General features: G+C 26.1%; 8 protein-coding genes and 1 long non-coding RNA gene across 18 annotated transcripts; 3 read left to right on the plus strand and 6 right to left on the minus strand.

Annotated features, from left to right (window-relative positions):
* The first annotated feature begins 11446 nt into the window (after positions 1 to 11446).
* LOC113554557 (nicolin-1-like) lies at positions 11447 to 15470 on the plus strand. Of its 2 annotated transcripts, none has more exons than XM_026958448.1 (6): positions 11447 to 11579; positions 11852 to 12005; positions 13834 to 14022; positions 14945 to 15070; positions 15149 to 15262; positions 15337 to 15470. In XM_026958448.1, the coding sequence occupies exons 1-6, from the start codon at positions 11509 to 11511 to the stop codon at positions 15400 to 15402; spliced, it is 720 nt and encodes a 239-aa protein (XP_026814249.1). In that variant the 5' UTR covers positions 11447 to 11508; the 3' UTR covers positions 15403 to 15470. The 2 variants fall into 2 exon arrangements, with proteins under 2 accessions (XP_026814249.1, XP_026814251.1); XM_026958450.1 differs by lacking the exon at positions 11447 to 11579 and adding an exon at positions 11705 to 11783.
* Positions 15471 to 15633: 163 nt separating this feature from the next.
* LOC113551307 (restriction of telomere capping protein 5) lies at positions 15634 to 31811 on the minus strand. 2 transcript variants are annotated; one of them, XM_026953478.1, is made up of 11 exons: positions 30815 to 31811; positions 28107 to 28169; positions 27746 to 27919; positions 23011 to 23160; positions 22800 to 22955; positions 22682 to 22696; positions 22430 to 22615; positions 17372 to 17442; positions 17034 to 17206; positions 16788 to 16971; positions 15634 to 16659 (listed from the first exon to the last, which is right to left on the minus strand). In XM_026953478.1, the coding sequence occupies exons 1-11, from the start codon at positions 30929 to 30931 to the stop codon at positions 16515 to 16517; spliced, it is 1434 nt and encodes a 477-aa protein (XP_026809279.1). In that variant the 5' UTR covers positions 30932 to 31811; the 3' UTR covers positions 15634 to 16514. The 2 variants fall into 2 exon arrangements, with proteins under 2 accessions (XP_026809279.1, XP_026809280.1); XM_026953479.1 differs by lacking the exon at positions 22682 to 22696 and having other exon boundaries at positions 15638 to 16659; positions 30815 to 31808.
* Positions 31812 to 42972: 11161 nt separating this feature from the next.
* LOC113554177 lies at positions 42973 to 46563 on the minus strand. The gene is made up of 3 exons (XR_003405236.1): positions 46387 to 46563; positions 43404 to 43506; positions 42973 to 43304 (listed from the first exon to the last, which is right to left on the minus strand). It is a non-coding gene; the product is annotated as an uncharacterized LOC113554177 (long non-coding RNA).
* A 4-nt stretch (positions 46564 to 46567) lies between these two features.
* LOC113554175 lies at positions 46568 to 70258 on the plus strand. 6 transcript variants are annotated; one of them, XM_026957901.1, is made up of 9 exons: positions 46568 to 46764; positions 47753 to 47810; positions 57056 to 57176; positions 61935 to 62143; positions 64210 to 64313; positions 64778 to 64883; positions 64994 to 65320; positions 66921 to 67123; positions 68416 to 70258. In XM_026957901.1, the coding sequence occupies exons 3-9, from the start codon at positions 57067 to 57069 to the stop codon at positions 68686 to 68688; spliced, it is 1332 nt and encodes a 443-aa protein (XP_026813702.1). In that variant the 5' UTR covers positions 46568 to 46764; positions 47753 to 47810; positions 57056 to 57066; the 3' UTR covers positions 68689 to 70258. The 6 variants fall into 6 exon arrangements, with proteins under 6 accessions (XP_026813702.1, XP_026813703.1, XP_026813701.1 ...); XM_026957900.1 differs by having other exon boundaries at positions 46569 to 46764; positions 64207 to 64313; XM_026957902.1 differs by lacking the exon at positions 57056 to 57176 and having other exon boundaries at positions 61923 to 62143; positions 64207 to 64313.
* A 451-nt stretch (positions 70259 to 70709) lies between these two features.
* LOC113552112 (uncharacterized protein KIAA1841 homolog) lies at positions 70710 to 80678 on the minus strand. 3 transcript variants are annotated; one of them, XM_026954812.2, is made up of 14 exons: positions 79984 to 80678; positions 79778 to 79890; positions 79576 to 79689; positions 79344 to 79497; positions 79107 to 79262; positions 77719 to 77829; positions 76115 to 76335; positions 75309 to 75367; positions 73477 to 73624; positions 72595 to 72666; positions 72316 to 72453; positions 71353 to 71557; positions 71058 to 71251; positions 70710 to 70933 (listed from the first exon to the last, which is right to left on the minus strand). In XM_026954812.2, the coding sequence occupies exons 1-14, from the start codon at positions 80490 to 80492 to the stop codon at positions 70791 to 70793; spliced, it is 2337 nt and encodes a 778-aa protein (XP_026810613.1). In that variant the 5' UTR covers positions 80493 to 80678; the 3' UTR covers positions 70710 to 70790. The 3 variants fall into 3 exon arrangements, with proteins under 3 accessions (XP_026810613.1, XP_026810612.1, XP_026810614.1); XM_026954811.2 differs by having other exon boundaries at positions 73453 to 73624; XM_026954813.2 differs by lacking the exon at positions 72595 to 72666.
* Positions 80679 to 84342: 3664 nt separating this feature from the next.
* On the plus strand, positions 84343 to 91429 carry LOC113552113 (malate dehydrogenase, mitochondrial). Its single transcript, XM_026954815.1, has 7 exons — positions 84343 to 84613; positions 84997 to 85194; positions 86207 to 86374; positions 89731 to 89856; positions 89929 to 90066; positions 90148 to 90339; positions 91097 to 91429. The coding sequence occupies exons 1-7, from the start codon at positions 84554 to 84556 to the stop codon at positions 91226 to 91228; spliced, it is 1014 nt and encodes a 337-aa protein (XP_026810616.1). The 5' UTR covers positions 84343 to 84553; the 3' UTR covers positions 91229 to 91429.
* A 2178-nt stretch (positions 91430 to 93607) lies between these two features.
* On the minus strand, positions 93608 to 97391 carry LOC113551422 (short-chain specific acyl-CoA dehydrogenase, mitochondrial). The gene is made up of 9 exons (XM_026953660.1): positions 97059 to 97391; positions 96748 to 96914; positions 95976 to 96085; positions 95732 to 95883; positions 94703 to 94891; positions 94482 to 94625; positions 94292 to 94419; positions 94060 to 94155; positions 93608 to 93998 (listed from the first exon to the last, which is right to left on the minus strand). The coding sequence occupies exons 1-9, from the start codon at positions 97093 to 97095 to the stop codon at positions 93786 to 93788; spliced, it is 1236 nt and encodes a 411-aa protein (XP_026809461.1). The 5' UTR covers positions 97096 to 97391; the 3' UTR covers positions 93608 to 93785.
* Positions 97392 to 99853: 2462 nt separating this feature from the next.
* On the minus strand, positions 99854 to 102372 carry LOC113551423 (upstream stimulatory factor 2). Its single transcript, XM_026953661.1, has 6 exons — positions 102197 to 102372; positions 101855 to 102078; positions 101672 to 101793; positions 101346 to 101480; positions 100766 to 100944; positions 99854 to 100028 (listed from the first exon to the last, which is right to left on the minus strand). Exons 1-6 carry the CDS (start codon positions 102235 to 102237, stop codon positions 99998 to 100000), a joined length of 732 nt encoding a protein of 243 aa, XP_026809462.1. The 5' UTR covers positions 102238 to 102372; the 3' UTR covers positions 99854 to 99997.
* A 2102-nt stretch (positions 102373 to 104474) lies between these two features.
* On the minus strand, positions 104475 to 109499 carry LOC113551421 (signal recognition particle receptor subunit alpha homolog). Its single transcript, XM_026953659.1, has 12 exons — positions 109374 to 109499; positions 108585 to 108785; positions 108353 to 108527; positions 108115 to 108262; positions 107892 to 108042; positions 107413 to 107555; positions 107203 to 107347; positions 106935 to 107126; positions 106685 to 106856; positions 105149 to 105276; positions 104882 to 105058; positions 104475 to 104792 (listed from the first exon to the last, which is right to left on the minus strand). The coding sequence occupies exons 1-12, from the start codon at positions 109497 to 109499 to the stop codon at positions 104667 to 104669; spliced, it is 1884 nt and encodes a 627-aa protein (XP_026809460.1). The 3' UTR covers positions 104475 to 104666.
* Positions 109500 to 127244: the final 17745 nt, after the last annotated feature.

The raw sequence follows: 127244 nt of genomic DNA on the forward strand, positions 1-127244 counted from the left end.
TCCTCCAATAAAGAAAAATTAAAAATAATAATATCTCCATATGTTCTTAAATCATATTATATTAACTTTGTTTTTTAAATATATTACCTATCAATTATATTGTTGTATTTAATTTTTTTCATTTAATTGCAGATTCGCGACTAGAATCAAATTAGCAACAGATACAACGAATATTGAGTTCCTAGTGTTACTCTCCCTTTATAATACGGATATACTGTACACAACACTAAAAACCAAACTATTTTAATATTTGAAAAAAAAATAGGAATGATTTTAGTCCAAAAAAAGGTTTGGAAGATAATGGATAGGTACGTTAACTTTTTTATAGAGAAAAATCAACAAAATTGACCGTTTTATAAGTAATGATTTATTGTTCATTTTTTTGTTGTATTTTTAAAGAAGTACCTATATTATATTATTAATCAAGATATTTATAATATTTACATTATATGACTGTAAATACTGCTAACTACTTGTAATTTTGCAGTATTAAAAGGTATATACCTATTATCTATTTATTATTTATTTACACATTACTCAATTATTCTATATTGGCTTTCTAATTCTTATAAATATTTGACAAAATTGTTTGTATTTAATACTTCAAAATCCTGTGTCTGACATTCATATACTTGAAAATTTACCCCTCACCAACTATGGCACTATTCTATGTAAATTGCGTGGAAAACATTTTGAGTCGGCAAATCAGTTAGTAGTTGTCCTACTCAAACCAAAACTGAAATGACCGTACTGACTCGTATATATATATATACATATTATACTGCAGCTACGAGCCAGGTAAGGTGCATGAGAGATGTAATAGCGTGACTTTAATATTTTTATCTAGTAGGTGATATAACTATTTCTGGCACTTAAGAGTAAGGAAGATTCTTCCGACTGTAGTTGGAAACCAATGATAAAATAATTACTAATTTTGTGGAAGGGTATGAAATTTCATCTCTGATAATGATGCGCGACGCAGTGCGTTCGTATTTGAAATAGTATAATTTTTATTTTTATTTAATTTCTTGAAATTGAAAATAAGTAACTCCTTATATAGGTATTGCTTAGATCACGATAAATAATGATCATCAAGTTCTAACATTTTTAAGTAAATTTTATACTTTTTGTAAATCAGTGGCGGATTTATTGGGAGCGTGTCCCCTCCCACCCCCCTGAAATGAAAAACACAATTATAAATATATAGTCTCCTCTCTCCTTTCCCCGGAAAAATCCAAATATACGAGTATAATCGCCCCCCTCCGAAATAAAACCTATTTATGCCATTGTTGTAACTGTTAAGAGATCTTAACGATTAGCCTTTAGCCATAAAATTGTTGTATGCCACACGTACCTTTCTTATCCAAACAGTTTTCGTATATTTTTGGTATCGTGATGTAGGATTAATTTTTTTAATCATCTTGAAATTAGTATGTTCATGTGAATGAAAATACATTTTGTTCATCGAATTACAATTACAAACTGTAATTTTACAACTATAATTTGTTCTAATCGAAACAATTGGTAACAGCTATAATAGTTTTATGAAAATCTATTTACAATGAATTGTTTATCCTTAATTCAATAACAAAATAATTGATGATTTCTTTTCAGCCAACAAACATAATATATTATTATACTTAAATTATCTTATCAAAACAAATCCGAAATTAGTTTTAAGTATCTCTTTATGCCCCACCTCCAAATATGTTAACGACAAAAAAAATCGTTTATATCATAAATTTTATCATTATATCAATTTTATTATTACATTATAAATTTATATTATACGAACAGTCCTCCGATCAGAATCTTTCTTTGTATACTATGATATCATATAATTGAATTCAAATTTAAAACACTCATAGTAGTGACTCCCTCAGATATTCGACGTATGCTATATAATTTATCATTGAATTCAAATTTTATACATTTTTACAAATCATAATTAATAATTATCTATGATCCATGACAAATGACAATGTAGTTCCTATAGTATTTATACAAGTTATATGATATTGAAGTTACTGATATTCTACTTGAAAATATAATATAATGAAAGAATAACAACAAAATATTTAAAATAGAAGCAGTTTTTATAGTACAAAGATGGATTTAAAATTATTTATATTTAATAGTGTTTATTATAGAGTAGCACAAGGTAAAAACAATAATATAAAAGTGATTAAAGCAGTAATTAAATTTAACGTTTACTAAAAAATACGTGAAAAGGCCAGTACTTATCATTAAAATTCAAATTTACAAAAATTGTAAAAATCGGGTATTGCATCCACCGCAGTATATTTATTATACTCTTTGGAAAAATAATAAGTCCGTTACAAAACTCATATTGCATTTTGTCCGTTGCCCAGGAGATAATATTCGCCGTGATGTTCATAATACGTTGATCCGATTGAATTATTATACTACAGTATAGTTTTTAGTTTATATGTTATATCAATCAATTTTTCGTTCAAAAAGGTTTATTTTTATTTCACTTTATATAATAATAAGTAATAGCTTAATAATTTGTATATCTTATTTTATTTTCACAAACGCAATTTTATAATACGTGTATTGTTAAAAATGTTCAAACGACTTTATGGACGGAGTTAAGCGTAAAAACGGTAGTATATAGTATATATTATTATTTGATTTTTTTTTTTATATTTGACTCGACACTGTCGCGTAAATAGCTAATTCAGTGTTGTGTTGTGTACATGTGTGGATAAGTAAAATCAGTACTGTAGAGCGCGTGTACAGAGAAACAACTATCAAGTTCGGATGTTTAAATTTAACCACAGGAAACAAATTATTTTGTTTTATTATTGTTGTAGTTTTAAATAGTAGTGTTTATAATCAATGGTTTATACTTCTAAACACCCATTTGCTAAGTAAACCCCGTGAAATAAACTATAGAACACGTTTCTAATTTAGTAATGTGACAAATTAATTTTCTAATGTAATGAATCGTCGAGATCAACTGATGTAGATTATTCATTTATTTCCATAAATAAAAAATTATTATTGTTATTTGTATCGTCAATTTTTCCGAATTATTTGGAATCGGTATAGACTAGATTTTCTTCTTTTTCCACAGATGTAGTTTTGATAGGTACGTTTTTTTAAGCATCTACTGTGATAAACTCATTGTAATCGGGTTCACTACTAACATTTTTAACTCTACAATGCCAAATTATTATTATTATGCACTTATTGGTTAGCCACTTTTCTCCACTTGTAATCGTTCCTATACGGTATCAATATAATAATAGGTACTCAAACATTTAGTTTGGTCTCAGTAGAGACAAAATACTTAATAAATCAAATACAATATACAACTCAACATTTATCAATGCAAATTAATTATTTATAAAAAAAATTAACATACATTGTTTTAAATGTTATAACTGTAAACGGCGATTAGATATGGCGAATTTATTTAGTATTTCTTTATTTTTAAGAGTTAAGACTACAAAAAATTGCTCTAGTCTGTAGTCTAGAATTCTGGACCTGGACGCGCCCCTAAACATTCACGCTCATGATATTATAATATTGTATCACGTTCGCGCTCCACAAATCACAATAAATAGTTCAAACTGATCCCCACCACCGAATATCACTAGTGGTCCCGGAAAAATCCGCCACAGCTAACTTTTTATGCTGGGCATCCTGGTGGTATCCGCCAATTATCGTGGCACAACACTGAAAGACCTGTCAGTTAGCAATCCGTTGACCCCAAAAACCGCACAATTTTGATAAAATACAGGATAAAACCGCACACATGTAATAGGTTAAAACCACACAATTTTAAAAATTGTCGTATATAAAAACTATATTAGGTGTATACATATATTGTTAAAGTGACGTACTTACAAAGTCCAGAAAAAAGGTCTTAATATTTACATATTATAATAGTTATTCATTCGTTGTCAGTGACTCAGGGCCGCTGTATATTTATCGTGTTGTTTTCCGGGTTACCACAAAAAAAAAAATAATCCCATGATATAATGTACAATCTAACACAATAACACAGTAATAAGTTGTTGTTACTTGTTGTTGTTTATACCATTGATTATTTACATACCTATTCAGTGACTCATAGAATAGATTAAATCTTTTCCGCGTTTATACCTTATAGTCAATAATGTTTGTTTACAAAATTATAAATAGTGTATTGTTAATTATTATATTATATACCTAGTTACATTTTTCTATAGAAAGAAAATAATTCTATGAATGGGCATAAAAACAAACAATAATATAAAACACTGATAAAAAAGAGAATTATAATATGTATCATGATACGACATGTCATGTGAGTATTTTAGGAAGTAGTGTAATGTGTATAAAATATAAATCACCGTATCGCAAACTATTCCATATTATTTTTACTTTTTAGTCAACTATTTAATGTTTTTAAATAATTTTAAGCATTCCCGATAAAATCCCAGACTCAGTACTATTGGTTTTGTTACTCTTGTACTCTTGTATGATTATCACCATCGCTGCATTTGCCACGCCGTGCGAATGTACTGCTCGTAATTCGTAAATGCCTTCCGCCGGCCACGCTGCCTACACTAACGCGTTCATTCGGCAATCAGATTAAATGGCCAAATTAGATTGGTCAAGAGCCAAGACGAACTTCTCGTATTTACACAAATGAAATAGGAATAAAAATCATTAATAACTATTTGATTGCCTATATTAATATCGATCGGTTCGATGTTAAAACGGGTATTTATTTATTAAATAGTTGTAAATCTCTTAAATGTTAATTTTCTTCGTCGAGTCTGTTCACTTCTGTATAATACAACATTGAATAATTATCGTTATTGTTACATTTTCAATTCGAACGTAATATACAAAAATATGATCTAATCATTATCATATAATACAGAGTGGCGGAAAATGAAAGACCACATTTGAAATTGTCCCCACAATATTAGTTGTTGAGGTAGAGAGATAAAATAAATAACAAGTTGTTGCAAATTTAGGGAATTTTTATTGGATATAAGTGTGAAACAAAATGTCCGATTTCAAATGTCGTCTTTCATTCTCCGCCGCCTTGTATTATAAAACAACTGCCTTCTAGTGCCACCGATATTTTATCTAAAATACGATGTTTGATCTTCCCATTGAATTATAAAAATGAATCGGCGCAGTTGGCAGTGTTTGCACTGGCCAGTGGCATATTATGCTTGGTTTTCTTTTTTTAAGAGAGATTTACATTTTTTACTCTATTCTGAGATCACGTCTTAGCAAGAAAAATGTATTGTTATCAATCATCTTAACTTATATGAAAAATTAAAAACCAATTTTTCGTCGCCCCATCTTCATTTTCATTTTCTGTTCTCGCCACTCGATGTATATATTTTTATGTATAAAATACGCCGTGTTGCATTTATCCATTTTTCAATTGTTTATATTTATATACCAATATAATTATCTATTACATACATGTTATCCTGAGCCTTTGGCGGCCAATATTCGCTGCAAAATGCACGAGCTTTCCGGATCCGGACACAGCCGGACTCGGCATCCTGACCGTAACGAATAAAAACATTGCATACCTGGTATACCACTACTATTAATTATATTAATAATTAATGCTGGTACGTTTGACGTCAGAGTAAAATGGATCCCCTTACACAGCAGTTGAGCAGTGGTGCCGAACTCATCATTTTATGTGAAACGAAATCTAAAATGTTTGTATCATCCACACAATTTATATGACAAACCCATTTAAGAAGTGAAGCGGTCATCGTTTCGCATGACATATTAGTTCGACGCCACTGCGGTACAGCATGTGTAAACTTGCTCAATCGCTTTTTTCTTGATGACCAAATATTATATGCGTATTCATTCTGCAATAACGATAAATTATTACTATATTGTAATGTTGTCAAATGCTCGTATATTTATGAACGATTTAATGAATTTATAAATTCCAATGAAAAAACTGGAAAAAGTATTTCCTATCAGCAATTAATTTCTAGACTTTAAAGCTATACAATTCCAATATTAGGTTGTAGAGGACACGATGGCTACGATTCTACGGCAATAACGCCAATATGTCTTTTAAAATAATAGAAGTAAAATAATGTACGCGTTTATTCGAAAAATAACTTGGCTTTATACTCACAACTCACAGTAAACTTTGTTCACAACACACAGTGGAGTTGAATCAATAAAAAAAATATATCACTTCATTTAAAGGCTTGATTATATTTTGTATCTTAAAATATTATTGTGCATTGATCAAAGAAATTGTATTATACAAAAAAAAAGGAATATTATTAAATGTAGAAATGAACCTCCTCTCAGAATTAAAAAAAAAGACAGACAAAATATACGAAATAGTTGGCCTCAAAATGTGTATTTGAATCGTAGCTAGTAGTTAAAGAAATGCAAATAATACAAGACGAATAAAAAGAAAAAACTCATTAACAAATTTACTGAACCCAAAATTGTATTTAAAATTTAAATTATGTAATTTACTATATAATTGACTTTATTCCGTCAGATTTAGATTATCAATTTCAAACAATCAAAAATATACATTTTTGAGCCATTATTAAATGAATGGTAATGAATGATTAATAAAATAATTGATATCGTATAACAACTATTAATAGCTAAAATGTTCAAATAAATATAATAATAAATACATAATATAATAATAATAATCATTATGTATAATCGCATTATTCGGTTTGTCCGGCGCATTGTACAGACAATTTAACTACATTTATGCGTAGAGCAACAGATTAATGAAAATATAATATTAAACGTATATCATAATGTCCAATCGAAGTGTTTCAACATATATACTATCTGCAGCTGATTTAACTCGACACTCAGTGTTAGTATACAGTTAACCGAGAATATAATAATACATAGCCAACCGAATGAATATTTCTATAGTTTAAAGTCTTTTGATGAAGAATATCGTTTATAATATTTTTTTTTTTTTAAGATTTAAATCGTTTAAAAACTTTTTAGCATTTGTAAAAATAACTATTGAGTCATGAGTATATAGATAATACCATATTATAGGAAATTGCAACTTATTGCAACTCGCATGTATTATTATTGCAGGCAATAGTCAGGTAGGTATAAGGGTATAATAATATATATATCTATAAATATAAAGGTAATAACTTTTTGAATCATCTGAAAATCAGTATGGTCAATAAATTGTAGATAACGATGAGACATTGTGTTAATGAAATGGGAATTGTAGTCCGAGCATATGAATTTGACGAAAATTAGTTAAAATTTGAAGTAGTGTTTAACATTTTCGTTATATTTACAGTAACATTGATAACATAATTATTACTTCATGCTGTATGGCCTGTATGATAACATTTTGATCATAAGTTTGCGTAAATTTTGTTGTTTTGTTGGGCAAACAATAAACTACAAAAAAAGCATACAGAAATAAGTAAATAATAATAATAATAATAATAATGACCTATCTTTCATTCTTTTGTATCCCGGTCTTAAGCCTAATATCCTGTAATGGATTACATACACTATTGTTCATTTACTTCTCACACATTGACATAGACAAAATGTTCAATTAATATGAAATGCCTAAACACTAATCCTTAAAACATGGTATGCTTTTGAGCATAAGTTTGCGTAGATATTGATGTTTTGTTGGGCAAACCACTTACTACAAAGAAATAAAAATAAATAAAACATACAGAAATAAGTAAATAATAATAATAATAATGACATACCTCTCATTATTTTGTACCCCGGTCTTAGGCCACGCATTTTGTGAAAAGTCTCCTAATAACAACAAAAATATTTACATTCATCCCTATCATATACACGTATAGTATGTTTCGATATAAACTATAATAGAAAGTATAATATTATATACATTGCACACTATAACATGCATGCGTGTATTGCTTATATTTAAATCAAAGGCCCACGTGTTTGTATAGTATAAAAATTAATGTTTCAAAAATGAATTCATTATTATCTAATTTTACTTTGTGTTAATACAACTATGTTTTATAGTATTAAGTATGGTAAAAATAATGTAATTTCCTATACAAATTCACAGCATTAATATTATTATAATAATTGAATGTATTAATACTTACAAAATGTTCATTGCTGTTCTCTTCCATCTTTCTTTTATTATTTAGTGATATCAGGCTAAATTTCTCTACCGAAATGTCAACGAGATCCACCATATAATATAATTACGAATTTCAACGAATTGAATATATTAATACTTACAAAATGCTCTTTGGTATTCTCCTTAATTTTTCTTTTATTCTTCAGTGATATTTTCCTTTTATTACTTAATGACATCAGGCTAAACTTTTCCACTAAAAGGTCAACGGGACCACCTTCTTATAATATAATTACGAATTTCAATAATTTAAAGTGTGATAATAATAATAATAATTTAAAAGTTATAAGTTTATAATCAAAAAAGTAAATAAAAAGTAGAATAGGGTAAGCATAAACAAAAAAGGCATTTCTACTTAAGAGTAAATAACTAACATAAAAAAATGTAGATCTAAGAACGAGAAAACGTTGAATTAAAACATACGCGTATGGAGTACAGCATTATATGGTCGTGAAACATGGACGTTGTACAAAAAAGATGAAACCACTCTAGAAACTTTTGGAATGTGGTGTTGGTGTAAAATGGAGAAAATAAAATTATCGGAATTGAAGAAGAACGAAGAAGTATTAGATTTTGTCAAAGAGAAAAAAACATAACATATACGTTAAGACATAACGAAGAACTCCATAGCCTCATACTGGAAGGTATGATAGAAGAGAAACGCGGAAGAGGTAGGTCAAGAACGTGTTATGTAAGTCAAGTAATCAAATATGCAAGAGTCGATTCGTACAAAAAACTCAAAGACAAAGCACAAGACAGGGAACCAGGGAGAAAACATTTATTGTAGACCAATCTACGGATTGAATACTAAAAAAAAAAAGGTTTAAAATATTTATTTTTATTGCATATATTTTAATCATAGTAATATAATATGTACCCGAATTTTACAAGTACTCGTACGTTATATTAAGGTTACATTGAAAATCTCCAGTAACAGGAGCATTATTGGGAATTAAACTTATGAATTATACACAAGATAAATATTATTCTGGTATTTGGAGAATTTAATTTTTCGTATCACACTACAATATATTTATATTTTATACAATATTATTTGTATAATATTTATGTAAATAAAATATATGTAATACGTGTAAAACTATTAACACTCGGTATTGGTCACATCACTACACTAAAATAATACCTGGGATTATTAGGTATACATATAACATACAATAATGATATTATATTAAATCAATATATTTTTTTCTAATAACTATAGTATATTTTAATATATTGGCCTGCTTTGTTGTTAGCATACCTTACAAAAAGTTTAAATACATGTTTAAATACTCAGTGTCTTAGTGAACACAAAAATAATGACCGGTAAACTTCACTTAACTAATTTTAATTATAGGTAAAATACCTTACTTTAGTTCAATCCTTAAATATAATGTTATATGGCTTTATTAAAACAACTATTATTTTGATACATTATCGCAGCCCTTCGCCTGCTATATTACCGCCTAAGATATGGGTCGGCAACCTGCGGCTCTTTCGATCATAATAGTTGCGGCTCTCGAGGTCCATACGCAAAAACAATATTATTTTATTAGGTATCAAAAAAAAAAATATATATATATGTATATTATTTTACATTATATTTTTGTTGCTTTTAAGAATATGAAAAATAGCTGCATGGGCCATTGCAATCAATTGAAATTAAGTGTGTTCCAAACTTTCCAAATGCATGCAAAGCCAATGCTCCCATTGATGTCACTATATAAAACTATCTATTGTTGACTGTATTATTTATTATTATTCTTAAAATACTTGTTTGCGCCGCTCCGCTCCTACTTTGAATATCGCGGTTAGCAGCAACGACTCGTGTAATGATATGGACAGGAGGAGGGTGTAAAATATTAATATACAATAATACAATATAATTATAATAGAACAGAATATAAGGCCTTTTATAAACGGACGCCGTGCGCCAGTCATGATATATTATATAAGCGCCAAAATAGCGTACATATAACAATAATAATGATGACAATAATAATAAGCGGGCCCGTATTACTCGTAATAATAATAATAATAATAAATCAAAACATATTCGTTTATATACAATCGTTGATACAACATACATAATAATAACAATAATAAAAGAAAAAAAGTTATAACCTGTACTGATACTCGGCAAGACCACGCTGGAATCCGGGCTGGTAAGGCGACAGCCTTTTGACGTATGGCACTATGGCACGTATATATTTATACAACTATAATGTCACAATAACTTAAATGTTAAGCGACGGAGTGTGACGCACACGTCAGGCCCCGACTGTCTCGGAATTTACGACGATGGTCGCGTACACAACGGTAAGAAAAAAAATTGTATAAATTACCAAAATCAGGTCGGTCGACCACGCGGTCAACGAAAAAACACTGGGTAAACGGGCGAGCAAATTGGACACGCCAGGTTCGGCCGTTGGCAAAATACAACCTTGCGATGACCAGACGAAAGTTGCAGTGGACATCGGCCGGCCGAGAGTGCGCAGAGGGGAGATGACCTGTCGCGGACATTCCACACCGATCGCGTGAGACTTGTAAAGCCATTGGCGATGTAGACGATTCGGCGGGAAGTCAGCCGCGTTCGAACAACTTGAATATGCTTTGTGCTAAAAGCCTAAAAATATTTTTATGTTTTTACACGAATAAATATTGTTTCGTGTACGAATTCGTTTATTTATATCAAAAATCAATTATATATAAGCAAATACTAAAATATTGAAACAAGATTTTTTTGTGGCTCTTTAAAAACTGGAAAATTATGTAAATTGTAACTTTTGGCTATACCGTCTCAAAAGGTTGCCGACCGCGGTCCTAAGTGATGATCGCGCGCGATAGTGGTAGAAAATCTTTTATAATAAAATGTATTCAAAATTCATATATTTGAAGAAGGGGGCTTGAGATGGCCCAGAGAGGGCTAAGTCCTCCGCCTTTACCCCAATTGCCCTTTATTTCGCCCGTTCCCGTGGTCCGTACCTATTTCATTATAATAAATCGTTTACGAGTGAAGACAATATTATAATATTACACGAATACTAATACAGCGCATCAAATCATGATGGTTAGAGGTTACCAAGGTGATGCGTGCGCTATTTTATTATTATTATTGTAGCACCGTATGTAGTAACATCAAGCAGAGGAAGATGCGGGCAGGTGTGTACGACATTATTATATCGATAAGGCCGGATTCTAGTTTCTAGCAAAGGTCGATATATGTGTAATATAAAATAAACGTTCGTGGTGGTAATATAATTACCTATATCTGTATATTAAATATACGCACATAGCACATATACGTACATATAAATATATATAATACGACGTACCTACGCGATTTAACAATGGATACCACGAGTGGCGGTGTGGACGACAAAACGAAAGAAAAAGAAGACAACGAACGCCGTACAATGAGGTATTATACGAGGCTTTACATGGTAGATACAACAAATATAATAAATGATAAATATTGTAACTTGTATTCTTAATTTTTATCGTCATTTGAGATTTGACATTATAAGACTAGTACTGAATTTATCAATTTTCTTTTCACCGCAAACATTCCCACTCCTTTTGACTGGCCGTTTTACTACATATAATTACATATTTTGTACATTAGGTATACCCGTTTATTTACATGAACGTTTATTATATTATTTTCATTTTTCTGTCTTTGCTATATCGTAGACCAAAATTGAAATACTCGCTATCATACTGCCCGTCCATGTCTCGGCCGTTGGACTTCAGCGTCAAAGGTCCCGTGCCGATTTACATACACAAAAAACAAAAAGTGCTCACTGGTTGCTCATACATCGAACTAAAGTTGCAAAAACACTCCAAGGTGAGTATCGTTCATTTTTATCGTTTATCAATATTTGGCTATTTATAGCCGTTTTGTAATAATTTTTAAATATGCCTGCATCATTATATTATAATATATTAATATAACATTTAAATTTTAATATTTTGACGAGATTAACGGACCGCGCAGTCAGTGGAGTAGCCCGAGTAGGTTTAAAGGTTAGGATTAAATACTTGCCACTTCGTTTTTATTAATTTATAAATATTTTTAAAACAATAATGTATTCAGCTGTGTAGTGACTAATGAATAATAAAAAGACTCGATATTTCAGTTTAGAAATCAAAAATTATTAGTTTGCGGAAGGTAGCATACTTACAAGGCTACAAGTAAAATAAAGAAGAAGAATATTTTATACCTATGAGTGTATTTGTAGCTCTATAATATAGGTATTAGGTATATTTATTATTTTATTATATTCTGCATAATCTTTGCATAGGTAACGAATAAGCGCCTTAAGCCCTAAACAACAGTTTGAAATGTCTGAAGTTTAAATTAACTTTAATTTATATGAGTACAAGGTACCAACCGTGGATAATAGGTATGACACCAAGGGATGGAAATTATAGAGTTGTGAAAAAATTCCTAAAATTATATTAAAAGACAATTAAATTATTACAAAATGTAAAATGTATTTTTTATTTAAATCAAGTACAGGTTTTGCAATATAAAAATATTTCGTTTTTAATAATACCTATCCATAACAATAATATTATGCGATATCCAAGTTTTTATTCAATATATTTTGAATTTTAATTAAAAAATGTATTATTCAATATTCTTCAAGATTAAAATATAAGGGAGCGGTCATCTGTTTGTGGTACTAAAGTGGGAGAGAGGTAGAGTGTATATAAGGGTGAAAACCACTGGTAGTCTGCAGTAGGTTATAAATAAACCTTTGTTTGTTATAAATAAATAAACTGTTATAAAATATATAAGAAAATATTTCTTTACGCTACATTTCTGAGATATCTTGACGCCATATGGTTTATAACTTTATAAGCATCTACCACCTGTGATCTACATAAACCAATAAACCTAGCTATAGTATATATATATAAATTATATATGTTACCGGCAAAGTGTTAAATATAGGCATTCTATAAATGTCCTAGGCATTCTATAGAATTCCTTGAACTATTTGGCAATGTATTAAATTTGAATGTTATGTTATATTATGGCTAGGAAATCTATACATTTCCTAGGATTTCTATAGAACGCTGATACTATGTATGTTAGGTAATATATTAAATCAAAATATTTTTATTATTATTTATTTTTAATTATTTATTGCAGCATATAATTGATGCATGACATTTCGAACTACATAAAATATTATTTTTTAGATTGATATTTTGTTTTGCATGTGCATTTTATAAAACCTTTTCCAGTTGCTGTAGATTGTTGAGTTGCAATTGTGCGTAAAGCAAATATATTTTCTCTTGGAACTTCTTCAATCCTTATTACATTTTGTGATTAATGATTTTTGATTTCTTTTTTAACTACAATAAGAACAACTTATGAGAAACCTTTTGTTAAATTTTCAAGTTTTTTTGAGAGCCAAAAATAATTTTATCAACATTTCAAAAAAAAGAACACTTAGAAAAATCGAAAATTTAAATTGTCTATAAATAGTTTAAAAAAGCCAAAATATTTTAAAAATGTAATTGTGTATAGACAACGCTAATAATATATACTTTTTCTGTTTAAGGTTAGGTAGTACATAGATTACCTAGGATTTCTGTATAATACTGGATTCAACACATTATTGGTAACATATATACTATATGTATTATCTTTTTGACCTTAGGTGGGTGAAATAACGTTTAGAAACTATTACACGGCTAGCGTGAGCGTGCTACTGTTGAGATCGAATACTCTGCAAGGTCCGCCGATGGGATCGAGGAACTGGGAGGTGGGTATCAAGAACCGAACTCTGATGAACCAGCCACACTGCGAAAACGGCGCACAAGACTATTTCTCGCTGTGTTTCACCGAGGTACGGTAAAAAAAGATATAGAGTTGTATGATCGAGTGATGAAAGTCAAGAAACTTGACAAATCGAATTTTTTTATTGAAACTCATAAGACCCAACGTATTATTAAAGTCTCATTAACAGGGGTGGTTGTAAGATAAACACTATTAGGAGGTGCGGGGTGTGGTTTGTCGACAAACATTAACCACGATAAAAAAACCTTGAAAATGTAATGCAAGGTTTTTCATAAATTATTTATTTATAAATTATAAAATAGTGATAGTATATAGTCGCAATATTTTTTAATTTAATTAAAAGTATTAAATATTTGATTTTTAAAGCTAATAAAGATAGAAAATATACAGTGAAGTTCCTCATTAGTAGTTCAAATTTGGTAGAAAAATTTGATATTCAAACAAAAAATGATTTAAGTTACTTTATTATAATTCAAAAATATTGTTCGCGGAGATTTGAAAGTTTTAGTAACTAGTAAGTATATACATATTATATTTTTATTTACACAATGAAATTTTCAATTTACTATATAGATTACATTAATTTTATAATACCTATTACTTATATTAAAAATGCAAAATAAAAGTTACATTTTTTAATTCCTCGATGTATGAAATTAACTTTGTGCTTGGAGATCAATGTTTTCGGATATTCGGAAAAAAAATGCAATTTGCATTTAAATCCATTCTAATACTAGAATAAATTACAGATAATTAGTTGTAATGTGTTTCCATAATAGGCTAACTGATAGTTTCCATTCAGAATTGTTTTTCGTATGCAATTATTTAACATTGAATTCAAATTTGCACATCCGCGATTCATAACAGTTACTTACCGACGGATTAAAGTCGACTCCTATTGTACAGCAAAGATAGGTTACTTACTTTCATCTTTTTTTTAAATTCATGTATAATGCACATATCATATATAGGCGTGGAATAACGTTTCAAAGCTTAAAATCATACTTAGACAACCGTCGCCTATGTGCAAGACATTCCATTTAGAAGAAATCAAGTTGTATGCCGATGTGCCTCGATTCGGCAGACCCTTTTTTGAAGTGAGCTATTATCACCAGAGTATAAGAATCTAATTTACACTTTGAGAAATTGAATATTTATTTAATTTGTTTACCAAGCAAAAACTACCACCTTATCTGATTCATAACACTACAACGGCCATTTCATGGAGACCTAGTACAAGGACCAGCAATGAAATGCAATTTGTACATAGGTCAGACACGAATAACAAGGTATGTACCAAATATATGACATTAAATAAATCGATTTTTAAATAATATTTACTTTGATTTATGTTATGTTCAAGACTCAAAGTCTTGGTTATGTAGTTGAACAAGTGCCAAACAATTATGACAGTTCAAAAATAACGTAAGTTAAGAACCTTAAAAAAGGTTCATGTCATCTAACAAAATAACCATGAATACATTATTTTAACACAAGAACAACAATCATAAAAACTTACTCTTTTTATTTTATTGCAAAAGTATTATTATAACATAATAATAATGATGATTGTACATTTTAATTATTACAGAAAAATATATATATATATATTTAAACTTATATATTATAATAAGAATTGCTATGATAAATGACTAAATTATTATAAGTAAAAAGAATTGTAAAATAATAAATTACGATCTTATATCATCTTTAAAATATAGCTCTATTTTAGATACAAGACATAAGAATTTTTATTTAACACCTCAAATAAATTGAAGAGTACTTTCTTATTATTTTACTTTTTTTGTAATAATTAAATACACAAAAAAAAATAATACACAAGAATAGATTAAAAAAATCATTGATTTTTATGGCTCTTCAAATACATTTTTGAGATTGAAAATCCCTCAGACTTGCTATTAAATTCGTCAATAATTTAATAAAAATTGCTTACACGATCATCAAATGAGCTTTAAGATGTATCACAGGTTTATCACTTAACAAAAAAAAAGTTCTGTTGTATTTTGTTATAATTTAAAAAATTTAAATTTTAACATTGTAACAGTTAATAAGAAAAAGATTGCATTTTAAATAACAGATATGTATAAATCTTGAATTTTATTAGATTAACTAATTTAATTAATAATGATGGATTGAAGTGTGGAACTCAAGATTACTGTATTTAATTCAACTGTAGAACCAATGTAGAAAACAATTTTTTTCATTAATCTATTATGGACACAATAAACTGTTAGAATAAAAAAATATATATAGACAATACATGGGTCTTTTAAAACTTTCAATAATTCAATATATTTATATTTGTTTAAGTATTTCTATTTTGAAAACTATGGTCAATTTCTATAATTCATAGTAAACTTTATCTGGTATTCGGTTAATACTGATAAAATAATACTCTTGTAACCGTAAGTACGTCGAGAAATTAAAGCACGAGTTGAAATATAGTTAAAAAAATATCTTATATACACATACAAAAACAACATTATGAGGACTGAAAAAAATATATGATTAAAAACTGGTTTATGATGTTGAATATGTCTGACGTCCAGCCAACTCTAATAAGTATCTATCAGGGTGATCTAACCATTCTTTAGATGTCATTTTTAATTTTCGGTTCTTCTCAGCTTCTTTTATTTGCCAGTTCTTTATATCCAATTGTACTTCTCTAAAATATAAAATAAACATTATAACTAGTATTAGTGAATGTGTATTTAATTTTATATTTAAGAAATTTATAAGTCCCTAAGTAGAAAATTATAAAATACAACAAGTATAAAAATTTGTAACAAATACCTATTTTTTGGTGAACCACAACCCCATACTTCAACACTTTCTAATTTGTATGGTATGCCACAGTGAGTAACATGTTGAAACGAGTCATCAACTTCAATTGATGGTTTTCTAGGGTCGTTACCAGCTCTAATGCCCTTTGGATATCCACGTATTGATGTGTTCAAATACATAGATTTTGGGCCACCTTTAATGAAATTGGTTGGTATTAAAAAGAATTTTTACTCTTAAGTTATCATGATAACTTACGGTTGATTACTTTATAATGGGGTAATAATTGCAAAATAATGGTGTCATCTCCACCCCAGTACTGGTGTGACTCCCGCCATTCAGATGTACCTCCCATGCAAAATAAGACCCCTTCATCACCTCGCAAGAATGTTAACGTTGGCCCTCGATAACTTAGTACATGATGTAAAAACCTATAGAAAAAAAGAAGAAAAACACAAGATTATATTCCTAAATTATTAATTAAGAGCCGCACACTAACGTTTTCTTTTAACGTTGTATGTAAAGCACAATGTAAAGACATATACATTTCAAAACAGGAATAAAGTATTCATAATAGTTTACTTGGAAATAATTACCTATTACTTCCGATACCGTGTTGATTGCTGTTGTACAATAGGGTCCAATGTGATGGACAAGAAAAGTCCAACTGTAATAGAAATATAAAACATAAAAGCTCGGATGCTTTCAGCTTGTTTTCTATTACCAATTTAATAACAATTACCCATTATTGCCTAAGCCCTAGCTACTAATTACACATACTTGATTCAATTTGTTATTCCTATTTTACATTAGTTATATCGTTAATGAAGATTGATAATAAGTACTTTAGGCGGTGATCATATATATAGTTTATTCACTCTCATTAAATGTCTATTTTATAGTACCTATTGACTACAGTCTACAACTCGCATTTCATATTTCTACAATGTCAATTTAAAAAAAACACACATTAAACAATTATTCATTGGCCGTTTTAAATTTTTGTTATTTTTTTCCACGCTCAATTAGCACCATTTGATCTTGAATTATACTGTACAAATGCATTCATAAGACGTGTTATAATTCAATATTGAATGATATCATTCATTATCAAAAAGTTATTTTTAACCACTACATGATATAATATTATTTAGTGTATGACGAAATCGGAATGAAATGTAAACAACTACTGTCTACAGGTATCTTCCAAATTGTAATCTACTCACGGAACATTTTTCAATTAATACATGCGTATCAGATAAAAATTACTTAAGTCGCCTTGAAATAATTAAATATGCTGATTCACGTGTACGGTGTACAGTGTATATATTTACTTCGTAGTAACTCCTAACACAATAGAATATAATATGAATGACCTACATTGGGCAAAATACGTTTTTATTATTTGTTTCTTTTGTTTGTTTATAAAACTACGATGTTCCTCCACTTCTCACTTCCCATCATCGGTAGTCGGCACCACCGTAATAAATCGATCAAAAAAGTACCAAACATTATTATTTATTTTATAATAATATATACGAATATTTAATTGGCAAACCAACACAATTTTTTAACCATATTACCATACTCTCTTTGTCTAATTTATTACATTTTTACTTTTAATATTATTTCCAATCATAAAATAGTGAAAATACGTAGCGTCTATTGAGGTTCAACAATAAAAATAAAATAAACAAAACAAAATAGTACGACAATAATAATTGCGAAAAACATAATGAAAAATACCTATTAATTTACAAGCTTTACATTAGGTAGGTATGTACATTTAAAAATAGTCGTAACCAAATTATGTTGTTTTGTACGCACGTGCGTGTTTTGTTAAAATTAATCTATTTATAAATTAAAAGATCGGTGCAAAGTATTTAAGTACAACTCTTCGAACGAAATTACAGTTATTGTACCATTGATACAAGTGCCAAAATAAATTCAAATTGAAAATTGGAAATAATCAAATACAAATTCTTTTAAAAACTCGCATATTTCAAGACATATATTATGAAGTTTTTTAAATATAGTGAGAATAACGTATGGTTTAACATTTCTGCGTAACTATTGTTTCAATTTTTGTAATTATATTAAAATATATGTAAAAAAAAAATCAGGCAGATAAAGACTATGTAGTACAGGTAGTTTTGGGTATGAACATTGGTGTAGGATAGCGATATTATGAATTTTATTGTAACAATGTAATATTTAAGTATGTACTATGTAGGTAATACAATTTAATGTATTATATTAATAAAATAAAATAAATTTCGCAATCGTCGAGCCTGTACAGGTATTCATAGATATTCACAAATATAAGCAACAGGCAACAGCCATGTTTTGTTTAAGATTAAAATTATTGACGATAATGAAACATACTACAGTTTTTCTACTAAAAACTGGCTCGTACCTATTATTTTAACACGGTGATTTGAAACTTTAAATAACAAAAAATAATCAATATTTAAACGTTATTTAATAAATGTATCCAATTTGCTAAAACAGTTTTTATACTAAAAAGTATGTTTTATCGCTGACTGGAGTATTAACTATAATAATCATTAAGTTACTATAATAATTTAATTTAGTTGTGATTTATGTTTATTTATATTGGCTACTTTTTAACTGTGAAAATGTCTCTATTCTACATTTTTACTTATATATTATTCAACTATGAATCTACATAATTTAATAAATAAATTGAAAATAATGATTGGAAAATCATTTATGTATGGTATATACATTTTACTTATCAAGGACAATCGACATTGACCTTAACGGCTCAATAGTATCATGGTCACATTTATAACTGGCTTATATTATGTTTCTTTATTTGAAAGATATATAAAATGTTAAAATAATTATTTACGGTTGGTTTTTTTGTACACATATAATTTTAAAAAAAATGATTGTCTACAAGTATAACTAAGTCCTAGAATTAAGACAAAAATAATTGCGTATTATTACGAAATAGGATTAATAAATAATTCACGGGACACACTAATATCTTAGAATCATAGTATTTAGGGGTAAATTGAAAAATTTGAAAGTTTTGGAAACAATAAGTAGATACCATATTAATATATAATAATATACAGACAACATTAAATGTATGCCAAACCCGAATATTGCGTCGATTTTTTTCAACATACATAAAACATACTATACATACTTAGCAATTCTGCACTCAGTAGAACTAATTTTGAATTGTTAGCTTATAAGAATAAATTTACCTACCTATTATAAATCCTAAAGGTAAGAATACTATTTATACTTGTACGTTAGTTTTTTTACGATATTTGATTTCTTAAGCGAGTAATGAGTATGTACAATTTTACAATACAAAGAAGATTACAATTTGTTTGAAAATTAAAAAAAACAAGTGAATAAAATAAATACAGATATTCCTTACCTATAAGCTTCGTAAGAAGTCCATGCAAATTCACTCTAATGATCTAGTATTTAAAACTATCAACACAAAATTGGTGTTGCTGAATGCAAATTTGATATTGTACATTTGAGAATATATCACAAAATGTTAAGTATATAGTTTTTACTGTCTATGAATTATTTTCAAAATCCATAGGTATCAGACAAATATTTTACAATTATTAAGAAAATATTAAAATTGTGCATGATAAATTAAGATTGAAATAAATAGTATATTATGTTAAAATAGAGAAGTCAATTGACATGTTGTTTATTACAAACGAAATATTTTTAATGTATCAAGATAATTATTGTTTTTTTTTTAACATTGTTACACACATATTATTTTGTTGTTTTAGTATATTTTTTTACACATTCAAATTTAAGTTATTTATCAATTAATTCCTATTTATGATTGATGATTTTATAAACAAATGTAAATTAAGCTATATAATAATAATAATAATAATAATAATAAATTGTGGCATCAATAAAATTGTGTATATTTTTAAAATCTTGTTGAAAAGCTTGAGGGATCTCTGTATTAAATTTAATCCTTAATAATTAAAATTAAAAAAATTATGAATTAATGTGATTTTGACCTCGTCAACATTAGTAACTAAAACACAACTTATGAAGAACCTTTGATCAAGCTTCATTTTTTTTTAAATAAAACAACATAAATTGAAATATAAAAAAAGAAGACAATTTTAATATTTGAATTATATTAACCCGATTAATTTGAAAAGTACCAGGAATTTTTACTACTTTCAATTTACTTCCCTTGAAGTACTACTTGAAGTATGAAGCATTTATAATGCTCTAAAAAATTATGACTAACAAAAATAATTAAAAATTAAAAAAAAAAACCAGATCATTGTAAAATCATTTCATTTATCACTCATTTGCTCAGAATCTAAAATAGATGGATACAAATTTTTACCACTAAATAAAATTAATTATCATGTCAAAGTTTCTTTTTGAAATTCAATTTTATTTTAAATAATATATATATAAATATTAAAACAAATGACAAAGATGTTAGATTTTTACGTAAGAAATAAGAATAATGTTTATAGATTAAAAAATTATAAAATCTGTAAAAGTGATAATGTAATTAATTTGACTAAGAAATTTTATTGATATAATTTAAAATCGAACAAAAAATTATGTGATATCTACCCTAAAATATATGAAAAATTAATTTACCATTCAACAAAATAGTTATGGTCATAAACACATAGTACACAAATTGTCTTTTCACTCTAAATATTGTTAAATAAAGATTAAGTAAATCAATTTACACTTGTATAATATTATTTCTTTGCGATTTGTATTAACAGTGTAAGCCGAACAGTCAAATTAGTAATGAAGGCAAAATAATTAAATTAGTTTCTTCAAACTTAAACAGTTATTAAAACTGGTTTTAAAAGTAGAGTTGCCAACTATTAGTAACTTTGTTTGAGTATTAAATTGTATATATCATTTCAGATTAAATATTCAACTAGTAAATACTACTTTCACACAATTCACAAAATATTTATACTTCCAAAAGAAAAAGTTTATTTAAATGAGAACTTGAGAGATTAAAAAACTCCTTAAACAAACAAAAAGATAAACAGCTTGAGAAATGGGTTTTTAATAACATAATATTAATGAATTTATATTTGTATATAAAATAACTCCTTTACAATGTTTAATTGTCTAATGTGGTTGAATACACAATTTTACAAAGGAAATTTTACTATTTGAAGATTATATTAGAAATGTACTGTAACCTATAATATATTATACCTATTTTAATAAAATTGTTGTGTTCCAGTAAAATTATTTAAAACAGATCAATAATAAATGATTAATTTAATTTGAACTAATATTTAAATTTATTTGAGTTGTATAATATTTATTGAATGACAATGAAACTCACATTTTATAGTAAATAAAAAGAAATCTAAAATCTAAAATATTAAATATGAATGTAGAGTATGTGTGGAATTATGGCAAGGCAAAGTAATGGTTAAATTTAATATTATGAATAAAATAATTTAGTACTATTAATATTTATTTATGTTTTATTATAACTTAATGTTTAAAAAATGAATACTTTAATAAAGATGAAAAATCTCAGAGAATGTACTTTTTATATGTATCATTAACTTTGAATCAAGAAAATAGTCCCCTCTAGAAAAAGGTTTATAATATGTTAATCAAAAACTTACAAATTTTGATAAGAAGTTTTGAGTGTTGAAACAATTTGGTGTTGGTTTGGAATGCAAAATTGGTTGAGTATATAATGCTGGTAATGTTGTAGATAATATCCACACTTGAGACAATGGCAATAATGGATTCTTTTCGGCTTTGAACAAGTTTTCTTGTTCCAAAACTGGAGTTGTCAATTCGAGATCCTGTAATAAAAAAAGAGTCAATTAATATTTAATTAAATCACAAACAATTCAGTAAATTTTACTCACATTAGGTTCGTTTTCCTAATGAGGTAATAACAAAATAGAATCATATTCAAAATTATTAAATTGTTTTCCCTTTATAAAAATAAATCATAGTTATTTAAAGATGAATATATATACTTACATTAGGTTTGGAATATGGGCACTTTTCAATAACGGATCTGTAACCGGTGGACAAGATGTGAACAATATATCGATGGAGTAAGACAATTAACCGTGGGCAATGTTGAAGTATCCAATTGGTCAAGTAACCCACTTTTAGTGTTAATTTTTTATGAAACTAAAAATTAACTTTAATTAACATGCATAAAATTAAATAAAGCAATTAAACTCACTGCAGAATCAACAACAGCTTGAACAGTCTTAAATATATAACGACACGACTGAGGGCCTTCAGGATAATGATCCATCGCTAGTTTATAAACAGCTATGAGTAGATCTCGAAATTGGTCTTGATCAATTTCTTCTTTTCCATCAGCATACATCTAACAATTAGTAATAGTAAATAAAAGAATATTCTTTGTACATCAAGAAAAGTGTATAAGAATTTAAACCATAAAAAATTTGAAACCAATATTATTTTACTTTCAACATTATTCTAAGCAATAATTATAATTTTCAGTTTGAAAAAAAAAAATGAAAGAGAACTGCAATAATAATAAATATGACCTTTTTTGCTAAATAGTTTAATTTTAAATCAAATTATATATATATGTGTGTGTGTGTGTCATATATCATACTGACACGAAAATATTATGCTTTTAACTCCTTTCCCAGGCCCCCTCAAAAACTTAACTGCTTTATCAAATAAAATATTTTTTATGAGTTATTATAAAACAAATTAAAATAAAAGTTTATAATTATTTTATTATGCTATAAATAAAGAAGTATTCATCAAATTACAAATATAGTAAATATTTATAAATTATATTTTTGTATGTAAACTTATACATGTTCATAATTGTATGAATTAAAATTTGTTACTAATTTAGTATTATGGTACTGAGCCTAATCACTGAGATAGTTGGACACATAACACAGCTGTTATAACTTCATCATTACTATCATTTCATATATGTTTAAAATTCAAGGACAATAGTGTATGCCTAGTTATTCTATTATTCACACTAACAACTATTTAATTATCAATTAAAACTACTGCATACCATACTATATAGGTTATTATTTCCATACTTCTTATGAAAAGTATTACAATTTGTTACCATTGACTATAGAAAATAAATTATATTAAAACAAAACAACTGAAATGCCCATGTATAACCTCATTTAGAAGGCAAAATTTGTATTACTAAATGTTCTTTTTACAGTAGATTACAAGATTTAAATTTATATTATGTTCTACAGAATTTATAATGAAAAAAAGCGGCACTCAAATTAATTAGAATCCATAAAACCTCTTAAATCTTAACATCCAAAACCTATCATATATTTTTGCTATAAAAGTGTTATGTGATAAATTTTTTATGCAGTTAATTCTATTCTGTATTTGATATTTAAATTATTATAGAATTTGCTATCATTTTAAGTGAAATAAACTGTTTTTGGTCTAGACAACTATCTATTTAAATTCTAAATGGACATTTCGCAATATTTATAATGATAACTGATCATAACAACATGTAATAAACATATAATTATATTTATACTTATAGCTATGAAAGATTTTATAAGATAATATATTCAATTGTTATTTGTCACTATTATGTACTCATGTACACTATCATTAAAGAGTTTGCACATTTATGTATAGATAAATAAATAAAAATTAAATATTGTCATTAAATTGCCTAACTATTATTAAGAGAAATAATATTATCCTAGGCATTTACATTCAATAATTTAATAGTTTGATTAATTGATATATAATTATATATTATATCGTATTTACATATTAATATAATCTATAATTTGTTAAATTTAAATTGAGTTAAAAGTATATAATTAGAATGAAAAAAAAATAATAGAATGCTACATTTAGGTATATACTTTAAATAAAATAAAGGAATATTCTTAAGTAAATATTTCTATGAATTATGTTGTTTTTTTTAATTTAGAAGTACCTATGATTAAATTTGAAAAGAAAAATAATTATGCAAGAATTGTTTTAATGATATGATGAAGTTATATTATTGAATTACTTTTTTAAAACCACGGATATCATTTACACATAATATTATGTATCAATTTACAAAAAAATATTAATCATTAAGTTATATTGTATAATTTTAAATTTATAAACAAAACCGTCACTGTTGACAGAATATCTAGTATTAGAAATTACATAGATATTATTCATCTTTGAATATCAATAGCATCTAGATAAATTCATATAGTTTCCTACAATTATTAAAACAAACACATTTTCAACTAATTATTAGATAATATAGATAAAAAATGTTATTATCAAAATATTTATTGAATGAATAAATTTAAATACATTGGACTATGTAAGCTATAAAGTAATTGGCCAACTTAACAATTATATAATGACTGATTAATAGTTTTTTAATCAGAACATAGGACCTCTATAAACTATTAAACAATAAACATTCCATATTTTAATCTTATATAATTTAAGACCAAAGTCCAAATATATCTTTATAAATAATTTAAGATGTATAAAGTATATAGATTTATCTGTTAATAAAAATTGATAACACACTACAATTTATTATATAGGTATATTTTATATAGCTGTTGCATTAAATACTACAATCAATGAAAAAAAAATGTGCACTGTAAACTATGAATATATAATTATTATATATATATATTACAATACTTTAAAACATACCAAATAAATTTAATTTTAAATAACAAAATCTCCCTGTTATTAAACTAACTGTATTAAGGGAATGTCAGCAGCGCACGCACTATTTGTTTTCTCTTCTTAGCATTAAATAATTAATTTTTTTTAAACCAATTTAGATGCAATATTCTTTTATTAATAGTTATATTTTAATGCCATAACAAATTGCACATATATGTTTAGCTATTGAGGATCAAATTACTAATATTTTATGAAGTACCTACCAATAAATATTATGATATTTTAAAGCATAAAAAATATATCTTTAATCAACATATTCTTGTATAAATTAAATCACTAAATTATATGAGATATTTATAAATATATTGGCGTGTTTCGTAACCATAAGACACAATATTTTCTATGAATACTTTATAAAATTAAAATTTAAGACTATGAGTTTATGCATTATACATTAAGAGGATGTAGTACCTGCATGTGTTCTCTCCGTCTTACACACATGCGACACATAGCAAATTATCATTCAACATTTTCAATATAGTGCTGTTAGTTTTAATATTAGAGTAAACTGACCTATTATAAAATCTAAAGGTAAGATAATTATCCAGTAGCCTTTTATTGACATTATTATTTTTAAGTAAGTTATGATAATTTTTATATGTACAGTTTCAAAAAGATCATAACACATGCAGGTTGTACTTCCCCTTAAGACGATGCCATACCCACATGTGTTGTCTATGTCTCACTAACGTACATCATAACAAATTTTCGTTCAGCAGAATACATTTAGTGACATTAGCTTTGATATTAGACTAAATTTACTTATTATGAAATTTAAAGCTAAGAATATTACCTAGACAATGACATATAGCTTTAATGATACTATTATTTTAAAGTGAGTTGCAGCTATGTAAAATATAACGACTTTAAAATATTCATAACTCAATTTAAAATAATATCAATAAAATCATGTCATTGTCTAGATAATACTCTTACCTTTAAATTTGATAATAGATAAATTAACTCTAATATTAAAGCTAACATTACAAAATGTATTCTACTGAACGAAAATTTGTTATGATGTACGTTAGTAAGACAGAGACAATACATAGGGGTATGGCGTCCTCTTTAAGGTATTACATATATAATTATTTTAGCATATTAACTTGTCAGCAAAAATACTATAGAAGTAAATCATTCAATTATAACGTGATAATAACAAAAAATAAATCCAATATACTATGATAGTTGGAATTATCAGTTTTCTAGAGTTCAATTAGAAAAATTCTGTGGTATTGGTAATAATGAATCATTCATTATCATTTATCATCGACAAACTGAACAAAGTATATAGAGGTTAAAACTGATAGATTATAAATTGGCAAGGGCAATTATCTATTAACAGTACCTACCTATTTGCGAGTAACTTCAAATATATAAGTAAAAAATCAAAACATTTACAATGAATATAATTAATATTTATTTTAAATTAAATTTTAGTTTAGAAATTATATCAATGACTAATAGTTTTATGAGATCCTGATGTTCACAATTGGGTCGATAATTTAAATGACAGCAGATAGTTTGGCTGATAATTTAAAATAAATAAAAACTAAAGGCTAAACACAGTTTTATCTTATATTGGCACAAACACAAATGCAAATTAGAATATCTGTTTCGTAAACTATATTCACCAAGTATTCTAGTTGTTAAGATGACATTAGGGACTAAAATTAAAGTAACTTTTAATAGACTCATAAACTATAAACGGATCAAAAATATAATGTTATAAATACTTCATCCTAAAAAAAAACATTAATTTTTTTTTTCTAAATTACAAAAATTTACAGAAAATTAGTGTAAATATCCATTAAATGAATTATCATATTTATAACAATTCAATTAAAACCTATCATTGTTTTATTTACTTATAACAATGTATGAAGTAATTAAAATATACCAAGTGTTCATAAACAAAATCTAAAATACTAATATTATTAATAGTTTAACAAAATATGATTATAAATTACTTATTCAATTTAATAAATCATTAATTGAACTGATTTTTTTTTTAATATTAATTTTATTAATTATTAACTTATGTTCAAATTTAAGTTAATATTGCAATAAAAACATATTCTTTATTGTTATATTTTAACAATTAAATATATTGTTTTGTTTAATACCTATCATGCGCTATAATTATATTACTTCAATGAGATTATTAATTTAGTTATTATCTACCAATTGCAAATATAAAATTATTAAGACTCGCTCACCGTGACGTACATCAATACTTGGCGGTCATCAGCCAAAACACTCAGCAAACGTTCAGTTTGGGTTTTAAAGTTTGAATAACTAATTACATGGGAAGAAGCAGGACCACCAGATGAAGTTACCAGAAATGCAAAAAGTTTACGAGCCATTTCAGGATATTGTGGAAACAAGTATCGCTTGAAAAAATATTTAAACACACATCATTAAAATTAAAATTAAATATATCTATGAGTAATAATTATATTTATAGTCATAAAAAATAGTTATGACATGAATTATATTAATAATTATCTAATTTTTTATTTTATTATTGCATATGACAAAAAAAAAAATCTAATAAATTTAACTAAACTAGATAAGTACCTTAAATACACCACAGCCAATGCCATTAATTGAATCTTCTTCTAAACTCTTTTGAATCAATAACTGAAACATTAAAAGTAAATCAGGAATATTATTTAACAATCATATAAATTAAAATTGTTTACATAGGATAACAAGTATGAAATAATCAGATAAATTGTCTAATAGTTTATAAGGTAGGTACAAGAATACAGCATATAGCTTAAATTCATATTAAAAAAAAAATCACAATATTCTTGTGTTCTTGTTACAATTAAATAAGTCTTGTAATATAAAATACATAAGTGAGTTTTAATTAGAAATATTGATTTACAAATTATAAATATTTTATTACACTTTTCATATTTAATTGTTGATTTATTTTTATGTTATTATTTTAGATTGTAGTTCATAAATTGTATTTAGCTGAAATTGTAGGACACAGTAAAAACATATAATACTTAATTAAACTGGACTAGTAATAACTCTAAAATCAGTGTAGTTAAAAATTATTATTATCCATCTACATATAAAGGTACTAGCTTGTCCAATAGTACATTATATCTAATACTAATACTAATTACATGTACCTTCCCTTGATAACTTAAAATATTATTTAACATTTTTCTTAGGAATTTAAAACCAAAATGTATAATATTAAAAAAAAAGGTAGGAAATAAAAGGGTTAAACATAAAGACATAATTCAAAAAGAAATTCAGAAAAAAACCAACAAAATTTAATAAAATTATAACTATAAATTTGGTAAATGGTAATACCCAAGTACCTTTATTTCACAACAGGTGTCCTAGTAGATAGGTATTATTTTGAATGACAAAACAATTTCATGAAATAAGCAATTATTACATTACATTTTTTCAGGTTTTGGATAGTTGAATTATTTATCATAACTGTTATTAATAGGGTTAATACGGGTTTGAAGTAGTTCTAGAGAATTTTATTTTAAAACTATGTACCTGCTTATTTAATTTATAGGATATTTCTTGGATTATTTTTTCAACTTAAAATATTTTTTAAGATATACCTATTACATAATTATGATCTTTACAAAATTCCTATTTAGATGGTGGTCTTTTCAAACTAAAATTTAAGACATATTTCATGCTTATCAATAACAATCTACCATTAAAAACTAGTTAAAAAATACAGTTACAAAATTTAGGAATTTGAAATTTTAGGTCATTATTTAAGTACATCTATGTTTCATTTTGGTTTTGTTTATTTTGAATATTTAAATTTAAAATAAAATCATTTGGATTATACTTAGGTATGAGTATTTTGACTTTTAAGGGCTTTTCATGATATAACTATAATTTTATTTAATTTGGATGCACTAAAAGAATAAAATAGAAATACAATTTTGTAGGAATGCTTTTGAAGTAATTTTAGAGATAATGCTAATATAGATACCTAATTAATAAATTTGAAGAAGTACTTTTGTATTTACTGCTAAACTAGAGTAGCTAAAGTTAAAACAAATTATTTATTATACATATGGTTTGTATTTTGTAAATGTAATATTTATAGAGATCCACACTCATCGCATGTACATTTACTTAATTGTTATTTGGACCCTCTAGAAATATATCTTAATAAATTAGATTTAATATTTTTGTTTAAACTACTTAATACCTTTATAGATTTTGAATAACTATCAATGGTCAATTTTAAAATAAATAATTGTAATTTAAGAAATACTTATTTGTTTTACAAATTTATTACTTCTATTTCTACCAACTTAATGTTAAACTCGTTAATAAATTGTATGTTGAAATTAGCTAATAAGTATCCTAATATAGATCCATTTGTAATAAATTCATTTATACAAATTTCAAAGTAATGTTAAGTTAGCAGTTAAATGATATATTGTATATTTAAAATATTATGTGAATGTAATAGGATTTAACAGTCTGCATGAAGTATATAAAATAAAATAAGCCTATTTTATAATTTATAGATAATCTTTGTTCCTTAGGCTTTATATCTAGAAAGCCAATAAACACATCTAACAATATGGATGATAGGTACCTATGCTTTTTAACTGCTCTGAGTACATCTAACCACAAATAAATAAAATATTTACATTGTGTTTATACAACAAGATGTATAAAATCATATTGGGTAACTCAGAATTAAAAAAAAAATGTAGACATAAAAGGGTTGACCTAACAAATAACTAAATCCAATTAATAAATCTTAAAAATAAAAATAGAGATTAATTTCAAATTTTAATTACCTAAAATCAAAATAATAGGTAAAAGTATAGTTTTCCAACACAAAAATATTGAATTAAAGAAAATAATAACCATTTCTACAGTATAGGTCCCTATTAAAAATAACCAATGAGATTGATAAGACAAAATCACAATTATATCATTTCAATTAACTAGGTAGCTTCTTGCCTATAATTATAATTAATTTTTTAAAAAATAATACTTAATGGCCTTAAATATCTAAATTTTAGTTGGTAACTGAAATTAGAAAAAGTACTCAGCTTACTTACTGAATCAATGGCTATTTATTATAGGATAATACGAGCAGAAGTTGATCAGGGTTGTAATTGTAGTAGGTTTATCAAATAAAATATAAATAATTAATGCAATTTAAATTTTTGATCAATATTACAAAATTGAATGAGTTACATCTTACTAAACAAACTACATATTATATTTAAACAATGGGTAGGTATGAGAAGAAAAAAAAGGAATACCTTTCCAAGTTTCTCCATTGGTAACATGCCGAGTGTTGGGTCCTTGTTAAGTGAATTAATCCTGGCAGAGTGTAACTGTTCCTTGTGATTTAAATTGAAACTGTTGTGGTTGCCCATTTTTTATGATTTTTAAATATTGAAACTCGTGTTGTTAATATTTTACTTGAATTTGCAACGAGCAAAAAAGAAAAACTTAGGGGTATGAGTAATATTCGCACATTCACTAATAATTAAACTTGTTAAAATTCAAAAAACGAAATAAATTAAAATTTTTAAAATAACAAAAAGAAGGACTTGCGGCCGTCCGAGTTGCAAGCGAGCACTGCGGAGACCAGATATCAAAAATGTTTATTGCTGAACATTATTGTTGTTGTTGTGCGGGGTGGATGTATAACGAGTGTATATCGTGTCCGTCTCACGTTCCGGGGAGGAATATTGTGTGAAGATCGCGGATCGCGGCCGGGCGTTGTCGTCGCGAACCAATATTGGACAATTGGCGTCGAGTAGCACCACCACGCCGTGAACAAATTAATTGTCGTCGTCGTCGCCAAATACGGTGTAGACCTGCGCCATCGGAACTCGGAATGAACACGACTTACGAGCACGCAAGGACACGCCGTTTGAACGTAAACGTGACGGGGTGAAAAGAGAAAAAAAATTATCCAAATAGACGACGGTGATGATGATGATAATAATAATAATAATAATAATAATTGTTATACGAGTACCTACGACTAAACTGTGCCAATAGTGGTAATAAAAACTAATAAAGAAGAAACATAACGAATACAGGTAGAACGACGAGCGAGAGCGGACTCGACGGGCGGCGAGCAACAGCAGCGCTGCGGTTGGCCTCAGCGCTGACGTTTCAACGGAGAGGAAATATTTTTTCGAAATGGGACGCGGCGGCGGCACAGGAGAGAGCGACGAGGAGACACCGTCGCACAGCCGTTGAGAGTTGGCGTACGAGCGCGATGAAAGAGGAACACGCACTGTGTGTCTCCTACCATGGTATCACCGCTGTCCTTTTTTTCGTCCATTTAATTTAAACTATTCCCCCTCCCCCGCCCCTCCATTATGTGCGGGTCGGGCTCGCGCGTTTCATATCGCCAGCCGCGCTATAGCGAGCCTGCTGGCCCACGACCACCGACAACTTGACGTGATTGGTGAATGGTGATTAGTCGCGCGGGCCGTAGGACCACTACTTATTTTTAAGAACTGTTTTGGTATTGTGGTGATTACCGAATGGCGATTGGCAAATAATAGAGGAATAGATAATACTACGGTTACCTATTTTTATTATTAATGTTATCAATACCACGGTTGTAGATATCCAAAAGATATATTTATGTGTGTTCGTGATTAATACGGGTATCACCAGGTTGGACAACCCAAACAAAAATTAATCAAATTCATTATGATTTATTGTCGTTGCACAATAAAATATTTTTTCGTTGTAACCATAGACCTTATACCGTGTATGCCATTATAGTTTAAGGTCTATGGTGGTAACAATAAAGGAATAATAATATGTGAATTGGTCAACGTTCGTATTAGTTTTGAATTAAAAAATTTTTCATGAGCTTAACACGAATCGTTCTGTTTTTCTTGCGCTCTTTTTTTTTTTTATCCACTATCCACTAAAATCTATAAATTAGAACCACGGACCAAGATATATCCACGGATATATATGTTTCATGATTAAATTTTTATGATACTATCTTAAAATATCGTGGTATGTTTATACTATAGCCGCACAGCTGCTGCCGCTCAGTGGTTACCTTCTGATAATCTGATTTAAAAATTGCGAACAGATGGCGTTGTATGATTAAAATTGAAATGTTGATGTATTTTTTGATAATAAAATATACCATTTATACCTATTATATTGATATATTATAATTTATGGACATAATTTTCATTTATTCTAATAATAAAAAATAATTTTTTATAATTATATAATTACATTAAAATATTATATTTCGGATAATGAGTATGAGAAGAAAACTAGTGTACTTACTACAAATTGTATTTTCATCATCCTAAAAGTAATGTATTTTTTTGTGTACACACTTTATAATATAAAATATTGTTATACACATTTTTATGGTCTTAACCTGAGCGTAAATGCGCTAATCGTTAACTAGGTACCTATTAAAGAACATTCGTAACGTATCTACCGCTAGGCGCTAGTAGATACACACCTACCTATCTGTGTATTAAATTATAAAAACTTGACAAAAAAAAATTTTGTCAAAGATATCAATTGGATATAGTGTATTATTTGGCAATTCTACTCGATGATAATATAGTGTTAATAAGTTCAAAAAAAATTATAATATCAAAAAAGTCAACAAAATCTCTGTATGAGCTTTTATTTTTTCCAAAAAAAATATACTGATTGTAAAAAAAACACCAGGATAATGAGAAAAATATTTTAAAAAATATTCAAGTGAACCTACCCCTAAAAGACGATTAAGGGTTAGTTTGGGCACAAAATTATTTTACAATATATTTCAATAAGTATTACTATTTAAACTTAAAAATCTATACTTATTTTTATAATATTCCGGACAAAAAGTACTACAAGCCACAAAGTAGTATTTTTTTTTAGCTAAGATTAGTAGTATCAAATTGTTATTCTTGTAGTATTGTAATAACATAAAGTGGGTAGTTTTTCACTTTGCACAATAATAATATTTTCAGTCGTTTATATTTAATCTGAAGTTCACAATTTTACCGCTAGGTAGATGTACTTTACATCAAAATTGTTCACATTTTTGTGAAAGGGCGTACATGCAATAACGTTGTAACGTTATTTTCAACAATTGAAATTATAAAAAATTAATTTGTGCCATTTTTGGTATAATATTCAGAACGGGGTGGTAATTATTTGTATTACTTTCGATAAACACGATCTCATAGATACAACGAAACCCGATTAAATTAGTCGTTTTTAAATACATATGTGTATATTCTAACGCTATTATAAAATAAACTTTTCCCACATAAACCGAATCGAGGTCCCATACAGGAACAGTCTCCCCCATACTTTTCAACATACAGCTAAATATTATTCACACAATCCCCTTAAAAAGTCAACTAATTTGCTATGCAGATGATACAGTTATGCTATGTACAGGTGACTCGTGGGATGAAATATTTAATATAATAAAAACCGACTTACAATTGATAAAAAAAATGGTTAACTGAAAATAATCTATTTTTAAATTTAGAAAAACATGTGTTGTCCGTCATGCCTTAATAGAAAATGTATTACCTACTAAAACAAAAATAAAAATTCATTATGACCCCTGCACACAACTAGACAATAATTGCTGTTGTGAATCAATAAATATTGAATATAACGTTAATTATTTAGGTATCGAAATAAATAGCAATATAAAATGGAAAAACCAAATTGAATAATTAAGAAAAAAAACTTCGAAAAATGATGTATATAATAAGAAATTTAAATAAAGTTCTAGAATTACTAAAAATACGTAAGATTTATTTAGTGTTGGTTGAATTGATTATCTCATATGGTATAGACTGAGGTGACGCTTTCGAAAATACTTTAAGTCATCTACTTCATCTATTTCTGTCAAAATCGAATTATTAGATTATTGCTCAATAAAGACCGTATGTACCCAACAAAAAGCTTATATACTGAACTAAGCGTACTTCCTATTAAAAAAATATATTTAAAAATAACAACTATATTCATAAAAAATCATAATTTATTGCAACCAATAACGCACGGAGCCAACACTAAATACGCAAAAAACCATTTTTACATAAAAAAAAAAAAGTAAAAAAACCACAACAAGCAAACATTTTGAAACAATTAGTACCAAACTATACATTAAAATATCATCTTATATTCTTATATAACAAACCTCCCAATAAACTTATTTAAAAGGAGCATTCTACAGTGGCTATTGGATTCTCCTTACGAATTTAATTTATAATAATATTTCTCTACTTATTTTCAATTGTTTAACTATTATAAGTTACCTAACTCAAGTTGTATACACCTCAAATCTTCATACGCTTATTTCTTTTTATAAATTTTCATTTTAACTATATACTTGTAATTTATATGTAATTATTATATTTTTTAACTCCTAGACCCCCACACGAGTCATCTCAATGGGGCCCAGTATTCATATGTATATGAAATTAAATTAAATAAATATATAAATATTACGCAGTTTTTTTAACCTTGTTAATAAACATTTGTATTGGGACCAGACTATTTTACCCATATTAACCGGTGCCTACTATTAGGTGGAATCCACAATATATTATTTAGCTATAATAAGGCCTAACTACCACCTATCCATTTTTATTGTAAACATTTTTTTCCCTTTTATGAATAAGACTATATTTTAAATGACGTATAATATACTATTTATGATGCACTTTAATGAAAACTCATATTTATAAAACTTTATTTTTATTTTTCGCTATATAATATATATATATATATATATATATATATATATACCCATTTTATTAATTATATGTTATTTTGTGAACCAATGTGTGTTTAGGCGCAATTGAGATACCTGTACATAGGGGACAAAATTAGACTACCTGTGAGCTGCAATTGGGCATCTCCGTTGTAAACCCTTCCTATTTTAGTGACCTATAAACTCCTCTGGATCTACTTCAGTACTATTTGAACACCTGAAGGGTGTATGTGAACTGTCACAGGTCTACTTCAATACTACTTGAAGAGTATGTGGCTCTTAAATCTATTATAATAACTTTGTACATTATATTATAATATTGTATATCATAATAATTTAATGTTTATAATAATATAAACGTACACATTAAAAAATAATGAAATGTATAAATTGCTAAATAACTTTGAACTTTTAATTAACTTGTGACAAATTTTGATTTTATAGTGCAATATATGTTTCAGTTTAATATAATAATGTTGATCTGAGAGATTTAACTAGTTTAAAAATTGGGAGAATTTACCACCGTCTTATACAATAAACATTTCACTTTTGTCCAAAGTAAAATATAATTTACACTATTGTCGATAGGTAGTTAATAGACACAACCATTATAGGAACAAATTATAAAAATTTAATGGATACCTTGTTAATAATATAAGCCAGTATTAGGATATTAGCTTTGATATGACTCCCCCCTCCACGAGTGGTAATTTATTATAATTAGTGGTAAATTTATATGATTTATTTTTTGTATTTAATATAAATAATATAATGTGATTTTATTTTTATTTTTTTTAATATGTAGGTTTAGTAGGTACTGTTGATTTGACAAATGACAAATGGAAATTTAAAAAACGAAGTATAATATTTCTCATTGTTATTGTAGTGGTGTGGTACTGTGATAGTAAACAATAAATGTAACTATGTAAGTAACATTTCAAGGAGGGTGTTGAACAGGGTTGGGCACTTTTCAATAACAGTGATTCAATTACTCTAGTCATTTGTAATAATTGGTAATCCATTATTAAATGTTGATGTAATTTGTAATTGGTAATTAATTATTGTGATTTTTAGAAATTTTTAATTTGTAATTAATTACTTTCTTTCAAGTAATTTTCCCATCCCCGGTACTATAACACCCCAGCACAGTCAGCACACACTCTCTTTTGGATCCACGCTTGTTTGCTTTTATTTATAAGATCTTGAACAATTATTATTTATATTGTATTTTATAATTTTCATCAATAAAGAAAAAAAATATGCAAAACTATGTATAAATATCTGTCCTAATTATTAAATATAGGTACGGTTTATACAAAATACAAGGATTTATACTTTTATAATTTGTATTTGTTTGTTCTGATGTTTAAATAAAATTTAATATGATAACAAAAAGGTGGTATCATAAGTGCTCCGAGGTGTCATAATTTAAAATACAGCCCGACATATAGTTTAGTTCTATTAATTGAATAATCTTAAGGCTAATCTATTAAGTATTGTTAGCGTTGACACATAGGTATAATAGATATTTTTATATAATAGTAAACGTATAAGTATAGGTTTTTTTGACCTAAAATGTAAAATTTAATATATTACATTTTTATTTTTCACTTGTGGTTATTTTATGTCTTATGTTTTTTATGAAGTCCACATTAATTGGTTTATTAAATTAAAAGAATACTACCTACAACCTACATAATCAATAATTATTAATTATTTTAGTCACATTTACCTAATAGCATAATGTTAAACACTAAAACATAGATATATTCAAGTATATGATACACTTAGTCTGCAGTTAGTCCTTATGGATCAGGGACGACCGCAGAAATGTACTCATATTTAGTAATACTATAATTAATTTTTTTTTTAAATCAAAACTAATTTAAGTTAATATAAACTTACACTATTAATTCTAATATTTATTAGAAAAAACATTATAAAGTTTAAACACTTTATACAAAAAACAATTTTATTTGATTGAACTTACTTCATATTTTATTATTTTATTAAAAAAGGAATGGCAATCTCCTTTTGTTTGAAGCAAATAAATTAATTAAATTAATTACTTTGGCTCGTCCGCGCTAACAGACAATCTTCCGGAACCAACCAAAAGTGACTCAGCGATTGAAAATAATCATAATGTCTATTTTTACGATTAAATATCTTCTATATGACTTGTTAAATACAAGGATTATCGAATAATCGCTGAATACCCAAGATCAGCTTTATGTAAAAAACTTCCAATTTTATAAGTGACACGAAAAATCTCAGGGGGGCAATGGCTCCCACTGGCCCCTCCTTCTGGGCGACCCTGTCATGGATGTAATTATGTAAAACTCTTTATTCAATCTAATTTTTCATTATTTTTTTAAAATTAAATTTTTTATTTTTATAATTAAATTAATTCTAAAATAGCTTTTGGGAGTTATAGTCTTTATTATAATTTTTATTTTTTTAATTCATGGAAAAATGATAGAATGCACAATTTCCCGATTTTAGAACATATGCTATACAAATTCTTAAATTTTTAAGAAAATAATAAAAATCTATACCTACATCAGTATTGTAAAAATTTATCTTCAATAAAAGTAACAAATTATGTAATTATTGAATAATTTATGTATATTGTATAATGTATATCGACTAGTGTAAAAAAAAGAGTTTGAGGTTTTAAAATTATCTATTATCATATTTTCTTCAACTAAGTTATCTTATTAAATTAAGAATATTTATATAATTCGTAAATTAAAGTGTCTACAGTCTGTAGAAATAGAAAAAGTACATCATTATAATCATTATTTCGATGTTTATTAGTTCAATATATTATCGATTGTCAGTATTATATAACACCATAAGTAACGCGTCGTAACTAATAATTCCTAATATTCCCAGAGAAAATTTTTTTTGCTTCACTACCCTCATCATTAAAAATGTCAATACTCTTATTGTATAATTAAGGAAAATGTTTCTACAACTTGTACAACCCTCAAAGTTAAGTGATTTTCAGCTAAAAAGCATTATAGGTATTTAAAATATTATAACAATTTAACATTTATTATTATTTTCATAAACATTATTGACGTAACGCAGAACGGCAGAACAGTGTAAATAGGTTCGTGGTATAAATGTAAACTAGTCTAAATATTTTGAAAATATCCTCCTCATAGGTCATAGTTTTTTAATTACAACTTAATATTTATCTCAAATCTTTGAGTTTCATTAAATTATCCGACTTCATTAAGATTATAATTAAAAATGTCTATAAATATAGACACAATCAAAAATATCTACCTAAAAAAGAAAAAAATGATGAAGATAAAATAAATCATAATTATAGTTGCCAAAAAGTTAGATCGTCTTCACGCAGAATCGTCTTACAATGTATACATTGATGATTGATTTATTATTGAATTTAAATTTGACGCACTTGCATTCCAAATTACAGAGTACTTAATAATGAGGTACACTCAACTTTACGTACAGCGAAGCTGCACTTTCTTGACGGCTTTTTTTTGATAATAAATCATTTTACTTTTTATTTTTGAAAAGAACTATACAACTATACAAATATGTACAAGTAAGGGTTATTATAGTGATAAAAAAACAAACAATAGTATGAAAAACATGTAAAAAGATGTTTACGTGGAGTTACAAATCATATAACAAATCGTTAGAATTAAATATATACGTACATCGTGAGACAGAATAAATTGACAATTCTATTAGCTATGTATAATATTATTGTTAAAACTCTTAATAAATAATAATGCTACTATATGTATATATTATAATACATTAGTTTTACAATTTGGAATACAGATCAAATCTATAGCACACAGGAATTCGGAAACTAATTAATCATTATAATTCTGTGTAAATAACAAAACTACTTGAAATATCTGTTTACTGTTATAACTGTTGTAAGAACTACCTTATATATTTATATAACTACGCAAGCAAATGTACCCAACAAAGAAATTATAGGGTCATCTTGAAAATCCAAAAACCCAGTCAAGATACTAACCTTTTGTATAGTAATGTAGTATGGAAGCACTAGATGAACATCATTATTTTTGTTCACTCACCTGCAAATAAAAATCTAAAAAATATGTTGTTTTCTTGGTATTTTCAGTTAAGGTTCTTTAGTATCTGTCCAGATGTAGTATATATATTATACATTATACCTTGCAGTGACACTGCAGACACCCTTTCGCATTTTCTTGAATTTTTGAATTGTTTTCAGAAAACAAATAAAATAATTTCTTTTTGTAAATTTGTGTATCTTTGTATATCCCGTGAATATAAAAATTAGATTTAGAAAAAGGTAATGAATAACTATGAAAAACGAGATTATACACTGATATAGAATAAAAGTAGTGTAACACTCATGTACATATATTTTTTTGTCTATTGATTTTTTTTTTTAAGTCGATTGCGACAACCTCCGACAACTCGGTCGATTGCAAGTCTATTAAAGTTTGTCACCCCTGAATTATACAGTACTTATAGATTATAGTCTATAGAGTGCGCCAAGACAATATTTATTCTATATTATACCAATATTTTTAGCAAACAAAATACCAAGCAATATGTATTGTTATATGTATGTTGTTTGTATTTAGTAAAATTATTCTATTTGTGAAATAGATATTAGTACCCTGAAATTTTAATAATGTGAATAGGTACATGTATTACTCGATGTATGATGTGTAATGATCATTTATTTCGTGAAATGTATATTAATTGTGTACATTATATGAAATAGCGTCTATTCTAAATTATGTGAAAAACTCTTCATGCTTTATATTATAAAAAATAAAAAAAAAATATTAATTATTATTATTATTATTTTGGGAGTTTGTAAGTATTTTAATACCAAAAAAGTCAATATAGAATACATACGTCAGTTACTAAGTAGGAAAAGCAATATAATATCGTTTGAGGTAAAATTAGCAATACCTATTACTTATTAGAAGATTTGTATGATTAATGAGGCTTTTATTAATTTTAGTAATCTTTCACTTTAATTTATACTATTTAGTATAAGATATTATTTATTTAGCATACACATTTTGAATTAAAAAACATTTAGTATAAGTTATTTTAATTAATCTTATCACTTAATGACATTTATCATTAGGTATGATTTTTAGTATTGTGATGAGAAATAAATAAATACGACTTGATGTATGAAACTTTTGTACTTACATCGCGTATTTTAATAATATTGTTAAAATATAACGCTGTAAAAACCGGACGCAATATAAATATATTTTAAAATTCAATAATGTGATACTCCTACATTAGCCTATTATACTAGACTATACAATCTCTATAAAGATATAAAGATATTATATTTAGTTTTTTTACTTACCTATTATAGTCATTGTTACGGAACCTAATACATTATAATTATAATTTATAAGACGTAAGTATATTTAGCATACTTGACTCATAGGCGCAATTAGAGGGGGCTTGGGGGCTTAGCTTCCCCAGTTTTATCCATAGCTCCTCTCCCAGTTTTTAAACGATTTTACTTGAAGCTTATTAAAATTATTGAAACCATTTAATTACAACTAAAAAAATAATTTAATATTTATTGACGTTTATATTATATAACAAATTTATTACAGCTTATCAGTTATAATTTCCAATAGGAAATCGACAGTTTAAGGTCCGAAATGGTAGTTGCACATAATTGTTTAAAAGTCTAAAAAAATTATTTTGATTTTAATGATTTAAAAAAAGTTGTTGAAAACCATATCTATCCAAATTTATATAAGCTGTTACAAATTACAGTAACAATACCTATAAGTTCAGCTACATGCGAACGCTCATTTTCAATACTTTTTATTAATAAATAGGTGTATTATTTTTTTAAGCTCTCTATTTTTATTGATTAGACAGTAGCATGTAAAAAGGAAGTGTTAGGAGGTTATGAGTGTTATGACATCCTCATTTTATTATATATTTATTATGAGTAAGTATGCATAGCTTATTTTTACTAAATTAATAACCAGGTTACTTAAAACTGTATTGTCAAAACATGCCTACCTATCTTATTTACAAACAATTAAATATGTTGGGCTTTTGCCACATTTCTCTTAAAAAATCTCCAATATAAAGCATTGCTAGGTGATTATGAAGGGTAGAACATTTTTAGATTAAACATGAGACTTGTAAATATTTTTAACCCCCTCAGATTTTTGACCCTAATTGCGCCTATGATACTTGTATACTATAGTTTATAAGTAATGTATATATGAAATCAATAGTCATGAAACATTGCAACATGTTTAAAATCATAGAGATTAATATATTATATTATTGTAGTTTCAAAATTAAAAATGCGTATAATTGGAATAAACATTTTTGTATTTTTTTATTAAGCGAACAAAATAATAAGGTTTGGTTAAGTTAGGACTGTAGGTTAGTCAATCAGTATAGACGTATCACGTATAGGCAATTATAATAATGATAAAGTAATGTTTAAAATAAGACGTTAAATTGAAAATAAATAATTATAACCTTGGTAGAATTTGATTAAGGATATTGATGCCAAAATGTTAGTAGGTCACTTTAAAATCATTGCAAGGCCACAAAAAGTATACTCGTCAATCAATAGTCATTGTATCATAATAATCATAATATTGGTATTGTTTATATAAAATTATATCAAACACCTATGAATGATAAATAATAAATATCACGAAATTAATGAGCTATTCCGAGTTCAAGTTAAAATTCAAAGATAAAAAACATACAAAAATAATGGTTTTATAACTACTTTTATTTATAAAAACTAAAAATCAATTGTTTTTACAACACCTGGAAAGAAAATATCGAAATATCATTAATAAGTATTAATACATAAAAAGCATATAGTTATATTAAAATAAAGTTATATAGTTGCAAAATGTATTGTTATCATCAGTCATCATATAATACATTTTACAAATAGGTCTTATTTTAATATGTAGAGAAAATATAGTTTAGGCCATGTTCGTAATAAAATATACATATTATACACAACAATATAAATATAAAATATAATTGAAACTATAGTGAATTTAACGGTAATATAATAATAATATGTATAATCGATTACCATATTGTATTAGATGTAAAATAATTAAAAAGAAGCTTTATTTATTGGTAAAAGGTATATATATATAGTATTAAATCAAAAGAAATAAAATATTATATATATATAAAAAAAGACCATCTAAAAGTATTAAAAAGGGTAGGTACAGTACAGAAATCGAAATTCTTGTTTAAATATTATAAATAAAATAAATATACTTAATATTATACATTTATACCTAAGTATTATTTTTACCTAATTCTTCATTTTTAATTTTCCAAATAGATTTTGAATCCCTACCTACTAATATCCTTTTCTTTTTTTTTTTTGGTAATGAAATATGTTTGCCTATTTTATTAAAATCTTTAATAAAGTTCTATAACGATTATATTTTTATTTTAATTCTCTATCAAATAGTCTTAGAGGTAGTATATTCGTTAATACATTTCTTTTCATAATAAAGAAAATATTAAACCTTGCGTTAGGTATTCATTTTTTAAGTTGTCTTTTTATTCATCTTAGAATATTTGATAATATTAGGTATTAGTTGATAAATTAATAAGTTATTTTATTTTTTTAGAGAAAATTTCGTAAGCTTTATTAATATTAATATTTTATAATATTATATCCCAGATTTCTATACTAAGAAGCATAATATTTAAGTGGTCAATATTAATTATATTTCTGATCTCGACTGTATCAAATTCTATATTTATAATGGAGTTATTATTTTCTTCAATAAGATGCATTGTAGGAAAATGATCGGTCATATCCGTTAGGGTAAAAGTCAAAGTAGTCAAGTAAAAGTTCGGCTTTTGTATAGTATGACCACTATTTGACGGGCTCTTTGAGATGTTGGGTACAACGAAACGCAGCGCAATCTCTAATCAATCATCATGTCGTGGTGGAGCGGGTTGAATGCGGGCAACTTCAAATAAATAAATAAGTAAATAAATATTGAATTAAAGTAGAGCCTAGTATAGCATTATACATAGGTATTTAAAAAATATAAAATCAGTTAATTTACCATCAAAATGGTTTGCTGGTATGCAGATTATGATTTCTTATTTGTTAATATAAATAAATTAATCATTGGATTTCATCAATTGAGTTCATTTGGAGATGGATTTCTAAAAAGTAAAAAAAAAACAAATTATTATGACAAAAGGTTTACTAACATGTATGTAATATAATAGCTTCTTTAGTAGTTATTAATAAAATAATTAATTTAATTGATTCAATCAGACCCTGCTCAAGGAGTAAGTTGTAAGTAACATAGGCACACGCATTTAAAATTTGAATATTATAAATAATTACACTAAAAAAATTCTCTTAATATTATTTTTAACATTGAAAAGATTTATTTAATTATATACATTTTTATTCTTGAGTATTAATTATTCGTATCATTTTCATCATCTTTTTGTTCTCCTATCTTCTTTTTACTCTGAATATTATTTCCAAAAAATAAATGATACATTTAGATAAATACATATTTTGTTATACTTTTAATATATTGAGTTTAAAAATAGCATTGTACAATCAGGTTGCTTAATTTTGATCAAATTTTATCAATTCTTATATAAAAATGACTTAAAAACATAAAAAATGTACTATAAATACAAAACAAAAGTTACATTTTTTAATTCCTTGATGTATGAAAATATGAAATGAACTTTGTGCTTGGAAAGCAATGTTTTGGACATTCAGAAAAAAATACAATTTGTATTTAAATCCGTTCCCTAGTTATAACTGTAGAAGGTATCTAATAATAATATAATAAATGAATATATTTCCATGGTTTTTTGTACATTTATGTAGATACTCCTATACATAGTATAAAATACTATAAACTAGAATATTATACAATGCATAAATCACGACCGTGGTTACTTATATTTAAATAGATTAATTAACGTAGAAACCATGAGTTCTAAGAAGCATGGCATGTATGCTTATTGTGATTCCATTGAAATGTTGGCTTCTGTACATTTTTCAACTTGGTGAACTTTGGACTTTTATGAATTATATCATTAGTCATGAAATCGTATGAGAGACAACCGGTCGTTAATATGTATAATCAATAATATATTAATGCAGGTATTCAATGACAATAAGACTACACAGCGTAAGTTTTAAACAATATTTATTTAAACTAATTGAATCTAAATGTTTAACCATCAAATAGTTGTTAATCGTTCGAAAGATTTTTAATAAATAGGATCATTTAATAAATAGCTTAAATTCATACTAAATAATTTGAAAATATCATTGCCTATTATTAAAAACAATATTCAGAATGGCTTAAAGTTTCAATAAAAGTAAAATTTCAAGCACTCATAAATTAATATGACTGTACATATCTACTCATTAACCTTTTTACTTTTTTTCGATTGCTGCAAGAAAAGGAATCTTGTATTGAATCAATTTAAAAACCTCAAACATTTTATGAATAACAATAAGATTTTTGAATTTTTATAATTTTTGTTATTAAAAATGTGCATTATTATTATAGTGCATTTATTATAAAAAAAATTGAAAATAAACATTTTGTAAAGTTCATTTTTTGAAAATATTGACGTTTCAACATTTTTATTTCATTAATATCCTGATTTTTAATATTTTTCTAGTATCGAGAAAAAGCGTTCGCCGACCGAACTAGCACGCGGGCCACAATTTGATACAATGATAGAACCACTGTATCGTATTAAATAATTCACAGTTTTTTTTCAAAACTAGAAAAAATATTAAAAATCAGGAAATTAATAAAATTAAAATGTTGAAACGGCTATATTTTCATAAAAATGAACTTTACAAAATGGTTATTTTCAATTTATTTTAAAATAATTAAATAGGTAAATTTATTTTTATTTTTTACCAAAAGATTAAAATAAATTAAAACACAAAATATTTGTAGTTATTGTTCCTGTGAATCTTATTACACCACTCTTATAAAATCTTATAAAACACCAAAATTATGATATATCCATTTTTTCATGAGATATTGCAATGAGTAAATCTTCACGGGACACCTGTATACACTAAAACAAATAAATATCTATGTATATATATATATATTATACATAATATGCAGAGTGATTTAACGTAAGACTTTAATTATTTCATAAACATTTATAAAAATATTTATTTTTACATAATTTTAAGTTCTTAAAAAACAAAATTTTTACCATTTTTTTTAAATGTTTACTCTTTTGAATTATAGGATATATTTTAAATTTCATATTCTGAAGCAGAATGTTTAAAAATTTAATTTCGAAGATTATAATAATTGTATTATAAATTTATTAGTATTTAAAGTTTAGATGATTGGAGTGAGTACTAAATCATCATTTTTCGGCCTATCTCTGTACTATTCTTCTCCACTCATCAAAACTTCAAATATCTATAATTTATTAACTATTCGTTAGAAGACCAAAATTCAATTTTTATACATAGAAGTACTCATACAAGTATACATAGACGATTTGGAATAAGGTATTAACAATATATGTATTTGTCATTAAAAAGTAAATAATTTAAGAAAATTATCACGATGAAAAATAGTAAAAATATTATAGGTATTTGTTTTAGAAAAATATTATTTTTAACGATTTTAAAATTAATAAAAAAAAAATATTTTCATAAACGTTTTTGAAATGATGAGGGTCTTACATTATTAAATCATCCAGTATATTACATATAACATGCATTAATTATATAAACATATAATTTATATATAAATATATATTTATAATAATGTGTTATATTTTTATAGTGTATAAAAATAATAATTAAATATTAAGCAAAAATCAATCTATCTTACCATAATCAGATCAAACTATACACCTATACTCTTATTACATTAAATATGTATTAAAACCTAGTCAGTAGTCTACAAAAGTTTCCAATTATTCACATTACATACTATTTATCCTGTAGATTTAATAATATTATATAATTTGTATTTACTATATATTATTATTTCTATGGTCTATACAAGTATTTATTACGGTAATATAATGTAACGGTTCTGCTGCAGATCCTCCTTTGCGCGGGCTCACACCTGACGTGGTCATACTGTCTACTGCCGCACCGCGCGCCATAGTGTAGGCACACTTGCGCCGGCGAATCTGCGAAATCCAATCGAGCCGATGACCGCGCGCGCGAACTCAACTGATCGCAGTGCATCGTAGCCCGCTGTTCGACTGTGTTGTCCCGGATGTCAATAAACCATTTATTGTGATAACGTTTTATGTGAAGTGTTTTTGGTTTGCTTACACTTGTACCACATTTTCAATTCGTTATTTTTTTTCTCCAATTATATTTTGATTTAGGTGTAATCGAAATTAAGGACTTAAGTGCACGCAAATGGTATCGTCTTTTCTCCGGTGAGTACATAATAATTACCAATTGTACTTGAACTATAATCTCATAAAGTTACAGGGCGATTGCAGCACATCATATTACAATAATATAACATAATATTTGGAATAATTAATAGCTACTTTAGAATACTAATGTAATAATAACAATCATTACATTAAAATTGAAATTAAAATTTATTTTATTTTTTGCACACAGTTGACATTTTTGCTTAAAATTAAGATTGCCCAACAAAATTAATTTTGCTTTATATTTTTATTAAAAATAAATTTGTAAAAATTTTAAAAATATAAAAATTTTTTTTTTTTTTATAAAGGTACTTTTTTCATTAGCTAAAATACTAAATTTATAATAATTAACAATACTATTTATTAAAATATATATTATAATATTAGATAAACCTACTACTATGGTAAGGATTTTAGTTATTAAAGTATTTACTTACTTCAGTAATAAATTAAAATATAATATTTATTAATAAATGTCGATTATTTTAAATTTTGATGTACTTAAGTTTAATAAAATTATATCAACACATTTTTTTAAATAATAAAATTTAAATTTTCAATAAAATATCTTTAATTGTGTGTAGTTAATCAAACTTTGTATTTCTATTTATTAGTTAAAAATGGTATTTAGGCTATTAATAAAAGAAAAACTAGGCGAGCGCATAGAGCTTCTATTCATTTTACTATAAGTTCATTCAACCCAATTTTTTCGGTCGTTACTCTATTACCTAATAATAAAGATAAAAATGTGTATACCTAACGTTAGATACTTAACTATTGATACAATTGGTATGTACTTACAAAATACAAATGTTCGTAATGCTTAATTTTTTTTTTTTTTAATTTGACAATTTGACAATATTTAGTATCTATATTCAAGTATTAATAAAAATGAAATGTATAAAAATTATTAATGAGTTATGAGTTTATGACTATAAAATGTATATACATAATATATCTAACTTTGAATTGTTTGTTATTTTAGTTATGAAGGAACATCGAACCAAAGGACTTAGGGTCACAACTACTGAAAGCATAATTAGGTAAGTTAATTAATATTAATACAGTTTTCCTCATTTTGACGAAAATTAAATTCGATAATTGATTATTATATAATACTTGTGAAATCCTACGAGTTTCTGTGTTTGAAACTTTTCCACAAATCAATTACATATTATACTGGTATAATATGGAAATATGGAATACAGAGTAGTATAATATTATTTTGAATAATGAATAATTTACTGTTTTCTGACTTTAGTATTACGTATAATTTACACTTGTCACACAAAAAAAAAAAAAATTGAGATATTTTAACAATTGTATAATATTGTTTAGATTTTTAATTAGTTTCATTCTGAATTATAGAAATATTTGACAAATTTAACGAACGATCTTGGTACATATATATTATATTAACTAATATTTAAGAAACTGTTATAAATATTTAAATATACGTATTATGTTTAAAATTTTTCGTTATCTGTGATTGTTGACTTGAGTAGCTCGCTAACGGCTTATTCGTTTTGATAATTCGATGGAATAGAAGTTGAATGACATTTTACGCCTTATGCGTTCAACACAAATTATGATAATATAATATAGGCATATGTATATTATTATATTGTGTGGTGGACCACATTATATGTATACACTTACTGCGAAGGGTTATCGGTGTTTTAGCGTTAGTGTGGCATACAGTACAGTGCTTAGCCTAACTGTAGTCGTATGTATGTACTAGGTAGGTATCTATCCATCTACATATATACAAAACTAAATAACGATAGTGACTTAGCGTACCTAACTAATAACTGCGCAGATAGGCATATATATTATTTGTTCAGCAGCCGCGCGGCGGAAGCATTATTGTAGGAGAACGCCGTTACCGGAACAGGTAGTACTTATATATGACGGTAACAGGTTAATCATCGACATCACACAATTGACTCATAAACCTTAAATTTTGATAGCGCAGTTTAACCTTCCCCTCTCTTGCTAGTTCGTACAACCCCGCCGCCCGAGAAACTGGTGCTGGTGCGTCTGCGAGACATTGATCGTATATTCCTGTGCGTTGTCATGCTCTCACTCCCTCTATACCGTACGCGCTTCTTTGACTCTGTCTTGCTCACTCTATCTCACTATATATTTATTTATACCTACCACTCTGCTTCCCCCTGACGCTCTATTCGATCTTTCTGCCGTTATGCGCCATTCGCCCGATGAAGTATGTAACGGATCATCCGGCACTATGTATATATATATATATATATATATATATGTATACGCGCGATAGTACAGTTATAAGTACTATACAGCTAATAAATATGTCTACAGGTTCATCAATCTACATACTATGATATTTTTTTACATCACATAAATAATAATTTAATTTAGAGACAATTTTTCTATCATTTTTTTACATCTATGCAACAGTTCAGTGGTCAGTGGTCACTAGACTTCGACTAAAAAAACATATAACTCATTAATTCATATTATATATTCTTATTATTTTTTATATATATTTATATATTATTATAATGTAGGAGTTAGAAGTATACGATAATATTATTTAAGTTGTATTATTATATTTATTTTTAACTAGGCCAACAGTAAATATAACTGTTTGTTTTTATTGAATTCTGAAATTTTTGTTCTATGAAACTGCTTACTTTAGGTTGTGTTATAATAGAGATCCATTTAACACTTTTAGTCAGAAATCCCACACGATTTTACATTCTTTATAGCCAAACCTTATTATAATGAATTGCTCCTAAGTATTCATACTTAACATGTTATTGTTATGTATACAATAGATATTTTGTCTACAACGATAAAATAGGAACTGTCCGTTTTAACTTATGTGATATATATTGTATGGTGTTGATTTCAAAATATTTATCCCAACAGTAGTAAATATAGTATATATTTAATTAAAAAGTTACACGAAAAAAAGTTAACAGTTAAATTTAAATTTGTATATCGTATATTTGTTTTAATACCGTAATACAATTTTTCCTATTTTATTTTATTGGTGAATATAACTGTATAAAACATAGGATAATAAACATCTTACTTGAACAATTTTTGACAACTTTTAATGAAACAGTCATTTTAAAATTTCATTTTCTACAAATTAAACCGATTACTCGTATATTATTGTTTTAATATAATATGCAAAATTAATAATAAATATTATTTTTGATAATTCTTAGTAATAATTTTAGTAGAACGTATAGTAGTGATTATATAATATAGTTATTATATAGTTGGTAGATTGCTTCCTCACAACTTGTTCAGCTTCATGAGTTTGGCTATATAGAAATTGTATCTACATGAATAAAATACAACTATGTTCGTACTATAGCAAACTTAAAATATTATATCATATACTCGTAAATGTACGGTAATCATTCTTGTATTATTCGCCATCATTAATTGCAGTAGATAGTGATTAGAAGACGTCTTAAGTTGGCTAAAATATTTAATTATTTTGTGATATCTATGTAATCTGGATTAAATTTGAATAATTGACTTATATATAAAATTAAACGTACACTTGGATTTCTTAAATTTGTATTATAATTTTTTACTTACGTTCAAAAATATTTGCGGCTTCCTTAAAATTAACAGTTGGTAGGTAATTTATGAAAATGTGACTATTGTTTTAAACTTTAAAATTGTTTTTATTATGTTAAATATTTTTTGTTTCACATAGAGGATATGTATACACTATACCCAACTGTAATTTTGAGTATTATTACACACAATGCAATTCTAGGGTAAAAAGTTTGTTACAGTTTTATTATTTTCCTATATCTACTATATACCTACCTCTATTTAAAAATTGATTTAATTAATAGATAAAATTATCTATGCAAATTATAGTTATTGAATTAAATGCACTATATTGAATACATATACCTTATACCTATTAAGCATCTACAGCACTTACAAGGTGTCTCGCGAGTAATCACTATACTTTAAACTTTTAACTAGTAGTGTAATGTACATTATATTATAACCCTTTGTTTAAATTAGTTTATGTTTGAATATTTCATGGACACTGTAATTTATATAAAATAAGTAAAGGAATATATTTATAAAATGTTAAACTATTTGTTATAATTTTGTGTAATCAGTATAATATTATAATCTAACGAATAATTTATATTATTTTTGAAATATTTAAAATATAAATAAATATCACAAATTGTGCCTAATTATCGAATAGTAATAATAAGTAATTATTGTACCTATCTACAGTTATAGAATATTGATAATAATTTTAATTTAAATAGTCTTGTTATTTAATCCGTTTATAAAGTTCTATTTTTAAAAGTTTCTACATATAATATTAAGTAGTTATTATTTTTTTATGATATAATTATTAAGTTTATTTTATTAATGTATTGATTATCTTAATTATCTCCGCCCTACGATATATTTAATTTTGAACTTTTTATTATTCTAACAATTTTTATAAAATATCTTTAATTATACTTAAATTAAACAAGAGCAAATTTAGACGTTAAATTAATTTTTAATATTCATTATGTTAATAACATGTTGGGAAATATTATACAATTTGAACGATAAGGGTTAAATTACTTAAATTAACTTCTTGTTTTTAGTTTTGATTTATTAGATCAGGTTAGTGACAACCATTGCATTTTAAAAGGAAACATACAATCCCATAAATAGCGACGATTCTGTAGCATGTTTTAGGTTTTAGAATTGTGCGTTCCAATACAAATCAACCGAGATTTTCACTATACGACGATTTCTTTACTTAACTCTTTTCATTGCCGATGTCAAGAAGTTGTCAACCCGGATATGGTTTTTATTAATCAATTCTTTATTATTATTTTTTTTTCATAGACTTGTATATAAAAAAAAAAATATAAAGAATGAAAAAACCTCTTCCGACTAAACGTATAGCAAAAAAAAAAAAAACAAAGCGACCGTTGTCGCGATGATATAGCAACACGGCAATAATAATATTATAGTAACGGAACACGGAGGCAGATCATTGACCCACGATGTAGGTACTTGGCGCGGTCGGTCACTGTCCTCCACTCCTAAAAATATAATTTTTCACCGATTAACCGAATAACTTTCATCTTATCTGATAGTGACTTAACTTAATTTGAAAGTTTAATAAATTTTAATAATTTTTTAGATAAATTGTAAATTAAAAGTTATTTAATACATTACCTATTTAAAAATTGAAATATCCAAAAATTAAATTAATTTATATTCAAGCTTCTAACATAAAATACGATGTTCATATTTTATAGGTACTTATTGTAAATGTTAATAATATATTATTGCATTTAATTCCAAATTATTAATTAATAAGGTATAACTAGTATAAGGTCAAGACTTCATATTATAGAATGCTTTTTTTTAATGTACATTTTAATATACATTTATAAATTTAAAATATGTTTTATATAGAAAATAAGTTAAAAAACATAATAATTACTAACACACTATAGTTGAATTAGGTTTAAAAAAAGTTACTTTTTGTAAATAAAACGATTAAAATAATTACATTGTACTTAATAGTATAAAAGTATGTAGATAATAAACACACACACACACACACGCACATAGGAAGTAAAAGAGCTACCAAAAAGTATTTTATATAAAATGATACAGATACAATAAAGTATAGGTAAACTGCACTATTTATATTATAGTAATATCGTAAAATATATGTTAATTATAAAACTGTTAAAAACGTATTCATCTATTGCACCTTTGATAACAAATTGAACGAACTTCCATTGTTGTTTTCACAAAAGTTCATTATAGACTAATTCATCTTTATATTTTGAATTTTTAAAACATTTTATTATTATTATTTATCATTATATTAGTTAAACCTTACAATATATTATAAAAACAAATGACATACTAATAAACGACTAACCTGCTATAAATCAATTGTAAATAATAATGTTTTATGGTTTTTAAGTTTGTCAAATCTCTTTTTTATCAATAGATGATAGACATATAAATAAAAAATATTATACAATTTTAAAATACTAATATATTATAAATTGTGATATTAAAAAAAAAAATGATACATTTTATATTTTACAATTATAAATGTTATGATCCAAAAACTAAATTAGGTATGTTATTCTTTAAAACAAAAAAATCTATGAACACAAAGATACTAAAATAACAAAAAATTATCTAAATATCAATATATTTTTTTAAGTTATTCAAAGAGTTTGAAGTTTTTAAATTGTTTAATTACTTATTGCTGCAAAATATTAATTGAATAAATTAAGGGTAAAGAGATAAAACTTTATATGATACGAGTATGAACCAATCAAGCAAAAGCTTTTGGTAAAAATAACTTATGGCTTTCAATATATAATAAACGTTTAGCCTTGGCTCATTTTGTCACTATAATAGGACGGGGTAAATTGGTGAAATTTAATCATTATACAATTTAATTAAGCTTGGAATTGTGTGGGTTAACGTCCTAACCAAATATAATTGCTATTCTAAACCGTCCCTCTACTATATATGTGTATGTGATGTTGTTTTTTCTCTCCTTCCGTGGCAATCATGTAATCACGATTTGGTTTATAATTATCGGCTACATTTAATGGATTTTAGGACTGCTGGTGGTTTTTTTTTATTTTAGTTTTCTGTGATAATATGGGTGTGCCTAAAAAGATTAACGGCCGATCGCGGTGTGCGTTGACCCCGTCGACGTCTAAATCCAATACGCTATAAACTCCGCGACCCGTGAAGGAAAACCTGTTGAAATGTGTGAACAACTATAAGTATTAAATTGATGGAACCCAAACGACGATACCACACACCTCTATGTGTATTTTTATTGTGTCTGCATGTCATTCAATGTGATTTATGTCGCAAAATGAGTCGTGCCATATAAGTACAGAATAAATTGATGTTTAGGAATTTAAAAATTCATTATATGTAGTTATATGCTACCATAACACTTATCAACTTTCGTAATAATTAAAATTACAATTATATATTATTAACTACTAACAAATCAATATTTATATTTTTATTTTTATCGTCACGTTTTGATTTTGAAAGAGAAAATTTGCTTCAATTTTTTATATAGATGGTTTTCAGTAGTAAGTTGGGCTTAAGAGGACGTCATACCCGCATGTATTGTCTCTGTCTTACGAACGTAAGACATGGCAAATTTCCGTTCAGCAGATTCAATTTTATGCTGTTAGCGTTAATATTAGTGTCAATTTACCTATTATCATACTTAAAGGTAATAATATTATCTAGGGCATCTCATGGGCTTATGTTTATATTTTAATTTTAAATAAATTATAATGTCCTATGTCTTATGTTCGTAAAACAGAAACAATACATGCGGGTATGACGTCCTCTTAATTTTTTCTTGAAGTACAAGTAAAATTTTATTAGTATTTTTTTTAATAATTTGGAAAAACTATAGGGGGGGTACTATTTATGTTTATAATATGAATTGTATTAATTCAAAAAGTTAGACAATTAATACAAAGTTAATCATAAACTGTTTAACATTAATTCAATTTTAAACATGGTACTATTATAATTAAAAAAATTCAAATCAAAGATCTTGAAAATTTCCAACAGAAACACAATATTATCATTGTCTATACATTGCAGATTTATAGTCAAAAAATTATACACACACACACATATATATCAATAATTTCACTCAAAACATGCGAATTTGGAAAAATTGTCATTTGTTAACTCGTGTATCACTTAATGTGTTGTATTACAAAAATTATTCTCCATGTAGTTAATACTGTATTACTAATTACTATACAATAAATATATTATATTTTTGCATTTTCTAATAATATATTAAGCTTAACGTAATCTATGCAATGTACCTATAATATTAAGTTTATTTATTTGTATTACTCCTAGATAAATTTTTTATAGAGTAGTGCAACAGTTTCATAATATAAATAAAACTCTACTTATGTTTAATAATAAAATAGATATATTCATAATTTTTTTTAAAACCTTGTGGCATAGTGCTTAGGATTCCATCGGTAAAAGTAATTTATATTAAATTTGTATTTATATTAGAAAAATCAAAAAACCCTTTTGTATAAAATAAATAACCACTTCCATAAGTATGCCGATTAGTGTTTGAACTGATGACGCAAATAATAATAATTGAGATTCGGGAACGGCATGCCTAAGGGATAATTTTGCAATTTGCTGTCGACGAACAAATTAATACGTTTACGAGCAGTAGGCGACGCGAGCATTGCTATCGTACGGTAATATAATTTGGCAAGGACTGGCGTGACCGCCGATGGTTCACCGACCTCGGTGTGCTAACGGCGCGGCGGCAATAATAATAATAATAATAATAATAATAATTTGATGGTCGTTCTCTCCCGCGCTCTGAAACTGGCAATACGGAAGAGCGCACATAATATTATAACATATTCAATATAATATGCATAAATATAAATATAACTCAATGCGATCCACTTGAAATTTGTAATCGAAAAAATAATCATTCTGTGGCCATTCTGCGTGATAGTGTCGTCCTTATTCCGCGGCGAGCGCTGTAAAAGCGCAATCGACAGAGGCGCGCGCCATTTGTAGAACCTATATTGCGTTTTCGATGGCACGTGCATACACACACACACACACACACACACACAAATACATATGAACATACACAAAGTTCGGGTAGTTCAGCGGGATGTATCTGGCCCTTTTCTGACCACCTATTCCTCTCCCTCTTACTCACATTTTCGCAATACTAGTGACCGCCTCCAACCAACTGCTATATATACAGAGTGATTTATTTTACCAAATATGATCAGCTCTAATTTATCCATTAATTATGTATTTAAACTCAAATTCTGGACTACAGGTTTTTTATAATTACACCCTTAAAGGCCATTTTTTAAAATACTTAGAATATATATGCCATTTAAAAAATGTCTTTTGACAAATGTAATGATAGAGCTTCTTTTTTTTCAAAGGACATTTGAAACCTATTTATTTTTACTGTAAATTGCTCGAAATTTAATTTGTATTTAAATTAGAATAAATAAATAAAATTGAATCAAAATTCAAATAAGTAGTTACTGAGTTATTATACTTTATTATGTACTAAGTTCATGATAAAAAAATTTAACAGATTGGAAAATATTATGATTTTAGAATTATAACAATTATTAATAATTAATAAACATTGATCTATTAGAATTTTATAACTTGTAAGTGGTTTTTGGGTATAATAATTAATTAATAAAAATTGATTAAGTAAAAGTATATATTTATTTAATTATGTAACTATATTTTATAACCTCGATCCTCGATAAATTTTATAAGTTATGTGCTCTGTTCTATCATCACGAAGTTTGTAGGTTTGCCTATTACTGTTAAATAAGATATATATAGATATATATATATTTATATATTTGAAAATATAAGTTTATACCACCACAGAATACTGTTTAAATAATACATATTATGTAAAAATTTTAAAATAATATGGTTTTACTTAAAATTTTTAAAAATCAAAATTTAAATTAATTTATTTTTAAAAGAAAATTCACCCAGTTGAATGAATCGCCCTGTATACGAATATAGGTACAAAGAAATAACATGATATAGGTACATCAAGCAAAGTAACTCTACCCTCTGCTGTATTAAACATATATATAGCTAGTAAACTGTACAGATGTTCTTTATTTTAACGTTCAACCGGTTATGTCGTCAATATTTTTCATACTCGCCTTTTTTCTTTCTTTCTTTCTTTTCTTTTCAAGTATCTTCTTTGTTATATTAAATATATATTTTATTTTTGGCGAACGGGTTTATCGGTTTTTATTTGGACCACATAGATGTTGAATATGAGGAGGAGGTGATGGTAGAGGAGCGGGAGGGGAGGAGCAGAAGGCGGCTGCAGGTCTCGAATCACAAAAGAATCGTTGAACCATGCTGAGGTGACAGCGTGGACTGACTGAGATTGAGAAATCCACGTAGAGGCCCTAGTTTTGTTTTTTGTTTTTTTCGTCATTCTCACCATGTAATTTTTTTCTCCGCTCCGCATTTCGGACTGATACAGTCGATACAGATTATTAGTGCGTATCCATGGTGATCCTATATATTATGTGCTAGCGCGCGGAAATCGCTCGACGGAATTTCAAATTAAACAATTTGTATCTATATTATATAGGTATATAATAAATTACATATTTAATATATATATTGTTACTTCATTTATTTTTTATTCCGTTATTTTTTTACGTAGGCATCACATATATGATATATCACGTTCAATCCACTCAAAATAATAACGAGTTCGCATTTATTCTTCACTTCTTCAGTCTGTTTATTTTAGTACCCAACGGACATCTGGAATCCTCGAACGAGTGAGTGTGTTTGATTACTATACGTGTATTTGGTTTTTAACATGAAGTTGGCATACTCGTTATGAGTTACCATATACTAGTAATATAAAATATATATAACATACCAACATTATAATATATTATATTGACGATTTCATTTTTTTTTTCATTCATTTTTTTCGCTCGAGTAAATAGCTTTCAAATATTTTAAACATTATTTATTTTTACCAAAACATTAACAAAAAATATTCAATTTTAGGAATCTGCAAATACATTTTTATTTAAATTATATTTTTTTAAATGGCTATCATAATGTCTTTTTTTTTTTAAATTGAGAAAATTAAATTACTTATAAATTGTAATATTTGTTAATGTAACCTCCACGTTATACAATATCTTTAAAGGTAAATATTTTAGAATTCATATGTTTATCGAGTTTTCAAAAATGTGATACTCGGGTGTCATAAACATTTTAAGCTTACAGTTCATGAACTCCATGGAAAATAGCAGTAATACTATATGATGTCATTTTTCATATTTCTTTACCACTCAGGTATATGAGTAATTGAATTGAAGTATTCATTATATACCATGTATATAGACTATACTTCTACCTACCTATATAGATATAGTATCATTTACAATTCATATGTAATTTAATATTTTATTATTATATACGCGTACAAATTAATCAAAATACCTAACCTATGTATTATTGTGTCAAGATTTTATTCCATTATTACCAAGTCGTATTTATAAGTTATAACTATATAACACAAATTTAAATATTAAATGTAGGAGTCATTTCTTCTATAAATTATTATTTTGTAATAACTTATAATAATATTTTTATTAATTTAGCATAGAATTAAACAAACATAAAATATATACGAGTATAACACCCAAATTATGTGAAATATGGGTTATTACTTTTTTTTTTATATAAATTAAAATCCAAAATAACTAAAACTATCAAATTGTATAGTTTAATTTGATAATGATAATTGAAAAATGTTATCTTTATCATTATCGTGAATTGTTAGATATAAGTAAACTAAAGAAAAATGTCGCCGAATATTCAGTGTCATGTGTATTCTTTTAAATTTAAAAGATATTGACTGAATATAACAGCTGTAGGTATGTATACGTGAGGTCATCGACGGGCAAAGAGGATCGACCTTTCATCACTTTATTTTTTATATTTTTTTATTTATTCATTTTTTTCCTATTCTGCACACCTCTGTCTTTATAAAGTGTTTTCTAGGTTTATTCTCTAGGTTTTTGTACATATTGTATATATATATATATATATATATATATACCTATTATTTATTTATTTCCCAAGACGACTTGAAGTGGTGTGTAATGTAGCCGAAAAACACGCGCTCATTCAATCGTTACAACGATGAAGAACATAACGGACACACAACCGTTAGAGCAGACCTATGCGTACTGTTCTGCATTGTGCCTGCACAATATTCATCTTTATAATATTCTTTCGTTTCTAATTTAGGTATGAATGTATACCTACTCCCCAATGACTCAACATTACTTTATATGATGCATTTTTTACTTATATATAAATATTAAGTATAAAGGTATATAAGTATAATATTTATGATTTTCATATTTTTTTACACTGGGATAGTATTGTTCTGATCTTTAATTTTATATTAATAAAACAATTAAATTATTAATACAGTTGTTATGCTTGTTGTTTAAGCTGTCTTATTATGTATTGTACTATTATGGAAACATTGGAAACGTAATACAACGATAGAAGATTTTGTAATGAATTATAATAATGTATTCTTAAATCTTAATAACTACATACAATTTTAATAAATTACCTATTAATATGATAGACCAAATTAAAATAAAATATTAAAATACTAGAATGAGATAAGATCAAATACCTATAAATTATAATAAAATCACGCAGGACAGTTTATTGAAACCCATAGTAGGTAATACATAAAAATTAATTACCACTAATACAACAATAGTAAAAGTTTTTTCTATAAAATTAAAACACAGATATTAATCTTTTATTTTATTATTGTGTACGGTTACCGTATATATTATATTTTGAAATGTTGAAAACAAAAGGTTATTAAAAAAAAGAAATATAATTAAGAAATAGCAAATCAGGATTGAAAGGCATATCTAATGTATAATATATGGTTAGATATTCACATCTTATAAATACAGCGTTAAAAATTATTAAAAAATATAATAAAATATATTAATATTAAACATAAACATTAAAATTTATAATAAGCATTGGTTAAACATACATGTATTGTATATGTATAATAAATGCCATACGGTATAATAATTATCATTATATATGTACATATATATATGTATATACTCGCATAATATATACTTAATATGTATTGATAACACTATAATAGCCATAAAATATAAATATTTGTGAATAACGTGGCATAATGTCATTAAATACTATACTCGCACACTACCTGGTATGATACTATAATGTAATATAATATTAAATACCGACATACCGTTACCCCGCACTGATGTTTTAACAAACGCGATCGAGGCTTATACTTAGTGAAAAATAATATTTATGTATATGGTTATGGTATTTTAATCATAACGTATCATTATTGATATAAAATATAAATTTAAACACTGCAATCAATGCAAATCACCAGCTATATCGTGCGTTCATGAATTCATGCTTATAAAATACAAAAACGTAACCAATTTATGTGTACTAATTAGTAAAAATAATTTTTTCTTATTATTAAATAAATTCCGTGATATCGCATTAATAATTACCTACCTAACATATTTGTTCTGGTGTCATAATATTTTATAGATATAATATAATTTTATATTTATTGTACATATTATAGTAGTTTATATTTATAGTCATTAATCATTATTAATAATGCTTGTATTTTATGACTTGCAACGTGAATTAATATAGAATATCGAATATTATTATGTACTGAAAAATAATGGATATCGACAAAACAATAATACTATCGATGACACTGAATTTGACTTATAACAACTTGTAAGTTATGTTTAATGATGAACTTTATTTATTATATTGTTTAATACAATATAAACGGATGTCACACGAATGGTGAATAAAAAAAAAACTTAAAACTGCAGTTACACGAAGTAGTGCAGCGCATATTATAATAAAGATATTGTGCATATAATATATAAGTAACAATAATCATTATTAATTATAATATATCGTTTGTTACCAGCGTCGTTATAGTACATGGTAACTACGACGATGCGTCGCACTCCGATATACATCTACTTCCACTTTCTATAAATGTGCATTATTGCGGCGATTTGAACAATTCCGCGTTGCATGGAGTGTTTATGCGCGCGGTGTAGAAGAGGCAATAACCTTCAGCATTCCATGTTCCCCTGTTTCCCGTTCACCTCACACGTCGCTAACATATAGAATAACGGTAAAGATAAAAAAACACGGTTTTTTCCATATCAATTTAGTTTGACTACCGCCACGCGTTTGTCTATCGCACTATCGCTGAAGTCAATTATAAAGACATCAAAAACTATGACCGTGTGAACTTGGGTATACACTACTTGACGTAATAGTCAAATTTTCAGAGAACAATAAATTAAAAAACCATTTAACTTTCTGTTATGTATGTTATGTATATATATATATATATATATATATGTGTGTGTGTGTGTGTAATATTATCTATTACAGCTTAACATGATTTGTTCGAAAAGTTGAATATACGTAATAAATACAATTAATAATAGGTATTAAAGTTTTTTTAAATTGCAATATTTATATAAACATATTATTATTTTCTTATTAATCGAAATATCAATAAGAAAACAACTGATGGCTGATATTATATTTTTTACTATTTTAATTTAACAATTGTACTGTGTTTGAATATATAATTATTCTAAAGTTCAGTGACACAATAATTGGCATAATCTTAAATTTCGTAAGTGCCGTTTATTGTACTTCAATATAATGGTTTAATTATTTTTATTTTTTAAATGGTTATAATTTATTTTATCAAGCCAATAAAATATCAATAATTTATTAACAATTCTACTTAATACTTACGTTAAGTACCCAACAGTTTATTATCAATAATTCTGATAGAGTATTATGTAGTATATAACTACCTTCCTATTTAAGTATATAAGATATACAACTTGATGTATGTTATATCTTACATATCATACTATAGGATTTAAAAACCTATCTTAAGTTTTCAATTACTTAATATAAAATATTAACTTTAAGTAAAAATTAGCTAGATGTTAGTATACAATATGTATTAGTTACACATGGTAAGACATATCAATTAATAAGAATGACGAATGAGTAATACAAATTTAATTAATATATCGTATAGTGCGTATATCTACTATTATTAATTAGAATAAATTGTTTATTTTTAACTTTATTTAATATAATTACGTAGCGAACTAATTAATGATTCTTGGTCTATTGAAACTCTTAAAGAATCTGTGAAAACTTTTCAGGGCAACATTTATGGACTTTAGCGCTCTGAAGATGTTTTTGCAGTATATGTATAGCTATAGCTAAAAGACTTAAAATCAAAATTATAATATTAATACATAATATAATATAATATGACTTGACATAAATTATAAACTTGGTTTATATTTTAAAAAAATCATCGTAAAAATTTAATTATTATATAACTACTTTATGTATTTTTTTAGAATACTTATAAATATTAGGTATAATATTTTTAGTTTTGATTACAGTGACAAAAATGACACTATGACCGAGGGTGCAGAAGGTTGCAGCGACGACCCGCTGGCTTCATTGCAGTTAGACGTCGCTTCCGGTGGTCCATCGTCAGAAAGCCAACAACCAGAGAGCCAGGCGGAAGTGTCCACGCTGTGTATATCATCGGCAGACAATGATATCGACAAAATAATCGCCGGTGAATGGCACGGAGGAGAATGCAAAAGTATGTTAGCGGATTGAGCAATATTTTATATACGATATATATACCAGGTTATCCATTTCACGTAAAACACTCGTTATTTCAAAAACTATTAACATTTTTGAAATCGTATCTTTTAGATAATTTTAAGACATTAAATAACAACATTTAAAAATAATTATACTTTTATTATTTTCTTATTGTTATTCTTTTTTTAATGTTTTAGAACATTGATTTTTTTTTATTTAAAATCAGAATATTTTTTTAGTAGTTTGATACATAAAATTTTAATTTTTGACAGGTGGGTTATAATTTATAAGTAAGGTATAAATTTAAATGTCCCAAAAAACAAAAAAAAATGCCTTTAAAAAATATGGCTTAATGCACTAATAATATTATATAACTTATAATATTGTCCTTAAAAATTGTTTTTAATATAATAATAAATAAAATAATTAAACAAAAATCTATTTGTATTATTTAATTTTTCGAAATTTGGGGTATTTGTGATTAATATAAGTCGTAAATAAAACTTTATATCTATACTCGTAGCTACCTGTTTGTGACAAACATTTCATATGTCAGAAAATTATGCAGCTACCATCGCATTCGTCTAGCACATAAGTAAAAACATACGTAATAAAAATAATATGACAAAGCAAAATATAAATTATATACTTATTTAAATTTTTTTCTTTTAGTGTTGTTATTGTATAGTTTATAGTAAATTTTCATAAAATGTATCCATTATGATAAAAAAAATGAACCATGTTTTAAAAAAAATTCCAAGAATAAAATATTTTTAAACGAATTTGTGAATGACAATCAATATTTTGGGATAAATGAAAAAAAAAATCCAATTTGTATTTAAATTCACGCCTTAGTTAGAAGTGGTTATTGAGAGTTTATATGATGAGCGGAGTGGAGTGATTCAGGTGTACCCTGCAAAATGTTGGTTCAGTACTTCGTTCATCTAAACTTTAATTGATTTTTGTTGATCGAAATACTTTTAATAATATTTCGCTTTGTTTAGAAATTTAATGAAATTAAAAATGTAAGTTGTCATTCAAAGGGCAAAAACTTAAAAATGATAATAAAAAAACAGTATATATATATAATTTTTTCCCCAAAAATAATGTTTTTTAATAATTTAAAATATTGTAAAAAAAATATTTTTAAAACGTGTTTTCTTAAATAATGAGTATCTTATATGTTTGACGGATAACTCCGTATAAATCAATATTATACATTTCACATGGCCACAACTAAATTGTATAAAGTTTTCTGCAAAATAAACCCTTTTTTGCAAAGACTAAAATAGTATGTATTTTTTTGTACTGAAAACTCCATATAAGGGATTATTGATTAAACCAACTAAAAACATTATAGTGCCTCCACATAAGGGGAGAGAAGTTGCCAATGTGTACCTAAATCATATACAATAACTTACTATGCAACCACCAATTAAATATTCAAACATCTTATCCTTGACTGTTGACAGAAGATATATTATTAATTTGCTAGGTAAAATAAAGTACTTTAAATATTCAATATTTAGAGTTCATTGAATTTTATTATGATAAAAAATTTGAACTTATAAGATTTTTTTATAAGGTATCGTGAAAGTTAATTTTTTTTAATTTAATTCCTATGTTTAAGTGTACAATGTTTTAACTAAAAATTATTTAACTTAAATTTGCATTGATATTGACAATTGATAAGTGTATATTTAAAATTTTTCTATAACAATTAATAATTATATATAAATGTGTGAATCAAAAATAATAATAAAACAAATTTAACTATAGATACCATCATTTCAATGCGCACTCAACATTTTGTATTGCCATTAATTCATATATTGCTTCACTTTATATTTAAATAGGTATACTGTCTATAATTTTGCGAATTACTAGGTATGGACTATAATAACGAACACCAAAGTACTAAATATCATTCACATACGATTATATCTTCTTGCCTTTAGAACATATCCTGCCAGATGCTATGGAAATTTATTATATTATATATTATATACATAAACTAGAATGTTTAATGATATAGTTTTTTTATATTTTTGTTAAAAGCAGGTTGCTGTAGCAGGTGTGCGTTCAGAGAATGGAGGCTCGTTGGTGATAAGTTGCAGTTATTTTGTTTCAAAGACTATGATGCATTGATAGCAACTCGACCAGCGGTAAATTGTTATTTATTCTTACTATTTTATAATACTTTAAAATAATAATTCAAATTCTGTTAAAAGTACATTTTTTTTACACTATAACATTTAACTATTTGAGAATAAAAGCATATATTATTAATTATATTTTTACTGAAGATACTTTCAACAATTACTTTATAATTTTTGCTAATTTAAGTAGTTTATTAGGACTTAGAATTAGGAGTATTTTATATCACTATACACTGGTATATGTCTGCAGATAGATTATTTTTTGTATTGAAGTACTTACTTAAACACATAATTGTTTTTACGGAGAATTTTATCCAAAATAATATGTGAAAATAAAAAAAAAACTTTTCTACAATTTCAAATGATATGTGTATAAAATTTTAAAACCATACAGAAAATATTACACGTTTTAGGGGGAAAAAACCAACATTAACTACGTAGTTTGTTATACATTTTCTATCGTATTACAGATAGCGAATATACAGTTTTGCTTTCGGTTCAAGTCCAGCCCAAAATGTCTGAAGCATCCAAACGTGCCAAACGCCAATTGTTTCATATTTTTTGACATCGTTTCGGGTAAGCAATATATACATTACACAATTACAAACAATTTACGTGGTAAATGACCACCTCCTTACAGACAACTTTACATTTTGATATACGGTATCCACTTATATTGGTTGCAGGTGATATCCATAAAAATTGGATGCAAGTGGTACGCCGGTTGAAAGAGACATCAGCCAATGCAACCGTCGCACAGCTACGCCGGTGGTCGCAAGCGGTGGACGAGAACGGCAACACTGCGTTAATATTGGGCGCCAAGCGGCTAATGAACTGCGGATTGTTTAAACGCGCGTACCAGTTCGCAGTCATGATGCTGAAATTTGGTAGTGACGTAAACTGGCTGAATAACGGTGGTCGGTCATTGATCACGTACACTGTTCATTACATGGATCAGGCGATAGACATCACAAGACTCTTATTGAACTGTGGAGCGACCGTTTGGCTAGAAGGTGAGACGATCTACAGCGGAAAAGTCCCTCCCCAACCCATATTCCCATAACTGCCAACTAGATATCAAATTGACAAGGATTCAAGACCTATATTTTTTTAGTGGAAAATTACTTCCTTTATTCCACACACAGTAGTGTACATAAGGGAAAATTGGTGTAATGCCTAATGTAACAAAATTTAAAAAAAAAATGATAAAAATAATAAATTTATATGTTTACGATTTAGCTAGGTTTCATAATCATATTCGTTTATTTGATACGCAATAAACAACTAATAACTTTATACTTTATACTACTTATATTTCAACCGAAAGCATGTAGTTTCATCTTATCTTATCTTATACAAATATATACGATTTATCTACTACTTTTGTACTAACAAATACTATTTGCACACTTATTGTTGTAAAAAAACAAAATCCTAAATCTTCCACTGCACGCACTCGCGCAATATTCAATCCAGAAACATAATACGATTATACGAAAACTTTTCTAGAAAATTTACAATACATATATTTTAGATAAATTTAAAATAAATTACAATACTACGTACATTGATTCTCCTGTTAAACGTAGCAAAAAAAAAATTAAGAATTTACATTTCATAATTTATATTTTATTTTTTAATATTAAATTATTAAATATCCTTAAACAGTAAACATGCACTAAATCAATCTTACAACATTATTAACATAATATTTGTTTTAAATCTTTATATTTATCATTCACACATATAATAGAGTTAAATTTTAATTATAAAACGTGATTTTATTTTTGTTTTTTTTAATAGAGCGTACACTGCAGTCGCAATATATTCAAAATAAATTATATTATAATATATGTATAAAAGTAAATTGTAAATTAAATCCTAGTAAATAAGTCCAACCATATTTGAACCGTATATAAAACACTTCTTCAAATAGGTCGCTGTATACAGGGTTATTTTTCAATCACTTAAAAGATCGGTCCGACTTAAGTACGTCAGTGTGACTAAGACTGACGGTATTTTAGGTTCTGAGTGGGGTAAACAATGTTTGGCACCTACTACAATGATGTAAGTTTTTTATTTGTGTCTGTCCCTACATTTTTAATATATGGTTCAATCTTCATCGTTGGGAGTTATTTCTGATAGCTAATGTGATCTGGGTGATATTCTGTGGGGTCAAACGTGGGAAATTCTTTATAATTTTCTCATAACTGCGAAAAACTAACACAGAACGACGAAAAATGAAAATATTTACGCAATAGTTGTTTAAACACAATAGTTTTCTCTGTCCTTATTTATTACACTTATTTTATACCAAACACAATTTTAATAACTAGACCTTTAAAATTATAACTGGATAATTAGTTGGTTTATTATAATTTATTATTGAAACCAGTGTTACTTTAATAGTAATATATTAATATAGTATAAAATATCCTTAGAAATAGAGGCTGACATACGTCAAATTTTTGTCACTATTAAAAATCTTATTTAAATTAAATACATCCATTACTGTGACCCACTCAGTTTCGACTGCCGAGGCACATTCTAAACCTACTATACACCAGATTGAGCGTTGATCGCATTATTTTAACTTTTATAAATTACTGATAGATTGCAATTCGGAAGCTAGACTTCATTACGTGCAACTACTGAAGGAATATCGCACGAAAACGGAGACGGATCTTCAAAGATGTCTAACCGATGACCCGATTGAAAGCCCGTTAGACAGTATATTCACTTGGTTTCTACGATCCGTCATGATCAGAAGGCGCATGGACGACAGTTGCCTGCGCACATTGTCACTACTCTCACAGGTTGGTATAATAAATGATAAAATATACAAAGTAATATAAATAAATTATCACACTAAATTTTCAAGATCTATATTTGGGCTTATGGGTTAAAAAAAAATAATGTTTTAAAGATTAATTCTACTGTTATAACGCTATACTTCTTTACAAAACAATTAATTCGAATATTGATAGTAAATATTTTTATTAATAGGGTCCGGATATTAAAGTGCATTTTATTTTTATATTTACATGGCACTTTTCTAATTAAAATTGTATATACTTCATAATTAGTGGTTACTATTAAATTCATAGCTAATGCTGAAATTTATTTTTGATCAATTACTTTGGCATATTTGAATTAAAAAACATTTTAGTACTTATTGTATATTTATGCATTTAGGCATTTAAAAAAATAGTAACATTATAATTTTTTTAAATATATTCAAATGCTGTGATAACTATTAAAATTATTAATTTTCAAATCTAATATAATCTTTTTCGTATCTTCATATTGGTACTTGTTTCAAAATTACAATAGGTAATGATTTGTATTGCGTAAATGCGCATGTACAATTAATTGATAGATTCTTAATTACATATTAAAGTATGCATTTATATAATGTAAAAATTAAATTAAAAATATTCAATAATTAATTTTATAATAAATTATAATAAACTATAAAAAATGTATCAATTTTTCTTCACTCAAAGATAGGTGCATGCTATAACTATCAAAGACATTACGTATAATCTACTTTGGGTGGCATTGAATGTTCTGAATTTTGTTTTCCTCATTTTTTTTAAATAAATTACTTCAACAAATAACAATATATTCTATTCCATCCCTTGTAATAAAATTATGACGTGTCCACATTCTGTTATGAAACCCAGTTGCAATTGTTGCAAGTCATTTCTACATTTTTAATTTCGTTGCGTATTTCTTGTTTTTCTTTTACCAATATAATTCATATGACATATCCTATTATTAAAAATATTTTTTTATATACAAATTTGGGTCGTATGCATCAATAATAGGATTTAAGCTATTTCAAAATTTAGATAAGGAGAATTTAAATGGATTTAAACATCTGTAAGTCCTAAACTTCGCAATTTTACTCTACTTATATAAACTTTATATTGTTGTGTTGTAAATGTATTATACTTAACGTCTAATGTCTAAATATTAATTATTTAAATACGTCAATACCTAACCTAACGTATGTTGGCATGTGGTTCTTCTTCTATTTTCTTTTTAAAAAACATTAATTAGGTACCTAATTTTTTTTTTCGTTTTTTTTTTACGATACGCCCAGTCAATGGGCGAGGACCCGACCAGGATGCACTCACACGTCATGCGCACTATGTTCAGTCACGCTCAGTGTTACAATATATTTGGACCAGTGTTCTTCCAGATCAAAAAGGCCCTGGCACCTCAGTGGGTGCAACCGCACTCGCTGCAGCAGCTGTGCCGCAAGTCCATACGGCGGTCGTTGTTCCGCGGCCGCCACGGTAATGCGCACCCCGACACGGTTGCCGAGCTAAACCTGCCCAAGCCCTTGGAGTCTTACGTCTCCTACCACGACTGAATCACTGCCTATAATCATCTCTTCAGCGACCCACACCCCAAATCGACAGGGGTTATCCACAGGTGTACGTCTTCCACGTTTCATAATATAAAAACAATCATATCCCTCACTCAAAATATCATTAAAAATTAAATTAAATATAAGCTGAGTTTATGAAATATTATTATAATGGAATTGTAGTTTGGTTACAAGGATTTAAAACTTATTGCAAATTGTTTTTTAAAAAGCCGCAAAATATATGTACGAAAATTCCAACTAGGAACAAATTTTTATACAGCACCCCGTGCGAAAGAGTCCACCGTGGAGAACCAATTTTGATTGGAACCTATTCGGAACTATATCGTAATTTACAACAGTGTATAAAAATTTACGTACAAAATATAAATAATGACATTTTTTTAAAACCTCCTATTTCCCAATCGCCCTCCGATAGCCAATTATAAGCGAGTCCTTATGTACAACCTATATAACATATGTGTATATCACATACTAAATTAATTGCCGAAGCTTTCAAATCGAAACGTATATTAGAGTTAATAGTATGATGTCACCGGTGTGACTATCTGCCAGCTAATTTCGTTTTGCCAATAATATTTAGCTAAGTCAATAAGTCCACGCGTAGCTCCTGTTATTTATATTATCATATTATATAACCAGCTTTTCGACAAAGTTATACCATTTTCGATTTACTCCATTTTTAATTATATATATATATGTGTTTTATTGCGTAATTCCTTAGTAATAATCATTTAACCGTTGCCTTGTTCTTATATAATAGTATTGAGTGTCTGCAAAATATTTTTTGTATCACATAATCATGTCTTTTAAAATTAAAAAACTAAATAGGTAGGTAGTAAATTATTATACCCACCTAATGAAAATCGATGAAACATTGATCGATCACTATACGAGTATATTATGATATAGACTCTATATTATAGAGCAAGCAGTATAGTTTGATATTACACGCGATCGGGTCGCATAAAAACGTTGTTCTTGCCACGTAATAATAATTATATATATATAGGTAAGTATAATTTCGTGTACTAATATCACAAAAGTGGTTATTGTATTTACACGATTATATTAATATACCCTATTATAGATACCTAAATTGTAATTTTTTATATATATATATAGTCATTAGAATCTATATTATGATATTATAATGTATGGTCCACGGACGATTTAGTTTAGTTAGTTATTAGAAATATATAATTTAGATAAACCATTTAAAATTTATTAAGTTACGTGTTTTACTAAATATATATCGCTTAATTGTACCCAAGTGTCATGACTGCATTATATTTGGTAATACAATATTATTATTTAGAATTATAATATAATAGTCATAATCATGAACCTACCTGAATATCAGAAAATGTCAAATAAACTGCGATTATTGTTAATCTTTCGTTTATAGGCCATGATTATAAATATACATTAACAGTTATTAGATTGTAACTCTCTATTGTAGTCCTCTGTGATTCCGCCTAGGTAGGTATATATTTGTTACATTATCTATGTATAGGTACCTTTATATATTATATTATAATATAAAATATGTTAAGATTTGTGATTACTGCCCTTGGCATTTATATAATGTATAATATTATAACACATCTATAATGATTCATTTCCTAATTGATTCCTAATGTTAATTATCAGATCGCGTAAGTCTTTATTTATTTTAATGTATAACATTAATGTACCTATATAATTATATCAATAAGTGTGATTTCACATATGCGTGCTTGTGTGTGTATATATATTTATGTGTGTGTGTGTGTTATCTAGTCGCAAAATAGGCGACCAAACCAAAGGGTAACCTTTTAAGTTATATTTATTATAATATGTTATTTCAAATTTTAGACCATCTATACCAAAATTATATAAAATAGTTCTTATAAATATAATATTTGTATCTATTCCAAAATGTTTCTTTGTGTGTGTGTAATTGCAATTTAATAAAACTACTAATTTAAGTTTTTTTTTTTTTTTTCATAAATTAAACTCCTTCAGTTAAAACGATAACAAACATATTATATATTACTTTTAAATAAAAACTGTAACAAATAATGATTTTTAATATTTTTTTAAGGTTAAGAACTAGGTGGTTTGGTTGTTTTTTTTAGCTTGGTTTTCAATTGTACAGCTTTCGGCTCCACGATACTCGTCGGTCTTTGAGCATTTTTTGGGTCAATTTTTGATAGAAGTTCAGTTTCGAGTTTTACGTAATAACCACCTAAATATATATACATATATGAATAATCATCAATATTCGTTAACAAATCATTATGATAATAAAAAATGTAATATTATAATATGAAGGGCCCCTATACTTAATGTATGTATTTCATTATAATTACCAGATCGTTGACTAATATCAACAACAGGATTGGTGGTAGTAGTCAACACTTGACTACAATCTGCATTCGAATTACCATTTTGATGTAACAGATGATGTATAATTTGTCTAAAACAACGTTCTTCGTATTCTCTCTGATTGTCCTGATTGCAACGCATTGGTGCCGTCAATGACCATTGATATGTGCCAGAGTATCTTTGGAATGAAAATATTATTAATTATTTACAATATATTGTATATACTGTGTATATATTACCTACATATTTACCGAACTTATAAGAATACAGCGGAGTTACCTGTATCTTTGTTTCAGTGTTCTGATTGCTTTCGAAGACCGTTTAATCTTTTGTTGTCTATTATTATAAGTTATCTTTTCCGAATGAGTCGAATCACTGTCACTGAAACTCGACAACGAATCTTCGACTTCTTCAAATGACGATCCAAACGATGAATTGATTTCATTCAATGGAACTTCAGTCGCTTCGTATACATTATTGTCACCTTTTATTTTAGGACAGAAAAAGAATGGCATTTTTCACAGTTATATTTGCGTGTCACCAATATACCTATGCTTAATTAATTATCTGTATCCAAATTGATCGCAGTATTGGGTAAGTTACTTTTAAAAAGAAATTAAGTTAATTTATATTTCAATAAGAAAAATAACTTTCACGTTACAAAAAAAAAACAATTGGTATACGGTATATATAAATATATATTATGATATATTATTTCTCTTATTTTTAATACAAATATTAAAATAATTTTAGCAAGAAAAAACAAGAAATTTATTCAGAGAAGGATTTACTATAAATAAGATGCAATGCAAGCAAACATTTTTTCAAAACAAGGAAAATTAAATTGTAACGAGTTGAAGCTTATAAAATAGATATTTATAGTAGCAATAAGACACCTACTTATTATATTATTAATTTTTCAATTAGTTAACATTCTTTTTGTTGGAAACACGTTATATTTTAGGAATTGATTATCAAAAATAATTTCCAATACTATTTAAAAAAAAAACGAAATTACGCTACAAATTGGCAAGGGTAATAGAATTCAACCATCGCCTCTACTATATTCTTAAATGACTTAAATGAACAGATATTACAACTTTATAAACCATGCACGCAATAAACGAATTATTTTTGTAATAATTAATTAATTAATATGAATTAATATACTTTTGCATAAAATACAGTCATAATTATGAATTATAATAATACGTGTTTATGCATTGTAATATTATGTTTTACTTGTACTAGGCGATACGGGTCGTTTAGCGAAAGGCTTATCCCACAATTCCGTCAACAGTTGTCTCTTGTTTGATGACGTGCCCATCACAATATTATCCCACCAAAACTGCGATTTCCTTGACGTACCTTCGTTTGAAACTATAAATAAAGCACAAAAACACGATTATGAAGTCTGAAAAACTGCGTATGCGCTCCTACTTGATTTCTATATTATAATTATATTATTATTGTGGTATAATGTATAAATCTGAGCTATTTAAGTATAGTATAATAGTATACCAATAAACGGAGCGAACCGATGAGATTCAGTGGCCCAAGCCTTATTGTTTTGATCGTTGCTCTTTACATCGCCTGTTAATAAAATGAGTGAAAGAAAAATAATTATTAATAATTAATCATTTCGATAAACATGAGTTACGTGCTACTTCTGACAATCAACCATATTTTTAAAACAGGTTTTAAAAATCGGTAATTTATGTGCTGTAATATTGTCAACAAATACCTCGACAAATACAACTTTACCTTTAAATTAATGTATTATAAATACAGTAAATTTATTTTGAATTGTTAATAATATTTTTTTTTAGTTATCATAATTTTATAATATTTTTATAATTGACAATAAATTTACAAATTGTAGATCTAAGTACATTGTACATCAAAATCTTATTTTGTATATTTATAAAAAAATTCTCTATACTACGTCTATTTTACAAGAAACAATATTAAAAATGTATTTATTCACTATAAAGCCTATTAAGACCCAAAACGATTTAATCTGTAGTACGTTCTGTAATAACATTAGTTCACGAGTTCTCTTATAAAATTTGGTTATTTTATATAATAGTTTTTCTTATTACCATTTAAAGCAATAAAAATAAGGGTAGTTTCTGGTAAAATAGTGAATCTTGTTAGTACTTTGAAGGGGTTAAAAGTAAAAAATTCCCAATAATTTTAAATAAATGGGAAAAACAAAAAAATAATGAAAAACGAGAATTATTATGCAAATAAGTATATAATTTTGTTATAAACTTAAATTTATCTTTGAAGTTAAGCATTTTTTCAAAATTTTGTTGTTTGTATAGCATCTTTTTTTAAAAATAAGTCAAAGGTAAAATTAAAATAGTCGGTAAACACCTTCGTATGAGCACAACAGCCTACCATGCGTATCCATAAGTTTTGTAATCCCATTTGAGAAAAACATAGGTGGATCGGTGATGGTTAAAGATGGAAACATTTGCATAACTTTATATGTTTCTATTTCGGCTGTATGTTCAAGTAACGGAATGTGCTCTCGATAGTGACAACCCTGTTTAAACATAATACATAATAATTGTTTATATTCCTTATCACATTCGGCAATGACAATTGTGTTAATAGTATTATTAATTATTATAAACTCGTTACTTTACGATTTGTTTGTATAATAATATTATCATTAAACAAATTAATATACGTACACGATGGGACTTAACTCAATCCGTTAACTAAATAAAACGTCATCAAGACTGATTTTTATTTACACAAGCCATAATATAGATAATAAATTATTTTGTTTAATGCGATAAACACTTGACAATATTACATTTTATAATGTAATTATTGGATTAATACAATTACAAGAGATTATTAAATACATAGATAAGCCATTTAATATTGTATATTTGTGTACATATCGCAGGGGACATAGTTACCGAAATTAATATAATAATATTATGTTGTAATATAAATTATGGTGTTTATTCGTGTTATAAAATTAACGTTACACAAATAATACGTTTAATTAATACAATTATTGCTAAAACAGGAATAATTTGACATGCAAAGATGAAACAAAAATATAAATATATAATCGTATTATATTAATGTTTGTCATCTACAATAACACATGAAAATATAGTTCAATATGTTTTAATTTCCTACAAATATATGTTATATTATCAGGGACAGATCCAGAATACCAAATGGTTAGCGTCGACCCAGAAACTATAAAGTTACATTTAAGCATTTCACACGACATGCATACATAATTCTCCATTTATTAAAAAAATCAAAACTGAGCCGTCGCGGGATGCCTGGCAGATGTGAAACATCATCAATTTTCTTTTTGTAATAATGTTGAAAATTATTATTATTATTTAATTATTATATATTTTTTTTTAATTATTATTATTATTATTAATTTTTTGCCGAGCTTCGGCGAATTGAGCCGACAAGCCATGATTGGGGCGTCGCCACGCCACAGTCGGTCTCACTACCGTACCGCGCCATTAAATGTTTCACATAAAAAAAATTATAGTTTAATAATTTAATTGTAAATAACTAGGAAGCTCTGTCCCCTTTTCGCTTCGTTTACCAGCCCCCAAAGCTCAGCCTAACCCTTCTGAAAAATGTCACTCTTGACCCAACGATTAATTGTAATAAATGATAAATTATAATTTAAAATAAAATTTACCGAATGTTTTTGAATAAAAGAGAGCTTAAAGTATTTAATAATAATTATTATTATTTATTTATTTTTTGGTTGACACAGCAATTTTACCTATCAGGTATGTATGAAAAATAAAATGTACACATAACTTAAAAATAATTTCAAGTGGAGGATTTGATACTTAGATAGTATTTAAAAATATACAAGATGAATATTTTTGGCATATATTCAAATCAATGTTCCCCTCCTCTACAGACGAAATGGTATATCTAATAAATTTTAAGAAAAACTTAATACTTCTTAATAAAAAAAAATAATACTTATAATCTCTTATTATTGTCTGTAAAATGTCAAGTTATTAATATTATTAATTGGATGTTTGAATTGGGATTTATCAAACTAATTATCCGTGCCATCATATACAAAACTCATTTCTGCAATGGCATAATAAAAAAACAGGATTATTATTAAGCAGCATAATAAATCAATACACGCTAATGAATAATTCTTCTGCGGCAAATACACACATTTATAACATTTTTAATCTTTTGTAGAAACTTACAAATGGATTTTTGATTGGCTCATATTTAAAAGTTTTTTCGTTGCAACATGGATAACGACCTAAAAACATACAAATAAGTTTTATATAAAGATACATTTCACTGGTGACAGTTATTTTTAATAACAAAGTACGAATTTTAACATAAAATTTCTTTAATTTACATTAATATAAATTATTAAATAGGTACCTAAACAAGAAAAGCAATGGAAGAAAAGCTCAACCAACGATTCCCCTCCCCTCGAGTTATTTCAATTTTTCAACACGACTCTAAATTAAGAAGACTCCCGAGGTACATGAAGTCCGTCCATCTCATGATATTTGTACAAAACTTGTATCAATATTTTGCAAGTAATTTGAAATATAACGCTAGTGTAAATTGGAAAAAGCCAAATTCATTAAAAGCTTCCCACATTATTGTATTAAGCTCAAGCTTTTTAATAACTAATTAACAACTTCCATCTCTATAAAAAAATATACAACCTCATATATTTATTCGGGGATTGGTCATTCAAGGAAATGGTATTTTTTCACATAAGCTGTAATTTTAGTTGCTAAAATATGAACATATTTAAGGTTAATACAACGATGTGGTGTATTCTCCATTAATTTTCCTACACTACCATTTCGGAAATATAAGATTTCAGTGTTAATACCTATGAGGTTTTAAATTTTTACCGTAGGTTGTAATTTAATTTTTTTTAATATTAATAATATTAATATTATACTGTTTCGACAGTATGTCATTGCTGTATACCTAACTATAGTAGCCTTTATACAACAATTATAGTACAAGTCATGATTTTTACCAATAGGGTAATAAAGATATCGATTGTTTTCCACCGGATAATACTGTGGCTGTTGCGTATGGAATTGACACCACCTTTGATTCTTGACCGGGTACATGTATTGGCAACGCGAACACCGCATGAAATGGCACTCTGACCATAGAGACCAGTAAACAATTCGCCAACACTTGTATTTAGAAAACAACGACTTCACGTGATCGTTTAATGTCCATTTTGAATCTCTGTAGTAGTAATATAGAGTAAGTATAACCAATCGAAATTAAAAATAAGTGATACTCTTTATTTATTTTTAATTTTAATTCAACTCGTATATTTTACTCTCAAGTATACTGTATACATAATATACTCTCAATCAGTAACTTAGCAGACATAAACAATAAGAAAAATAATATTAATTATAAATAGGAAAAATAATAAGATATAGTTATTAACTAATGTTTAAAATGATAAAACACATTTTTGAGTAAATATCAAACATGTATTTTTGAATAAATAATAATAAAAATTGGTTTATAAGTAAAAATCAAATAAATGCCTTAGCACCAAAAATTAGAATTAAATTTAATAAGTCGTAATAAGGATAATAAACAAATTAAATATTAATATCTAAACGCCTTTTATTTTTAGAAGCATAATAAATCAATAATTGTTTTAATACTTAATATTTATTTCAATATCCCTTTTGATTCATTAACATTAACATTCATTCATTAAGTACTTATAAGTATCAGATCATTTAATTTATATTATTATACATATCAGGCTATAGAAGCCTCTTTCAGTTGAAACTGTTTACAACTATTGTCACTGGTAAAATTGAGTAACATTTTAATATTACTGCGACATAGCAAATATATCTTTAGGGCATAATTAAATGGATCCATTGGGTTAGTTAGCACCGTTTTTCTGTGTTCCATTTCATTTTCCATAGTTTTACTTTTAATATCGATTTATTGATAAGCAGTTTAATTTAAATTGTCTTTATATAAATTATAAGGTGGTTTAACAACATAAAATGAACAATTACATACTTTTGAACGCTACAAGCGTCTTGTTGAAATGTCTGAAATTTATTTAACATTTTCAATAGAAAAAAAGTCATTTATAATTGATGGAAACCCTTCAGTATTAAATGCATTACAAATATTATTAAAAATTATTAAAATAAGTTCTATGTTTATGAGGTCACTTTATATTCTTGGAACTGTAGGAGACATACCATTTCAACAATATTACAATATTATAATAAAAAGATTAATTAAACTAAATTTAATTTATTATACTTTTTAAGATCTTTGCGGGATAATAATTTAACATAGTACTATATGATAATGTAATATTAGTTAATAATTAATATAATCTAAATTTCTCTCAGCATGACTAAGCAATGCCATTAATTCTGTGAATATCTCAATTATAAAATAATTAAATTTATTATAACTTATCTTAAGATTGAAAAATATGATAAAATATCTTTGGCATAAAATATTATTGAATGATAATGCTAGAATATTTAAAGCAAATAATTTAATATTTTACTAATTTATACATACTTACAAGATAAATAGAAATAAAATATCAATTTAGAGGAAAATATATATTACCTTAAATGACAAGCAATGACACTTCCATTTTGAGCAATCTTAAAAGTTGGTGGTTTACAAGGTATCCTGCCAGCAACGCTTGGAACCAAAATCATATTACATCGACAGCAACTAAAAATAGATCAGTTAAATTATTTTAAGATCTTAATAGACGCTATGATATTTATATAGACATTTTAATAAGAGTAATTGAAAACATTTAAATTAATTTATTTAAAACAAAACTGTGGTATTATTGTATTACAGCTATACGAAACCTTACCAACTTATTGTAAACGTATGATTAATAAAAAAAACCTTGTTTTATTTGATTGACTTAAATTATATCTAGTTCTGATATAAAATTTTAGATAAATTACCTTATTAAAATTATAATATAATTATTGTATAATAATGACCAATACCAAATATTTAAATTTTAATTAAATCATAGAAATAAGACACATAATATTCAAACTGAATTTTACATAAGACTACTAATATATATATATATATTTAAAATAATTATTAAACATAAAAAATGTAAAATAAAGGTACACACTATGTATATTCACTCGGTCTATTTCATTAAATAAAATTAATTATAATTATTTTTGATTTTCATATTTATTCCTTGTAAATAGGCAATTCAATTAACATTAATGTATGTTTAAGTCACAAAAGTATTTTAAATATTATAAATAAAATTAATAACGAATGTTTCAATGTCTAAAAAAAATATGTTTCTACTTGTGATAATAAATTATTAATAACGAATAATAAATCTAAAATTAATCTATAATATATAGAAATAATATCGTAATGTATTCCATTTGGCGGGTAATTGTAATAAGAATAATTGGTAATTAATCAATTAAGTTATAAAATTTGTTTTAATAATAGATTTAAAACCTTTTAGTATAAATAATTTAGTAATTAATATTTAATCATATTTAATAATATAATGTAATGTTTATATTTGTATTGTTGTATAGATGTACATATCTACTCAGATATCAAAAATTCATATTAATTACATAAAACAAGAGAATATTAGATTTAATATGACCATAATAATGAATGAATTATTATTTAATGGGATAGCTTATTAAAGAAACATTAATTGTGTTTTTTATATATTTTTAAGTAACACGAAACTGATAATATAATATAAAATGTTATACGATATGTAATATTTATATTTAAGCTTGAACTTTTAAATTAAAATATAATTTAACGATTTAATGTTTTAAAAAAGTTTTTTAAAAAGAAAATTATGAAAATTAATTAATTACTCTTTTTAATTTTATGTTTAACATAATGGTCATAAAAATTTCAATAATTTTAAATTATTAAAATAACTACATTTATTAGGAGAAAATTATTAAAATTATATTCGTTTAACTTACTAGTAAGCATAAGCTAGTGTACTATAATGACCTAATTCACGTTTTGAATCCCGTTTGCATAAATCCCATATCAATTTTGTAAACAAACGTGATTTTAATTTATCCTTTACGTCCACCATATTTTCTACATCACAATTATTAAACTGATTTGATAATCTAAATGGATAAACGCAACCAAGTTTGACAGTTATAAAACCAAAAATGATAAACAATAATTATGTAAATTTACTTACAAACCTTGTAATAACTCCATCATTAACACACCCAAAACTTGCCGAAGACGATAATACATCATTGATATTATTTTTGCAAAATAGTAAACATTCTTGAAATAATGGCTCCATTTGAAGAAATGATGCAGAAACCAAAATCGGCACTACATTTCCATTATCTGTACAAAAAAATGAGTATTTTTTTTTTTTTTAAATAAGATAATCATTATATTTAATTTAAAATTATAAATTAGTACCTAATGATGGCCACTCGTTTTTTGGTTTTAAATCCTTCTTAACCCACTTTATTAACCAGTCAAATATAGGTATTTCACAATGTACTGATATATCAATATCTTCCAACCGTTGTCCTAAGACATAAATAATTTTTAAATTCATAAAACGATGACAATAAATCACTATTGCTTAACTTATTTATTAAATCTCTTAATTGTATACCTTTGGTCACCTCAGAAAAATATCCCATTTTCGAGATAAGTAGTCGCTTAGGACATCGAAATACTTTTTTTAATTTTTGAACAGCATCACATACGTTAATCTCAATTTCCGTACTTTTTTGGTTTAAAAAATATATTAATAATGTACGAATGTATGATTAATGGAAAAAAAAATGTTAACATAGTATTTTAACTGCGGGTACTTACTCCTTATTAGATCTGGACGAATTGTCAATTGTATTACATTTTGGTTTTGAATACGTTTTGTCTTTATTCGAAGGATTATTACTAATTTTGGAGCCAAACGATTCAAATGTTTTCATAACATTTGTTGTCAACGTTTTTTTTACTATAAATGGAAGTACAGAGTCCAAAATACCTTCATTCATAATGTCTTTGAGCTTGTGTTTGAGAATACATTGCACTCGTTCGGTGCTTGTATTTAGCATTGTTCCTTGTCCCGTCTCGTTGTCGGTCGTGGTATTGGATTTTTTATCCGATAACCGTAAAAACAAATTATTACGAGATAGCTCAGTCCAATTGATGCTGCAGGTATCGAGTACTTGTTTTCCCTTGCCTGAAGTTAACACGTCGTTTATCCGATAGGCTAATATTAAAAAATCTAAAAATTCTTGTAAATCTATTCGATCACATTCGGAAGTCGCGCCTAATGCAGCAGTATCGAGTTTGTTAGATTCATAGGCTGATGAATTCATAACTCATGTAATAACGATTTGCATTTTTGTTGGGTTTTATACGAAATCACGGTACACACGCCCAACCCCGTCTTGTTATTTTTATTATTATTTTGATCATGACGTATTTCATTTTATCCTAACTACTCATATAACTAAACACACTATAAACAATTACGTACAATATAACGTCATCATTTTTATAACTAAACAAACAATAACTGTACCGTATACGCGTATTAACGCTTATAATATTGAACTATTGAACTTGATTGGTGAAAGATACCAAAAAAATATACATTATTTGACTAGAAAAAAAATAATGATTATAGAGACGTATTTGTTTGTTTCTATAGAAACAATGATATACATATAACGCAATAAGGTTTCACAAAATAAGTCAAATTACGGTGTTTATATTTGGTTACCAAGATACAAAAGATGTTTAGAGATGTCATTATTTGTTATTATATTGATACATATATATACACCTATAGGTGGAAACAATGATGCTTGGTGGAGAGGGGAATCATGTGAATAAACTACAAATAATAAATGCTACTTATTTACTTTATTGGTAATATATTATAAGCTTATTTTTAGAAAATTCATATTAGTTGTAGAAACGATTTTTCTATTGAAATATATTGTCATAACTCTGTAATACTGTTGTTGTTTCTTTTTGATAAGAATAAAAATTAAACGCCATCGTGAAACACGCAGCGTAGTAGGTAGATATGAAACTATGTAGTTATTATAATGACAAAAATGTACACTGTACAGTAACGTGACGTATGCCGCTAAATTGCCTATACAAAGCGCCGTCGAAAAAAAGTCGTTGAATATTTTATCGACACGTGATTGTTGTCTTTTGACCAATCATTGTTTTTATATTTTATTAATGGATTTATATTATAATATATTAGTAGACAATTATTCATTTTATAGATTACATATTGGACGGCTTTACTTACGTCACTTTTTATCTATATACATGAGACATAAAAAGGAATACATTATTCTAAAATTAACCGTTGATTATTCCCTCGTGCTTTATAGTTTTATCTCTATAGGTGTACACAAGCAACAAGTGCTGAATTTGATTATAATTAACACGAAAAAATATTCGCCTATTTTAGCAGTAGTAGCTTATTTGATATTTTCACGATTTACTATTCTCCTGATAAGCAGTTGTATAAAATACAATTTGTTTATTTATTTTATATTTATATATTGTCTGCCACAGAGATAAAATAAACAAAAAATATAACTATTAATGTGAAGTATCTACTACTTATGATTTTTATGAATATATTATGACTCCATCGGATGGCACCTCGCAGACAGTCTTTTAAATTTCCTTAAATATTTTCTTACCAAAAACATTAACAATTTATTTTCCATAGTAGATTTCAATAATCCAGTTTCGTAATTTTTCTTTATCATATCACCGAAACTAGTTCAACCGACTGACGTTGAGTAACCTTTGGACATTATTCTATGAAATTTAAAGACAGTTGTCAGATAATAGATTTTAAAAATACTAAGCGTTATTAGGTTATATAAAATATTATATGGAAATGTGATTATAATGTTCTATATCTATATTATAATATTCCAACTCCCAACCGTTATATAATATAAAGAAAAAAATCTTGTTTAACCACGCCTCTCGTCAATTTTCATATTTTTATTCACGACTTACGTATTTCAATGAGCTATTAAGAACAATAGTACAAACAAAATTTGTCAGTCGAAATTGAATTCTAAGTTATAAGATTTTGAAGTTCAACAAATAGGCATACATTACGTGTTATAATGTAATATTTTTTGGCCCGATCCATTACACTGATAACACTTTACGATTAAATTTAATGTCGTAAATACAATTGATTACACGTGATGCTTATTGTATTATAGTGCTATTGTCAATTTTAAATTATTATCATAAAAAACTACTAATTAATAGCTCACTTTTTACTACTTTTTCGTCGACAATTTCTGGACTTTGCACAACTATATAATTATATTGTCTGTTTTTTATTTTATTTTATTTTAACACACATAATGCTACACCCGGTGAAATACATTGCAGATATTTAAATATTTCACCATATATAATATATATTTAAAATAATGATATATTGATATCTTGTTGATTTTTTGAAAGTTTTTCAACAAACCACAAACTGTGAAGTATTTTCCGCCAAGTACCTAAATGTTCAATTTATTCTATATTCATAAGTACTTTGGAGATATTTATAAAGACTTAAACCACGATAAAAAAATCATTACATTTTGATTGGTCTGTGGTCATATATTTAATACCTAGTTATAACAAAAATAGAAAAATTTTGCAACATTTCAACAGACTTCATAAAAAATTATAACTTCTAAGTCAAGCACCGACGACAATTTTTGATTGTTCCATCATTCTTCACTTATTGAAATACGGAAAAAATAAATTAAATATAAAGCCCTATGAGTTTTAAAATTTATTTAAATAGTGAAGTGTATAACGAGTTTAATTAAAGTGAAATATTATTTAACAAAAAAGCAACATCTGTAATAAAGAAATATATATCATTTGAAACTAATGACTAATGAATAATGAGAAAGGAAAATAGATTTTTTTTAATGATTATTATAATATACTATTCATTCTAAATACATTTAAATGTAGCTAATGTAGGTACTAGACATGAGCTTAAACTGGATATAATAGTTACAAAGGCTAATCCTGTATAATCAAATTTGAAAATAAATCATTAAGTATAAATGCGTCTTCCCCTCGTCATTATTATTTTTTTATTATTATTATAAGATAAACATTATACAGCAATTATCCTATAGTTACTCACAACGATATTTTAAGCTATTTTCCATATTTTTGTAAGCACTTCAATTAATGTTAAATAAATACTTTCACAAGTTATCATAATAGGGAATTGAACATATTTTACTATTTTTATTACCACTAAAACCAAAAAGGTTGACGTTTTTAGGTTAATCCTGTAGGGATTGTAAGGGGTAAGGCCGTAAGGGTGATATATGGCTGCTCGAAAAGCAAAAATATAATATATAAATTTTGTCCCTAAAGTCCCAAACTACGGTATCACACTAGTACAATTTATAATTATTTCAGTGATAAATAAATATACATAAATGTGGTTCTTACAACAGTAATTCTATAAGAAATGCGAATATCATTAAATTGAATTTTTCTTATAGACGAATGCGTTTTAAAAAAACAATATTTAATTACATTGATTCATCGTGGTCTCGCTGAGATACAATACCTGTAAACGAACACTTCTAATGTGATATGGTATTTTGCGCCATCGATAATAGGTATATTTAAGTACGTGTGTATATGCGCCAAAATTTAATACTTATAACATTTAAACATAATATTTATATATATTCATATTTATTGAAATGTAAACAACATACATTTTTAATTTCATATTCCGAAACAGAATATTTCTTGGACGATACATAAAAAAATATTATAAACGTACATAAATCCACGCTGGTTTATACTTATTAGTTATTTAATCGATAATAAGTACTACAGTTGTAGTCATCAACTAATGTAGTATGTTCAGTAACAGTATCTAATATCTATATTTTGTCCACGTCCACACGACATCGTCGAACTCAAGGTGGAAATATCCATTATCCACCTTGATCGAACTATAATAAACAGTACTGTTCCGTGATAGTACTATTACCTGTCTATACAATAAAATTGTGACGATAATAGTTTGTAAATTTGTTACTAGAGAGCGGTTGTACATATGTTATGTCGCCACACGTCAATCGACATTTTTGATAAGGAAAATATCGAAACCGACCATCTTTCTATATCTTTCCTTCTTTTTCGTTTTCGTGCCGAGTTTGTACTGACGTAGGTGTACATCTCTGCCGTCTCTACCTCAAAAGTCTTATAACCGTACGACTAACGTGTTATTACTTATTATTACTACAACTACCTACAACACTAGTGCTCCTCGCAGTTACCTTTTATTATTAATTATATTTTTTTGTTATTACTTTTGAATTCCGTGTTACGACTAAATATGTTTTCCAAAGTATTCAAGAACATCGTTAACCAAGGAGTTAGACAGTATTCTTCAAAGGTAATAAAATACATGTTTTATAACTATACCTACCACACATTTGAAATATGCTATATATAATTATCCTGTTAACTATTGATTAGTAATGAAAAATGTTCAACTCTTCGTGTTTGTTAAAATTTGTAATGTAAATGTGTTTTTTTTAAAATCTTGACCATCATATCGATTAATTACACACTATTACCTATTTAAAAAAATAGCTTGGGTAGAATAATACTTTAGTGGTAAATATTTTTTTATTTTAAAATTCTTTATTTTTCTAAACATGATAAATATTATATTTCATACATGTGATTTGTATTTATTATGTATTTTTCCATGTACCTGTCCTCATATTTAAATAAATTTAATTATTTACACTTGTATGTTGTATATATTTATAGAAAGGTTTAAAAGTAACAGTATGTGGAGGTTCAGGCGGCATCGGTCAACCCTTGTCCTTATTGTTGAAACAAAGTCCACTCATCACGGATTTAGCTATTTATGATATTGCTCCAGTAACTCCTGGTGTGGTTGCTGATCTAAGTCATATGGATACCAACTCAAATGTAACCAGTCATGTTGGATTGGACAACTTAAAAGTATGTATTTGTATGAATTATTTAGTTTTTAATAGACAGTTAGTAATTAGTATTCATAGGATACAATCAAAAAACTGAAATTGTTTAAAAAAAAAATGTTTGCAGTTACAAATTGATAAAATATGCACCATTATATTAAATAACAGCCATAATAATATGATATCCATAAATACTTACAAATTAAATTGTTCAATGTTTTTACATTGATTTTTAATTAGTTCTAAACTAATTTGTGTTTAACAGTTTTTAATTTTTTAAATGATACAACTTTATAAAACCATCCCTAATCAAATATAACCTTTATGAACTGTGGATAGCCCTACTGATAATATTACATAATTTTACATTATGTAAAGATTGTTAAATCAATATTAACCAACAAAACAATATAAATGTTAATCTTCAGGTATATGCCAATATAAAATAAAATATCTAAATGATTTAACTAAAATATTAAGATTTAAAGTGAAATATTTAAAAATAAAATACTTATCAGTGAGTTTTCTGAATAACTATTTATTTTTAGTGAACCAAATTAAATTTTAAATAATAAGTGTAAGTGGTTAGTGTTTAAAATCGTATAAATTATATTTTATAACCCATTACTTTTATATGTATATTCACAAACGTTTTATTGTACCAACATAATTTTTTTAATTCTAATTTATTGTATAATACTTAAATTATTAAAAAAAATTGTGTGTATGAGATAATAAGAGATTATTTATATGTTTAGTATATAAATAACACATTGTCCTTAGTTTTTACTTATATTATTGCCAATATGTTTATTTTCTTGGCAGTCATAAATTTAATAAATTCTAAAAATAAATCATTATATGTTTCAAGGAAAAGTTTTGATTGCCAATTTTTTTACTTCCTAAATTGTATTAGATAATAAGATGTCAATCTTTGAAATTGGTATAATTTATTTTTAACTTGTTATATTAATATCCCTTCTTAATTTAATATTTTATTTTGATGTAATTTTTTGTATTTACTTTTTTTTTAGGATGCAGTTGCTAATACCGATGTAGTTATTATCCCAGCAGGAATTCCTCGTAAACCTGGTATGACCCGAGATGATTTGTTCAATACAAATATTTCAATTGTATGCGATATTATTAAGGTTATTGGACAAGTCAGTCCTCATGCTCTTGTTGGAATTATATCAAATCCAGTAAGTACATAGCTTTATATATTTGACTATATAAAATATTTCATTCAATGCTTAAACTTATTGGAAAGTAATGAACTATTACCTAAAATATTCTTTTTATTAGGCAAAATTAATTAAACATTTGTTTTATAGTAATATATTTTTTTAATGTGTAATCTGTTGATTTAAAATACATCTAGTGTGGATTATCTTTTACAACTTTGAAAGCAGTATTATTTAAACATTTTTACTTACTGTGAGGTATATAATATATCTCAAATCTACCTATATATACTATCAAAGACATTATTTTATCATTTAAATCTTAGACCCATGCTTAGAATACATTGTTGTATTGATTAACTAATACTCCAGAACTGAATTACTATTATTTTACTAATGTTGATCGTAAAACCTAAAGAACAAAACCCTATATTTACACTTTTAACACCTTTTTTCTTGATAAATGCATAAATTAACATTTAAATCTGTTTGTGAATGCAAGTACATGCAACATGCTACATGTTGTGGATGTTAGGTGTTTACACATATAACAAGAAAGTGATTTTGTGTTCAATTTGTATGATAGTTAAGTTTTGAATTAAATAATAATTGTAAATATAGATTAAGTTTATTTGAACAATCAATAAAATAAAAATTAGTTATTACAAAATAAATTAAAAAAACTTTTAAATAATTTAAATATGTGTTAATTTAAAAATAAAAATAATTCTTTATTTTTTCATAATAGTATTAGGACTGTAGATTTACAATAACTAATTATTATTACTATATTTTATTTTATTAATACATGTAATGTATTGTTTTTAATTTAAGTATACTCGACATAATAGTTAATAAAATAAAAAACTTGTTTTAAATTATCTCAATTTTTTTATAGTGTAATTATTTAATTTACAATAACATACATTTTCTTCTAGTTGATAAAACATTTTGAAAAGTTTTCAAAATAACTATTTTGTTAAGTATTTAAAAATATTAATATTCTTTTTCTTTTTAATCTTGATTTTTCAATAAATTAAAAAAAAAATTATTACATTTTATTCATAGTAACTACTAACGATAATAAACAATAAATTCTGGGTGAAAAGTATTGTCATCATGTTTAACATATACTTTACCTGTATTACTTAAAGAAGTATCATTTTCACATTTTGTTGGTACATCTCAGTCATAGTTAACATCTACCACTTCTATTTTCTTTGTTAGCACTTCACAAATTATAAATGCTGTAAATATATTTGAGAATTAAAATTTAAAATCTATCTGATGTGATGTAAATTTGATATACCCCCATCTGAACTTGAATGTCTGTGTGCATATTTAGGACATGTTGAAAAGCAAGCACCAATTCCAAATCTCGACCTGTATGTCTTATGTCAGTCTATATTAACCTGTATGTCTTATGTCAGTCAATATTATTTTGAGAAATACTTAAAGTATTTTTTGGTGAAGTTGCATGATATAATTGTCTTTCCTTTAATTGGTTACTGTTACTTTTAATTCCTCTTTCCATAATAAATACATACCATAAAGTTGAGGATTGTTTACTTTTTTCACATCGACAATCTATAGTCACCATATGATGTTAATATGTTATATAATGTACATATACCTATTATGTTGAATAAAATATAATCCAACTAAATTATTAAATTACTTTCCAGATAAAAACTAGTTTAAACAATGTTGACTATTTTATTTTTATATTAATTAATGTTTACTTGAAATACTTACTTTAAAATATGTTCTTATTCCAAGAACAACGATTTATTTGTATAGTCATAATCTTCCAGTACATTTTGTCAATAAACACTGATTAAAGGTGATGCTTTAGAAAAATCACTAAATATGATTATACAATATTAATTTTATTATACTAATAATATTTAACGTTTATAATATTAATTGATATGTGCAAATTCTAAAGTGCTTTTGCTTAGGTCAACAGCTAGTTAATTGCTTAAGATGAAGGCATTTAGCGTGATCTTTGTAATGTAAAAAATGTTGTAAACAACATATATTACCTAACATATTAAATATGAATTCAGCAAAAACAAATTTTGCGTAATTTTCTTTTATTGATAGTTTAGTTTAAAACTAAATTGTGTTATAACTATGTAAATTATGATATTTTTGAATTATCATAACTTATTTTAAAATTTTTAATATCAATAAAAGCCAATAAGGTAATCTAGATAATATTTTTATTTTAATTGTATTACCTTTGATTATAGATCAGTTCATTAATATTACTAAGTACACAAAATTGGCTCTGCTGAACTGTATTTTGCTATATGTAAACAGAAACAAAACACGTGGGTTAGGTGTTTTCTTAACAAACTTTATAACTCAATAAATAAAAATCTTCTCGTGGTTTAGAACTGAAAAACACTATTCTCAAAATGTAAATTATAATTGTAATTTATAAATAATAGATACTCACCAATCTAAAGTCATTGCTATTAGTTTGATTTTTAAAAATTGTATTAATTTGTAATTATAATCAACCAACACCCTTATAGTATTGTTAGCTACTGATCCAGCTTATTTTCTATATTACATATACTGAAGTTCATTGTATGATATCTAAGTACAATTTTAGGTATAATTCTTTGTTCTAGATTTCATTATTGTGAATATATTATTTTGTTTACTCTGTAGTTAGTAGATATTATTCTGTATTATTAATATTTAAGTACTAATGTCTTGTCTTAACTATTGAAATAGTATACACTGTGTAAACAAATAATTTAATTTATCATTTCAGTCGAGTTCGAAGTATAAATAATAATAAGTTCAGTTAAATGTTAAATAAGAAAAACTGTTAATTCGTTTATAATAATATCAAATTTATTAATATCATTTACATAATATGTTTTGTATATTTGTTACCCCAAATAATATGTCTGTAATATTTAAAATTCTTCTCATACATACAGTAAATTTAAAAGTATTTTATAGCATAAAATATAATGGCATATTGTCAATTCTGGACTTAATGGCTTTTAAATATTTTTTCATATAATTTATTTGTCATGTCTCGTGGTCCAACTTCAGTAGCAATATCCAATATCTTTACTATGTCCAGCAAGAGAACATACCAATTATATGTATTTTGACCTGACACTGCCCTCAAGACCACTGTCGATATGATAGGGTATTTCTGGAGAATGTATAGAACAAATTTTCGTCAAGACACAGCATATTCTCTTGCTGGACAGAGTATATTTACATTAATGTTTTTCTGATTTATGATCAGTTTGTTATTAGTTTATATTTAATTATATTGATCATTAGTTAACATTATTTACTGTGAGATTTTAATATATTATATAATTGTATATTTTATTTAGGTCAACAGTGCTGTACCAGCTGCTGCGGAAATATTGAAGAAACTTAATGTTTATGATCCAAAAAGATTATTTGGTGTGACCACTTTAGATATTGTCCGATCTAACAGATTCATTGCTGAACTTAAAGTAAGTATTGTCTGTTTATATAATTTATGGTATATATTTTATGTATTTTATTAATAAATATCTATTTTGTAGTGTCTTAATGCTACCGATGTCAACGTTCCAGTAATCGGTGGACATTCCGGACCAACAATAATTCCCTTAATATCTCAATGTACACCTCAAGTGAAGTTTGACCATGATGTGCTCGTAAAACTTACAAAACGTATTCAAGTAATAGATTTTTTTATTAATTAGACTTTTGTGTTTAATTTTTGTACACAATTTAATAGTAAAAATCATTTATTTTTTCAGGAAGCTGGTACTGAAGTTGTACAAGCTAAAGCCGGAGCCGGCTCTGCAACCCTGTCTATGGCGTATGCAGGTGCCAAATTTACAACTTCTATGTGTAGAGCAATTCTTGGCGAACCAAATGTCGTAGAATGCTCATTTGTAGAGTCGACAGTAACTGATTCACCATACTTCAGTACACCAGTTCTCATTGGGGTAATTTTGTGCTTATGTTGTTATTTTTTATGTATCATAAAAGTTTATCTTCCAAGGCTATGTATATATTATAAACAGCTTATATTAAATTTAATTAAATGCCATTCAAATCAATATCCAACATAATTATTTTGTTATTGTGTAAAAATTATGATAACAGTTTCATAATAATTGCAATATTGCATATTTATATATGCATACATTTTATACAATTATATTTTTTCTGTGCTTATCAAAATAAAATCATAGAATAATTAAAGTGATTCAATTTACTTATTTATCGGTTATTCATGTAAAATGATTTTAAAGTTGAGTGAATACTTGATTTGAATTTTTTTATTACTCTTTACTTAACTTTTTTATTGAAAAAAATAGATGTAAAAACTATAAATGTATTGAAGTTTTTAAATTTTATGATGTTACAAAATTAAGGCACTTCTAATTTCAAGTTTTTATCTATTTAATTATTTAACTTTTTTCCAGACCTATTAATTATTATATAATAAACTAATTTAAGTAAAAATAGAACCTTACAATATCAGCATACACAGGAAATATTCTGTTCTCTTATAATTTAAAATACTTATACTAGCGATTTTAAATACTCAACCCTTTTCTAGTTTGAGTTGTCAATTCGACATGACATACAAAAAGAACAATATTTGTTTAATTATAATTAATTCACATTGAAGTTGCAACTAAGACTACTGACACCATAACTTGTATATAATCTTTAATTTTAAAATTTTCTTTCTAGAAAAATGGAATTGAAAAGAACTTCGGCATGGGTAATCTGTCTGATTTTGAAAAAGAATTACTAAAGGCTGCCTTACCCGAATTGGCTTCCAACATTAAGAAAGGAGCAGATTTTGGCAAGAACTACAAATAAATGTCATTATAAATAGATTACTTTAATTCCGATCCATTGTATTATTTACAACCACGTACTACTACTTAAAAGTATTTAAATTGAAAATATGTCCTCTCTTCGTTATACTTCTACATGACAACATTTTATGTTTACCGAATATTATTATATACAAGATTTAAGATTTTACCCTAAATTAAATTATAAACATTAGACATATGATTTGTTATTTAATTATTTATTATAAACTAAGTGTCACAATAAATGCTAGTTTACGTAATAAAACTATAAAAAAGATATTACAAATTACTGTTTTTGTTTTCATTCTCGTCGCTGCAACTTTAGAAGAACGTTGTTAAGATGTTCTAATCCAAAAGTTCTTGAACTCTGTCAAGTATACAAATCTCTGATGAATAACTTTCAAAATGTAGTCTACATTTCCCAGTTTTATTTTATTTTGAAAAATTACTTTTTTTATTTTATTTAATAAGGCTTCAACTTTTGAGGTCATTAGCCTGTAATAATTACATGATAATAACAGTTAAGTAAAGGTCTTACAACTATGGAAATACATTATGTTTAACACTAGAGGGAGTTTGTGAAATATATATACATTTTTTTTTATTTTTTATTTTAAATTTATTTAGCTAAACCTATGTTTGTGAAAAACTCGTATATATTTTTTAAGTTCTCTTCACCAAATGCTTGTTGCATCGTTAATGAGTTTCCAAGAATTTGTCTAGAGCTGTTAACTTTGGGCATTCTAGTGTGATATATTTGTTTGTCAGAACTTTGTCACAGAGTTCACAAGTCGAGCGGTCTTTCTTAGTCATAAGGTGCAAGTGTGTAAGATGGAGTGTCCTATCTGAGTTCTTGTGATGACTACTGCTTCGTGCCGGGAAGAGGTTAGGGGAGTTTTCCAAGGGTCGATTGATGATTTAAGTTCTTTGAGTTAATTTGTATTTGATGTCTTCTCCCACGAGTCTTGCCAGTGACTTTTAATTACGTTATTTATTTTTATGAGTGTGTCGTGAAATTACTTTTTCATATACAACTTTTTTTACAATAAATCTTAGAAAATAATTAAGGTAACTCGATCAAAAGATAAAAATAATATACTTTCTAATCCTCTCTGTTATTGTACTCGTATGTTATACGTCCACAGCCTAAACCATCAATAGCGCGCAATGATTCCATGTAATTTGTATTGCAGACCACTATTAAAAACCACTGTTCTGTACTGTTATTACATCAATGAAAAAAGAAGAAAATTGGTTAGCATAACGTTTGGTGTTTATGATTAATATATGCTATGTGGTGATGAATTCTTAATCGACATGCACACACTAAAACGATAATTGTTGCAGCCGTATACTCGCATAGGTATAATTAGGCTTTTCAAACTAGGTGGAGAAAGGCTTAAGTTAAATTAGTTGAAATTAAATATATATTTTTTTTCAAAAGTTAGTAATGCTTACTCTCCACTTTATATACATTACTAAAATAATATAATGTAAGTAATTATTATATTTTATAATATATTTTACCAATTATTTTCTATAATTTTCCAACGCAACAGGCAATACCAACATGTTCTTGTAAATAGTATCTAGATTACAGATCTAGGATCTGTGATCTTGGTCACAGAAATATGGAAAATATCTTGCCTTAAATTCTTGATGGCTTACTTGAGCTCCCAAAGCCCTCTCATCAGTTTCACCAAGTTAGTTATTTTAAACAAAAAATTAACATTTGCCCCATGAATAAAAGACGGCTATAGATGCAACCAATGCAAGTAATTTATGAAAAAAAGAAGCAATGCTCATTAATTAATTATTCCAATCTTAAATTTTTTATCATAATTTTCTTTTAAAACAAAATATTTATTTTATTTTAGTTGTGTTATAATGATTTAAACAAATTCAAAACAAAAATTATACTGCCTTCATTTTAGTTACTATACGTTATTTATAATTGATTTTTTTTTTTTAAATTTTAACCATTGTTTAATTTTCATTAATGAAATTATCTAAAATACTAATCCATATATTGGCACTTTTTACAAGAGTCATAATTACTAGAAATTTACCCAGGTCCTAAATTAGTAAATTATAGAAACGAGGAATTATAAACGACAAATTATATTATATAACATTTGAATACATTTATTTATCTAAAAAAATATATGTAAATCAAACAAAATACTCAATTATAAAATCAAGAAATTAAAGTTATATTTCATTAAAAAATATAATTATGATTATTTAATTTATTGAATCTGATAATATTTTATACCTATAACTTATTTTGTTTTAATTATATACAATATGATGTTAATTTAAAAATTTATCATGAATTTATAATAGTATATAAAATATACTATACAGTTTTAACAATAAGTGAGTTGAAAAAATTATAATATATTATGTTTGGATGTTTTCAGTAGGTATAATTTACACTTACATGGGTATACTTTTAAATATGAAAAATTCAGTCTAAACATCAGTAAATTGTGTAGTACACACTTGAATTATTTGGTAACGGTATATCAGTATTAATACTTATGGCTAATAACTCATTAAGAGCTGTTATACTCTTTGAATACATTTCCAGCTATCACAAGCTTCTGAATTTCAGATGTCCCTTCATATATCTCTGTTATCCGAGCGTCGCGGTAGTGTCGTTCAGCAGGCATATCGGAAACATAACCCATACCACCCAACACTTGAATACACTGATGTGCATTAAATGTTGCTGCTTCAGACGCAGCTAATTTGGCCATTGCTGCTTCCTTTAAAAGAAAAATCATTGTTAAATTAATAAGTCTAATAAATAAAATAAAATATACGAACCTTTGTAAATGGCTTGTGTTCATCTTTTAAGACAGCAGCTCTCCATGTCAACAATCTTGCACTTTCTACTCGTAAAGACATGTCAGCAATTTTATTCTAAAAAAAAAATTTTTTTTCTTATTAATATACAGTTTAAATATAAAACATAATATGGTAAGGTCCAAATTGTAGAACACAGTACTTTAATCTAAATACTAATTCAATTTAATTAAATAAAAATAAATATTAATACCTGAATACTTTGCAGTTTAGATATAGGAGCACCAAATGCTATTCTTTTAGTTGCATATTCAACAGCAACGTCGAGAGATGCTTGTGCTATTCCAAGTGCTTGAGAAGCAATTCCGATGCGGCCAGCATCTACAATAATACACTTATTTTAGAAAAGTATTGAAAAAAAAAAAAACGAAATATAAAATTACCTAAAGTCATCATTGCAATTTTGAAACCCATACCAGGTTCACCTAAGATATTTTCTTCTGGAATTGAACAGTCTTCAAAAATTAAATTACTTGTAGACGAACCTCGTATTCCAAGTTTATCTTCTTTTTTACCCAATGAAAACCCTAACAATAAAATTCAGTTTATCATATCATCATTTTTAAATCGTTTAATCTATGTTATACTTAAATTTTATTTTTACCTGGATATTCTCTTTTAACTAAAAATGCGCTAATTCCTTTGTGTTTTTTAGCTTTATCGGTAGTTGCAAATACGACTGATGCTTTAGCTTCATGAGCATTAGTAATCCATGATTTAGTGCCATTTAAAACCCAATTTGGACCACTTTTAACCGCCATAGTAGAAGCTGCACCAGCATCACTTCCATTACCTTAAAAAAGTGGATAAAATCATACTAATAATACAAATTATTGGACTTGAATAACTCTTAAATAAAGATAATATAATTACAACTAATTGTTATTAATATTTCAATCAATAAGTTATAAATATTTGTAGTGATTAAAAAAAACCACAAAGTACAATATCAATATATTTTTGTTTATATTATATTATTTTATTATTCATAAATAGATTATTTTCAACATGGATTAATGCCTAGATTCTTTCCCAACATTATATAGACATAAAGGTAAAATTTTACTTAATAACTGCAGTAAAAATATATGTATATATAGAATAAACATACATTATTGAATTTTATTCAAACTTTGCAATCAAAAAGAAAAATTCTTTTGTATTGTATACTTGTTATACATTATTCACATCTATGATTAAGATCCTGTAACATTATTATACATTTTGTTGATGCTTGATAAAAGAGTAAAATTGTAATCTAGTTTAATTATAGATATAAATAATGTAATAAATCAAGAATGATAAACAAGTTATTAAAGGTCAATGTTTAATCAAATTAGTAATAGTAATTAATAATTATGATTTTTTTTGTATTAGGTTGAACTATTAACCTGAAATATGATCCAAATAATAATTATTCTTATTTTATACATATTGTTTATTTTTATCAAAACATTAAATATCAATAAGCATAACTAACAATTGATTAAATCATTTAACAATAAAATTAAATAAATCGTGAAATTTTATCATTTTTACATAATGATTAATTTGTTTATACAGAAACTAGACTTATCTGGAATTTCTTGAGTATACGGTCTATTAATTATTGAACAATAAATGTTTTAATTACCTGGTTCGCTAAGACCAAAACAACCAATTTTTTCACCACTTGTAAAAGGTCTGATATACTCCTCTTTTTGTTTATCATTTCCAAATTTATTAATTGGTCCGAGGTACAAAGAATTATTTACGCTCATAATAACGCCAGCTGATGCACAACCTCTAAAAAAATATTTATATTTAAATAATATATAAAAAAGTAGAAATACTAAGAAGTAAATTTATTTTTATATATTTTTAAATTTTTAATATACCTAGAAATTTCTTCTATTGCAATAGCATATGCCAAATAATCAAGACCAGTTCCTCCTAATGACTCTGGGATATCAATTGCCATTAAACCCAATTCTCCCATTTCTTTAATCTGAAGTACATAAAAAAATTTCCAATAATCACACATTTTAAACAGCAAGTAAAAAACAAATATTTGATTATAACAAGTCAATACCATACAAAACTTTAATTAAGGACAATAATCTTGTAAAGATATTTATAATATCTATTAATTTACCTATCATGTCTATATATTAAAAATAATCTAAGCAAATAACTTTGCAGCAATATTGTACTTGTAATGTAATATCTAATACTTTTTGAATTTAACTATATAATGTATTTTTAACATCAGCATAAAATATTAGAGTATAATCATAAATGTAAATATAACTCATCAATTACATAATCATTTAGTAGGAGGAATAGTATAATACACTTATTTATCATAACATAGATATTAAACATGCAAATATTAAAATTACTAAATGTTTATTATTATATAATTGATCAACATGTATGCAATTTCAGAATAAAGGTATTTATTAAATAGTCCACTGTCCACACGGACTTTGTATTTTGAATATAAATTGCAAGATTATTTCCATATAAATTTCAATGCATTAAATTAAATTACTAACAGATTATAAGTATTAATTAACCACATTTATCAATGATGCAGATTTATTATACTTATATTACCTACAATTATTATACTTTAAAGTTAAATATTTAACACAAGTCATCACAGACCTGTTTCTCGGGAAATAAATGTTCCTTGTCCACTTTGGCTGCAACAGGTTTTAACTCTCCTTCTGCAAAATCTCTACAGGTTTTATACAGCAATCGATGAGTCTCTGACAAGGACGACAAAGAGGCTATCGACCTTTTCGTGACACCATTTAGAGCAAACCTCATCCCTACACAATGCAACATTATACATTTATATATTAGAATACAACACAGTTTTTAATGATTTTAAACTATATTATTTATTTTATATTACTCTATTCGATATTAGCTCGGTTAAATACTGCTAGAAAAAAAATTATAACATTAATTACCTGAGTTTGTCAAAAGAGAAGATAATTTTAGGCTCATGATTTTTTTTTTCGATTTAAAAAAAAAAACTAAAAATGAGATGCGAAAATTACAGATTAACAAAATAACTATAAGGAATCGTTTCTATAAAAAAATATTGTAATTAAAATAATATGTACGATAATTATTATTGTAGTAATACACGACGAGTGAGGACATATATATAGATCTAGTATAAAAAAAAACACTCGTACAAGACACTACAAGTCGACTGGCTGGTCTGACTGAATGCAGTACCTAATTGAGTAATGCAAGAGCGGCGTAGTGCAGTACCAACTACCAATTATTCAAATAACATTTACGGTGAACATCGTGAACATAACACTATTCCATTTCCATCTGTGCATTTGTTTATAGAAAAAAAAAAAATAATGAAAATCACGACTGCACTCTAGTAGTAATAAAAAGCGTTAAATGTTCATGATTTTCATTTTTCGTTCGATTTTATCACAGCCCGCAGGCCGCAATGAGGATTATCTGGATCAGGGTTGGCTCCTTGGCTCGATTGGACGATTATAATTTGTCAAACAAAACGAATTTGATGGACAAAAAGTACTTAATACATTATACATTCAAACAATATTTGATTTCTCGACACGGTCATAGGTCGTGTAAGATGTTTTACCTACTTATAAATCCATCCCCCTCGCCACGTAGTTGTTTTCTGTTCACATATCAACGTCACAATGCTATTATATAATAATGGTACCAAATACTAGTACCTTCGTGATTAAGACTGGGGTCAAGAAATGCCTCGAGATAAATATCAAAAATGTCCCAACTTCCCTAGTAAAAATTCGTTAAACTCGAAAAACAGTACGACGGAAACGTGTAATTGTGAAATTGTGAATATTTTTCAGAATACAATTTAAAATAAGTACTTAAAAATTATAAAATAATATTTAGACTATTTGGGATAGTATCTTAGATCACATACGCATAACGCATATTATTATGATCTAGTATCTTGTATCTACAAGTTCTACAACTACGTCATGTTCGAATGACCGATATTTACTACTAATTGGACACTCGGACAACTTGACAGCAATCGATATGCCATCTTTTATTACAACAATAAATAATAAACGTTATAGGTACCTATGTTTTGTACTACAATATTTACGTTCGCTTCAAAAATAAATCGTAAATAATATTCTTATACCATTGAAAATCATCGATAACGTAGAATTGGTCAAAAATGTAAAATAAAAATTTCATTGAAATAATCCCAAGAAAACATCAGGGGGACAGAGCCAGATACTTAGTAGAACACTAAAAAAATTATATTACATTAAATTCAAATCCCAGTTCTAACTAATTAAATCTATACCTTAAACCGTTCACAATAAATATGCAGGATATAGCAACAGTTTGACATTTGACGTCAAGAGGTTATTAATAATACATAATATAATAATTTACTTCATCATAATTTTAAATTTAAATAAATGAATTTAAATTGTGTACATTCCACTAGACTACCAACAAAAAAGTGAAATACATAGTTTAAAATTTAATATTATGGTGATCAAATTGGACATTATTTAATAAAAATAAAATTTAAAAGGTTAAAAACTTGAAAAATGAAAACAAATTTTTATTTTTTTAAATTCTGATTTATATTCAAGGAAATAAAATAGAAATAACCACGCATAAATTAATATTTACAAAAAAAAAACCACATGTAATTCCATTCAACATTTTTCTTATAAATAATTAGAAACTACATAACAAAAACACAAAACAATAAACTTACCAAGATTAGTACTAAAAACAAAAAATAAAAACAATAACCCTTATACATACATTTTATACTTGACAATATGAAGACTATTTTAAAATAATATAAATCTTCTTTTATTATACAGTAAAAATACATAATTAATAAAAATAGTTCCTGAAAACTGTTTATATATTATCAATATATTTAGAAATTGTTTAATGATATAAAGAGAAGATTTTATAACAAAATTATTTCAATAACCTAAACTATAAAATATAATTACAGGTTTATGAACAGTCAACAAATAAATACAAGGTATGTTCTATTTTTAAATTGAGGTACTCAATAAAATTGTTTTTATGATATATAAAAAAATGTTTTAAGTTCTTATAATCACTAAAATTCTACAAAATAAAAATGTTATAGCTTGCAAATAAAAAATATTAAACCAGATAATGAATATTTAAAAAAAAGCATTATTTTGCATAGTTTTGTTGACTGTTAATAGACTTTAATTATATTCTGAGCTTTTATTTAAGTAAAATAAAAATTATATTTCATTTAACAGTTAAATTCACATACAATATTTATCTTTAGATGACTATTTTAGTTTCATAGAATTTTTCAAGATCAAAGAAATTTTTAAGATATTAATTTAATTTAATTTTAACTCTAAATCTCAAGTTAGGTTCAGTTCAGTAGTCACCAAACAAGCTGAATTTTCGAACTAACAGAAATCTAAAATTTAGGTCAATACAAACACACCTTTTATAAATTCTAAACTTAGTATAATAATTTACAGTTAAATATTGTATTACATATATTATAGAAGTTAAGTACAATTTATGGTAGTCACTAAAATTTAATAATAATGAATAATAAATTACTTTTTATTTAAAAAATGTTTTTGTTTTTAGTATTTGATCTAAAATAATAGTTAAATTTAACTAATTTTTTATGAACTGAATAAAATAAATCATAAGTCAACTATTAATAATACAATATTATATTTAGTATTATAAATAGCCATTATTTATATTAATATTATTGAAAACATTTAAAATTTTAAACATAAATAGTAAAACATTGGTCTTTTCGGTATTATGAAAGTTTTAAATATAGTAACAAAAATGAAGTTTAAATCAGTTTAACACAATTTATAACTTCTAATAATTCTCACGAAGAATCACCATCTCTCGAAACAAAACTAAAATCATAATAACAATATTAATTTATACAATTGTAATTATTTACATAATATTTGTTATACTAAGATTAAAATATAAATGTTTGCAAAATGTAGGCTGTTATGATGGTAAGGTTATAAAGGTTCCAAGCTTTCATCAATAGATTTCAATAAATTCTAGAATATTCAAAGTAGTCTGGTCAAACTCCTAAAAGTTATTATAACTCAGACTTTTACAAATAAGAATTGGTAAATCCTAATAAATATTTTATGATAAAAACTAAAAGTTTAAAATATTAAAAAATCATATATTGAATAGTATATTGTATATAAATAGAATTATATTTTCAAAATAAAATTTGTAGATCATTTGACTATTTTAACATCCATTGTATTTTATTTGGTAATTTGATTATTTAGCATATACTTATTAATCTATAACTTCTACTTATCTTATTTGTATAGAACTATAGACCAAAATTAACTATTAAATACTGTTTATCCTTGGGTTTACTTTAATTTGTTCGCCAATGCTCAACTACGATAATCTTGTAGAGTTTTACCAAACTATTTTAGATACTCTATAATTTACCAGTGCCAGTCTACATTTAGAAATTTACTGAAATGTTATACAGTAGGCAATACTCTAGGTTATAACTGTATTAAAACATATATTATGCTTAATAATCATTTACTTATACATATTTTAAATAGCTCACATAATTTCAGTCAACAATTATCGAAATATTCACAATTACCTTTCAGATAATAATCCATGTTGTGATAAAATTCCTCTTAATTCTTCATTTTCCATCCTTAGTTCATCATTATGTCTACTAACAGCCTCCATTTGTTTTACACAATCCATCAATCTTTGATTAGTTGATTTTAATTCATTAATATAATCGCATGCTTTTGCTAGAATTCCTCCTTTACTCTAGAATAAATAATAATAATTATTATGAATTATTATTACAAAATTGAAAATATTAATTAATAATTTATTATTTTAATTTTTAATGAAATAAGTAATTAATAAATAAATGAATAATACTAAATTTAAATTATAAAATTATAATAGATTTCAACTATTAAGAAAAATTTATATTTGAAGTCCAAAGTAGACTAATAATAAAAAATTTTAAGTTAACAATTACAGTATAACTTATAATTAAAAAAAATATTTGAATTTATTTTTAATCCAATAATGAAGATATTAAAAAAAAAAATCTATACACACAATGAAAACAAGACTGATATATTAATAATTTTCTTATAATTATTCATTAAAAAAACTTATTTAATAAATAGACATTATGAAAAAGTACCTAATATTACCTGGTTATCATAATTAGTCTTGTTTTCTTCAGCACAATCTGGTATAATTTTGCTCATATACATTATCCATTGGTTTATTTTATCACGTCTTCGACGTTCTACTTCATTGTGTGTCAATCGTCTTTTAGCATCCCTCTTTAAACATTATCATACAATTTTTTTAATGTATTTTAGTTTATTTATCAACAATATGAATATAAAGCTTATAATTTAACATAAGCTTTAAGATGATATTAAAATAATGCAAAAAAAGTAATGTTTATTTCAACATAATTAATGATGATAATAAAATATTATGTAGGTTAAATTCATTTTAAATTGCTTACTGTTACAACAGTACGATCTACTCGTTTTCTGGACACTTCACTATTGAGAGGTACAATAGGTCTTTTAACAGTTGTTGTAGTTGTAAATAAATCGTTAATTGGTTGTACAACAAAAAACTGAGCTACAAACAAAAACAACATTTAAAGATGTAAAACTAAATACTTAGTGTTTAGAATGCTTACTAGGATTATTGTTTGGTCTAAGCTCATATTGTGTAATGTTTGTATCATTGGTTTTACTCATAACAATTCCAGTTACGTTTCCGTTTTCTATGACAGCGGCAGTAGGTTGTTCATCAACAGATTCAAGAGATCCATCATCATCAGTTACGATCAAAGTTTGTGCACCAAGAATATTTGATTCTAGTTTAATAAGTTGACCATTGTTTGCCACTTTATAAGTATTACTATAATACAAATTAAAATTATGTATATTAACTTTCATATATTATTTGACGAGTTTGTAATTTCAAAGGCAAGGCTAGTATTTTAAAATAAGCTCTTAATATATTAAATATAATTTACCCAACATTTAGTGAATCATTATCAGACATTTTAATAGACATAATTCCAATCAAATTTTACTATAAACTTATAATTATTATTATTATAAAATTTGAAAAACTACAAACAGTACAAACGCAAGGAATAAGGATTGAGGATAGAATAAATACAGATAAAGAATAAAATATAAATTTATTTTCAAATAAAATAATCTTTAAAAGATAGAACATAAATATTTAGCTAATTTTATAAGTTGATAATGTTGATAGGAAATCACACCACATGGAATTTTATCATGGAAGAATAAAATTAAATATGCATTTGTAATTTAAATGTAAGTATGTAATTTAAATAATTTTGCAAAGCTGTGTCTCATTTCGCAGAAAACGCCAAAACGGTAATTTAAAATATGATATTGTATTATTGTCCACTTGTCCAGTAGTCAGTCACTCCACACTCCAATCAGTCCACTCGGTCCAATCTCGTCTGATGACTAACTTAATATTATAATGTATATATAATATGGTTTACCTAAACCGCCTATTACAGTATTAGGCACCTAGTCTTCTTCTTGCATAAACTTAATTTTGAAGTTATAACTCAAATTGGTTTTTAATATTGGGCAAGGTAGAAATAGAGCTGTTTTTTTCGTACCTACCAAGTACAATAATGTTGGTGTAAACTATAAGCACCGATTCGATGTTTAAAAAATTTAAGGTGCCTATTATATCATGGATCTACTTATTACTACCCAGTTCTTTATTGGTAATTTGAAGGTGGTTCCTTCATTCACTCAGGCGAGTGGCCCTCATACCGATGTTTAACAGCAAAAGGGTTCATTCATGAAACTGTTAATCAATAATCATTAAGAAAATTATGTTAACCCTTGGCAGGTGCGCACACATAGTGTTGAAAGATCATGGTTGTACGCAGAAATATCCAAAAAGACTACGTTTTTATCAAAAAATTATATTTTTTATCCTTATTTTTTTTTAAGTTTTTACTTTTTTGAATGACAACATAGTTTTAATTTCATATTCCAAAGCAGAATAATTTTCTGAGTATTTTGATATATAAAAATCGAATTTAGGGTGAGTAGTTTATGAGTTATACTTATTTTAACTATTTTAAATTTAGTCAAGTGGAGTGGTACGGAGTTACCCCGCAAAATGTTGTCCTGTCCACTACTCCGCTTGTCTAAACTTTAAATACGTATAACTCATTAACTACTCGCCCTAAATTCGATTTTTATGTATCAAAATACTCAGAAAATTATTCTGCTTTGGAATATGAAATTAAAACTATGTTGTCATTCAAAAAAGTAAAAAACTTAAAAAAAAAATAAGGATAAAAAATATTTAAAAATATAATTTTTTGATAAAAATGTAGTCTTTTAATAACTTGAAACTATGTAAAAAAATGTTTTCAAAAACATGAATACTTTTTGAAATAATGAGTGTTTTATGATAAAAGAATCACCCTGTATGTATTTCCTTATTTTTAAATTTAAGATTTTGTAATTTTTCTGTACTTCGCAATTTTACATATTTCAATTTGGATTTCTTTTAATACATCCATAAATTGAAAGATGTTTGTAAGTGCGAAATAGAAGAAGATGTTGAACTTTTGTTTTTATTATAAATAGTATAAGATTATACTTCACCTTTTCAGAAAGTTTTTTTCTGGGACCAATTTCAATGTGTGCGCCTACCAAAAATATCGTGAACCAATTCAAATATGTGTTGCTTGGAATGTTGGGAAACAATTCGGATGCAGTCGTTTTTTCGTCATTACTAATTTGGGAGCCATAAAACTATTGTGAAGACACAAAGGAGCCTTTGTCAAGTCGTGGGATAAAAAAGTTTGAATATCTTTAATCAGTTATCTAGTATTTACTTAATTTTGATTATTAAAAATGCTTTAACATTATAAGTAACCTTTTGGTAATCCTTTATTTTACAGAATAAAATGTTGATAGAGAAAGATAATAAAAAGATATTTCAATTTTTTTCAAAAGTTTACAGATATTTAAAAATTAGAATAACTGAAAAATGTAGTTCTGCAGTAAATGATAAATTGTCGATTTTTACAATATATTAACAATGAAATAATTTATAATACATACTTTGTGAATTTTAAATCTCAGTAGTTAATTAATTTGAATCTTAAAACTGATTTTTGTGCTTTGTATGTCGTTTTTGGGATTTAGGTTTAAATAAAAAAAAAATACAAAAAATAGATAGGTGCCCACATTTTTTGTATTACCAAAAATACAATGGAATGAAAAATAACAAATAATACATACATATTAAGTAGGATGAACATTCCCCACATAATAAAACATAAAATACTTTAGTACATTTATTAAATAACTAATAAAAAAACCAAAAAATTATCACCTGATTACAAAGAAATATATGGAGTTCAATTATTGTAGGTCAATCAAGTTATTAAAGATACTGTTTAAATGTAATGTGCAGCAATCATGTTTTTATTTCATTAGAGCAGCAACCACTGCCTTTGCATTCAGTGACTTGAGATCTGTATATGTTTGTCCAGTTCCCACAAATACTATTGGCTGACCTGTGATGTATGTCATTGAAATAGCAGCTCCAACCTAGAACGTAATTATATTTTTAGTACACTGAACACTAATTAGAAATAACATTATGATTATTTAGTCATTATTAAAATTAATTAATTTACTTTATCATCAATTGTGTCAAATTTTGTGAGCACAATTCCATCAATCAAGTGCGGAGTAACTGAAGATGAATAATCGGCCAAGGCTTGATTGAATTTTACCAGCTGATCAACTGCTTCATTGCCAACCAATGCTTCACCGACAAATAGAACCATGTCAGGTTCATTCACTTTAATCAACTGAAAATCAATATAACAAATATTAAAAAAACTCATAAGAATAAACAAATATACATAGCATTATAACATATCCAATAAATAATAAATTACTTTGGTCAAAGCTCGCATTAATGGCTCATTATCTTGCATTCTTCCAGCTGTGTCGACAAGAACTATATCATACTTGGCTTCCTTGGCGTGGTTTATCGCTTCCATAGCAATTCCAGCTGCATCCTTTCCTGTTATCACCATAAACTTAATGATTAGTGATATAATTATTTTTTATTTACTTTATTTCTTATATTAAATATTTACTATATATTTATTAAAAATAACAATTATTTTGGTTTTAATAGCGGTAAATAAAATATTATAGTTAAATTATTTATAGTAAAAAAATAATAATATAATACCATGCCTAGGTACGACGATTAAAATGTTCTTGGGCTACATATATTATCCTAATTAAATGTGGAATTCTAGTAAAACAAACCATCGGTTGGTAAAAATAGAAAGAGCATTAATAGCAAAAAAATATGGATGCTGAGCTGTTCTAATAAACATGGTAGTTGCATTAATATGACTATATTTTATCAATCCCGAAATGAAACAATGACTGAAGACATAGCATCTGACACCTAATGTTTCAAGACCAAGTACCTCATTTATAGGCCTCTAATTGTGGGTTATATGGGCAGTATTTAAACATTGATCTGAAAATTTTATGAACTGGTTTTATACTACATCAATTTGTTATATTGTGGCCATTAAATATACTGTGAACAATCAGCAGCATCATACTCAAATACCGAATGACATAACTACATTTTCTTAGTATTAACACTTTGACTGCAGCATGGTTTGACCTGAGCGATTCCCCTATGCTGAACATTTTTCATAATAATAGTAGTAAGTATAATACAAATATAAAAAATATTCCGAATCTCAAACCACCACAAATTAAACAATTTCAACCATTTGTCTATGCGGTGGCGCAAGAACAATTAGCTTGTTGTATGATGATATTATTGGGAAAGTTCAAATAGTAATATAAGTTATCAACAATGCGTCGACGCCCGCTACATAAAACAGGTGCGATATGTTGACGTCCCGCAGTCAAAGTGTTCTAAATAGTTCTAAATTGAAAATTTTTAGTCATCTTGCAGTGATATCATAAGGAATCCTGGAAAACTTTAGCCTACTACTCTGACTCTGATCATCTATACTTTAAATATTATAACTTATAACTACTCGTCTGAATTTCAATTGTATGTAAAAAAACTTAAAAAATATTATTGTTTTTTAAGTGTTGTTTTATTTTGACTGAAAATTATATAAAAGAAATACTTTCAAAAATATTAATAGTTTTTGCAATAATGAGTATTTCATTCATGATAAAAAAAAAAAATCACCCGGTATCATCAACAACAGTGTTCATTTGATATGCTAGAGTACAATCGATAAGAAATAAAGCGAGCAATAGTTTTCAACATTAGGTAATTTATCTGACTTCAAGATTGTTGTAAAGTTATCTTCTAAACTTTATATAAATATAAGTTGTTATATATTAAACCTACTAGTTAATGGATAAACAGTGTTATACAGTGTTATTAAACGTACATAATAAAGTTCATGTTAAATACTAACCATATCCTTTTTCATACAATTGTACCATTTGCTGATCATTATGTTTTTTTGCCGGATGAAGAGCATTCAAATGTTTTGTATGAGTTCTTAATTGTTCAACAGCACCTGCTCTAAATGTATCACAAGCTGCAATTAATACTCTCAGATTATTTTCAATCAACCAAAAACAAATCTGTAAATATGACAAAATAATAAGTAATCTATTTTAAATTAAAAAAGGACCAAATAAAAAATTGTATTCAATCCATACTTTTGCAAGATTTGTAGATTTTCCAACACCATTAACTCCACAAAATGCCATAACATAAGGTTTATCATTCTTTTTAGCCATCATTGCATCACGTAAAATATCAATCCTACGTTTTGGTGACAATATTTGTACTAGAGATTCGATCATAGTATTCTTTACTGTTGATGCCACCGATTCAAATGAACCAAGAACCTATAAAAAATAAATGTAAATTTTAAAAATATTTAAGATTATATTTCAATTTTTTAGTAAAAAATAATAATTTTACCTTTCCTTCAAGTTTAGAGGAAACAGAGTCACAAAGTTTAGTAGCTATTTCAATAGCCACATTTTTTGCAACTAAATGTTCTTTAAGTTTTTCCAACACTGGATCCATATCAGCTGCAGTCAAATTTTTTCTTCCAACTAAACCCCTAAAAAAAATAATTAAATTTTGGTTTTAATACATGGACAAAAATATTGAAAATCAATCATTTACTTGAACATAGAGAATACACTTTTTTTGCTATCATTTTTCCTCTTACGTTCAGCAGCTGTTTCAAATTTTTCATCAGATTCTTCTTCTTCACTCTCGCTATCAATTTCTATGTCTTTTATTCCTCCAACCATTTGCCCAACAATCTAATAATAAACATTATACAAATATTTACTATTTATTATATTTATTTTCTTAAAATTGTAAAATGTATAGCTTAAACCTTAAAAACAACTGTTACTCCAGTTAATTAAGATTGGATTGTTCAGTCAATCATAACTCAATTATTGACAAATCTCTAATATTAGACAGACCCTACTGAAAGTGTCAATATTAGTATTTTTAGAATGCTTGTAGAAGGGGCTGTTTAATGGTGGAAATACGCCAACACAATGACTATTTTAATCTTAACTTAAATGGAGTATATTATATAGATGACAATGAAATAAAATTTAATTAAACATTAATAAACATTTATTTACTTCATTATTTGTTTCGATTTCAATAGGAGTGTCTGCATTGTTATTTGGCTTATCTTTTGTATAATCTAAAGAGCTTATGTCCTTTGCTGCTCCGCCTAATGGCCATGTACGTGGTTGCTTAGTTGCTTTAGGAGAAGGTTTTGGCACTTTCCTAAATTAAATATGTTGGTTATTAATTATTTCTAAAATTTGAAAGAAAAAACAAATTTTTTTAAACACTTACTCTTTATTTTTTTTTAGTTTATTAGAATTTATAGCACCCATTTTTTGAGCCATTTTTAATCGGTTTTGAGCGATTAAGTCTTCCTCGTTAAATGAAACACCGTTATGGTTAACTTCTTTATCATTTTTTTGAGTTTCAATCATTTTTACTAGATATTAATAATTTAAATATTTATTATTTTCTTGATTTAGTAACTATTTTCTTTTAGCAATATATATAGTAAAAAGATTCAACTTACTATTTTTTTTATTTTCTTTATCATCGCCTTTTCGTTCAATCATAGATGCTACAGTTTTTTTTGATTTAGTAGACTCATTGAATGTACGCATCTGCTTTGGAATACAGGCTTGAGCCCTACCCCACTCTTCAGCAGATTTAAGAACTTCTTTAAAATTTTTACTGAATTCAAATTCCTAAGATGAAATGAAATTATTAATATTTATATTAAAAAATACACAATACAACCTTACCATAAAATAATTTTTTCGGGCTAAGTCATTTTTATACTTATCCCTAAATTCCAATTGTATATCGTCCAGAAATTTGTCTACATATGACAGCTGTAGTATTTTTTGAAATGCTATCACAAATACCAGGTCAAACTCATTGTCTAATCTATATTTCAATGAAAGAGAATCTTGTTCATAATTGTTGTTACTACTTGTCCTTTCCTGAAATAAATATATATATTTTACTACAATATTTCAAATAAAGTTAAAAGATAATTATAAAATATAAAACCATATCCAAAGAACCATGAGTATAATTAATTTGGACTCTTGTCTCCTAGATTTTTAGTCCAAGCGAAGTATAAGATAAATCTTAAGACTTAAACCACACAATGTTTTGTTTTGATGATATGTATATTTTTACAATTCAATTGCTTGCCATTTGCTATTATAAATGTTTATTACTATAGTATTGAATTTTTTTTTTTTTTTTTTTTTTATTGCTGTCTAGTACAGAAATAAATAATTAAAACGTAGGCACTAATCTTTAAAATTTAAGTTTTTAAGCAAGAATTAAACATGAAAATGATTTAAATATTATCGCATCTTAAAAAATATCTTATTATTATAATTATTTTAATTAATAATTGATAATAATTAAAATAATGTCAGTCTTTAATAATTTTTATCTATTTAACACAAATAGGTAATATTTTATAGTTTTCTATACATTTTTTTAATTTTCTGATAAATTAACTAAGTGAAACATACGTAACATATCTAACAGTATGTGACAAGAATATTATTTACCTGAAGAATAACAGTTTTGATCAACGAATTCACTGAGGGTATGAAAAACTGACTAATTTGACTGGTGCTTTGGAAACACCAAAGAACGATGCCGCCTTTGCTGAATATCGTAAAAAGGTCCAACATTTTTAATACAAATTACAAATAACAAAAAACAAAAATTTACAAATTTAATAATATTTCATCACAGACGAGACTGGCGCAAACCATACAAACTATTTCATCAATTCTCATTCACTTTTGTATTTATCACGTATTCACATTTACTGTTTAGTGTTCACGTAATCAATTTCACTTGTAAAACAGCTGAGTGAATGTGTGTAATGTAAATAATATTATGAATAATATGAAACGTGTAATCACCAACAGTTCTATTGTTACCATTCGTTTGGTTATAAAATGGTGATAACAAGCCACGCTGGCTTGGGGTAGGGCACTAAATGTAGGTAACACATACGAAACAGTTTCTGGACATTATAATATTTAATACAAATTAATAAATATGTATAATAAGTAGATAATATCATATTAACGTGTATTATATTCAGTGGCGTATTTACAGGGGGGAGGGGGTCCAACCCCCCACCAAGGATTGATTTTTTAGCGAATAAGAACCAAAAGCAGCTTGATTTCAAATTATAATTTGACTATATTTATGCATGCAAATATATTATAACGTAATAAACTTTTTACTTCCTCCCCAGAAATAAGTTGTAAATACGCATACCTACGTCACTGATTATATTTATGTAAATAGATCAGTTCTCTGCAATGCAATGGCGCAATCAGTTCACCAGGATTAAATAATTTAAAAACAATTAATACATTTGCAATTATTCTTGTGAATCATGATAATATGAAATGCGTGTGCATCCATATTAATATATTATTAATATTTAATAATACAAAGGCGTTTTTTTATCGACCAAAACTCAACACCTATTTCATACCTAATCCATTAATGTTTTTAAAAATATTTGTTAAATATAGGTAATTTCCAATCGAAATAAAAGAACGTTAAAAAAATATTAAATTGTTTAATATTTGTAATCGTTACCTATCATTTTTTAAGTTCTAACTTTTTTGAATGACAACAAACGTTTTTAAATTTCATATTCTGAAGCAGAGTATTTTTCGGAGTATTTCGATACATAAAAATCGGAATTAGGACGATTATTTTATCCGAGCCCTGAGGTTACTATCCCACCATCGAAGGGCAAAACGTTTCATTTTTACACATTATGAACAAGTAAAAGTAGTTGTTTCTGCACCGTGCCCTGCAGTCGTGTAACTTTGATAGGAATGACGCTGTTTAACTTATTAGTTATTAATTTATTATATATTAGCACATAATAACTATAAAAGTATAAGATAAGCCACAATGAACCATTATTGTTACACTTAAACCTAATAACAATAACACAAACATGGGAAATTATTCTTTGATTATGAAATCAAAAATATTTACTTTTAAAAGATATTCAAACTCAGACTTTAGAATTGTCTGATTTTAGAATATTAAACCTACAAATGCATATCAAACAGTAAACTCTGTCCCAATTTGTTATTTTATGATGAGAATACGCATAACTCTTATCTCCAACCGTTTTCAAAGTTATTATGACAGGTAAAGTGCTGTTCTCAATGTGTAAAGGTTCTAATATCACAACCCGGTTTTATATCTATATCTATATCTATATATATCTTTATTATTTTTCCATGTTTACTGACAAGTTATAGATATAAGTGCAATAGTTTTGGGAAAAATAATTTGACCTTTCCATCACAGCAATACATAAATATGAAATAAAATATACACGACAATACTGATAGATAGTTTGTGGTTAACGGTTAACATACGTAATTTGATACAATCATTAGTACAGTAACCTGAGTAACGAGTAACCCACTCGACATCTACTGAGCAGTAAGTATAATCTACACACTATGTTTTATTGAATTTTTGATTACCTTTTTTTTATTAAAATATATATTTACAATCTGTATCATTTATACAATAAGCAAATGTGATAAGCAGCAGAGACTATCATAAGTAAATATGACATGATTTACATGAGAAGGGAGACTATCCATTGACAAAATTACCTATACAATGTTCTTATAGTTGTTATTCCTTATAAGTTCTATTAATAAAACAGTACGATAACAAAATTATATACATTTTTTTTTTAACAAAATTCACTATATTTTCATATAAACAATTTTAAACGAACAATAATAATTATAGTAAATAACGATCATAATTTTTGTATAAAAATATAACAATAAAAAATACACTATAATAGATAATCAAAAAATAAGGTAAAGATTTGTAAAAAATATTATGATTTATAGAATATAGTACACATTGATGCAAAAGAATATTGTATTTTATATTATAATTTTGAATCAATAACAACATTTTTTTTTTTTTTAATAAATAATAATAACAATAAAAAACATAGTATACATAATAGCGAATAAAAAAAATAAAGTAAAGACTTGTGTTTATAACGTTAAAATATATTTTATACAATTATGAAAAATATTATAATTCATAGAATATGACTGAAACAATTAGACTGATGCAACGACATTTTGTGGAACAAAAAAAAAATAGTGTGTGTGTTATTTTTTTAAATTTTTCTGTCTGTCATCACGTTTTTAAGTAGTAATAATACTTTGATTTTTGACTTCAGTCACTCTTTGAAAAAGGAAAATTCAACTAGTTGATACTTTGTGGGGGGGGGGGGTCAAAAATAATTTCCAGTAGTTTTCAAAAGCGTAAAGTAAAACCCTAAAAAAGTGACGGAAAAAAGAAAATTCTAAGCATAGTCAGATTTGTCAAAATCGATATTTTGATTTTGCTGTAACTTAAAAACGAATCATTGAAAATACTATATACTAAATAAAAATAATGTTAGAAATATTTTGTGATTAATTTTTTAAAACAATAAATTTTAAAGTCTCGTGCTTAAAATAAAATATATATATATGTGTGGTATGACATGAGCAGAGTATCAGTAGTATAGGTAAACTCGTTAGCACCTCTGGCCATCTTAGAAAAAAGCGCCTTTTTGGCAATTAAAAAAATTGACAAATGTACGCATTAATAACAATAATTAATATGGGATATTTATAGAACAATTTGAGATTTTCTTTATGCTATTTCTATAATTTTATTATTAAATTCACACGTAATAGTGTGTATAAATAAACAAATTTATATTCATTTCAAAATGTTTACTGAAAAAATTGTCGTGTTTAAGATTTAAGGTAGAATATAAATACTAGTTACGTAGAGGCATACTTCGTCATAATCCTTGCCGCGTTACTGGCTAAACTTATTTAATACTTATATAGTATTTTAGTATAGTTAGTATTATTTTTTATTAACGTATATTGGCTAAGACATTATAATTTAAAACATAACGTATTATTAAAATTGTAAATTATAATTCATAATAATAAATGATAATAAAAATATAAGATAATACACTGGCTAAATAATGTTTGTTATTCATTTTTTTTTTAATGAATACATAGAACTAATAAACTAATAAACATATAAAACTGTTTATTTTTTATTATTGTTTTGATTTTTTTGATTTCGTTCAAAAAACATTTAAATAATATACATCAGTTTTTATTTTCATAAATAATATCTATATTTTTTTGATTACTGTTCTTATTTGTAATTTTTAAAAGTTTCCGCAATTATTTTTAACTTTCCTTGATTTTTTTGTTCAAGTGGAATTTGTTGTTTTATTCTAAACATAAATTATTAAATCGTTTAATAATTTCATACCTACCACAATGTTACGTAACAGTTAAACGTACACCGTAGAAAAATGATTGAGAGTCCATGTGATGGTAAGCTTATTTTACTTTTATATAAGCCTTGATAGGGTAGGATTGGCTCGACCAGTCATCGAGCAAATTCGATGAGCCGCTCATAATTTTGGGCCGTTCAAGTCACGAGAAGCCGCTGACCAAAAATATATTACCTAAGTGTTAAAAGTTGAAAAAATGGAGAGTAAAAATGTTGGACTTGCGCAGACCAAAGTACACAGTTGTAAGTAATTGATATTATAAAACTAGGAAATTCGGTGAGTTTATGAACCTCTTACCTTATTACATAATAATATTTATATATTAAGCATAGTTCTAGAATTAGAAAAGTGTTGAATTTAAATAACAGTAGTCGGAGGAACGTAATCGTTTTATGTAAAGTAAACCCACTTACACAGCGATAGCACCTTACCGCACTACTCTTAATCTTATCAGGTTTCAGATGAGAAACTCATAAACAATTTTGTTCGAATTTAAATATAAAATTTGATAAATAGCTACCCAAAATTTGGGACATACGTAAACTGCGCCCAAATTTAAGCCCTGGAATATCTGAGTATTTTGATAATTATTTAATGGAATCAAAGCCTGACGACGAGAAAATTACACGATTTGTTGATTCTTTGGTTGATGTATATATATAAGTGAAGAGGCTCAGTATCCACCTGAAATATGGGCTCAAACATCAGCAGAGTCAATTTTAACCACAAATGCATGCGAGTCATTTCATTCTCACTTTAATTCTAGCTTTTATACACCGCATTAAAATATTTTCATGTTTGTAGAAAAATTAAAAGATATTCAAATAGAAACGTATATTAAATTAAATAGTGTAATTGATGAGTATGCATCAACAATATGTTATTATTTGTCCTAATATTGTATTTATTTTTTTAATTTTAATTTTATTCTATTAACTATTCATGTTATAATATGGTTGTAATGACTAAGTATAAATAAGAAATGTTTTTATTTGTCCTAATATTGTACTTTTTTAAATTTAAATTTTATTCTATTAACTATTTATGTTATAATATGGTTGTAATGACCAAGTATAAATAAGAAATATTATTTTTTGTCCTAATATTGTACTTTTTTAAATTTATATGTATTTTTTGATTTTTAATTTTATTCTATTAACTATTTATGTTATAATATGGTTGTAATGACCAAGTATAAATAAGAAATATTATTTTTTGTCCTAATATTGTACTTTTTTAAATTTATATGTATTTTTTGATTTTTAATTTTATTCTATTAACTATTCATGTTATAATATGGTTGTAATGACCAAGTATAAATAAGAAATATTTTTATTTGTCCTAATATTGTATTTTTTGATTTTTGATTTTATTCTATTAACTATTTATGTTATAATATGGTTGTAATGACCAAGTATAAATATGAAATGTTATTATTTGTCCTAATATTGTACTTTTTTAAATTTATATGTATTTTTTGATTTTTAATTTTATTCTATTAACTATTCATGTTATAATATGGTTGTATTGACCAAGTATAAATAAGAAATGTTTTTATTTGTCCTAATATTGTACTTTTTTAAATTTAAATTTTATTCTATTAACTATTTATGTTATAATATGGTTGTAATGACCAAGTATAAATAAGAAATGTTATTATTTGTCCTAATATTGTACTTTTTAAATTTATATGTATTTTTTGATTTTTAATTTTATTCTATTAACTATTCATGTTATAATATGGTTGTATTGACCAAGTATAAATAAGAAATGTTTTTATTTGTCCTAATATTGTACTTTTTTAAATTTATATATATTTTTTGATTTTTAATTTTATTGTATTAACTGTTAATACTGTTAAATATTAACAGCTGTATTGAACTAAGTATAAATTAGAAATTGTAATTTTGTAAAATATAGCTCTTCATTTTTAAAATTTTTCCAGGGCGCAGTTTACAAGTGTTTACCTGTACCTTGGGCGCAGTTTACAATCGTCGAAATTTATTAACTTGTTTTTACTCCTTGAATACGATCTGATTAATAATTCCTCAGTACATGTAGCTTCGTCCTCACTTATTTCTTTAGATGTTAAGACACGCATTTAAATTCAACACTATAGTAATCTGGAAATGTGCGAATGCCGTGCTACGACAATACTAAAATTATAAATTTAAACCAATTATAATAACTCCTTATTAAATGTATAGTTTGGTATTTATTCGTTTATATCACCTATATATGTATTGCGTAGGTATATTATTGGTGTATAAGACGCTTTTTATACGCGAGAAATTTCAGTTACTAATTATCAATTATTTTAGTCGATCGGCGGTTCGCGCGTTCTCGCTTACGATGTGGATTAGGCCTACTGGGGACACCACAATAAAAAAAACGCGCCTCGTGTAATACCTCATAAAGTCATAAATAATATACGGACGATGTTATTGTATGTAGTTTAACAATAAAGGTGGTGAGGAAAATTACACAACACTGTTATTATTATCTATATTATGTATCTTCTATACAACTTATACAAATTATCAATTAAAAAATTATTTAGATTAAGAAACGAGAAATAATATATTTATAAAGTACCTATTACAATAAACCTAACGTTTTTGTGTCTATGTTAAGGCGATTTATGACCGCAGTAGGCGAATGTTGACAGTCACCGGTGTATGTTGAAATTTATCAAAAATCTTAGTGAATGTTAACAAATGGTCTTAACGCATTCTTAGTGTTCTTACACCGGTGATTTTTGAAATTTACAATAAGTGTTGGTAAATGTTGACCACACATGAAGCACTATGTAATAATTCACTATATACTAAAAGGTATTTTCGTATTATTTTGTAGAATTAAGACGTTATTGCCCAGTTACAATATGCGTTGGCGACGTTTGGACGTTATTAATGTTATGGCATGAGGCATTTCAAATAATATTATGGATGATCATAAACTCATCGTCCCGTTAACATTAAGTGAAACTAAAATTATTCATTATCTAAAGAACAAAACATCAAAGAACTGCTCGAAGCTCATATAAATACTGTTCATAGAAGTCTAACCAGAATGATGAACGAATTGCAGAACCATTTCAAAAATAAATTGAAAAAAAAATCTAATAAAAAAAAAAGTTATTGTATAAGAATTAGTGTTGAGCAACGATATAATATTGTTCCGATTTTCCCGACATTGTATCGCTATACCATGATTTGTTTGATAATCGATATCGTATTGAATTACATTTTTATAAATTTATTGATAAAATTCAGGGGTGGATCTAGACTAAGATAACAGGGGGGGGGGCGATTTGTAAAGGGCACACATTAATTTTGATAAAGTATTTATTTAGGTACATACATATGTTACTTTCCACAGTCTCGTACAGAACAAAAAAATATTTTTTTTATAACAGTAATAAAAAAATATATCGTTATAATTTTGTTACCCTTGAAGTAAAATGGACGTGTTTGTATTTTGACCATTGGGGATGACTCTATGTTGTCCTGAGGTGTGTTGGGTTGATTTTGAGATGACATATTAATGGGCGGAGGACTGAACACCTCCAGAGGAGAATCGACAGCTTCGGAGAGAAAGGCGTACCTATTGGGAGAAACAAATAATTTGCTTTTTTTTCGCAGTCTTTGGTAGACGATGATGATAAGTTACATTTTGAAATATTACGAGGCATATTTAAAACTGGATATAGAGAACGCCATTAGCGAAAGGCGATAACGGACGGAGGTAACGCATGTCTGCTCGCGGTGAGCGTTAACAACCGACTGGAAGATGTTCTTATAGTTGTTATTCTTAAAAGTTATATTTATAAATTGGTACAATAACAAAAAATATATACAATTTTAAACAAGCAACAATAATAATTATAATAATAATAACAATAATAGTTTTTGTATAAAAATATATAAATATAACTAACAATAACAAACATAGTATAAAAGATAATCAAAAAATAATGTAAGTATTTGTAAAAAATATTATGAATATAGAATACAGTACATTGATGCAAGGGAATAATATATTTTATATTTACAATTTTGAAATAAAAACAATTTTTTTTTTTTTAAATAAATAATAACAATAAAAAACATAGTATATAGATAATAAAACTATAAGACTTGCGTTTATAACGTTCAAATATAGTTTATACATTTATGAAAATTTTGTGGAACACAAAAATACAAAATAAATAATATAATTAATAGAAATTTGAATGGTTTAAACTTAATTTATGTTGAATTTTGGATTTCTATATGTGTGCATATTGTAATGAATTTTAACAGTTGATATATTAAACAGCAAATGTATAATTAAGGTACTTTATATTGTGTTATAATGAAAATTTAGGTGTTGGCAGAAATGATTGGCTTTGTATGAAGTATTGTAATAAATAAAACGAAAAATTGGTCCATTCCTTGAAAATAAAAAAATATCTATGTAATCACTTAAAAATGAGTACCTATATAATATATAGAATTTATAGTTTATTTTTTATATCTAAATATTAATTTAATTTTTAAACTGTATATTTTTTAATAAATTCCGATTAATTATAACAATTATAAGTATTGTCAGCTATTATACATTAAAATAATATTTTATGGGTTTATATTATGGGTATTTTAATTTATGTAAATGAATTTATTTACTTCACAGAGTATTTTAGATGTATCAAATATTATTGTATATCAATTATTCATTATATTAGTTTTAGTATAAAACGTTTTTATTTATTATTTTTGATACAAGATTGTTTAAAACAACTATAAGATAACATATTGAAACGTAAAATAAGGTTTAAATTTAAAATTTTGAATCTATCAGATTTAAGCAGGCGTTAAATAGAAACAAGGAATTGATTCGAATATGTGCAGTGATTGATTATAAGATTGGTAGATGGATGGAAATAAGTATAATAAACTTACTCGGTTTTGAATGGTTAATTATAAGCAGGAAGGAATCATTCAATATTCGATTTTGCTTAATCAAATTCAAAACATAAAAAAAAGAAATTATAATATCATAAAATATTGAATAATTTGTATGGCTATACAATATAATATACACACCCCAGTAGAGATAGAGTCATCATCACTGTCGTCAACATTGATGTTTAAGGTGTATCCCATCTGCTGACTAGACGACGTGATGACGGTAGACGATTCACTCGAGCTTGCCTTATCGTATTGAAAATAATATAAATATTATATAATAATTATAGAACGAAACGAAAATGTGTGACCTTAACTTACTAATACTTTATTAATTTTGTAATAATATCATTGGATGTTATAATGATACGAAATAATTATTAATGCATTTATAATCATTTACATTATATTACATTTATAATTAAATTGTACGTTTCAATTTTTTTTAAAAAAAATTTTTAAAAAAAGATCCATATAATTTTGTATGTAATCATCAAATGCTTTGAAGCTTATACAATTATTTGAAGAACTAGACGATTTTCTAAAAACATAACTAATAAATCTGTATCATTGTTACATAGTCAATCTGTAACCTGTAAGACATTGGCAGTTGTTACTACTTAATTTTATAATCTATTATCTAGCTGTTTGACATTTTCAGATATACTAGAAAAAAATGCTAAATTATTTAATTTTAATTGTTTTAAAGCAACTAAAATGTAATTTGTACACAATTAGTGTACAATTTCATTTGTATAGTTGCAATATTTTAACTTTTGTCGTTTTCTTCAAAACTTAAAAATCTTAAAAACAATGTTTATTCTCTCAGTAGTCTTTAAATTTAATTATTTATAACATTTTTTTCATATTTTTCATAAACATTGATTTTTATTAAACATTGCATTGTATGTTATTAATTTTTATTATTATTTTATTAACAGCATAAATATTTTAGTTAGATTAAGTTATACATATCAATTTATTTTAAAAATACTGCTATAGCAGTAGTGTGATACATGTACTTAAATCAACTTTTGAAATCACAGTTATAGTAATAATAAATACCTGTCAATAAATGCGTAAAGTACAGAAATTCATTTGATTCAATGTAATTTGCAATGAACCTAAAACCATATACAACGATTTAGATTACAGATTGATGAGCACACTGTGATTTTAATATACAAATATAAAAAAACATATCATAAAAAAGTGAACTATTTGTATAGCAATGCAATCTAATGTACACATCCTTGTAAAGCTAGAGGCCATCAGAGTCCGTGTCGTCAACATTGATGTTAAAGACGTATTCCACCTGCTTACTAGCCGACGTAATGACGGTAGAAGATTTACTCGAGCTTGTCTGATCGAATTAAAAAAAAATATATAAAAAAAATACATAAATATTATACAATATTATTATAGAACGAAACGAAAATATGTGACCCTAACTTATTAACACTTTATTTTGTAGTAATATCATTGGAAGTTTTAATGATATGAAATAATTATTTTAAGTCGTCGGCATATAATAATGACATACACCTCGCGTGTTGGCAAACTAAATATCATATATGAACAAGTTAAATGTATGGGCGTTAGGTGTTTCTGTCTAATAGTATTTGAATTTCGTTTTCATTGAATATATTTCTATTTATCTGTCTAAAGTATAGCTGAAGAACCATTGAGAGTTACCCAGGGTCCATCACGAGGATACGGTTTTCATTTATCCATAAAAAATTATTTGACTTAATTTTCGGATTAAAGTTCAAAAATTCAAATCTAAATTAAATTAAGTTTATTATAATTCAATTTGTGTATATAAATAGCCATATGTTTCAGTCAATTCTATAAATAAGTAAAATATTAAATAAACACGCTTAGATAGTATTATTAATAAAATGTTAGAATGAAATAGTTACGCACAGTGGTATTTATGTCATCATCCATGTTGAGGTCTATTATGGTGCCAACGTCATCATCTGAGACGTCAATTTTTTCGTTATTCAAATAATAATCATATGGAATCGCTAGATCACAATTCCAAACGATCACATTTTTCAAATATCTAGTATACTATACGATTAAATAAAAATAATGTTTGAAATATTTTGTGATTAATTTTTTAAAACAATAAAATTTGAAGTCTCGTGCTTAAAATTAAATATATATATATGTGTGGTATGACATGAGCAGAGTATCAGTAGTATAGGTAAACTCGTTAGCACCTCTGGTCATCTTAGAAAAAAGCGCCTTTTTGGCAATTAAAAAAATTGACAAATGTACGCGTTAATAACAATAATTAATATGGAATATTTATGGAACAATTTGAGATTTTCTTTATGCTATTTCTATAACTTTATTATTAAATTCAATATATATATATATATATATTATTATATATTATATTATATTTATTATTTTAATAAACAAATTCGTATTCATTTCAAAATGTTTACTGAAAAAATTGTCGTTTTTAAGATTTAAGGTGGAATATAAATACTAGTTACGTAGGCATACTTCGTCATATTCCTTGCTACGTTACTGGCTATACTTATTTAATACTTATATAGTATTTTAGTATAGTTAGTATTATTTTTTATTAACGTATATTGGCTAAAACATTATAATTTAAAACATAACGTAATTATTAAAATTGTAAATTATAATTCATAATAATAAATGATAATAAAAATATAAGATAATACACTGGCTAAATAATGTTTGTTATTCATTTTTTTTTAATGAATACATAGAACTTATAAACTAATAAACATATAAAACCGTTTATTTCTTATTATTGTTTTGATTTTTTTGATTTCGTTCAAAAAAAATTTAAATAATATACATCAGTTATTATTTTCATAAATAATATTTATTTTTTTGATTACTGTTCTTATTTGTAATTTTTAAAAGTTTCCGCAACTATTTTTAACTTTCCTAGATTCTTTTGTTCAAGTGGAATTTGTTTTTTTATTCTAAACATAAATTATTAAATCGTTTAATAGTTTCACACCTACCACAATGTTACGTAACAGTTAAACGTACACCGTAGAAAAATGATTGAGAGTCCATTATGAGCCGCTCATAATTTTGGGCCGTTCAAGTCACGAGAAGCCGCTGACCAAAAATATATTACCTAAGTGTTAAAAGTTGAAAAAATGGAGAGTAAAAATGTTGGACTTGCGCAGACCAAAGTACACAGTTGTAAGTAATTGATATTATAAAACTAGGAAATTCGGTGAGTTTATGAACCTCTTACCTTATTACATAATAATATTTATATATTAAGCATAGTTCTAGAATTAGAAAAGTGTTGAATTTAAATAACAGTAGTCGGAGGAACGTAATCGTTTTATGTAAAGTAAACCCACTTACACAGCGATAGCACCTTACCGCACTACTCTTAATCTTATCAGGTTTCAGATGAGAAACTCATAAACAATTTTGTTCGAATTTAAATATAAAATTCGATAAATAGCTACCCAAAATTTGGGACATACGTAAACTGCGCCCAAATTTAAGCCCGGGAATATCTGAGTATTTTGATAATTATTTAATGGAATCAAAGCCTGACGACGAGAAAATTACACGATTTGTTGATTCTTTGGTTGATGTATATATATAAGTGAAGAGGCTCAGTATCCACCTGAAATATGGGCTCAAACATCAGCAGAGTCAATTTTAACCACAAATGCATGCGAGTCATTTCATTCTCACTTTAATTCTAGCTTTTATACACCGCATTAAAATATTTTCATGTTCATAGAAAAATTAAAAGATATTCAAACAGAAACGTATATTAAATTAAATAGTGTAATTGATGAGTATGTATCAACAATATGTTATTATTTGTCCTAATATTGTACTTTTTTAAATTTATATGTATTTTTTGATTTTTAATTTTATTCTATTAACTATTTATGTTATAATATGGTTGTAATGACCAAGTATAAATAAGAAATGTTTTTATTTGTCCTAATATTGTACTTTTTTAATTTTAATTTTATTCTATTAACTATTCATGTTATAATATGGTTGTAATGACCAAGTATAAATAAGAAATGTTTTTATTTGTCCTAATATTGTACTTTTTTAAATTTATATGTATTTTTTGATTTTTAATTTTATTCTATTAACTATTTATGTTATAATATGGTTGTAATGACCAAGTATAAATAAGAAATGTTTTTATTTGTCCTAATATTGTATTTTTTGATTTTTGATTTTATTCTATTAACTATTTATGTTATAATATGGTTGTAATGACCAAGTATAAATAAGAAATGTTTTTATTTGTCCTAATATTGTACTTTTTTAAATTTAAATTTTATTCTATTAACTATTTATGTTATAATATGGTTGTAATGACCAAGTATAAATAAGAAATATTATTTTTTGTCCTAATATTGTACTTTTTAAATTTATATGTATTTTTTGATTTTTAATTTTATTCTATTAACTATCATGTTATAATATGGTTGTAATGACCAAGTATAAATAAGAAATGTTTTTATTTGTCCTAATATTGTACTTTTTTAAATTTAAATTTTATTCTATTAACTATTTATGTTATAATATGGTTGTATTGACCAAGTATAAATAAGAAATGTTTTTATTTGTCCTAATATTGTACTTTTTTAAATTTATATATATTTTTTGATTTTTAATTTTATTGTATTAACTGTTAATACTGTTAAATATTAACAGCTGTATTGAACTAAGTATAAATTAGAAATTGTAATTTTGTAAAATATAGCTCTTCATTTTTAAAATTTTTCCAGGGCGCAGTTTACAAGTGTTTACCTGTACCTTGGGCGCAGTTTACAATCGTCGAAATTTATTAACTTGTTTTTACTCCTTGAATACGATCTGATTAATAATTCCTCAGTACATGTAGCTTCGCCTCACTTATTTCTTTAGATGTTAAGACACGCATTTAAATTCAACACTATAGTAATCTGGAAATGTGCGAATGCCGTGCTACGACAATACTAAAATTATAAATTTAAACCAATTATAATAACTCCTTATTAAATGTATAGTTTGGTATTTATTCGTTTATATCACCCTATATATGTATTGCGTAGGTATATTATTGGTGTATAAGACGCTTTTTATACGCGAGAAATTTCAGTTACTAATTATCAATTATTTTAGTCGATCGGCGGTTCGCGCGTTCTCGCTTACGATGTGGATTAGGCCTACTGGGGACACCACAATAAAAAAAACGCGCCTCGTGTAATACCTCATAAAGTCATAAATAATATACGGACGATGTTATTGTATGTCGTTTAACAATAAAGGTGGTGAGGAAAATTACACAACACTGTTAATATTATCTATATTATGTATCTTCTATACAACTTATACAAATTATCAATTAAAAAATTATTTAGATCAAGAAACGAGAAATATTGCCGTTTTATAAAGTATTACAATAAAATTGTTTTGAAAAAAAATATTCTTTTACGTGTTATAAAAAGACTCCGATAAGTAGTTATTATATTTGTCCTTATTTTACTATTAAAGACAAATAAATTCTGGTCAAATTTAATTTTAGCCAGAAATATTTTACGTATATCTAATAAAATAAAATTCAAAACATTGAATTAACATATATTTTATTTATTAATAAATGTACTAATATTTATTTTTATTTCATGAAAATTTTTAACTTCATATTTTACTAATTTACTGAATAATTGTCTACGTATTTGTGTCTATATATTAAAATACAAATGTTTGCATGCATTTGTACACTTTTGGATTTTATTAAACACAGTCTATAATTCCTCTAAAATCATTTCCTATTCAAAATTATTGGCAAAAAAATCTAATAATTTAAGCAGGATTGTATTGAGGTTTGTTGGCATCTCTGACGAACCACTGCGTTAGTGCCCACCCCCACCAATAGGAAATTTTTTATTGTATAGGTGCAGTTATGCTATAAATACATAATATATGCCTACCTATTCTACAAGAATATTATCATACACATACGTTTAATATACAGATATCAAGATATTATTCTATGCATAATGAATTGTCAATATTTCAAATTTTGTGTTCTAACAGCTTTCACCTAAATAATTTTTATGCAATAAAAATAGAGCGAGATTCTACTGTATTAGTTGTTCAATTAAATATACATTTTTCAAATATTACGTGAAAAATTATTGTACAACTAGTATTGGAATTTGACACCCTCTTAGAATCGCGTCCCTGGCCCACGTACTCTTGCCCTCCTCTGAATATGGCACTACAAAAAACAACGTATCTTTGATTTGTTTAAATGTATCATGACCAAGAACACGTCTTTTGACGAGGTTCCTTCGAAATCTACTCCTATTATTACTATTTATAAAAAAGAGCGATATTAATAATATACAGGTAATTGCATTATATATATATTATTACGGAATAGCAGGTTCTGCAGCGTTTCCCGCTTCATCTAATGATTATTAATTTATGTCAAGCACTTCGTCATGGACTACGTAGGTTGTAAGTCTATCAATATCGGGCTCGAACTCTTTAGCGTTTAACACGTCCTGAGCAGGCAAAATCTATAAAGACTTGCGAGAAATGTACATAGTGGACGCGCACAATTGCCTATTCGCGATTCCGGGCTTGTATTACACAAGTTATAGGTATTAGAAATTATTTCATTATTATTTTGTACTCCACTTACAAAGATTTGTATAACCCTCCCTCCTCTCGCACCGAATATGTTTTCTGAGTATAGCATTGAACGTAGGCGACTTCCAATATTTAAGGTTATATTTTATCGGGTGAATACGAATGCATTTTTGTAATTTGTCGATTAATTTCGGCTCTAACGAGTGGAGGAAAGCGCTATAACTGGTTATGTTATATCCTCATTTTTTCTAAAATTAAAAAACCTTTAAGTGAAGACTCAACCTCGATTAAGCCAGGCGTATTAACTATTATACAAACTATTCACTATTTCAAGAATTAAAGAATTAGTAGCTCAGAGTTAAAGCAAATATTTAATGTACTTACTATGAACGTTTTGAACGTGGGAACTGAGTTTATCTCTCCGGGAGAGTACCTTGAAGCAAATCCCACACGAATTCACTGATCCGTCGTGGGCTTTAGCGTGCCTGTTCAGTGCATTCTTAAGAACGTAAACTTTTTTACATATTACACAGCTAAACATTTTTGGAAATTTATCACTTCTATAATTTTTAAACAAAATGATCGCGGCAATACGGCGGAGCGTCGGATGTGGTCGAGTTCTGGTAACCGTCTAATCCGTAAAATATATATACGGTGGTGGCGAGTACCCTATACTTGTAGTGCTGTAGACAATAGAAATTGTCTATAAAAGCTGTAGAAATATTCGACCACCAGGACTAAACAGCGCTAGGATAATATTCCTTTTTTTGTTTAATGTACATTCACAACAGAACACCATAGTTGGTAGATGCTGATGGACCATCAAACAGGCTTGGAGTGTTTACGCACGTTAATTGCTACAACGTATTATTTACGTTTTAAATATGCAGAACCAGCTAATGTCGCCTCATTATATCAATTGGTACGTTTGAAATAGAACACTTCTATAATCCTATGTCACGTGTGTGTTAGACAAAGACAGAAAACCACCGCTTTCAATTGTTATTATAATTGAGCCTGATTTTCAAAGTAGTATATATTTTTTCGATTATTTCATTATTCAAAATAGAATAATATGTTGTTTGTAGTCTGAGCCCTCGAGCTACGTTTTTATTTGTACGTATTTTTTGTTTTTTTTTTCAAGGCCAATATTTGTATATATTTCTACGTATCTTGTTTTCAATTTTTCTTGTCAAAATTATTTTCTTCATTGAATATATTTAACAACTTTTGTTGAAAAAAAAAATTGAAAGCAAGACTACATAGAAATATGTACAAATATTGGCTTTAAAAGAAAAATATTCCCATTTTTTGCTAAAAATATTAATTGTTTAGCATGTTTTTCAGACAGCACGGACCGATTGTTAGTATTTAGTATTAACATTTCTTCCATAGCTAAACAACCATTTACATGGTACACTAGTAGGTACCTTGGATGCATAGATATTTTTTTATTGCTTTCTGAAATAAGTTTGGAAACTCCGAATTGAATGTTTTCCACCAGTTTAGAAGATCTGTACCCAAATCTACCTTGGGCATTTGGTTGTATTTTTCAATCTCAGCTTAAGAAAAATCGTACATTCGGTATATGTATATTGTATACCGTTTATTCAGTAAATACTGATTAAACAGTTAATGCTGAAAGACCGGTATACCGGTAAGTATAAGTATAAGCACCCGGTATTCATGAATACCAGAGACTCACCGGTACACCGAAAATATCGCCAACTCTAGATTCAATGTAATTTACAATGAACCCAAAACCATATATGTACAACAATTTAGATTGCAGATTAATTAGCACAAATAGGGTTTAATTGATAGTAAAACAACACATTCTATACTATTATTAATATGATTATTATTATTAAATATTTATAAACACAAAGGTAAAAATAGTATACAATAAATAAAATTCATTTGCTTTCTTTGAATAAGCGCCAAAGAAATCAAAAGGCAATATTATAATAAATTATGATGTAATATTATGTGTATTAAGTACGTCTATTCTACACAATATAGATTTTGTTTAGATAAAAATTAAATAAATATTTGTTTTTAGAATAAAATAGTAGGAACTTACTAAACTATTGCTTAATAAATTATTGCTAAGACATTATATTCTACCATAATAATAAGTAATAACAATTATACAAGATTTTAACAGTACCCATTATAAACCATTTACAGGTAAAACGGACACAGGTAGAATATTTATTAGTCACTCGTTTAAACCCTGTGAGACATAGTCAATGTTCAACAACAGATTGTATTATACTAATTTTAATTAATTTAACTAATTGTGACTTTTTTTAGTCTTGTAATTTTTTTTGATTTAGAAATAATATCTAAACGAAACTGAAACACTGTAATTAGCACCAACAATTAGTTATTACTTAGTGTATACAGATGATTTCATAGTACATTTTAACAATCACAAGTAATAG

Source organism: Rhopalosiphum maidis, chromosome 2 (assembly GCF_003676215.2).
Source record: "Rhopalosiphum maidis isolate BTI-1 chromosome 2, ASM367621v3, whole genome shotgun sequence".
In the NCBI taxonomy this organism is placed as follows: Eukaryota; Metazoa; Arthropoda; class Insecta; order Hemiptera; family Aphididae; genus Rhopalosiphum; species Rhopalosiphum maidis.

What these genes read in the sequence shown, in the direction of transcription:
- LOC113554557 (XM_026958448.1), top strand. Translation starts at nt 11,509, where the DNA reads ATGGATACCACGAGTGGCGGTGTGGACGACAAAACGAAAGAAAAAGAA. An exon ending in AGTTGCAAAAACACTCCAAG is followed by an intron (nt 12,006 to 13,833) that starts GTGAGTATCGTT and finishes TTTTGACCTTAG; the next exon opens with GTGGGTGAAATAACGTTTAG. An exon ending in TCTCGCTGTGTTTCACCGAG is followed by an intron (nt 14,023 to 14,944) that starts GTACGGTAAAAA and finishes TATCATATATAG; the next exon opens with GCGTGGAATAACGTTTCAAA.
- LOC113551307 (XM_026953478.1), bottom strand. Translation starts at nt 30,931, where the DNA reads ATGGGCAACCACAACAGTTTCAATTTAAATCACAAGGAACAGTTACAC. An exon ending in AAGCTGTTGTTGATTCTGCA is followed by an intron (nt 22,956 to 23,010) that starts GTGAGTTTAATT and finishes GTTAATTTTTAG; the next exon opens with TTTCATAAAAAATTAACACT. An exon ending in TGTGGTTCACCAAAAAATAG is followed by an intron (nt 16,660 to 16,787) that starts GTATTTGTTACA and finishes TTTATATTTTAG; the next exon opens with AGAAGTACAATTGGATATAA.
- LOC113554175 (XM_026957900.1), top strand. Translation starts at nt 57,067, where the DNA reads ATGATATATCACGTTCAATCCACTCAAAATAATAACGAGTTCGCATTT. An exon ending in GCACGGAGGAGAATGCAAAA is followed by an intron (nt 62,144 to 64,206) that starts GTATGTTAGCGG and finishes TTTTGTTAAAAG; the next exon opens with CAGGTTGCTGTAGCAGGTGT. An exon ending in ATTTTTTGACATCGTTTCGG is followed by an intron (nt 64,884 to 64,993) that starts GTAAGCAATATA and finishes TATTGGTTGCAG; the next exon opens with GTGATATCCATAAAAATTGG.
- LOC113552112 (XM_026954811.2), bottom strand. Translation starts at nt 80,492, where the DNA reads ATGAATTCATCAGCCTATGAATCTAACAAACTCGATACTGCTGCATTA. An exon ending in GTCATTGCTTGTCATTTAAG is followed by an intron (nt 76,336 to 77,718) that starts GTAATATATATT and finishes TTACTACTACAG; the next exon opens with AGATTCAAAATGGACATTAA. An exon ending in ACCCGTATCGCCTAGTACAA is followed by an intron (nt 71,558 to 72,315) that starts GTAAAACATAAT and finishes CTAAAATAAAAG; the next exon opens with GTGACAATAATGTATACGAA.
- LOC113552113 (XM_026954815.1), top strand. Translation starts at nt 84,554, where the DNA reads ATGTTTTCCAAAGTATTCAAGAACATCGTTAACCAAGGAGTTAGACAG. An exon ending in TTGGAATTATATCAAATCCA is followed by an intron (nt 86,375 to 89,730) that starts GTAAGTACATAG and finishes TATTTTATTTAG; the next exon opens with GTCAACAGTGCTGTACCAGC. An exon ending in GATTCATTGCTGAACTTAAA is followed by an intron (nt 89,857 to 89,928) that starts GTAAGTATTGTC and finishes TCTATTTTGTAG; the next exon opens with TGTCTTAATGCTACCGATGT.
- LOC113551422 (XM_026953660.1), bottom strand. Translation starts at nt 97,095, where the DNA reads ATGAGCCTAAAATTATCTTCTCTTTTGACAAACTCAG. An exon ending in TTTTGGTCTTAGCGAACCAG is followed by an intron (nt 94,892 to 95,731) that starts GTAATTAAAACA and finishes CACTTTTTTAAG; the next exon opens with GTAATGGAAGTGATGCTGGT. An exon ending in CTAAACTGCAAAGTATTCAG is followed by an intron (nt 94,156 to 94,291) that starts GTATTAATATTT and finishes TTTTTTTTTTAG; the next exon opens with AATAAAATTGCTGACATGTC.
- LOC113551423 (XM_026953661.1), bottom strand. Translation starts at nt 102,237, where the DNA reads ATGTCTATTAAAATGTCTGATAATGATTCACTAAATGTTGG. An exon ending in AATGATTCACTAAATGTTGG is followed by an intron (nt 102,079 to 102,196) that starts GTAAATTATATT and finishes TTTGTATTATAG; the next exon opens with TAATACTTATAAAGTGGCAA. An exon ending in CATGGATTATTATCTGAAAG is followed by an intron (nt 100,029 to 100,765) that starts GTAATTGTGAAT and finishes TTATGATTTTAG; the next exon opens with TTTTGTTTCGAGAGATGGTG.
- LOC113551421 (XM_026953659.1), bottom strand. Translation starts at nt 109,499, where the DNA reads ATGTTGGACCTTTTTACGATATTCAGCAAAGGCGGCATCGTTCTTTGG. An exon ending in TCAAAACTGTTATTCTTCAG is followed by an intron (nt 108,786 to 109,373) that starts GTAAATAATATT and finishes TATTTATTTCAG; the next exon opens with GAAAGGACAAGTAGTAACAA. An exon ending in CCCGAAAAAATTATTTTATG is followed by an intron (nt 108,528 to 108,584) that starts GTAAGGTTGTAT and finishes ATTTCATCTTAG; the next exon opens with GAATTTGAATTCAGTAAAAA.